Source organism: Oncorhynchus clarkii, chromosome 18 (assembly GCF_045791955.1).
Source record: "Oncorhynchus clarkii lewisi isolate Uvic-CL-2024 chromosome 18, UVic_Ocla_1.0, whole genome shotgun sequence".
Lineage (NCBI taxonomy): Eukaryota > Metazoa > Chordata > Actinopteri > Salmoniformes > Salmonidae > Oncorhynchus > Oncorhynchus clarkii.
The window spans coordinates 34,087,296-34,231,474 of record NC_092164.1 but is presented as its reverse complement, the minus strand read 5'-3'; the positions used below and the strand labels follow the sequence as shown (position 1 = coordinate 34,231,474).

Genomic DNA, 144,179 nt, shown 5'->3' with positions numbered 1-144,179 from the left:
TTTACCATTTAGGAATGTGCAAGGGTAAATTTGGTTCAAAATTATTAAATCCCACTTTTTTTTGCTGCATTATATGTAGCCTAGCCCAAAGGCCGGCAGATGGTGCTATTTAGTCGTTTCACCTTACTGTCCGAAGGGAATCTATGCAACGGGTTATACACACGTGGCCCTGTGGACTGGTTCGTCGTACATGAAACATTCTCCATTCCGGCTGCAAAGGTGTCAATTTCCTCCTTTATTGCGAGAAGGTGTAAAATAATGGGGAAAATATGCATACTTTCTTTATGAAACACAATTTTCCACCACCATACTACAGTGGCATGGCTATTGCTAGTCCCTGTCCACAGTAGTGTTTGGAAACTATCACTGGCAGTAGTGAAAATACAGACTACGGCAACCTGATTGGCTGAACGCGATAGGCAACATCTGGGACTAGCATTAGCCACTGTAGCATGGTGGGTAAAAATGGTGTTTCATACATTTTTCTGCCTTCTCGCCATTCATTTGAGTTAAGGAGGAAATTGACGCCTTTGCAGCCTGAATGGAGAATGTTTTATGTACGAACCGGTTCATGGAGATATGGGTGTATAGCCAGTTGCATAAATTCCCTTTGCACGGTAAAATGAAACTACTCAATAATGGCATCTGCCGGCTTTTGGGCTACATTACTGTACTAACGTCACATTATTTGATATATTATATCAGACATTCTACAACAAAAGTTACAGCATTTACAAATGTTATATAATAATGTATTTATTCTTATATTTAAGCAATAGCCAACCAAGGAGCAACCAGGATAACTGAAGGAGTCTGGATATGATCTGCAGTGAGTACATTTCATATTTTTATAAATGATGTAGCCTAGAAGGCTATTTTAATCATGATGCCATTGCCAATGTTCCATTTTCCCCCCATACAATAGCACTGATATAAGTGCTACTCCTATACAATGCATTCGGAAAGTATTCAGACCCCAAGACTTTTGATTAAATATTTTTTTCCCCTCATCAATCTACACACAATACCCCATTATGACAAAGCAAAAACAGGTTTTTCAAAATGATTGTACATTTACTCAGTACTTTGTTGAAGCATCTTTGGCAGCGATTACAGTCTCAAGTCTTCTTGGGTATGACGCGACAAGCTGGACACACCTGTATTTGGGGACTTTCTCCCATTATTTTCTGCAGATCCTCTCATGCTCTGTCAGGTTGGATGGGGAATGTCGCTGCACAGCTATTTTCAGGTCTCTCCAGAGATGTTCGATCAGGTTCAAGTCCGGGCTCTGGCTGGGTAGGGTTGCAAAGGGTGGGAAACTTTCGGGGAAATTTTCCATGGAATGTTTAGCCCAGGAATTTAGGGAATTTTGCTTAAATTCCTCAAACAATTTAGCTTATAACAGTGAACCTTTCTAGTGGGATACACATAAGGCAATTCTAGGTCCTGTGGCATATTTTGGTTTAACTATCCCCAATTCTATGGAATTGCAACCCTCTGCATGCACAGTGCATTCTTCCATCACATGTAAAGCTGATTCTCAAGATCTTGCTCACTAAGGAGATGTTATTGAGCCCACACTACTACACTGTCTGAGCCAAGGACTACATGCTTTCTGGTAAGTTCTGATTACAATACTGGGTGGGGTGAATATATTTTATATGACATACATGCTTTTTTGTTAACTGGTAAATAGTAGCCTACAGCAACGTGTGTTTAAATCATTTCTAACTTGTTAACAATTTCTGCTAGCTAGTTTTTGCTACCATGTGGTTTTTAGCTTGCTTGAGCCTGCTAACTGAGTGTTAATTCACCTGTTTCTATACATGTTTAATTTTAAAACATTTATCTTACAAAGGAATTGTTTAATCTAACTGCTTAGCCATTTATCTCTACATGGAATTGTATTTTTTAGTTTTTTACTCATTTTTTTCAAATCTTTACAGGAAAATGCTACGGGCACAATCTGATGTGTGGAGGCATTTCACTGCAGCTAATGTAGAAGGAAAAGCTGTGTACATTTGCAAATACTGTGCCAAATGATATGTGAAGAATACAATAAAGATGCAGAATCATCTGGCCAAGTGCATAAAGTTCCCTCAGCGCTCACAACAAGCAACCTCTCACAAAAGTCCCTCTACTTCTATTTGAGGTGAAAATTATGAATCAGGCACCTTATCGATGGCAACAGCTCATGGTCCTCCTGGAATCAGAAGTTTTTTTGACTCAATGGAGGAACATAGTCAGAGATGCTGATGAATGTCTTGCTCGAGCTGTGTATGCAACTAGTTCACCTCGGATGCTCATAGGCAATGTGTATTGGAAGAGATTTCTGAATGTTCTTCTCCCAGCATACATCCCTCCAATCAGACATGCCTTTTCTACTAATTTGCTGGATGCAGAGTTCATCAGAGTTCAAGTGAAGGTCAAGCAAATCATAGAGAAAGCAGACTGTATTGCAATCATCTCTGATGGGTGGTTGAATGTTCAAGGGCAAAGAATAATTAACTACATCTCCACCCCTCAACCAGTATTCTACAAGAGCACAGACACAAGGGACAACAGACACCGGTCTCTACATTGCAGATGAGCTGAAGGCAGTCATCAATGACCTTGGACCACAGAAGGTATTTGCACTGGTGACAGACTGCTGCGAACATGAAGTCTGCTTGGTCTAAAGTGGAGGAGTCCTACCCTCACAACACCCATTGTCTGTGCTGCTCATGCAATGAATCTGCTCCTCAAGGACATCATGGCACTGAAAAAAATGTATACACTCTACAAGAGAGCCAATGAAATGGCTAGGTATGTGAAGGGTCATCAAGTTATAGCACCAGTCTACCTCACCAAGCAAAGTGAGAAGAATGAGAGCACCACATTGAAGCTGCCCAGCAACACCTGTTGGGGTGGTGTTATCACGTTTGACAGTCTCCTGGAGGAGAAAGAGTCTCTCCAAGAAATGGCCATATCCCAGTCTGCCGATATGGACAGCCCCATCAAGAGGATCCTCCTGGATGATGTATTTTGGGAGAGAGTGGTAAGCAGCCTGAAACTCCTGAAACCAATAGCAGTAGCCATTCCACGGATTGAGGGAGACAATTCCTTCCTGTCTGATGTTCAGACTCTGCTTGTAGATGTAAGAGAATAAATCCGTACTGCCCTGCCCACTTTAACTGTTGCTCCAAGCAGAGGAAACTGCAGTTCTGAAATACATCAAAAAGCGTGAAGACTTGAAGCCGATACACACAGCAGAGTACATGTTGGACCCCAAGCATGTTGGCAAGAGCATCCTGTCTGGTGCAGAGATCAACAAGGCCTATGGTGTCATCCCTACCGTGTCTCACCACCTTGTTCTGGATGAGGGCAAGGTTGGTGAAGTTCACTTCCAAGCAAGGGCTTTGGGGTGTAGAAGCGACATGGCAGTCGTGCCAACATATCTCATCAGCTACCTGGTGGAAGGGACTTTGGCAATCTGAGGCTCTTTCTGCTGTTGCCTCCATTATCCTCCAAATCCTACCAACATCAGCTGCCTCAGAGCGCAACTGGTCCTTGTTTGGGAACACACACACCAAAGCACACAACAGGCTGACCAATACAAGGGGTTTGGTGGCCATCTGGAAAAATTTGAGTCTGTTTGAGCCTGACAATGAGCCATCCTCAACAAGGTTGGAAAGTGACAGTGAAGATGAGGCCTCAGACTCTGATGTTTAAGAGGTGGACATTGAGGATGTCCAGGGAGAAGACATGGAAGCCTGAGAGGATGACAACCAAAGCTTTAGTGTAGAAACTATCATTTTACAGATGTATGTTGAAAACATTTTTGGGAGATGCGATGGATCTTTGGGGATCATTCAATATTCCCTTTCTTTTGTTGTTCAGTGAAATCATCCCATGTGAAGAGTCAACTCATTTAATTAAAGTTCAATTTTAAAACTTTTTTTTAAATATATATTGGAAGAATTTAATAATTTGCAATTATGTCTTATGATAAGGTAAAAGGTTTATGTTTCCATATGATATGGTAAACATATCCAGTATATTAAAAAAAAACATCTACATTGTATTATTATTTAGCATATATTTCCCACGGAAAGTTTCCACCTCTGAATGTTGGAAGTTGAACTTTCACCCCAGTCTGAGGACCTGAGCGCTCTGGAGCAGGCTTTCATCAAGGATCTCTCTGTACTTTGCTCCGTTCATCTTCCCTCGATGCTGACTAGTCTCCCAGTCCCTGCCACTGAAAAACATCCCCACAGCATGACGCTGCCACCACCATGCTTCACCATAGGGATGGTGCCAGGTTTCCTCCAGATTTGACGCTTGGCATTCAGGCCAGAGAGTTCAATCATGGTTTCATCAGACCAGAGAATCTTGTTTCTCATGGTCTGAGTCCTTTAGGTGCCTTTTGGTAAACTCTAAGTGGGCTGTCATGTGCCTTTTACTGAGGAGTGGCTTCCTTCTGGCCACTCTACCATAAAGGCCTGATTGGTGGAGTGCTGCAGAGATGTTTGTTCTTCTGGAAGGTTCTCCCATCTCCACAGAGGAACTCTAGAGCTATATCAGAGTGACCATCGGGTTCTTGGTCACCTCCCTGACCAAGGCCCTTCTCCCCCGATTGCTCAGTTTGGACGGGCGGCCAGCTCTAGGAAGAGTCTTGGTGGTTCCAAACTTCTTCCGTTTAAGAAAGATGGAGTGTTCTTCGGGACCTTGAATGCTGCAGACATTATTTGGTACCCTTCCCCAGATCCGTGCCTCGGCACAATCCTGTCTCGGAGCTCTACGGACAATTTCATTGACCCCATGGCATGGTTTTTGTTCGGACACGCACTGTCAACTGTGGGACCTTATACAGACAGGTGTTTGCCCTTCCAAATCATGTCCAATCAATTGAATTTAACACCGGTGGACTCAAGTTGTAGAAAGATCTCAAGGATGATCAATTGAAACAGGATGCACCTAGGCTCAATTTTGAGTTTCATAGCAAAGGGCCTGAATACTTATGTAAATAAGTTTCCACTTTGTCATTATGGGGTATTTGTGTAGATTGATTTGGACTTTTTTTAAAATATTTGAAATCAATTTTAGATTAAGTCTGTAATGTAACAATGTGGAAAATGTCTGAATACTTTCCGAATGCCCTGTAAGTGGTTGTGTTTCTCTGTTTGGAAAATAGTGGACAATGTATGTTATATTTGTTTGTCATATGAAGGTTGCAGATGAACTTATTGACCAAGTTCTCCTGGAAGCCTTTGACAACATGGAGGAAAGTTGGGACAGCATAGAGGAAGCAGGAGACTACAAAACAGATGCAGCTAGACATTTACCAAGCTGTTCATGTCAGCAAATCACTGAACACAAGGTGGGCCATACAAACAGAAATGTATTCCAATTGATGTTTTTGAGACCTTATTCCAACCTCCATAACAATCACTTATTTGTTTTCATTCAAATCTTTTGTCAAAAGGGAACAGAAGTGGGAGAAGAGATCCTGACTGACAAGACATATAAGAGCATGACAGCATTTAAGGTGAAGAATGATGAAGGCTCTGCTCCTTTTTCGGACATCCACAGTCATTCAAAGATCATGGCTCAAGATCTTCAACGAAAGGCGACAGAGAGGAGGGCAACAGAAGTCACCCACGATAAGTGTCCTTCTTTCTCAGAAAGATCATGCCCTGTGGGCCTAACAAATGTTCAGGAAATATGTATTTTGTCTTCTGGATTTGATGTAAAAAAGATCAGAGGGAGAGATTCTGCTGCAGTGGAGGTTGGCACTATAGTTTCTTCCCCCCCCTTTTCAAGCAGTCTGTCAAAAAACATAAAGGGAAATGTCACACTTTCACCCACAGAGAAGATTGCTGTGACTCAAGGGCTATCAGCCTCTTCTCTAAGTGACCACGCACGATATTCAAGAGAGGTAGTGGATGAGAAGACCTATGCTGATGTTTCCCATCAAATGTTACCACTTGCAGATACCAAGAAAGGAAAAGAGAAAATGTCCTTTAATACCCTTTTGCCTGTGATGGAAAAGCAACAAAAGCGAAAAGCTGGTCGGCCATATAAGAAGAAAACTCTAGTGAAAATGGCTAAACTTTTAGCAATTGGCCAAGAACGGTATTCCGATGCCACAGAAATACACGGGGTGACCCACCATAAGGATACTCTAACACCCTCACGCAAACAAACAAAAGAGAAGAAAAAGAAAAATGAAATGTTTCCCCCAACTACCTCAAGTGACACATGGTTTGGATGCAATTCAACATCTGATTCTTCAAACCACCTTACTATTGCACATTCAGATGACATAATTTCTGCATCTCCAATAGCTGGACCAAGTATTTCTATGGAATTGAACCAACCCTCCAGGATACAGAAAACTTCAAAGAACACACAAAAAGAAGAATTCAAAATAACAGAAGTGTCGGCGCTGAAATTGACCACTGTCACAAAGGGTCAATATTCTCCTATAGAACAAGCTCTGACACACAACACCTTGGTGCCATCTGAGAATGCATTGAAAGTACAAAAGAGAACTGGAAGAAATAAAACGATGATATCCAAAGGAGGAAATAGAAGAACTCAGGCATTCAAAAGAAACAGAATGAATCCGAGCAGCCTCTTCACCCCCCAGTCACAGAGTAGCAATGCTACACCCCAAGAAAAAAATAATTTGGGACTCTCTCAAGATGAGACTCCATTGCAGTCATCAGATATAAAAATGGAGCCCAAATACTTGTCAGACACTTCTGTCTTGGATGTAACGAACAATGTGAAGGAACACCAAAAAAGAGAACCTCCCACCAAAAATTTTACAGAAGGGAGTATTAAAAGTCCTGGTATAATGTCAAAATGCTTTGACTTGTCGATCACTCAAAAAGATCCGGGGGCACGAAGTGACATGAAGAGGGAAATCAAAGATAATGTAACTGCTAACATATCAGCTGTAGGAAACCAGGGGGAAATGACTCCAAGAACTCAAGAGCTCTCAAGACTAAAGAGTATTGAGGATGTGCTCAAATTGAAGCGGAAAGCTGGTCGACCATTCAAGAAAAATAGGTTGTTTAAAATGGATAAGCTGGTAGCGATAGCACAGGAAGGCAGAACTAATGATCCAGAGAATAGTGGCATGCCTAAAGAGTGTGTTCCAACATTCCCTGCATATCACCCCCTAAAGTCAAAAGTAAAGAAGGAAAAGACTGACACAAAAACCTTGGCATCAAATTCACCTACAAGCCCCTCAAGAAGATCCAACAGAACATGTAAAACTACCCCAAAAACTGTTCAAAAGATGCAAGTCCTCACACACACGCTCGCCCAATCAGTTTTATCAGTTCCATCCAATCTCATTGAACTCAAATCAGAGGACACAACTCTTATCTCCTCAACGGTCTCTCCAATTATTTTATGTAGTGCAGAGATTTTCCCTCAACAGGAAAGCTACAGATGCGGAAAACCCCCGAAGAAAAACACAAAAGTTAACAAACACATGACCACTGCAGTCCAACATCCTCCAATATTTGCAGTAGTTTCCAAGGCCCTTGCTGAGATTGTCTCTACAGGGAATGGTAAAGAAGCAAAGAAAGACATTGGATCCAAAAGAAAATACAAACGGGTGCCTGGAACTCGTGGTGTATCAGAATTGCTGTGTACAAATGGAATTCCTCAGGGAGATATACATACCCAAACTAATAGGGATGAGGTGTATTCCAAGACTTCAGCCCCAACTGTGCCACAATCCCAGAACACACGGAAGTGTGAGGTTAAAAATAAAAAAGGTACAGAAAAGGCAGCTGTCCTATTATCTGATGAAACTGTCCTTCCTGTTTCAGATTGCCAGTTGCAGGTGCAAAGTCACAGTGCATCTCAGGAAACGCCTTTACTGCCATCAAAGATTAAGACACAATCTGACACATTATACCTGACACCTAGAACGGTTAGGAAGAAAAATCCAAAGACGTGTAAGGAAATAAAAACAACTTCACCGAAAGTTGAGAAAGCACAGGTGCCATCTCTGGATCCTTCCCTTGAAGTGGAACATAGATGTCATGATGTGCCACATGTGGATCAAATGAGACAAGTGGAAGCAGTGATAGAGTCAGTAATTGAGGATCTCCACAAACCACTGAAACATGTGAGTCATAGAAAAAAGATCAAAGAAAAGGCTAGCAATGTTCTTGCATTAACTCTGAATCCTTCACTTGGAGTGGAACATAGAACTCCTGATGTGCCACAAGTGGATCATATAAGACAAATGGAAGCAGTGATAGAGTCCGTGATGGAGGATCTCCACAAAAAAGACGCCAGTAATGTTGCTCCATTAAAACCAACCACCTTTTCTGCCTCGGATAACCTGTTGGAACAGCATAACCATAGTACATTACCTCAATCTTCTTTTATGTCATCCGGAGAGACAAAATCAGGCTTGAAACATGCAATACCCAAAACGTCAACAAAAAATAAGTCAAAAACATTAATGAAAGACAAACTTACCTGCAAAAGCTATTCAAAAAATCCTAAGAAAGCAGCTATGCAAACTTCAGTTCCTACATCTGACACAATGCATGTGTCAACAGTTAAGAAGAATTACAATATTTGTAAAGAAAGAAAAAGATCTTCACAAAAAGCTGAAAAAGCACAGGTGTCATCTCTGGATCCTTCCCTTGGAGTGGAACATAAAAGTCCTGAAATGGATCAAGGGAGAGAAGAGGAAGCATTGATTGACTCAGTGAATGAGAATCTCCACAAACTGCTTAAACATAAGGATCATCAAAAAGAGTTACAAGAAGAGGCCAGCAATGTTTCTACATCAACTCTGGATCCATCCCTTGTAGTGGAACATAGATGTCCTGATCGAATAAGACAAGTGGAAGCAGTGATAGACTCCCTGATTGAGGATCTCCACAAACCACTCAAACCTAATAGACAACAAAAAAAGTTTAAAGAAGAGACCAGTAATATTTCTGCATTGGACCAAACAGCATTTCTCTCCTCGGATAACCTGTTCGAACAGCATAACCATTGTACGTTACCTCAATATTATTTTCTGACAAAATCAGGCTTGAAACATGCCAAACCCAAAATGTCAACAAAAATGAAGTCAAAAGCATGCCGTAAAGGGAAACTATTTAAAAATGCTAAGAAAGCTGCTGTAATAACTTCAGATCCTTCTATTGGAGCAGAAAATGGATGTCTTGAAATGCCTTCCCTCTTTACCCAAGCAGAGAAAGGAGGAAAGGGAGATGTAAAAACCAATAAATGTGTAGGAAAGCATGAAAAGGAAGCAGTGATATCAGTGACCGGTGATCATTTGGAAACAGCGGCCCACAAACCACATCAACGTAAGGGGCCAAGAAAGAAGCTAAAAGAAGAGGACAGCAGTGTTTCCAAACCAGAACAAGTAGAATCTACTACTTCAGATAGCCAGCTAAAACAGCATGACCACAATGATTCACAACAAGTTTCTTTGCTAGTATCGGCGGCAAAGACAGAATCAGGAATAGAGCATATCATGCCAGAAATGGAAATGACAAATAAGCCCAAAACATGCAGGAAAAGGAAAATACTGTCCAAGCAAAGCTCAAAGATCACTGAAACTCCAACCCCACCAAGTTCAAAACCATCTCTTGGAGTGGAATATAGATATTCTGAAATGGCTACCCCTTTCACACATGTGGACCAGGTTCAGAATATTCTTGATACTCCTAAAGGCTCCAAAGCGAGTAATGGAAATACTGGATCAAACCATCCAATATCCAATGTCAGACATTCCAGACGGCCCTCCAAATCTAATTCACATATCACAACTGACTTGATGCAAGATCAAGCAATTTTATCAGTTACATCACATCTCACTAATCAACCTACCAGTCCTGTATCAACAACCGTGTCCTCAACTGCAGCACAAGGACAGATTACTGAATTAGTGAGTTCTCTTTGTACAGATAAAAGGCCGCATAAAATAGGGAGGCCTCCTAAGAAAAAGTCTCAGAGACCAAAAAGAACAGGTATTGATAAGAATATCACAGATGACGACAAAGTGTGTGTTAAATTCTTATCAGCATTTGTAAAAGAGGAACTAATTGAGGAAGAGAAAAGTCTAGAAAATAGGGGAAAAGAAAAGAACGGCAAAGGGAAGAAAGGCAAAATTCTCCAAACAGACAATGTGAAGGTGAAAGATGGCAATGCATTAGCAGATGACAAATTAGTTTTACAAGTCCCTATAGATGAAGCAGGGGACTCTATATCTATTGCGATAGACCCAATCAGTGCTGTAATTCCCAAACATAAAAAGGGTGGTCGTATTGCCAAGGGTAAAAGAGTGCAAAAAATTGCATCCACCCCCAACATCCCCAGTGACCAGCAATGCATGAATATGTCCCCAGAAGAAATGTCTCTGTGTCTCAGCAATATATCAGAAAAACACAGAAAACTAAAAGTTGACCGCAGCAGTGCTGATTTTGTTAATGCAGATATAAATGTTCTAAATCTTAAAGATCTTAGTGATAGATCTGAAATACCGGACTCATCCTTACTAGGGACTCAGAGGGTGAAGAACAAGGGTAAGATCAAATCCAAGGCAATTACAGAAGAACAGACAGTGGCCACATCAGTGGTAAAAGAGATGGTGTGGCTAGATTTACAGACCACCATAGCAGCACTGAAAAAGAAACGAGGTCGGCCATTCAAGAAAAGTACCTTGATGAGAATGGCAAAACAGCGGTCATGTGAACAGCAGAAGTCAAACACTAGCAGAAAACTTTCCGTGAACAAGACACAGAGCTGCAAATCAATGGGAACTTCTAAGGGAGGGAAAATGCACAAATTCAACCCAATGTCAACAACTTCAAGAAGGCACACTAGAGCATCCGTGGCAATGAAGAATGAAGACCTTGTTCTTAAACAACAGCAAGGCGACATATGGGAGATCACTGATGTGTCCAGCAACGTTTTCTTCCCAATTGTGACTAATTCCCGCAGTATTTCAGTGCAAGAAATCGAAACTTTGGAAACTATTTTCTCTGTTGATGCAGGGGCGACACAAGGAATCCAGCAAGTTGAGTCTACCCCATTATTAACAACCCCTCTCGCAAAATTACCTCATAAAGTGACTGGCGTGAAGAAGAGACGCAGGAGAAATAAAACTGGATGGGCTACAAAAGTGAAATCCAAACGACCTCTCTCCAAAGTGAACTGCGGCGGTACGCTTGATGTGTTTGTTCAGTCTTCCATTAACAACACTGGACTCTCATTCAACTCTAGCCTCTGTAATTCGTTAACAGAAAATGACACATTGGAAAGTGTTGAACAAGAGAAAGAATGTAGAGCGCATGTGAAAGCAGTAACGAACTACAATCGAGTTTGTGTGGAGAAGGAGATCAACTGTGGCGATCAGCCCCTAACAGCTCGTGCTAAATTGCAGCATTCAAGTGTACTCCTACACAATTTTAAGACAAGGAAACCTATGTCATGCCATTTCTGCAGTCGCTCATTCCGTCACATAACCGCATACACAATTCACAAGCGCATTCACACAGGTGAGAAGCCTTACAGTTGCCAGAAGTGCGGCAAGAGCTTTGCTCATCTCGCCAAACTCAAATCACACTCAAACATCCACAAACAACATGGGCCCATTCAATGCCCATGTTGCATCACTCAGTCTCCAAATAAAGATGACTTGATTGATCATTTCAAGATCCACATGAAGGGTACCAAGAGGTTCAGTTTGATGAATAAAACAAGAAGAGACAAAGAAATCCAGATTCACCCGTACACTGATTACATAGAGTCCCCAGTCACTCTTAACGGCAGGAAATTCCTTAGATGCTCCACTTGTTTAAAATATTTTTTCAGTAAGGCCACATTGAAGCTGCACCTACAAACACACAGTGGAGTGAGGCGTTTCACCTGCAAAGTCTGTGGCAAGATGTTTATCACGTTCTCAAGTTTCAATGCACATGAAAAAACACACTGGCCTGTTAAACCCTATGCTTGCTCTGTGTGTGGAAAAGGCTTTGTTCTGCTTAGGGAGCTCAAAACCCACTCTCATATGCACTCAGGAGAGATGCCTTTCTTCTGTAACCACTGTGGTCAGGCCTTTAGCGACTTCTCATCCTTGCGCACACATCAAGTCTCCAAAGTGTGTTTTGAGGCTAGAGATGAAGGGGATGGAAACAAGGTTGACATTGAGGGGTTCCTGGTGGAGCAAAGGGCTGATGGGCAGATTAATACCCCGATGTACTTTAAATGTCAGATTTGCAAACAACTTAATCGTCGCTGGTGTCAGTACATTCTTCATCTGCAAACGCACACTAATAACAAGCCAAACCTTTGTGAGATCTGTGGACAACGGTATGAGGTTCCTGAATTACGTGTTCATTGTAAAGTGTGCTGCAAATCAAGTGGAGAGGAGAGGGCATGCAATTCGTCCTTGTCAGAGGTCTGGCATGAACCCCAATCTCTGCAAAATCCGATGCATGTGACTGAAATTGATTTTCTGTACAATGATAATCAGAAAATGTTATCTACTGATGACCAACATCCTAAATGCAAGGAGCCTGAGCCCCTGCCACCTCTGGAAACTATGGAGGAGTATTCCTCTGATGTGCTTCCACAAAACCCCAAACCTGCTTGCCAGATCCCAGGAAATGGGTTAGAGATAAATCGACCTTCTCCCTCAAACTCCATGTGTGCAAGTTCTGCCATATTGTCCCCCTCTGTAATGAGTTGTAATTCAGTATGTGTGGTTCAACAGCCTTCAGGTTTTCACTCTCGTTTTCAGACCCATGCTCCTTGTGACAGATATCCCCGTGGACAATGTGGAAAATCCTTTAACCGGTGGAATAAGCTCTGGTTGCATCAGGGACGAGACAGAGAAAAACGCTGTAGCTTCTCATGCACTGAGTGCAATTTAGAGTTTCGCTTCTTAGGCTCCTATAGGGAGCACATGCAGGAACATGCAGCGCAGAGACCCTATGTTTGTCTGTTATGTCCCAAAACCTATATCACGGAAGAAGACTTAAATACCCATCTGTGCGAAAATCACCAGCCGTGTGAAAGCCTGAAATGTGACACGTGTGAAAAGGGTTTCACCAGTTTCAGAAATTTGGAGAGACATCGTCTGTTACACAGAGCTGCTAGCTCGCACTATTGTCTCCCTTGCAAGCTCCCATTTCCTAGTTACCTAGCCTTAAAGAATCACTTGAAGGCTCACAAAGCCCGCCCTGTTATCCCTCTCCCTGAAGGGCCATTGGAACCACTTCGATTTCCCTATCACTGTAGAAAATGTAATGCAAGATTTACAACCACAGACTTGCTCCAAGCCCACCAGGTTTGCCATCTTATAGGGGGGAAGAAAACATATAGCAGTTCAGCAAATGTAGTTTCTGCTTCCCTGACCTCCAAGCTCTCAAAGAAACCAAGAGCGAGAGTCACCCCTCTATCCCCTACGACAGTACCTAGTCTTCTTCTGTCAAAGAAAAGGAACATGTATAGGTATCCTCACCCTGATCGTCTCTATGTCGTCCCTAAAATATCCTCACAGCCACCGGTCATTGTTTCGGACACAGAAGAAGAGCCCCAAGAGATTCTAAACTTTAGCTTATCCTCAGTCCACGACTCGCCCTGTAACACTGTGTCCCTTGAACATGAAGGGCGAACCAGCCCTAGCAATAATTGTTGTGAGGCAAACAACTCGGATATACCTCAGTGCTCATGCCCCTCATGTGTCCTTATTTATGAACCTACTCAATGTATGCCAAAAACAGACACCCCACACATGCCGACTCATGAACCACCATGTCCCTTGGATAACGGTCATCAGAATGTACCACCTCAAAGATGGAAAAAGTCTAAGGGTAATGATGATGCTTTCTTTAGAGCCTCAACATTTGTGATATCAAGGGGCAAAAAACAGCGGATTGGCTTTGAGTGTGCTGATTGTTGGGTAAGATTTAGTGACGTCTCAGAGCTACATGAGCATTACTTACATCATGCCAGGGGGGTGAAGTGAAAATCAATATATTTTTTTCCACTAATGGACATTTGCATCGGAAAGTATTCAGACCGATTTACTTTTTCCAAATTTTGTTACGTTACAGCCTTATTCTAAAATGTATTTTTGCAAATGTATAAAAAAATATATGAAATCACATTTACAAGTATTCAGACCTTTTACTCAGTACTTTGTTGTAGCACCTTTGGCAGTGGTTACAGCCTTGAGTCTTCTTAGGTATGACACTACAAGCTTGGCACACCTGTATTTGGGGAGTTTCTCCCATTTTTCTTTGCAGATCCTCTCATACTCTGTCAGGTTGGATGGGGAGCGTCGCTGCAGAGCTATTTTCAGGTCTCTCCAGAGATGTTCTATCGGGTTCAAGTCTGGGCTCTGGCTGGGTCACTCAAGGATATTCAGAGACTTGTCCCAAAGCCACTCCTGTGTTGTCTTGGCTGTGTGCTTAGGGCCGTCCTGTTGGGGAGAAGGTTCTTCCAATATTAGGTCCTGAGCGTTCTGGATCAGGTTTTCATCAAGGATCTCTCTGTACTTTGCTCCGATCATCTTTCCCTTGATCCTGACTAGTCTCCCAGTCCCTTCCGCTGAAAAACATCCCCACAGCATGACACTGCCACCACCATGCTTAACCATATGGATGGTGCCAGATTTCCTCCAGATGTGATTCTTGTCATTCAGGCCAAAGAGTTCAATCATGGTTTCATCAGACAAGAGAAGCTTGATTCTCATGGTCTGAGTCTTTTAGGTGCCTTTTGGCAAACTCCAAATGGTCTGTCATGTGCCTTTTACTGAGGAGTGGCTTCCGTCTGGCCACTCTAACATAAAGGCCTGATTGGTGGAGTGCTGCAGAGATGTTTGTTCTTCTGGAAGGTTCTCCCATCTCCACAGAGGAACTCTTGAGCTCTGTCAGAGTGACCATCGGGTTCTTGGTCACCTCCCTGACCAAGGCCCTTCGCCCCTGATTGCTCAGTTTGGCCGGGTGGCCAGCTCTAGGAAGAGTCTTGGTGGTTCCAAACTTCTTCCATTTAAGAATGATGGAGGCCACTGTGTTCTTCGGGAACTTCAATGCTGCAGACATTTTTTGGTGTCCTTTCCCAGATCTGTGCCTCGACACAATCCTGTCTCGGAGCTCTACGAACAATTTCTTTGACCTCTTGGCTTGGTTTTCCCTCGGACAAGCATTGTCAACTGTGGGACCTAATATAGACAGGTGTGTGCCTTTCCAAATCATGTCCAATCAATTGAATTTACTACAGGTGGACTCCAAGTTGTAGAAAGATCTCAAAGATGAGCAATTGAAACAAAATGCACCTGAGCTCAATTTTGAGTCTCATAGCAAAGGGTCTGAATACTTATGAAAATATTGCTGTTTTTTATTACATTTGCAAACATTTCTAAAAACCTGTTTCGCTTTGTCATTATGGGGTATTGTGTGTACATTGATGAGGAAAATGTTTTGTTTAATCCATTTTAAAATAAATGTGGAAAAAGCCAAGGACTGAATACTTTCCGAATGGACTGTATATCATTGTTTTTGATGAGTACTAAATAAGTTTCCGAGTTATCCATGGTTGTCTTCATAGCTATAGCAATGGTTAAATTAATAATTCACTCCAAACCACTATTTCCTATGATTTTCATTATTAAATAACGCCGATATGTATTTTCGTCGTTATGTTAAGGTAGGAAGCAACTTGAAAATTGTTGCGGAAATACTTTGGAGCTTAAGTCAACTACACTTCTCTCCAGACAGGAGGGCTGGCTAGCTTGCTAGAAAATATACACAATATTACTAAAGTCAATATCAGCATGTGAAGTAGCTAGTTAGCTGTAAAATCTCAAACACTGCACTATCAATTTTAGAGTTACAATCTCACCATGTTCAACCTGGTAGAGATTTTGTCTTGCTCAAAACAGTGAGTGAGGTTGTGAATGCAACACAATGGACCTGTGCTGCTAAGGTCCATTGGTACGTAGTTGGAGGAAAGGATATTGATCTGACGGTGCACTGTGTACTTGAACGCAAGTCTAAGAAGTGGTAGATATCCTAGTGTTTACCTGTGGCGGCAGGTAGCCTAATAGTTAGAGCGTTGGGCCAGTAACTGAAAGGTTGCTGGATCAAATCCCTGAGCTGACAAGATAAATATGTGTTGTTCTGCCCCTGAACAAGGCAGTTAACCCACTGTTCCCTGGTAGGCCGTCATTATAAATAAGAATTTGTTCTTAACTGACTTGACTAGTTAAATAAAGTAAAAAAATTAAAATAAAGATATGTTCTATGTGCGGAATTTCTATACTTCACGTTCTTAATTTTTGTTTTTGGTCTTTTACTTTAGTTTTTTTTTTACACCAGCTTCAAACAGCTGAAAATACAATACCTTTTTGTTACTAAAAAGCGGTTTGGATGGTACAATAATTTTCTACACTTGCTTGTTTTGTCACAAACTTCAATTATGTGAAATCTAAAACAAATTTCAACCAGGAAATAGCAAAGCAATTTCTGCATATTGGATATTTTTTAAAGGCGTTATGAAATATGATAGTCTTTTTGGAAATAGGGATTAACAAACCATCACCAAATTGACAGGAGTTTCACTCCTGGAGTGGATTATCCATTTAACGTTGATATTAACCTTTATTTTTATTTTTTATATATTCATATTTACACTGATTGTACAAAACATTAAGAACACCTTCCTAATATTGAATTGCCCCCCCCCCCCCCCACCCACCTGTGAAAAACACCCAGCAGCTCCTAGCACCTACTACCATACCCTGTTCAATAACCTGTTCAAAGGCACTTCAATCTTTTGTCTTGCCCATTCACCGTCTGAATGGCACACATACACAATCCATGTCTCAATTGTATCAAGACTTAAAATTTATTCTTTAACCTGTCTCTTCCCCTTCATCTACACTGACTGAAATGGTTTTAACAAGTGACATCAAGTCTGTCATGGAAAGAGCAGGTGTTCTTAATGTTTTGTACACTACTGCAAGAATATGCCTTTTGAATAGATTACAAACTTGTCATACTTTAAACAGTTATTCATATCCAGTGGTGGAAAAAGTACCCAATTGTCATACTTGAGTAAAATGATAGATACCTTAATAGAAAGTTACACAAGTGAAAGTCACCCAGGAAAATACTAAGTATTTGGTTCTAAATATACTTAAGTATCAAAAGTAAAAGTGTACATCATTTCAAATTCCTTATATTAAGCAAAGCAGACTGTACCATTTTCTTGTTTTAAAAATGTAGGATAGCCAGGGGCACTCTCCAACACTGACATTATTTACAAACGATGCATTTGTGTTTAGTGAGTCTGCCAGATCAGAGGCAGAGGGATGACCACGTGTTCTCTTGATAACTGTGTGAATTGGACCATTTTCCTGTCCTGCTAAGCATTCAAAATGTGATTAGTACTTTTGGGTGTCAGGGTAAAAGTAAGTAAAAGTTGTCAAAAATATAAATCGTAAAGTACAGACCACATAAAAATACTTTAAAGTACTACTTAAGTACTTTACACCACTGTTCAAATCTGTCCTGCTGCTGTTGGCAACGTTTTCTTCTATTTTTGTAAGAGCTTTATGTACACAGACACCATGAGTGTCTCTCTTTTTATTATGTTTAACATGGGATATATTGCACATTTGATAACGCACACTAATTGCATCCTTTGGGGAAACGGTTAGATCTGCTTTCCAAACAGTCAATAGTTTGGTAATGGTGATTACTTAAACATCTTTGATTTCTGGAAGGTGGTTTGGCACGTTATAGAAAGTCGGTCATTTTTAAATGTCAAAGATTTCATTGGACATTCAGTAAGCATTACTCATTGAATATTTAGGCACTGTGTGCACGTACAACATGAGTATGAAAATGTTTGAAATGTAATTGTAACACAAACATGATGAAAAATATTAGTTATTGATTCTGTGCTGGTAAGTTTTCATTCTTAAGATGTCTCATTATCAATGCAAAATGTGTTTTGCTTTTTACTTTTGATTTACAGTAGTCTGACAATAAAAGTTGACATTACATCAGGAGTATCTTGACTGACTTTTGTGCCGAGTTTCTCCACAGTAAGCACGTTTCCTAGCACGTCTCCAAGCACGTTTCCATTTATGCAAGGAAAGTCATGCCATATAAAAAAGAATCACGACAGGTGTGGTGGAAACAAGACGTTTGGTCGTTTGACATGGTGGGATCTTTTTGTGTCGGTACAATGTATTATGCAATGATAAACTATGTTGTACTACTCTTACGACGTGGAAAAGCATTGTTTTTAGGCAGATTAAATAATCGGTGAACTTCATGGTGGTTAAGTGATGGACGGTGATGTGCTTGATGCAAATGTCAAATATATATTACCAGTTTATTTAAATAGTGGTAACCTGACGATCGATGCTTGGCTGCCAATTATCAAAGGAAATGTTGCTGTTATGTATGTCTTATTATTATTATATTACCTACCAAAGTTATTATAGTAAACTTTTTTGATAACGGCTCCTCCACTAGCGCCATGTTGCCTCCATACACAATGCTATCCGCAGTGGTACAATTATTTTCAGCCATATTCCCTTAATAGGCTATCACAATCATTTTATTTATTTATTTATTTTACCTTTATTTAACCAGGTAGGCAAGTTGAGAACAAGTTCTCATTTACAATTGCGACCTGGCCAAGATAAAGCAAAGCAGTTCGACAGATACAACGACACAGAGTTACACATGGAGTAAAACAAACATACAGTCAATAATACAGTATAAACAAGTCTATATACAATGTGAGCAAATGAGGTGAGAAGGGAGGTAAAGGCAAAAAAGGCCATGGTGGCAAGGTAAATACAATATAGCAAGTAAAACACTGGAATGGTAGTTTTGCAATGGAAGAATGTGCAAAGTAGAAATAAAAATAATGGGGTGCAAAAAAGCTAAATAAATAAATTAATTAAATACAGTAGGGAAAGAGGTAGTTGTTTGGGCTAAATTATAGGTGGGCTATGTACAGGTGCAGTAATCTGTGAGCTGCTCTGACAGTTGGTGCTTAAAGCTAGTGAGGGAGATAAGTGTTTCCAGTTTCAGAGATTTTTGTAGCTCGTTCCAGTCATTGGCAGCAGAGAACTGGAAAGAGAGGCGGCCAAAGAAAGAATTGGTTTTGGGGGTGACTAGAGAGATATACCTGCTGGAGCGTGTGCTACAGGTGGGAGATGCTACGGTGACCAGCGAGCTGAGATAAGGGGGGACTTTACCTAGCAGGGTCTTGTAGATGACATGGAGCCAGTGGGTTTGGCGACGAGTATGAAGCGAGGGCCAGCCAACGAGAGCGTACAGGTCGCAATGGTGGGTAGTATATGGGGCTTTGGTGACTAAATGGATTGCACTGTGATAGACTGCATCCAATTTGTTGAGTAGGGTATTGGAGGCTATTTTGTAAATGACATCGCCAAAGTCGAGGATTGGTAGGACGGTCAGTTTTACAAGGGTATGTTTGGCAGCATGAGTGAAGGATGCTTTGTTGCGAAATAGGAAGCCAATTCTAGATTTAACTTTGGATTGGAGATGTTTGATATGGGTCTGGAAGGAGAGTTTACAGTCTAACCAGACACCTAAGTATTTGTAGTTGTCCACGTATTCTAAGTCAGAGCCGTCCAGAGTAGTGATGTTGGACAGGCGGGTAGGTGCAGGTAGCGATCGGTTGAAGAGCATGCATTTAATTTTACTTGTATTTAAGAGCAATTGGAGGCCACGGAAGGAGAGTTGTATGGCATTGAAGCTTGCCTGGAGGGTAGTTAACACAGTGTCCAAAGAAGGGCCGGAAGTATACAGAATGGTGTCGTCTGCGTAGAGGTGGATCAGAGACTCACCAACAGCAAGAGCGACCTCATTGATGTATACAGAGAAGAGAGTCGGTCCAAGAATTGAACCCTGTGGCACCCCCATAGAGACTGCCAGAGGTCCGGACAACAGACCCTCCGATTTGACACACTGAACTCTATCAGAGAAGTAGTTGGTGAACCAGGCGAGGCAATCATTTGAGAAACCAAGGCTGTTGAGTCTGCCGATGAGGATGTGGTGATTGACAGAGTCGAAAGCCTTGGCCAGATCAATGAATACGGCTGCACAGTAATGTTTCTTATCGATGGCGGTTAAGATATCGTTTAGGACCTTGAGCGTGGCTGAGGTGCACCCATGACCAGCTCTGAAACCAGATTGCATAGCAGAGAAAGTATGGTGAGATTCGAAATGGTCGGTAATCTGTTTGTTGACTTGGCTTTCGAAGACCTTAGAAAGGCATGGTAGGATAGATATAGGTCTGTAGCAGTTTGGGTCAAGAGTGTCCCCCCCTTTGAAGAGGGGGATGACCGCAGCTGCTTTCCAATCTTTGGGAATCTCAGACGACACGAAAGAGAGGTTGAACAGGCTAGTAATAGGGGTGGCAACAATTTCGGCAGATAATTTTAGAAAGAAAGGGTCCAGATTGTCTAGCCCGGCTGATTTGTAGGGGTCCAGATTTTGCAGCTCTTTCAGAACATCAGCTGAATGGATTTGGGAGAAGGAGGAATGGGGAAGGCTTGGGCGAGTTGCTGTTGGGGGTGCAGTGCTGTTGACAGGGGTAGGAGTAGCCAGGTGGAAAGCATGGCCAGCCGTAGAAAAATGCTTATTGAAATTTTCAATTATGGTGGATTTATCAGTGGTGACAGTGTTTCCTATCTTCAGTGCAGTGGGCAGCTGGGAGGAGGTGTTCTTATTCTCCATGGACTTTACAGTGTCCCAGAACTTTTTTGAGTTAGTGTTGCAAGAAGCAAATTTCTGCTTGAAAAAGCTAGCCTTGGCTTTTCTAACTGCCTGTGTATAATGGTTTCTAGCTTCCCTGAACAGCTGCATATCACAGGGGCTGTTCGATGCTAATGCAGAACGCCATAGGATGTTTTTGTGTTGGTTAAGGGCAGTCAGGTCTGGGGAGAACCAAGGGCTATATCTGTTCCTGGTTCTAAATTTCTTGAATGGGGCATGTTTATTTAAGATGGTTAGGAAGGCATTTAAAAAAAATATCCAGGCATCCTCTACTGACGGGATGAGGTCAATATCCTTCCAGGATACCCCGGCCAGGTCGATTAGAAAGGCCTGCTCGCTGAAGTGTTTCAGGGAGCGTTTTACAGTGATGAGAGGAGGTCGTTTGACCGCTGACCCATTACGGATGCAGGCAATGAGGCAGTGATCGCTGAGATCTTGGTTGAAGACAGCAGAGGTGTATTTAGAGGGGAAGTTGGTTAGGATGATATCTATGAGGGTGCCCGTGTTTAAGGCTTTGGGGAGGTACCTGGTAGGTTCATTGATAATTTGTGTGAGATTGAGGGCATCAAGTTTAGATTGTAGGATGGCTGGGGTGTTAAGCATGTTCCAGTTTAGGTCGCCTAGCAGCACGAGCTCTGAAGATAGATGGGGGGCAATCAGTTCACATATGGTGTCCAGAGCACAGCTGGGGGCAGAGGGTGGTCTATAGCAGGCGGCAACGGTGAGAGACTTGTTTTTAGAGAGGTGGATTTTTAAAAGTAGAAGTTCAAATTGTTTGGGTACAGACCTGGATAGTAGGACAGAACTCTGCAGGCTATCTTTGCAGTAGATTGCAACACCGCCCCCTTTGGCAGTTCTATCTTGTCTGAAAATGTTGTAGTTTGGAATTAAAATGTCTGAATTTTTGGTGGTCTTCCTAAGCCAGGATTCAGACACAGCTAGAACATCCGGGTTGGCAGAGTGTGCTAAAGCAGTGAATAGAACAAACTTAGGGAGGAGGCTTCTAATGTTAACATGCATGAAACCAAGGCTATTACGGTTACAGAAGTCGTCAAAAGAGAGCGCCTGGGGAATAGGAGTGGAGCTAGGCACTGCCGGGCCTGGATTCACCTCTACATCGCCAGAGGAACATAGGAGGAGTAGAATAGGGTGCGGCTAAAAGCAATAAGAATTGGTCGTCTAGAACGTCTGGAACAGAGAGTAAAAGGAGGTTTCTGGGGGCGATAAAATAGCATCAAGGTATAATGTACAGACAAAGGTAAGGTAGGATGTGAATACAGTGGAGGTAAACCTAGGTATTGAGTGATGAAGAGAGAGATATTGTCTCTAGAAACATCATTGAAACCAGGAGATGTCATTGCTTGTGTGGGTGGTGGAACTAATAGGTTGGATAAGGTATAGTGAGCAGGACTAGAGGCTCTACAGTGAAATAAGCCAATAAACACTAACCAGAACAGCAATGGACAAGACATATTGACATTAAGGAGAGGCATGCTTAGTCGAGTGATCAAAAGGGTCCAGTGAGTGGAGAGGTTGGTTGAGGGTCACGGCGATTTAGACAGCTAGCCAGGCCATCGGTAGCAAGCTAGCATAGGATGGAGGTATGTTGTTAGCCACCTCTTGCGTTCGGTCAGTAGATTAGTGGGGTTCTGTGTGGTAGAGGGGATTAATCCAAATCACACAACAACAACAAAGATAAGAACAATATATATAGTTATAGAGGCCCGAGAAGAAAACATAATAATAATAATAAAAATAAATAAATTGTCCGATTGTCTATTCAGATAGCAGCCGGTAAGACAGCTAACGGTTAGCGGGCCGCAGATGGGCGTTCAGGTAACGTCGCGACGGAGGAGCCAGCCGGATCTCCTTCAGGTAGATAATGTCGGCAGTCCAGTTGTGAAGGCCCGGTGGGGCTCCGCGTAGGCAGTAAAACGGGTCCGGATAGGTGACTGCAGCCCAGGAGTGAATGATGGAACTCAGGAGTGATTGACGGAGCTGGCTAGCACCGGAACAATCGATGTTTGCTCCGGAATCGACGAAAGCCGACTGTCACACGGATAGCAGCTAGCTAGCTGTGAGATCCGGGTATGAATGTCCAGAGAGCAGTTGAAATCCAGGGACATGGAGAGAAAAATTGGTCCGGTATGTTCCGTTCCGAGCCGCGCTGCGCCGTACAAAACTGGCGATAGATTTTCGAGCTAAAGGATAGCTGATGACCACAAACCGTGGTTAGCTGAATACTAACGATTTGCCAGTAAAGAAGCTAACTAGCTTCTGGATTAGCTTCTGGGCTAGCTCCTGGCTAGCTTCTGGCTAGTTTCTGGCTAGCTTCTTGGAGTTTCTGGCTAGCTTCTTGGAGGATTACAGATCTGAGGTAAATAATACTTTTTTATAAATATAAATTGGTGAGGCTGGTTGCAGGAGAGTGTTTTGAAGATGAGTTGATGGAAAATAAAAATAAAATGTATGTGAAAAAAGTTGTAAATATATACATATACAGGACACGACAAGACGAGGACAAAAGACGTCTGAACTGCTATGCGATCTTGGAGATAATAATATATATTTTGATATGCAACCATGAACATAGATCAACAATCACTCCAATGCGCTGTGCTCCTTCAACAGTGTCACTATATCATTCATCTTCACATTTCAATGAATTAGGCAGCAGAGATTGGAAATCGGATTCTATGCATTCAGCCCTTGTTCGTTGTTATAGGCAAAACTAATGATTCCAATAATCCGACATGCTGCATGCAATGATCCATCAGTCCAATTTCCAACGAGAGTTAAGTTCTTACTGTTGTAGTGGTGATTCCCTATGAACTGCCACTGGCACAGGAGAGAGCTGTCCATAACACATCCACTAAAATCAGCTTTCCAAACATGACTCTTTTGGGGTGAAGTTCCCATTGCGTATATAAATCGCTCCAAAACACACATTCCTATACAAAAGGTGCAGAGAGATGCATTCTATAAGCTATAAAAGTGATATGGTAACAATTGTATGTGCTCTCCTCTCACCTGTGCTAACCCTTCGTGCTACCTATATGCACATGACCCCAACATATGTCCTCTAGTGTACATAAGTCAAAATAACCTTTGACAGACAACACAACTCATAAACAGGCCAAAATGGCTCTTATTTGTTTTTGTGACAAAACCATCAGTACCATAAATATAGTTATTCTGCTATGAATTGGTAAATAAACAGAGGTTGCATACTGCCATAATATGTTGTTTGAACAGGCATAAAGCCAAGGTTTGACGATTTACTTGGATGGAATTGTGTGATCCTTCCTTACCCTGTAGGAAGTCCCACCCAGTTGTCAACTTCAAAATGGTTAAGTCCTCAATATCACTGCCCATGCTAAAATGGGCTTCGGGGCCCAAGTCCTCTATCTCTGTGATGGAAACGCCTTTGGTGGGAAAATGTGCATGTTTTTTTTAATGCAGATTTGAGAATATTATCATGAAAATCTGTTGCCAATTGGATGGAATGCTTATGATGACCATCATGCCATATTTCCCTGATCATGAAATACACTGAACAAAAATATAAACGCAACATGTAAAGTGTTCTCATGTTTCATGAGCTGACATACGCACAAAAATCTGATTTCTCTCAATTTTTTTGCACACATTTTATTTACATCCCTGGTAGTTAGCATTTCTCCTTTGCCAACATAATCCATCCATCTGACAGGTGTGGCATATCAAAAAACTGATTAAACACCAATCAATTACACATTGTGTTGTGTGACAAAACTGCATATTTTAGAGTGGCCTTTTATTGGCCTCAGCGCTGACTACAGGAATGTCCACCAGAGCTGTTGCCAGATAATTGAATGATAATTTCTCTACCATAAACTGGCTCCAATGTAGAAGAGAAATAATAGATCAAATATATCGGTGCTCATCGGCCATTGGACATAAACGGCCATTGGAAATCGGCCATTGGAAATAGCAAACAGTGAGTGGTTTAGAAGGAGTCAGCGGCTAACTGCAAGCATTGCAAAGCAATCACTAGCCTGTTATTCAGTGGAGTGGCTGTGTGGTCCTAAGTCTAAGATTAAGGGGTCTCTTTTCCTAGTTTAAAATGATAAACTTTCAACATTGGCTATGCTGTCAATGAAGCATGATTTAACAACTGTTAACTTGGAACTGCAAAATCAGACTTTTGTTGAACATTCATCCAACTCTGAATTGTAAATCGGGAACTCGGGCCTCTTTCTAGAGCTACAACCTGAAGATCACTGACGTCATGATTCAAACCCCCCCCAGTTGTCTTGAAAGCACCATAAATCCAGAGAATGCCAGACTTTGATGTCAAAATTTGTCCACAAAGAACTGCCGTGACACCTTCCTGTTCAATTGAGCACAGCACAACAAGGTGAGTCCAAAAATGTATTTGTAGTTGTATTTATTATGGTTCTCCATTAGCTGCTGCCACACCTGCAGCTACTCTTCCTGCGGTCCAGCAAAATTGAGGCAGTTTATACGATTTTAAAAACATTACCATACATTCACAGATTTCACAACACACTGTGTGCCCTCAGGCCCCTACTCCACCACTACCACATATCTACAGTACTAAATCCATGTGTATGTATAGTGCGTATGTTATCGTGTGTGTGTATGCACGTGTCTGTGCCAATGTTTGTGTTGCTTCACAGTCAGCTGTTTTAAGGTGGTTTTTTTTATCTGTTTTTTAAATCAAATTTTACTGCTTTCATCAGTTACTTGATGTGTAATAGAGTTCCATGTAGTACTGTGTGCCTCTCATAGTCTGTTCTGGACTTGGGGACTGTGAAGAGACCTCTTGTGGCATGTCTTGTGGGGTATGCATGGGTGTCCGAGCTGTGTGCCAGTAGTTTAGACAGACAGCTCGGTGCATTCAACATGTCAATACCTCTCATAAATAAAAGTAGTGATGAAGTCAATCTCTCTTCCACTTTCAGCCAGGAGAGATTGACATGCATATTAGCCTATAACATGTTTTTGAGAAACTTAATCATTGAATATTGTAAGAGCTTCCATTGTCTGCTTATACGCCCACTTTATTTATCCTACGGTTCTGACTTGGTGTATAGGGAGAACACTTAAGAACGGCCCATGTTCTGAATTCTGTCGCTGCACATTTCAAACGTGCTGAACAAATAGTTATATTGACTACGTCCATCCTAGCTCGCTCATTGTCTCAATCGAAATTACAGATTGTCTCTTATCTGTTCCCTTATGCAATAGTTTGAACATCTTAATTGTCATTAGAAACCACATTTGTTTAAGCAAGTCAGCCATATCAGCTATGTTTTTTAAAGGCAGTAAATGAGGCTGACTGAACTGTTTCTCTACCAGACAAGGCTCCGCTGATAGGCAGGTGTAGCAGTGGTAAGGTGTTGGGGCTGCTGTTGGGACTGCTGTGGGGACAGCTTTATGTAGGCCCTAACAGTTTGTGGGCACCGTTTGTCACCGTTATGGTGCAATTAATGTAATGTTTAGTGTTGTGTAGTGGCTTTTCTGGCATGTATCCCACTTTTTTTTGCCCCACCAAGATTTACATGCCAAAATTGCCACTGCACGCTATACACACGTATACCTGCACACACTTAATGTATTGTAAAATTTATTTTAATGTTCACATTTTTTATGGACCCCAGGAAGCTGCTACCTTGGCAAGAACTATGTCTTGGAAAAAGCAGGTGTTTATTTGTATACTCAGTTTATATCAATCAAGTATGCAGGATACAGATAGCCTTCATGCCTGAATTCCCCCAGGAGGCAGATCTAAGGGCAGTGTGAGCCACTGTCTCCTCCCCTAGAGGTGGTGAGGACCTGGGCTTTAACCCCCCCCCCTCCCCGTATTCTTCTTTTTCCCCAGAAACTAGACTAAGAAGCTGAAACCACAAGTCATTAATATTCATTATTTCTGTACAATTTCAAAGGAAAGTCTCCTTGCTCATGAATGTGAAAAGTTTCTACATTCTGCCTCAACAAACAAAATATTAACAGATATGCTTGTGATGACAATATTTTCACTCACATGGAGGTATGCAATATCCAGTCGGACGAATTCAGCGTCAGTCCTGGAAACCCTTGTTAGATTTTTTTCACCTATTTTTCTAAGCCTTCATTATTTTCTTTCTTTGTAGGGCTGTGGGACCCCAAATAAGTCACATTTTTTAGACCTCACCTCAAGGGTTTGGGTAGCAGCTTGGACATGTTTGTTTTGTTGATCCCAGCATTTCTGAAATGAGGACAATGTACATATTCATAATCTGTCAATAAGAACACAAAAGGCGAATTGTTTAATATCATACACATACCATCATGTCATATTATGTGAATCATCATTCCAGAATGAGGTTAGGAAGCAGAGGGTTATTTTGGATATTAAATTGTCTACCCCAGGAACAAGATCAATAAACTGATAAAGAATGCTAGTTAGTTATTGGCCTGACTCTGGAGGTCATGACAGAGCAGAGAAACAGACAGAAACTGGAAATCTGTACAGTACATCTAATGACTGTAGAAGTACTTTTAGCAACTGTCTTGGAATGCCAAAGTGCTCAACAGAAAGACTTAGGATGTTTGTTTTACCTCAAATCAAATTTATATAGCCCTTCTTACATCAGCTGATATCTCAGTGCAGTACAGAAACCCAGCCTAAAACCCCAAACAATGCAGGTGTAGAAGCACGGTGCCTAGGAAAAACTCCCTAGAAAGGCCAAAACCTAGGAGGAAACCTAGAGAGGAACCAGGCTATGAGGGGTGGCCGGGTGGAGATTATAACAGAACATGGCCAAGATGTTCAAATGTTCATAAATGACCAGCATGGTCAAATAATAATAATCACAGTGGTTGTCGAGGGTGCAACAGGTCAGCACCTCAGGAGTAAATGTCAGTTGGCTTTTCATAGCCGATCATTGAGAGGATCTCTACCGCTCCTGCTGTCTCTAGAGAGTTTAAAACAGCAGGTCTGGGACAGGTAGCACATCAGGTGAACAGGTCAGGGTTCCATAGCTGCAGGCAGAACAGTTGAAACTGGAGCAGCAGCACGGCCAGGTGGACTGGAGACAGCAAGGAGTCATCATGCCAGGTAGTCCTGAGGCATGGTCCTAGGGCTCAGGTCCTCCGAGAGAGAGAAAGAAAGAAAGAATTAGAGAGAGCATACTTAAATTCACACAGGACACAGGATAAGACAGGAGAAATACTACAGATATAACAGACTAACCCTAGCCCCCCGACACATAAACTACTGGAGGCTTCGACAGGAGGGGTCAGGACCTAATGCATTAGTTCCTAAGGCATACCTAATGCATTTGTTTTTTTTATGAGCGTACTTGAGGGGTTGTAGGCCTATGGTTTATTATATAGTTTCGATATATTGATAGTAATATATTATTATTAAGCTCCCACTTCTGCCCTACAAAGGCAAAACGCAGGAACTACGCAATTGTTTGTGTGTTCAAAATCATCAAACATCAAATCATTTTTCGGTCTAGCAGAGAGCAATTTCTGATAATCCATTATATATTCTAAACAACTGGCTTGTTCTTGTGTCAGGAAACCATTACAGCAGATCAAAGATGTTTTACAAAATTCGTAGTTACTGCGTTTTGTCTTTGTAAGGCATTCTTGCCAAAGTCATAGAGTGTTATTGGTTGCACTATTGTCCGGGTCACATCCCTATTGCCCCTGTAGACTTGGACAGTATAAGGCTTCCCAGTCTAGGCCACTGATGCTGTCCCAGTGCACAAACTTAGGCTACAACAGTCATTCTGTGTTTTACCTGATCGTCAATTAAGATAGTGAACTATGTTGAATATAGCCACTCTCAGAAAGAGAGTTGTAATCAGGTTTTAAATGGTTCAATCTGGATCTTTTTTAGAGGGTTCCCCTAGAAGCACATATGGTGCCCCAAAGCAGTGTGAATAACATCTCAACATACTGTCGACAATGTTTCACTGGCAACTACTAAGGCTCAAAATATTTTCACATTTTTCAATCTGATCATTCGAATGGTTGTGCAGACGAGTCATTTTTATGTTGGACATGCCAATAAATTAACTAGCTACACTATCACAGGTCTAATTAAAATGCTAAATACAATTGTTTATTCTATTATTATACATTATATGCAGAATAATAGTTCACTGTAAAAAAAAAAATCTTAAGTTTGTTGCAGAATTCAACATAATTAAGTTGATTAATTATATTACAAATGACAACGCGGTCAGTTCCGGTACAACGGAATCATGGCCGATTGAGTTACAGTCTGTCACTCATAGCCCACCACTTAAATAATTAAATAAATAAACAATTAGCTAAGAAGTATGTCCATGTGCTTACACGATTGATATTATTGATTATCTTTTTACATAAATGTAACAACAGCGAGTACATTTTTTAACAGCTAGCTAAAACATGCTTCCGGGAACCACCAACAATGTTGGCCAGGGCGAATAAAGATCACTTCCAGTATACAAGATGATAACACAATACACATAACTGAATCAAATAAAAGTCTAGAATTATGCGGCTGAAATACAGAAAACATTAGATTGGTCATTTCTTATCCGATAACTTGCCTCGCTTTCACTGTAAAATAGCTAGCTATGTTTATTTGTACTAATAGCACAAACTCCAAGAACATCGAGGGATTCAGAAGGGGCGTGGCATTGATGGAGTTTGTGCTATTAGTATATTTTAATTTGTACATATAGTACATAATCTTGTTGCTAACATAAAAACTATCGGCCTATATCGAATCTCCCATTCCTCTCAAAAATGTTAACTGCCTTCCTGAAGCCAAATAATGTATACAAAATGCTTCAGTCTGGTTTTAGACCCCATCATAACACTAAGACTGCACTCGTGAAGGTGGTAATTTACCTTTTAATGGCGTCCGACCAAGGCTATGCCCCTGTCCTCGTTCTCCTAGACCATTGGTTCCCAAACTTTTATAGTCCTGTACCCCTTCAAACATTCAACCTCCAGCTGCGTACCCCCTCTAGCACCAGGGTCAGCGCACTCAAATGTTGTTGTTTTTTGCCATCGTTGTAAGCCTGCCACACACACACTATACGATATATTTATTAAACATAAGAATGAGTGTGAGTTGTCACAACCCGGCTCGTGGGAAGTGACAGAGAGCTCTTATTGGACCAGGGCACAAATAATAATATAATAATAATCAATAATTTTTCTCTTTATTTAGCCATCTTACATATAAAACATTATTTGTTGTGGGAACCTGTGTTTTACATTATATTCCTTACCATATATATATGATTAAATATTATCTGATGTTGGTTTGTGTGAGGTGTCTGCATTTGTGCACTGGAGCATCATTATGAGATTAAACAACTGCTTGCTACTTGCCTGTTTGTGTGTGACAAGAACTGAGTAACATGGTGTGACCTGCATGTTGCAAAACTGTAGATAACAGCCCAGCAGATGCTTTGTCCTTATGTTTGTATGTAACAATATTGAGCACATGGTGTGACTTGCTGTATCTTACAAAGTTGTGATAGGGAGGGGTGGTCATCACGAGGTTTAACTGAGATGGAAAAATACTGAACAACACAATAGTAGGAACTGAGCAATTGTTATAACTAGGGGGTGATACCAGAACAGTAAGAATCTATACATCGACGGAGGGAGGACTCCAAGAAGCGCCAAGAGGCGGGGACCCACCTGAGCGCCTGCAATAAGCTGAGCAAGTTTAAACCACGCCCAGCCTCTACTGTGATGTTCCAACCCGTCTGTTGGCCTAATGTCTATCACAGTATAAGAACACTGTTTACATACATCTTGTCAGTTCCCTGTTCTGCCCTGCGTGGTATTACAGTGAGCCCGTATATACGAAAGTTGCATTTGCCATTTATTACTTAGCTAATAAAAAATACATAGGATACAATCGGTGACTCATTGTTATATTTATCCTGATACCAGATTCGAATTTACGCAATTCTAACATTGTTCATTGAAAATTGTGATTAACTCACCACAGGTTAATGAGAAGGGTGTGCTTGAAAGGATGCACATAACTCTGCATTGTTAGGTTGTATTGGAGAGAGTCTCAGTCTTAAATCATTTTCCATACACAGTCTGTGCCTGTATTTAGTTTTCATGCTAGTGAGGGCTAAGAATCCACTCTCACATAGGTACATGGTTGCAAAGGGCATCAGTGTCTCAACAGTGCGATTTGCCAAGGCAAGAAACTCTGAGCGCAGCCCAATCCAGAAATCTGGCATTGGCTTCTGATTAAATTCAATTTTCAACTGTATACAGTACCAGTCAAAGGTTTGGACATTCCTACTCATTCAAGGGCTTTTCTTTATTTTTACTATTTTCTACAAAACTATAAAATAACACATATGAGAGAGATCATGTAGTAACTAAAAAAGTGTTAAATAACTTAAAATATATTTTATATTTGAGATTCTTCAAAGTAGCCACCCTTGGCATAATCTCAACCAGCTTCATGAGGTAGTCACCTAAAATGCATTTCAATTAACAGGTGTGTCTTGTTAAAAGTTAATTTGTGGAATTTCTTTCCTTCTTAATGCATTTGACATAATCAGTTGTGTTGTGACAAGGTAGGGCTGGTATACAGAAGATAGCTCTATTTGGTAAAAGACCAAGTCCATATTATAACAAGAACAGCTCAAATAAACAACAGTCCATCATTACTTTAAGACATGAAGGTCAGTCAAAATGAAACATTTCAATAACTGAAAGTTTGTTCAAGTGCAGTCACAAAAACCATCAAGCGAAACTGAAACTGAAACTGGCTCTCATGAGGACCGCCACAGAAAAGGAAGACCCAGAGTTACCTCTGCTGCAGGGGATAAGTTCATTAGAGTTACCAGCCACAGAAATTGCAGCTCAAATAAACGCTTCACAGAGTTCGACACATCTCAACATCAACTGTTCAGAAGAGACTGTGTGAATCAGGCCTTTATGGTCGAATTGTTGCAAAGAAAACACTACTAAAGGACACCAATAATAAGAAAAGACCAAACCTGGACCAAGAAACACAAGCAATGGACATTAGACCGGTGTAAATCTGTCCATTGTTCTGATGAGTCCAAATTTGAGAATGAGTCCATGCAACTTATGAAGCAAATTTTTCAGAATACTTTCTGAAGGCACTGTACACAGTACTACCAGATACAAGGACAAGACACCAGCGCTCTCAAACAGGTAACCCAGTTAACAACAAAAATTACCACAACTTTAGAGAACATTCCCTCAAGAGTCTCAATAGGTCATTAACTAAAGTTTTTCCAAGAGAACCTTCTCTTAATGTCAAATATAACTTACCCAGAATGTGATTACGATGTTCTGGGAACTTATATATACAGTTGAAGTCAGAAGTTTACATACACCTTAGCCAAATACATTTAAACTCAGTTTTTCACAATTCCTGACATTTGATCCCAGTAAAAATTAGGTTAGGATCCCCACTTTATTTTAAGAATGTGAAATAATATTAGAGACTGATTTATTTCAGCTTTTATTTCTTTCGTCACATTCTCAGAGGGTCAGAAGTTTACATACACTCAATTAGTATTTGGTAGCATTGCCTTTAAATGGTTTAACTTGGGTCAAGTGTTTCAGGTAGCCTTCCACAAGCTTCCCACAATAAATTTGGTGAATTTTGGCACATTCCTCCTGACAGAGCTGGTGTAACTGAGTCAGGTTTGTAGGCCTCCTTGCTCGTACACGCTTTTCAGTTCTGCCCACAATTTTTTTATAGGATTGAGGTCAGGGCTTTGTGATGGCCACTCCAATACCTTGACTTTGTTGTCCTTAAGCCATTTTGCCACAACTTTGGAAGTATGCTTGGGGTCATTATCCATTTGGAAGACCCATTTGCGACCAAGCTTTAACTTCCTGACTGATGTCTTGAGATGTTGCTTCAATATATCCACATAATTTTCCTGCTTCATGATTCCATCTATTTTGTGAAATGCACTAGTCCCTCCTGCAGCAAAGCACCCCCACAACATGATGCTGCCACCCCCGTGCTTCACGGTTGGGATGGTGTTCTTCTGCTTGCAAGCCTCCCCCTTTTTCCTCCAAACATAACGATGGTCATTATGGCCAAACAGTTCTATTTTTGTTTCATCAGACCAGAGGACATTTCTCCAAAAAGTACGATCTTTGTCCCCATGTGCAGTTGCAAACCGTAGTCCGTCTTTTTTTATGGCAGTTTTGGAGCAGTGGCTTCTTCCTTGCTGAGCGGCCTTTCAGGTTATGTCGATATAGGACTCGTTCTACTGTGGATATAGATACTTTTGTACCTGTTTCCTCCAGCATCTTCACAAGGTCCTTTGCTGTTATTCTGGGATTGATTTGCACTTTTCACACCAAAGTACGTTAATCTCTAGGAGAGAGAATGCGTCTCCTTCCTGAGCGATATGACGGCTGCGTGGTCCCATGGTGTTTATACTTGCGTACTATTGTTTGTACAGATGAACATGGTACCTTCAGGAGTTTGGAAATTGCTCCCAAGTATGAACCAGACTTGTGGAGGTCTACAATTTTTTTTCTGAGGTATTGGCTGATTTCTATTTGATTTACCCATGATGTCAAGCAAAGGGTCACTGAGTTTGAAGGTAGGCCTTGAAAGACATCCACAGGTACACCTCCAACTGACTCAAATTATGTCAGTTAGCCTATCAGAAGCTTCTAAAGCCAAGCTGTTTAAAGGCACAGTCAACTTAGTGTATGTAAACATCTGACCCACTGGAATTGTGATACAGTGAATTATAAGTGAAATAATCTGTCTGTAAACAATTGTTTTTAAAAATGACTTGTGTCATGTAGACTTGCCAAAACTATAGTTTGTTAACAAGAAATGTGTGGAGTGGTTGACTCCAACCTAAGTATATGTAAACTGTATATACACTGCTCAAAAAAATAAAGGGAACACTTAAACAACACAATGTAACTCCAAGTCAATCACACTTCTGTGAAATCAAACTGTCCACTTAGGAAGCAACACTGATTGACAATAAATTTCACGTGTTGTTGTGCAAATGGTATAGACAACAGGTGGAAATTATAGGCAATTAACAAGACACCCCCAATAAAGGAGTGGTTCTGCAGGGGGTGACCACAGACCACTTCTCAGTTCCTATGCTTCCTGGCTGATGTTTTGGTCACTTTTGAATGCTGGCGGTGCTTTCACTCTAGTGGTAGCATGAGACGGAGTCTACAACCCACACAAGTGGCTCAGGTAGTGCAGCTCATCCAGGATGGCACATCAATGCGAGCTGTGGCAAGAAAGTTTTCTGTGTCTGTCAGCGTAGTGTCCAGAGCATGGAGGCGCTACCAGGAGACAGGCCAGTACATCAGGAGACGTGGAGGAGGCCGTAGGAAGGCAACAACCCAGCAGCAGGACCGCTACCTCCGCCTTTGTGCAAGGAGGAGCAGGAGGAGCACTGCCAGAGCCCTGCAAAATGACCTCCAGCAGGCCACAAATGTGCATGTGTCTGCTCAAATGGTCAGAAACAGACTCCATGAGGGTGGTATGAGGGCCCGACATCCACAGGTGTGGGTTGTGCTTACAGCCAAACACCGTGCAGGACGTTTGGCATTTGCCAGAAAACACCAAGATTAGCAAATTTGCCACTGGTGCCATGTGCTCTTCACAGATGAAAGCAGGTTCACACTGAGCACATGACAGACGTGACAGAGTCTGGAGACGCCGTGGAGAACGTTCTGCTGCCTGCAACATCCTCCAGCATGACCGGTTTGGCGGTGGGTCAGTCATGGTGTTGGTTGGGGTGGCATTTCTTTGGGGGGCCGCACAGCCCTCCATGTGCTCGCCAGAGGTAGCTTGACTGCCATTAGGTACCGAGATGAGATCCTCAGACCCCTTGTGAGACCATATGCTGGTGCGGTTGGCCCTGGATTCCTCCTAATGCAAGACAATGCTAGACCTCATGTGGCTGGAGTGTGTCAGCAGTTCCTGCAAGAGGAAAGCATTGATGCTATGGACTGGCCCGCCCGTTCCCCAGACCTGAATCCAATTGAGCACATCTGGGACATCATGTCTCGCTCCATCCACCAACGCCACGTTGCACCACAGACTGTCCAGGAGTTGGCGGATGCTTTAGTCCAGGTCTGGGAGGAGATCCCTCAGGAGACCATCCGCCACCTCATCAAGAGCATGCCCAGGCGTTGTAGGGAGGTCATACAGGCACGTGGAGGCCACACACACTACTGAGCCTCATTTTGACTTGTTTTAAGGACATTACATCAAAGTTGGATCAGCCTGTAGTGTGGTTTTCCACTTTAATTTTGAGTGTGACTCCAAATCCAGACCTCCATGGGTTGATACATTTGATTTCCATTGATAATTTGTGTGTGATTTTGTTGTCAGCACATTCAACTATGTAAAGAAAAAAGTATTTCATAAGAATATTTCATTCATTCAGATCTAGGATGTGTTATTTTAGTGTTCCCTTTATTTTTTTGAGCAGTGTATATTTTCTAGACACATTTCATGGGAATATTGCAAGAACATTCATTTGTCCAATTTTCTGTGTATCAGTATCAGCCTGATGGTCTCAAAGACCCCCACAAAAAAAATCATTACACATCACGCCTCGTTACTAAGCCCCTGATTGGTAAATCACTAATCCATTCACAGCTCTATTTGTCTGTTGGCAAGGTTAGGGATATTCCTACACGCAGTGCTTTTAACTTACAGTATAGTGCTTTTAACTTGCATATTTGACACACATGATTACATTGTGCATGTTCATTTATACAGTAATTATTAATGAACATGTCTTCACCAAGGATTTGAACTCACAACAATTCAGAGCTTCCTGCTATGCCACCATGTCTGTGTCAGCTTTCAGTTAATTTTACCTGATTTAGATTGATTTATTTCAACAATTTAAGGACTTTCTGTAGAGTTGTCTAATGTTGTCTTAATGGTACTCCTGAATCACTAGGATCACAAAAACAATTTCTGGATGGTACTTGTAACAGAGCTGAAATTTACTTCAAAGTGCATTATGTGAATAAAGCTTACCCCATAAAGTTGTTTTAAGGGGTTTAGGGTTTCTTTTGGACAGAGCCTAACTATACTGGCCCAATAAGGACATGCCCTTGAGAGATCCCTTATTGACACAGTCGTTAGGGTGTTTGTCATTGGTGCTGGTGGCCTGGGTTTGAGACCTGCTAGGGGAGTAACCCTACTCTCACGTTCTTAGCAATACACACAGTGTACATAACATTAAGACCACCTTCATAATATTGAGTTAAACCTCCCCCATTTGCCTTCAGAACAGCCCCAATTTGGCAGGAATGGAATCTACAAGGTGTTGAAAGTGTTCCACAAGGATACTGGCCCTGTCACACACTGATCTGTGTCATCTGTCCTTGTGCTTGTCTCCACCCCCCTCCAGGTGTCGCTCATCTTCTCCAGTATCCCGTGGGTACTTATACCTGTGTTTTCTGTCTGTCTGTGCCAGTTTGTTTTGTTTGTTCAACCCTACCAGCAGTTTCCCTTGCTCCTGTTTTCCCTTGCTTACCGACCTCTGCCTGACCCTGCCCGCTGTTCCGCTGCCTTAAACCCTCTCTGGATTATTGACCTCTGCCTGACCCTTTCCGTTGTTCCGCTGCCTTACACCCTCTCTGTATTATTGACCTCTGCCTGACCCCTGCCCGCTGTTCTGCTGCCTTACACCCTCTCTGGATTACTGACCTCTGCCTGACCCTGACTCCTGCCCGCTGTTCCGGTGCCTTACACCTTATCTGTATTATTGACCTCTGCCTGACCCTGCCCGCTGTTCCGCTGCCTTACACCCTCTCTGGATTATTGACCTCGTTCTTTTCTTTGAAAGCTTCATTTTGTTTTCTGTAAACATAGAGATGGTGTGCTTTACCAAAAACCTCTAATTTGGTCTCATCTTTCTACAGAACATTCTCCCAGTAGGATTTTGTCATGTTCAGGTGTGTTTTGGCAAATTGCAGTCAGGTATTATTATGTTTTTCTCTTATGTCTTTCTCTCCTGGGTCTCCTACCAAATAATCCCCTTTCATTGAGTTGGCGACAGATGGTGCGAGTTGAAACTGTCGTACCTTGTGTCTGAAGGTCAGCTTGAATCTGTGTGGCAGTTGACCGAGGTGCTTTATCCACCATTCAAACAATCCTTCGCTGAAGTCTTCCATCAAGTTTTCTCTTGTGGCCACGTCCAGTGAGGTTGGTTACAGTGGCATGGGCCTTTAACTTCTTGATAACATTACATATGGTGGAAACAGGAACATCAAGGTCTCTGGTGATGGACTTGTTGCCTTGAGATTGTCCATGCTTGGCTATAATCTTGTGTCTGATGTCCTCTGATAATTCTCTGGCTCTTTCTTTTCTCCATGCTCATTGTGGTACACACAGTGATACAAAACAGGAGAATGAGTCCTTTTCTCTTTTGAATACGTGATTTTTATACTGCAGGCACCTTCAACTCACCACAGGTGAGTTCAATTCCAAAGTAAATGAGAATCACCTGCTTGAAATCTAATTATTTCTAACTACTTCTAGAAGGTGCCAATAATATTGACCCGGGCCATTTTGGATTTCTTTGTGGAATTATCTAAAATGTAGTAAATGATTCCGATTTTAAAACAAACGAAACACCGAAGACATACATATGTGGATACCAAAATATGTATTAATTTCAACAGTCTGGAAGAAATGGGAAATATGTATTTGACCCCACTGCAAAACATGACTTAGTACTTGGTGGCAAGTACCAAGTACTAAGTCATGTCCCGTCAGGAAGTTGTCCCGCCAGGAAGTCCATGACCCAGTTGCACAGTACAGGGTTCAGACCCAGGGCCTTGAGCTTAATGATGAGCTTGGAGGGTACTATAGTGTTGAATGCTGAGCTATAGTCAATAAACAGCATTCTTACATAGGTATTCCTCATGTCCAGATGGGATAGGGCAGTGTGCAGAGTGATGGTGTTTCCATCGTCTGTGGATCTATTGGGGCGGTAAGCAAATGGAAGTGGGTCTAGGGTGTCAGGTAAGGTAGAGGTGATATGATCATTGACTAGTCTCTCAAAGCACTTCATGATGACAGTGGTGCTACAGGGCGATAGTCATTAAGTTCAGTTACCTGTGCATTCTTGGGTCCAGAAACAATGGTGGCCATTTTGAAGCATGTGGGGACAGTAGACTGGGATAGGGAGAGATTGAATATGCCGTGAACAAGCCAGCCAGCTGGTCTGTGCATGCTCTAATGATGCGGCTAGGGAGGTCGTCTAGGACGGCAGCCTTGCAAGGGTTAACACATTATAAATGTTTTACTCACGTCAGCTACGGAGAAGTAGAGCCCACAATCCCTGGTAGCGGGCCGCGTCGGTGGCACTGTGTTATCCTCAAAGTGTGCAAAGAATGTGTTTAGCTAGTTTTTCTTTTGTAGTCCGTGATCGTCTGTAGTCCTTGCCACATATGTCTCATGACCGAGCTGTTGAATTGTGACTCCACTTCATCTCTATACTGACGTTTAGCTTGTTTGATTGCCTTGCGGAGTGAATAACTACACTGTTTATATTCTGCCATATTCCCAGTCACCTTGCCATGGTTATTTGCTGTGGTTCACACTTTCAGTTTCGTGCGAATGCTACCATCTATCCACAGTTTCTGGTTAGGGTAGGTTTTAATAGTCACAGTGGGTACTACATCTCCTATACACTTCCTTTATAAATTCAGTCACCATATCCATGTATTCATCTACATTACTTTCGCAAGCTACCCAGAACATATCCCAGTCCACGTGATCAAAACAATCCTGAAGCGTGGATTCCTGTTTGAGTTTCTGCCTATAGGACGGGAGGAGCAAGATGGAGTCATGGTCAGATTTGCCGAAAGGAGGGCAGGGGAGGGCCTTGTAAGCATTCTGGAAGTTTGAATAGCAATGGTTGAGAGTCTTAGCAGTGCGAGTAGTACAGTCGATATGTTGATAGAACTTCGGCAGCCTAGTCCTCAGATGTGCTTTGTTAAAATCCCCAGCTACAATTAATGCGGCCTCAGGATATGTGGTTTCCAGTTTGCATAAAGTCCAGTGAAGTTCTTTGAGGGCCGTCGTAGTATCGGCTTGAGGGGGGATGTAAATGGCCGCGGCAATGACGGAGGATAATTCTCTTGGGAGATAATGTGTTGGCATTTGATTGTGAGGTATTCAAGGTCAGGTTAACAAAGGGACTTGAGTTCCTGTATGTTCCTAGAATTACACCATGAATCGTTAATCATCAAACGCACCCCTCCGCCCTTCTGCTTCCCGGGGAAATATTTATTCCTGTCTGTGCAATGTACTGAGAATCCTGCTGGCTTTACCGACTCTGACAGAGTATCTATCCCAAGAGAGCCTTGTTTCTGTGAAACAAAGTATGTTACAGGCCCCGGTGTCTCTCTGGAAAGAAATCCTTGCTCTAAACTCATCAACTTTGTTATCCAAAGACTGAACATTAGTGAGTAATATACTCGGAAGTGGTGGGTGGTGTGTGCGCCTACTAAGTCTAACCAGCAGGCCGCCTCGAGTGCCTCTCCTCTGACTCAGTTACACCAGCTCTGTCAGGAGGAATGGGCCAAAATTCACCCAACTTATTGTGAGAAGCTTGTGGAAGACTCCCCGAAACGGCCCAAGTTAAACAATTTGAAGGCAACGCTACCAAATACTAATTGAGTGTATGTAAACTTCTGACCCATTGGGAATGTGATGAAGAAATAAAAGCTGAAATAAATCACTCAACTATTATTTTGACATTTCACATTCTGATCCTAACTGACCTAAGACAGGGAATTTTTACTAGGATTAAATGTCAGGAATTGTGAAAAACTGAGTTTAAATGTATTTGGCTAAGGTGTGTGTAAACTTCCGACTTCAACTGTATGAGCAATGTGCTTCATATTAGAAAAGTAGAGAAATAAATATAGTAGGCCTAGCCTATAGAAAATTTGTAAATAAAAGCAATGATGAGAATAGTACGATTGCTACCAGACACTGACATGGGGGCGTAGCAGGAATACCAGAGTACTGTGAACAAAGAGGTTGTGAGGACATGTTGAATAACAATTACTGTATAAATTAACTTGAACAATGTTATCATGTACAGTGAGGGAAAAAAGTATTTGATCCCCTGCTGATTTTGTACGTTTGCCCACTGACAAAGAAATTATCAGTCTATAATTTTAATGGTAGGTTTATTTGAACAGTGAGAGACAGAATAACAACAAAAAAACTCAAGTCGAAAATGTTATAAATTGATTTGCATTTTAATGAGGGAAATAAGTATTTGACCCCTCTGCAAAACATGACTTAGTACTTGGTGGCAAAACCCTTGTTGGCAATCAGAGGTCAGACGCTTCTTGTAGTCGGCCACCAGGTTTGCACATATCTCAGGAGGGATTTTGTCCCACTCCTCTTTGCAGATCTTCTCCAAGTCATTAAGGTCTCGAGGCTGACGTTTGCAACTCGAACCTTCAGCTCCCTCCACAGATTTTCTATGGGATTAAGGTCTGGAGACTGGCTAGGCCACTTCTACTTGAGCCACTCCTTTGTTGCCTTGGCTATGTGTTTTGGGTCATTGTCATGCTGGAATACCCATCCACGACCCATTTTCAATGCCCTGGCTGAGGGAAGGAGGTTCTCACCCCCAGATTTGACGGTACATGGCCCCGTCCATCTTCCCTTTGATGCGGTGTCCCCTTAGCAGAAAAACACCCCCAAAGCATAATGTTTCCACCTCCATGTTTGACGGTGGGGATGGTGTTCTTGGGGTCAAAGGCAGCATTCTTCCTCCAAACACGGCGAGTTGAGTTGATGGCTAAGAGCTCCATTTTGGTGTCATCTGATCACAACACTTTCACCCAGTTGTCCTCTGAATCATTCAGATGTTCATTGGCAAACTTCAGACGGGCATGTACAGTATATGTGCTTTTCTTGATCTCAGCTCGTTACCAGTATAAAAGACACCTGGGAGACAGAAATCTTTCTGATTGAGAGGGGGTCAAATACTTATTTCCCTCATTAAAATGCAAATCAATTTATAACATTTTTGACATGCGTTTTTCTGGATTTTGTTACTATTCTGTCTCACTGTTCAAATAAACCTACCATTAAAATTATAGACTGATCATTTCTTTGTCAGTCGGCAAACATACAAAATCAGTAGGGGATCAAATACTTTTTCCCCCTCACTGTATGTCAAATAAATAAGGTAAAAGCACTGAATGTGTGAGTATCCCTAACCTTGCCAAAAGACAAAGCGTTATGAATGGGTCAGTGGTTCACCAATCAGGGCCTTGATTGGCTAGGCAACAGTAACAAGGAGTGATGTGTAATACATTTTTCTTTGGACACAAATGTTCTCGCAACGTTCCCAACATGTCTAGAACATTAATATCTTATGTTCTGAGAACACAATCATGTTCTGTGTATGTTTGGTGGAACAGTGATGGAATATTCTCCTAAAAAAAAAAAAATGGACACATGAATGTTCTTTCGAACGTCCCATAAAAAGCGTCTAGAACATTGTTGCATATTCTGAGAATATTGTATGTTCTGCTTGACATTAAGAGCATGTTCTAATGTTCTAACTAACACAAAAGGTTCTCATAAGGTTTTTGTTACATAGATAGAATGTTCCTCTAATTAACTGGACACAACATTAGGGGAACATTACACAAACGTTCTCTCCCTCGAACTGTTAGCTGGGAAGACACTAGCTGCTTCCAGGTATCTTTTTTTATCACACTGGCTACAATATCTGGGATGAGAAACAGAGTTGGATGTTTTCTTCACCAATTGTCTTTTTCTCCATTAACAGCCAGTCATGAAGGTCCTAGTGCTGCTCGCGCTTGCTGTTTTCACTGGTGAGTGAAAAATATGTTTTCATTCTTCAACATGTGACTAGTGTTTGTGTTTGTATTTTTAAAAGGAAGCAAATTGATAATACTAAAATGTAACAGTAAGGTAATATCAATGAAAGGAGTAAATGTATAATCTAAAATACCCTCAAGCCCACATTTTATAATCTTCGGTCTCTCCTACAGGGTGCAAAACTTATGTTCTGTGGCAGGACCAGTCTAAGTGGATCAGACAGTGGTGCCACACAGTAAAGTTAGTCTCAATATGTAGAAAATAACACAATATATTGGAGTTTGATAACTGTTGAGTAACAATCTACTTGTTTGATAACCTTGTGACTTGGCCTCTATACTGACCTTTCTCTCGGTCTCAGAGTGCCTATGCTGTGAACCAGTACACTGTGGCCAGGTGACTCCTCTGACTCAGGACCTGCTGGCAAAGCTTTCCCAGCAGGCCAAACAACTGAAGGCTCACCTGGAGAAGGAACTGAGCACTGGCTGAAGGCCACTCTTCTCCTGAAGAGTGAGGAGCTGAAGGGAAGCCTGGAGAAGGAACTGAGCACTGGCTGAAGGCCACTCTTCTCCTGAAGAGTGAGGAGCTGAAGGGAAGCCTGGAGAAGGAACTGAGCACTGGCTAAAGGCCACTCTTCTCCTGAAGAGTGAGGAGCTGAAGGGAAGCCTGGAGAAGGAACTGAGCACTGGCTAAAGGCCACACTTCTCCCAAAGAGTGAGGAGCTGAAGGGAAGCCTGGAGAAGGAACTGAGCACTGGCTAAATGCCACACTTCTCCCAAAGAGTGAGGAGCTGAAGGGAAGCCTGGAGAAGAGTATGTAGCAGCTGCAGGCCGAGCTGGGCCCCTAGCTGCAGCAGAAGTGACCAGAACCTGGAGGAGTTCCAGAATATCATGATTTCCCTGACCCAGAGCTCCATGACTGAGCTGACTCAGAACACAGGAGCTCCAGCAGAATCTAGCCCCATATGGAGAGGACTTGACAACCCAACTGTCATTAAGAAGTGCCAGTAATCAGACTGATTTGACTTGTTCTACTAGAACTGCGTACTGATTAATAATTTTCCATCAAAGTCCAAAAGGGGCAATATGTACAGTATACTGACAGAGTATTGTTTGTCTCATACATAAACAAACATACATCTCGGTTTCAAGTTAAATACGAAGCCTAATGCAATAACAATCAACTTAAAAATAGTATCATATGTTATATCAAATTTATAACTCTGAACAAAAAAAAATGAACACAACAATTTAAGATTTTATTGAGTTAAAGTTCATATAAGGAAATCAGTCAATTGAAATAAATTCATGAGGCTGTAATCTATAGATTTCACATGACTGGGAACACATATGAATCTGTTAGTCACAGATACCTTAAATAAAAAAGTAGGGGCGTGGGTCAGAAATCCAGTCAGTATCTGATGTGACCATTTGCCTGTGGAATGAAGTCCCACTTCTTTTTAATCGGATATTGGCGGGAACTGTAACACGCTGTCGTACACCTTGATCCAGAGCATCCCAAACATGCTCAATGGGTGATATGTCTGGTGGGTATGCAGGCCATGGAAGAACTGGGACATTTTCAGCCTCCGGGAAATGTGTACAGATCCTTGAGACATGGGGCCATGCATAATCACGCTGAAACATGGTGTTGGCGGAAGATGAATGGCCCGACAATGGGCCTCAGGATCTCATCACGGTATCTCTGTGCATTCAAATTGCCAGCAATAAAATGCAATTATGTTCGTTGTCTGTAGCTTATGCCTTGCCCCACCGCCATCCCAGGGCACTCTGCTCACAATATTGACATCAGCAAACCGCTCAACCACATGTGGTCTGCAGTTGTGAAGGCGGTTGGACGTACAGCAAAATTCTCTAAAACGACATTGAGGCAGCTTATGGTAGTGATATTAACAGGAAATGCTCTAGTGGACATTCCTGCCGTCAGCATGCCTACTCAAAACTTGAGACATCTGTGGCATTATGTTGTGACAAAACTGCACATTTTAGAGTGGCCTTTTAGTGTCCCCAGCACAAGGTGTGCCTGTGTAATGATCATGTTGTTTAACCAGCTTCTTGATATACCACAACTGTCAGGTGGATGGAATATTTTGGGAAAGAAGAAATGCTCAACAACAGGGATGTAAACAAATTTGTGCACAAATTGAGAGAAATACGTTTTTTTGTGCGTATGGAACATTTCAGGGATCTTTTATATCAGCTCATGAAATATGGGACCAACACTTTCCATGTTGTGCCTATATTTTTTTTCAGTGTAAATGTATGTACCACTATTGTTTCACATGATCAGTTATCGGACTCTCCATCTCCTGACCAATATCTACATGTGACTCAGGACTATATTACAGAAGATGTGCAGGATTCTATCATCAATAGAATAATCACATCTACTGTTGACCTCTTGAAAAGGGTCTCAATTTCTTCAAGCAAACTTTCCTACATATCAGCATATTTGTCAGTATTATCATGTGTGATTTAAATAAATTAAACTCATGAACAGCATTCAGCTTATTCCCATCAATTGAAACAATTCAGGCTCTGTCAACTATGAGCAGAGAATTTGAAGCAATAAGAAACAAAACCAATTCTCTCTGTATTTTGTAAGAAATGGCATTTATCCTTTTCCCAATAGATATATACAGGTAATCTATACGATTATGAAAAAGATTTTCCTGCCCTCTGCCTCCCCAACCTAAAAAAACAAACAAGTGAAAAGAAGCAGATAGACCATACAACACAAAATAAATAAAAACAAACCGACCAAAACAAAACTGTACCGGCACAGACCTAAAAACAAAAGTACTATAATTTGATAGTAAAACACTTGCTGTTAGGAAACTGAGTCCTCTTTTACTGCTGTCTGCTATGTTGGTCTCAATACATTAGTCTCTGAAGTATATGGCCATTGTCCAATCTCATCACCACATTGTCCTCAATCTCTGACCCATGCATTTTAACCCCAATTTTGATAATTTGATTATTTTAGTCCTAAAGATGCACCTTATTTACATATCTTTGTTTAACCTTTCAATGATTATATACATGGTCAAAAGTATGTGGACACCTGCTCGTTGAACATCAATCACATTCCAAAATCATGGACATTGATATGGAGTTGGTCCCCCCATGGCGCTATAACAGCCTCCACTGTTCTGGGAAGGCTTTCCACTAGATGTTGGAACATTGGAAGCAAGTCCCCACAGCATTCAGCCACAACAGCATTAGGTGAGGTTGGGCAATTAGGCCTGGCTCGCAGTCGGCGTTCCAATTCATCCCAAAGGTGTTCAATGGGATTCATGAAGCTCCCGACAAACAGTTATTGTGCTGACTTTGCTTCCAGAGTGTTGCGATCGAGGACAGACGATTTATACGCGCTTCAGCACTCGGCAGTTCTGTTCTGTGAGCTTGTGTGGTCTACCACTTCATGGCTGAGCCATTGTTGCTCCTAGACGTTTCCACTTTACAATAACAGCTCTAGCAGGACAGAAAGGTGGCAAACTGACTTGTTGTAAATGTAGTATCTTATGACAGTGCCACATTGAAAAAGTTACTGGGCTCTTCAGTAAGGCCATTCTACTCCCAATGTTTGTCTATGGAGATTGCATGGCGGTGTGCTCGATTTTATACACCTGTCAGCAACGGGTATGGCTGAAATAACCGAATCCACTAATTTCAAGGGGTGTCCACATACTTCTGTATATATAGTGTATATTTTAACACATTATTTAGGAAAAATTAACCTTTGGAACCAACAACAATGAACTTCTTAGTAGTCAGATGGGGACAAATTGAAGTGATGTGAGACTCAGTGGTGAGTCCAGGCTTGGTCTGTCCTTTCTGTGAAGATTGCCTATAGGCTTTCCTCCACTCTGGTAAGTCTAACCGATGGTGATGCCAAAACCACATTGGAACTTGTTCTTCTTGTGGTTGAGGAAGGACCCCAGGACCAAAGAAAGAGGCAGAGGAAGTAGCTTCTTCTCTAGTGTGGCCCCCACCACCCAATTACTATCTATGGAGCCTGGAGTATTGGGGAGAAAAACAGAAAATTGGATAACAGTGCTTTCAGAAAATATTCATAACCTTAGACTTATTCCACATTTTGTTCTGTAATTTAAAAATTGATGAAATATATACATTTTGCACATTTATTGAAAATGAAATTACAGAAATCAAATTGACATAAGTATTAACACCCCTTTGCTATGACGCTCCAAATTGAGCTCCGGTGCATTCAATTTCCTTTGAACATCCCCGAGATGCCACTAGATTGGAGTCCACCTGTGGCCAATTCAATTGTTTGGACATGATTTAGAAAGAAACACACCTGTCTATATAAGGTCTCACAGTTGACAGTGCATGTCAGAGCAGAAACTATAGCATGAAGTCCAAGAAACTGTCCCTAGATCTCCAAGATAGAATTGTGATCAGGCATATACATATTAGGAAGGGTATACATTTAGAGTATTGAAAGTTTCCAAGAGCACAGTGGCCTCCATCATTGGGAAAAAATATAGAACTATCCAGACTCTGCCTAGAGCTGACCGTGCAACCAAACTGAGCCACCGGGCAAGAAGGACCTTGGTCAGGGAGGTGACCAAGAACCCAAAGCCCACTGACATAGCTACAGAGTTCTTTATCTGAGATGGGAGAATATGCCAGAAGGACAACAGTCTCGACAGCACTTCATCAATCTGGGCTTTATTGGAGACGCCAGGCGGAAGCCACTCCTGAGAAAAAGGCACATTACAGCACAACTGAAGTTTGTGAAAAGGCACATGAAAAACAGAAGTATTCAGAAATATTCTGTGGTCTGATGAGACAAACATTTAACTATTTGGCCTGAATGCAAAGCGCCATGTCTGGAGAAACCCAGGCACAGCTCATCACCCGTCTAACGCCATAGTGGTGGCAGTATCATCAGGCTATGGGGATGCTTTTCAGGGGCAGGGAGACTTGTAAGGATAGCGGGAACAATGAACAGAGCCAAATACAGGCAAATCATTGATGAGATCCTGCTTCAGAGTTCAAACAACATTCGACTGGGGCAAAGACTTACATTCCAACAGGACAACGACCCCAAACATACAGCCAAAACAATGCTGGAATGGCTTCAGAACAAAAATGTGAAAGTCCTTGAATGGCCCAGCCAAAGTCCAGACATGAATCCTATTGAAAATCTGTGGGAAGACTTGAAGATTGCTGTTCACTGCCCCTCCGCATCTAACTTAACAGAGCTCTAGAAAATCTGCCAGGAAGAAATGGGAGAAGAATCACCAAATCCAGATGTGCAAAGCTGATACAGATATACCCAAGACAACTCAAAGCTGTAATCACAGCCAATGGTTCTTCTTACAAAGGGGTCTGAATATTTATGCAAATCAGATATTTAATTTTCAAGAACTTTGTCAATTTCTAAAAACGTGTTTTCACTTTGTCATTATGGGGTAGTGAGAAATAAGACATTTAATCCATTCTGAATTCAGGCTGTAACAAAATGTCAAATAAGTAAAGGGGTGTGAATACTTTTTAGGAACTGTATATGAAAATACAAAAACAGCAAACAATGTAACAAAAGGCTAATATACAGGAATATACATATACTTTAAAATCAGTGTCCATACAAGCAGAAGCCATACCTTTGAAGAGCAAATTGGCTTTAGGCACATCTAGCTGGTAGCCAAATGATACACTGGTCTCCTGCATTCGGGTGCTAGCCTCAAACTCAACACCCAACTGCAACTGTGGGATAAGAATAACAGTGAGAGAGCTGAAGACACTTTTTACCAATGTGTTGGTTAGTAACAGACACAGAAGGAAACCAATGGAATTGAGCAATACCGTGTCGTTGGCTTTGTGGTAGTAGGAGGCATGTGCCCCTGCTCCCCCTAGTGTCAATGTGGCAATGAAGTTACTGCCTGAAATAGCAAGAAACACCCATCTTAAAATGGCATAGTGTAACACACACATCTATTCTATCCACTATGGAAAAATATCAGTTAGTGGACTATTGCTGCATTATCAAAAATACATGTTTGTAGAGTGTCAAATTAACACATCCCTGCCAGATGTCAACTACAAGAACACACAAGGACCCATTCAGTGGCCAGAGAACAAAGGAAGATGAGCAAAAAGAGGAGAAGGACAACTCCTGCTGGGTGCTTGCTGTGAGTGGCCCCCCTCTAGTCTACATCAACGCTTCTGTCAGCAAAAAGGGCGGCAGGTTTGAACCAAAAGGGCACCCAGACTTCTGCCAGAGACATGGACACAACAGGTTTCTGACGAAGAGTGACCATGACTCAGCCAAGGAACTTGTCCATTGGACAACATTACACTGCTCGCAAAAGTGCCTCAAACTCTTATTTCCTCAAGCAAACAGCTTAAACGGACTGAAAAGAAAGGCACACACTTGTCTATATAAAAAGGTCCCACAGCTGACAGTGCATGTCAGAGCAAAATCCAAGCCATGAGATTGAAGGAATTGTCCGTAGAGTATTGAGTTGAGGCACAGATCTGGGGGAAGGACACCAAAAAATGTCTTCAGCTTTGAAGGTCCCCAAGAACACAGTGGCATCCATCTTTCTTAAATGGAAGTTTGGAATCACCAAGACTCTTCCTAGAACTGGCTGCCTGGCCAAACTAAGCAAACGGGGGAGAAGGGCCTTGGTCAGTGAGTTACCAAGAACCTGATGGTCACTGACAGAGCTCATCTCTGTCGAGATGGGAGAATCTTCCAGAAGGACAACCATCTCTGCAGCACTCCACCAATCAGGCCCTTATGGTAGAGTGTCCAGATGGAAGCCACTCCTCAGTAAAGATAGCCAGCTTCAAGTTTTCCAAAAAGCACCTAAAGGACTCAGACCATGAGAAACAAGATTGTCAGGTCTGATGAAACCAAGATTGAAGTCTTTGGCCTGAATGCCAAGCGCTACGTCTGGAGGAAACCTGGCACCATCCCTACGGTGAAGCATGGTGGTGGCAGCATCATGCTGTGGAATGTTTTTCAGCAGCAGGGACTGGGAAACTAGTCAGGATTGAGGCAAAGATGAACAGAGCAACGTACAGAGAGATCCTTGATGAAAACCTGCTCCAGAGTGCTCAGGACCTCAGACTGGGGCAAAGGTTCACCTTCCAACAGGACAACGACCCTAAGCACACAGCCAAGACAATGCAGGAGTGGCTTAGGGACAAGTATCTGAATGTCCTTGAGTGGCCCAGGCAGAGCCCGGACTTGAACTTGATCTAAAATCTTTGGAGAGGCCTGAAAATAGCTGTGAAGCAACGCTCCCCATCCAACCTGACAGAGCTTGAGAGGATCTGCAGATAATGGGAGAAACTCCCCAAATAGAGGTGTGCCAAGCTTGTAGCGTCATACCCAAGAAGACTCAAGGCTGTAATCACTGCCAAAGGTGCTTCAGAGTATTGAGGAATTGAAATAGAATTTTTTATTTTTGAATACATTTGCAAACATTTCTAAATGTTTTGTTTTGTTTTGTCATTGATGAAGATAAAACAAAAAAACAATGTAATCTACTTTAGAATAAGGCTGTAACGTAACAAAATGTAGAAAAAGTCAAGGGGTCTGAATAGTCACAGAACAATGCAGGTGATGAATGGGGGCTGACCCAATCCCAGGAACTATTCCATCACCTAAGCCAATCACAGCACTCCTGACAGGAGGGCTCACTTCTCACTGTTCGGTTTTACGAACCACAAAACAATCCAAAGACGTCCCATGGCGGGGACCTTGTGGAATTCTGTGTCCTACTGAAATTCTTATTTTTGGACTCTGGCATGGAGAGTTCTCTGAAGACTGTCCCAGACAGATGTGTAAGAGTTTTCCAGCTCAACCTCACCTTCTTCTCCCTGATTTGATGTGAGCGTGTCATCTGTAGGCTTCAAATCAGTTACTTTTAAGTGTCTTGTGTTTTTGTCCTTTGAGTCACATGCTATAAAAAAGTTAGACAAACTCCCATATACTTTTCTTATTGGTCTATAAAATATCTCCACTATTCATTGATCCTGTACATTTATTGTTTTATCCTGGCTAAGTCCTTTGTTTGTAAAGATATCTACTGTCTCCAAGCATACATTGCCTTGTCATTTTAACTTAATTGCATTCAGAATTACAAGTTAACTATTTTATAGTTTCTTGCTGATTTATAGTAATAAGTGTACAAACTCCCTTACATGGTTTAGAATACACTTAAACTTCTGAAATCTAAGGGTGGCGCAGAGACTGGGTTGTTCCCATACTTCAGTGTGATTGTGGCCAATGCCTCACCTGTGTATCTGCCAGCTAGAGACATGACCGTGCCTTCCTCTCCTGGCCTGCGATGGTAAACCAGCTCCCCTCCCAAAGCCAGGGATGGGGTTATAGACTGGATGTAGTGTGCTACAATAATACCTGACAGATGAAGTAGTAAGAGAAAATGATCAGCTTAAGATATGTACCACCAACTGTAACTTTCAGTATTACAAAATACCTCCATTCACAAAGCTTACCAGAGCCTACAAGGACATCTGGGTTGCCCAGGGTAACAGCAGCAGTAAAGTCCTCTCCTCGGACCTCACAATCTCCTTGCCAGTTCACAAACTTTTGCTGCTGCGTCTGATGGCAGGACACACATTGATAAACATGTCATCAATCAGTCTGATGTAGTAACTCAAGTGGGCTATACACGGCCACCAAGCCTCCCAAATGTAAGGTCCAGGCATTGAAGCTCTACTTCAAAGTATTGTTGATTATCACCTAATTTCAACTGCCAAGGTAAATGGCAGACTAAACAAAAACTACCATAGAAATCCAAATATCTGTACCTGGAAGGCTAGTTTGGACCGGACTCTGTTGGAGATCTGATGAATGACCTGGGCATTGAGGCTGCCGCTGTTGTCCATGTCTCCCACCATGACTGGGAAGGACTGGAGGCAGTAAACAATAGTTACAAAGTACAGGTAAAAAGTTTTCCAGAATGAGCTAATTTCACAAATACCAGCAACAATAACTGTAATATAGTTGTCATTCATGACTGGTAGTGTGTGAACTTGACTGTATAAAAAAATATATACTTCGGGATTTTGGCAATGAGGCTCTTTATCTACTTCCCCAGTCAGTTGAACTCACGGACACCATTTTTGTGGTAGCATGCTAGTAGATGCCCATAGACTTCCAGTCATTGCGCTAACACTAGTTAGCGTCGGCTCACAAAACTACATTCTGGATACAGCGACATGGTATCCACCAGTCCTTCCGACTCTGGAGAAGTAGATGAAAGGCCTCATTATCAAAATCCCAAAGCACCCCTTTAAGCACTCAAATGAAGGGTTACAACTTTATAGAGCTGTAGTGTGTACAGGGCTAATGTATCAAACAAATCTTCAGGTTGTGGTATTAGCTAATTGACTCGGACTCACCTCTGCTGGACCCATCTGCTTAGTTCCCACATAGGTGGCACCGAACCTGTAACTGGAATCGCCTAGGGTGCTGAGCATTACTGTGTGAATCACCTGATGGGGTCGATCAGAGGGAGGACAACATTTCATGTTTCTGTCAGCAATGCTCCTCAAGCAAACATCTGCGTATCGTGTAAAATGAAAAGACAAAAGCTTACCACAAGCTTGGTTGTTGCCTTATTTGGTTACGAGCGCAAGACCAGAACTAATCCTAACACAGTATTATCAAAGTTTCTAAACCCAGAGGCTTAACATCGTAAGACTTCAGGGAACGCTTCCGGAGCAGACCAGACCAGGCTTTGAGAAGTCAATGAGGGAAGAGAAATTCTTCCTTGGTTAATTTTCTCAAAACGTAAATTCGAACCAATGTCTTAAGTAGCTGAACATGTTATTACTACAACCTCATGAAAGTGACAAACTGACATTTATACACTGCTCAAAAAAATAAAGGGAACACTTAAACAACAATGTAACTCCAAGTCAATCACACTTGTGAAATCAAACTGTCCACTTAGGAAGCAACACTGATTGACAATAAATTTCACCTGCTGTTGTGCAAATGGAATAGACAACAGGTGGAAATTATAGGCAATTAGAAAGACACCCCCAATAAAGGAGTGGTTCTGCAGGTGGGGACCACAGACCACTTCTCAGTTCCTATGAAAGCAGGTTCACACTGAGCACATGACAGACGTGACAGTCTGGAGACGCCGTGGAGAATGTTCTACTGCCTGCAACATCCTCCAGAATGACCGGTTTGGTGGTGGGTCAGTCATGGTGTGGGGTGGCATTTCTTTGGGGGGCCGCACAGCCCTCCATGTGCTCGCCAGAGGTAGCCTGACTGCCATTAGGTACCGAGATGAGATCCTCAGACCCCTTGTGAGACCATATGCTGGTGCGGTTGGCCCTGGGTTCCTCCTTAATGCAAGACAATGCTAGACCTCATGTGGCTGGAGTGTGTCAGCAGTTCCTGCAAGAGGAAGGCATTGATATATGGACTGGCCCGCCCGTTCCCCAGACCTCAATCCAATTGAGCACATCTGGGACATCATGTCGTCTCGCTCAATCCACCAACACCACGTTGCACCACAGACTATCCAGGAGTTGGCGGATGCTTTAGTCCAGGTCTGGGAGGAGATCCCTCAGGAGACCATCCGCCACCTCATCAGGAGCATGCCCAGGCATTGTAGGGAGGTCATACAGGCACGTGGAGGCCATACACTACTGAGCCTCATTTTGACTTGTTTTAAGGACATTACATCAAAGTTGGATCAGCCTGTAGCGTGGTTTTCCACTTTAATTTTAAGTGTGACTCCAAATCTAGACCTCCATGGGTTGATAAATTTGATTTCCATTGATAATGTGTGTGTGATTTTGTTGTCAACACATTCAACTATGTAAAGAAAAAAAGTATTTAATAAGAATATTTCATTCATTCCGATCTAGGATGTTTTATTTTAGTGTTCCCTTTATTTTTTGAGCAGTGTATTTGTCAAAAACAACTTTATGTCGAAGGAGTGCCATTGATTTTTGGCTGCCTGCACATGCGCAGTTCGGCGCGATGCAGTCAGGTCTGAGCATGAACATAGCTAGCCAACGTCGCCATGACATTCCCTACAAGCGATGGGGGACTTTATTGGAGAAGCAGTTTCTACACATCTTCAAACTAAACCATCTTTGGTTTTATACTCGAAGTCCGTAAACTTAATGAAATTATTTGCCAGGGGAGATCTATCTCTAGATGGAATGATGAAATGAGGCTCAGGATCAAAGGCCATTCACAACATCATTTTACCAGTAGAAAATAGAGATGTAGTGACCTTTACTGACCTGGAAGTGATTACTCAGGCCCTTGTTAACGATTAGTCTTACACCCTCCATCTGCATGGGGAACACCTCTGGAAAGACAGGTAGAAATGGGAACTGATTGAGATTACGTGTAGGCCTACGACATGAAGACACAGAACCATTAAAAAGGAGTGGTTCACTATTTTGGTATATTGTGTGTTATAGAAGGGTCCAGACACCCGTTTTTGCGATTTCACTTGGTTGAGAAACTAACCTCACTTCCTCATTCTGCATTACGGGGGCTCTGGAAAAACAAAAACACCCAATAGTGATGCAGGTCTTTAGATGTTGTACACATGAAACTGTGCAAATCCAAAACTTTACCCGCAACATTATGTTCCATATTGTGTGACTCGAGCAGTTTCCCTTACCAGCTGTGCTGCGAGGGCTACACGGAAAGGGAGCACTGCTGCTAAGGGGAACCGTCACAAATATTTAACAATGTTGCCGATAACGTTTGGAATTACACAATCTCATGTGTACAACATCTAAAGACCTGCAGCACTATACTGACAGCTTTGCCCTTTCTAAAATGATGCGTTTGGATGTTTTGGCAGCCTTCGTTCGTGTTTTTCCAGAGCCCACACACTGCAGAACGAGCAAGTCTATTGTGGGTGCGTTAAGTTTCTCAAAACCAAGTAAAAAAAATATACAAAAAAAATGATAATAAAAGTGCCTGGACCCTTCTATCACATGCCATTTATGTCAACAATATAGATATGGTTCTAGAAAAGTGAACCAATCCTTTAACACTAGAACTGCCTGGCCTTTCAGCCTATAAGTACCTGCTAGAGAATGTTGCCAGCCATCACCTTTAGCATATGCATCGGATGCATATCAACCGGTACAGTGCAGCAAACATACAGTGCCTTGCGAAAGTATTCGGCCCCGTTGAACTTTGCGACCTTTTGCCACATTTCAGGCTTCAAACATAAAGATATAAAACTGCATTTTTTTGTGAAGAATCAACAACAAGTGGGACACAATCATGAAGTGGAACGACATTGATTGGATATTTCAAACTTTAACAAATCAAAAACTGAAAAATTGTCCGTGCAAAATTATTCAGCCCCCTTAAGTTAATACTTTGTAGCGCCACCTTTTGCTGCGATTACAGCTGTAAGTCGCTTGGGGTATGTCTCTATCAGTTTTGCACATCGAGAGACTGAAATTTTTTCCCATTCCTCCTTGCAAAACAGCTCGAGCTCAGTGAGGTTGGATGGAGAGCATTTGTGAACAGCAGTTCAGTTCTTTCCACAGATTCTCGATTGGATTCAGGTCTGGACTTTGACCTGGCCATTCTAACACCTGGACATGTTTATTTTTTAACCATTCCATTGTAGATTTTGCTTTATGTTTTGGATCATTGTCTTGTTGGAAGACAAATCTCAAGTCTCAGGTCTTTTGCAGACTCCATCAGGTTTTCTTCCAGAATGGTCCTGTATTTGGCTCCATCCATCTTCCCATCAATTTTAACCATCTTCCCTGTCCCTGCTGAAGAAAAGCAGGCCAAAAAGTTCAATTTTGGTTTCATCTGCCCAGAGCACCTTCTTCCACATGTTTGGTGTGTCTCCCAGGTGGCTTGTGGCAAACTTTAAACGACACTTTTTATGGATATCTTTAAGAAATGGCTTTCTTCTTGCCACTCTTCCATAAAGGCCAGATTTGTGCAATATACGACTGATTGTTGTCCTATGGACAGAGTCTCCCACCTCAGCTGTAGATCTCTGCAGTTCATCCAGAGTGATCATGGGCCTCTTGGCTGCATCTCTGATCAGTCTTCTCCTTGTATGAGCTGTAAGTTTAGAGGGACGGCCAGGTCTTGGTAGATTTGCAGTGGTCTGATACTCCTTCCATTTCAATATTATCGCTTGCACAGTGCTCCTTGGGATGTTTAAAGCTTGGGAAATCTTTTTTTTTGTATCCAAATCGGATTTTGTATCCAAATCCGGCTTTAAACTTCTTCACAACAGTATCTCGGACCTGCCTGGTGTGTTCCTTGTTCTTCATGATGCTCTCTGCGCTTTTAACGGACCTCTGAGACTATCACAGTGCAGGTGCATTTATACGGAGACTTGATTACACACAGATGGATTGTATTTATCGTCATTAGTCATTTAGGTCAACATTGGATCATTCAAAGATCCTCACTGAACTTCTGGAGAGAGTTTGCTGCACTGAAAGTAAAGGGGCTGAATAATTTTGCACGCCCAATTTTTCAGTTTTTGATTTGTTAAAAAAGTTTGAAATATCCAATAAATGTCGTTCCACTTCATGATTGTGTCCCACTTGTTGTTGATTCTTCACAAAAAAATACAGTTTTATATCTTTATGTTTGAAGCCTGAAATGTGGCAAAAGGTCGCAAAGTTCAAGGGGGGCGAATACTTTCGCAAGGCACTGTATGCACCAACACTTGATAAAGGATTCATTGCATATAGAAATACACATGCATAAAAAAATTTAAAGTTTAGATCGTCAAGCGTGTTTTGTATAATTCCAACAAGTCCTAGAAAAAAACAAAACACCTATAGCCTATTTTCATTTACCTTATAATAAAAACAGTAAACAAAAGCACCAGTGCGTGAATAATTGTAATGGATGAATTGTATAAATAAATATTTTTGGAAATATATTAATGCCAAGATATAAAAACGAATTTGTTGATCGTATCATACACTGTATTGTGCCCTTATGCGTGTGCCTTTACATATGAATATTGCTCCCGAGTGGTGCAGCGGTCCAAGGCACTGCACCTCAGCCCTAGAGGCGTCACTACAGAACCTGGTTCGATCACGGGCTGTATCACGGTCTCTCGGAAAAGAGTTCATCCATAGACATGTTCCACCTGTTTCCTTTTCTGTGCACATGAGCAACAGTACAATCTGATGTGCTGCAACATCTGCATGTCACATCAACTCGTCTCTACCCAAACCCTGCCATCCGTCCCAGACTGGTCTCACCGTGGCAGTTGGGATCACAGCCTTAGCTGGCTCTGTTCTGGTTTTTCTGCAGCGAGGCCCGGGCATTGGAGGCTTGAAGTCAAGATCAGAATCAGATGAAGACTCTTAAAATCAGCAACATCGATTTTAAGCTCGATTCCAACTCATCTAAATGTCAGTGAGTCCATTCATTTGCATCAGCTTGCCATTGTGAACTACACACATTGTATTTTGTACTCGGTGTTTGATTTGACTCTGAGGGGAAATTATATACAATTTCCAGCCTTTCATTATAAAACAATTAGACCCCCAACAACACCTAGAACTATTCATCAAAATTACACTATTGTTCTAAATTCAGTCACCCTCATCATTCAGTTACTTTAAGTCACATGCACTATTATCAGCTTCTATCGCCCATTCATCCATTGACGACAGAATAGCATATTTAAAATGTTACGTTTATTATGTAACTAGTTTTTGCTTAGCAGCCAGAGCAATGCTGTAGCATGAGTGATCATGTGCTGAATGCAGCACTGATATTCCTAGAAAAAGTCACATTTGGAAATACAGCTGCGCCTCTTGAATTGGGGGTTATCTGATAAAGGTAAGTGTAACTGAAACTGCAGAATATGCTCTCCGATACAATATAGTAATCAAAATGTTTTATCTGCATGTGACTGAAGGAGGATTTGATAAAGTGATACTCCTTTCACGGCATCTGTAAATTACAAGATGCTCCCATCTCCTCATGTACAATTTGACAAATGATAGGCCTAATATTGTCACTCATCAGGTTATTGTCAATTGAATCTTGTCTATAGGCTAACTCTTATTATGTGTGAAATTAGTTTTGGTAAAGTTGATGGGCCAGCTGTGCAGGCTCACTGGCATTGTTTCCCGCTCATAAAATTGGATAGAGTGAAGGATATGTTCTGCATTATTCTAAAGGCCTACTGCAACACATGGCATGGGTTTGTTTCCCCTTACTGTAACTATCACATTTATTGTAACAATCCCGTACGCTGTGAAATTATTTGCTGCTGATAAATGCGTATATATATATATAAAAAAAACATTACACTATTGTCTTTCTAAATTAAATCAACCTCCTTATCATTCAGTTAGGCCCAATTTAAATTAAATTGTGAAGTAAGGTGCACAATTATCACCCATTCATCATTCATTCAGTGAGCATAGAGAGACATTAGATTAGTGCCTGGCTGGGTACCAACATCCTACAGTACATTGTTTTGGCAGGTTAAGCTGGGAATAGGTGAGAAACAAAAAGAAAAACTGGTAAAAAGGCTCTAAATACTTCTCTGTTTGTGATTTCAAAATTCTGACAAATGAGCAGAGTCAAATACAAACATTTAGGAAAAGTCAGGGAAGGAGCAGGACATTTTTTATTTATTTATAAAATAAACGTCAGTGGCCGTTGGCCTATTCACCTATATTTGCACTATTCAATTCACAGATCTCATCTACATGGCGGAGGACTTTCTCTACATATTTCATTGACTAATCTGTTTACCTTTGCACTTGCGGTGGCACTCCTCAAACGTGCCAGGGTTGGACAGAGGGCCTTCTGCCTCCACCTGCTGACCGGGTGCCGCATTGCCTGAAGGCAGTACAGGTGATACTGGGGGCATTGAGAAGCCTGGGGGTACCGTCATCCCTGGGCCGCCAGGACTACCACCAGCAGGAGCCAATGGCGGGTTGGGGGAGCTGGCTGCCAAAACACTGCCCATTCTGTGAGAGGAGATGAGAGAGGTGGAGGTAAAAAAGATGGTGCTGAATTAATTGGGATTATTTCTGGCTATTACTGACAACTAGCAAGTTAAATAATTAAATCGGCTAACATGTATCTAGATGGCCAACCCGTTAGCTAGTTAGCTGGTCTGCTGTAACTAGTAGTTAGCTAACGAATGGTGTAGGAGGTGTTGTAAAACGACGGCAATGAAACGTTAGCTAGCTAGCTGCATAGGCTCTCCACACCTACTATATCCTGATGTTCTTATAGAAGACACGGATGAAACACCTTCTCGGGAAATAATTAAAAGCCTAATTCACAAGATCCTCAGCAACGCAAAAAGTACAATCTTTAGGCTGCCTATTTTCAATGAAACCTCGCTGAAATTGCTACTCACGTTGTGATTTCCAGAGGACGATGCAACACCCGGCAGTAACGTAAGAAGACCTCAAACTGCCATGCGTCATAGCTAAGACCCGCCTACTTACTTGAGGTGGCACTTGGATTGGGCAAATGAGCCCACTTCTGAACAACGTGTGGCAGAAATACATGTCAATCTCAGCGTAAACAACCAGCATGGCCCCACTGAGGTAAAAGAAAACTCAAGCGTGATAATTCGAAGGCATGGTCGTTATTTCGACCACACCTCCATTTGTAGCCAACTGGTTATTAGACGTTTCAGTCACAAAAGAACTGCAATAAGATTGGACAAATGCAATATCTGCCTTACCCAACCAACGCTTGCTGATAGATTGCAAAATGGACTCTTTTTCTGATTTGGAAAAGACAGCAAGGTTCTCAAGGGCTGAAGGTGGGGTCATCACTGTTTGGAGGCTGCTGATTGGTGGACGAGGGGAGTCATTAAGGTTGGTTGCAGTTCAGGGATGTAAAATTAAAAAGTGCTGCCTGTGAAGGTCAGTGACAGCACGAGGGTCTTGGGTCAAATTCAGAAAAACGAATGGAATAGCTCCTACACCACTTTTTCCGCAGGGCTGGATTACCACATGCTCTGGGATCACTGACCTCCAGAGGTTGGGGCCCTTCTGGTGGGGGTGAAGGGTCAGACAGCACATGATAGCAAAATGTATAGAATTGCAGAAAATTTGCTTTAAAACTGCAAAATTAATAATAATAATAACAAATAATAAGATGTGCTATAAAAAGAAGTGTAGAATTGCAGACAATTTGCTTTAAAACATGACAAAATGTGTAGAATGGCATTATAAAACTGCACATTTTACTCTGCACCATTACGAAATGAGTGGACTTAACTTGCAACAATTTTCAACCACTAACAAACGCAGCAATGTTGTGGATGTGTGCTTTGTGCTGACACACGTCCGTCAATATCTATGGAAGCTTTACCTTTCAGTTAGAGTAATGACCTGAGCAGTCACTAACTTTACATCGCTCTGGATAAGAGAATCTGCTTAATTTGAATGTAAGAATGTAGGCCTAAACACCTGAGTGCAGACAACAATGTGTAAAAGTATCACAAAAGCACACAACCTGTCATGTACACAAGCCTTCAAAGACAGGAACAATGAAAAACACCACACTTTCAATTGAGTTCATTTTTATTAAAATTTATAACCCCCTGTATTAATTCCAATGTCATTAAAACTCTGATAGAAGTAGATAATTGAAGTACGCTTCTTGTATTGGTTGTTTCTAGGGTTACCGAGGGGGAGGTGTAACAAGCCAAATTGACATAGTTGCATTTTAAATTGTAATATTGTAAGAAAATTAATGGTGCAACTTTACCCATCGACTTTCTCTATAATCAGATCAAGCATACATGTATGCTCCAATATAGTGGCTGACTACGGCTGTCTGATTTGTAAGACAAACTACCTCGTCAAAGTTTCAGTATTAAGACCTCCGTTTGTAATTCTCACTCTAAATGGGGCTGAACAGTTTTGAAAATAACAAATGAGAAAGTAAAAGGAATAGCCACCAAGGTGTGTACATTCCCACATACAATGCCTTCAGAAAGTGTTCACACCCCTTGAATTTTCCCACATTTTATGAAAAGCTAAATTGTCTTGAGTCAATAAGTATTCAAACCCCTTTGTTATGACAAGACAAAATAAGTTTGGGAGAAAAAAATGTGCTTAAGTTTCATGGACTCACTGTGTGCAATAGTGTTTAACATGATTTTTTAGTGACTACCTAATCTCTGTACCTCACACATATATTTATCCCTTAGTCAAGCTGTCAATTTCAAACACAGATTCAACTACAAAAACCTGCAAGGTTTTCAAATGCCTCTCAAAGAAAGGTACCTAAAGCAGACACTGAATATCCCTTTGAGGATGGTGAAGTTACTAATTACACTTGTGGTTGAATCTGTGTTTGAAATTGACAGCTTGACTGAGGGATAAATATACTGGAGGATGGATCAACAATATTGTAGTTACTCCACAATACAAACCTAATTGACAGAGTGAAAAGGAAGACTGTATAGAATAAAAATATTCCAAAACATGCATCCTGTTTGCATCAAGGCACTAAAGTAATACTGCAAAAAATGTGGCAAAGCAATTCACTGTTTGTCCTGAATACAAAGTGTTATGTTTGTGGAAAATCCAACGCAAACATTACTGAGTACCACTCTCCATATTTTCAAGCATAGTGGTGGCTGCATCATGTTATAGGTAAGCTTGTAATCATTAAGGACTGGGGAGTTTCTCAGGATAAAAAGGAAACGGAATGGAGCTAAACACAGACAAAATCCTAAAGGGAAAGCTGGCTCAGTCTGCTTTCCACCAGTCACTGGGAGATTAATTCATATTTCAGCAGGGCAATAACCTAAAACACAAGGCCAAATCTACACTGGAGTTACTTACCAAGAAGGAAGTGAATGTTCCTGAGTGGCCGAGTTATAGTTTTGCATTAAAATCTACTTGATAACTATGACATGTCCTGAAAATGGTTGCCTAGCAATGATCAAGAGCTTGAAGAATTTTGAAAATAATAAATGGGTAAATGTTGCACAATCCAGGTGTGGAAAGCTCTTACCCAGAAAGAATCACAGTTGTATTCGCTGCCAAAGGTGCTTCTACAAAGTATTGATTCAGGGGTGTGAATACTTATGTAAATGAGATATTTATGCATTTCATTTGAAAACATTTCTAAAAACATGTTTTCACTTGGTCATTATGGGGTATTGTGTGTAGATGGGTGAGAATGAAATCAATTTAATCCATTTTGAATTCCGGCTGCAACAACAAAATGTGGAATAAATCAAGGGGTATTAATACTTTCTGAAGGCACTGTACAATAACTACAGAAAACACAGGACAACTGAATTCTGAAATGGCTTCTCCCCCTTAATGACCACATAATTTTTTTTACTCACTTATGTGACAAATTTAACCGTGGCTATGTTTAAAAGTTCCAAACAAGTAATTTAATTAATTAAATTTAGCAAATTAGAATTTTAGTACCAGTCATTCATCCAGTTTCCAGGAACAGGATACACTATTTTCTTTCCAGCTCTTGCAGAATTCAGTCTCTCAGTTTATTGAATGTAGCGTCTCTGCATGTAAGAGGAGTCTGCATTAGAGAAGCACAACACAGTCATGCATGCAATTCAGAATTTGTGCAACTGTAGATACAGTGGGGGAGAACAAGTATTTGATACACTGCCAATTTTGCAGGTTTTCCTACTTACAAAGCATGTAGAGGTCTGTAATTTTTATCATAGGTACACTTCAACTGTGAGAGACGGAATCTAAAAGAGACCAAATATAAATTTCTGCTTTTCAGATGTATCAAATACTTATGTCATGCAATAAAATGCTAATTAATTACTTAAAAATCATACAATGTGATTTTCTGGATTTTTGTATTAGATTCCGTCTCTCACAGTTGAAGTGTACCTATGATAAAAATTACAGACCTCTACATGCTTTGTAAGTAGGAAAACCTGCAAAATCGGCAGTGTATCAAATACTTGTTCTCCCCACTGTACATTTGAGGCTTCGCTGTATTAGCTCTATTGCAATTTGGGAATCAGGGGTATTCTGGTTTCTGTACCAGTTTATTTTCTCCAAACCCCATGCTGCAATACCATAATTCATATATTAATTGTATTATACCCCAAACCCCTTTTACCTTTCCCCACCATTGACCATTGTTTTTAAGGACATGATTACCTTTTCCAAACATCTTGGAGTTAACCACAAGTGAACCTTCCCTCCCCCATTTGTACTCATTCATTCACACAGTCACATCTCGACTCAATGGCCAAGAGCACGCACACACAGATCCACACAGGATTAGACAGTTACATACACTCAGTGGCCAGTTTATTAGGTACACTACACCGCTCACGAAAATGGTTAGCTGCTACAGACAACGAGTCACGTGGCCGTGGCTTGCTAAATATAGGCAATGTAGCATATACAGGCATCGACGCATTCAGTTACTGGTCAACTGAACGTTAGAATGGGCAAAATGAGTGACCTAAGCATCTGAGCGTGTTATGATCGTCAGTGTCAAGCGCGCCAGTTCCAGTATTTCAAAAAAAATGTCCGGCTTCCTTTTCATGCAAGACAGTGTCTAGGGTTTACAAAGAATGGTGTGAGAAATAAAACACATCCAGCCAGGGACAGTCCTGTTGGTGAAAACAGCTCGTTGATGAGAGGTCATGGTGAATGGCAAGAATCATGCAAGCTAACAGGCAGGCCACAAACAGGCAAATAACGGCGCAGTACAACAGTGGTGAGCAGAACGGCATCTCTGAAAGCACAACTTGTGGATTCTTGTCATGGATGGGCTATTGCAGCAGACGACCACACCGGGTTCCAAACCTATCAGCTAAAAACAAGAAGCGGCTCCAGTGAGTACCGAATCACCCACACTGGACAATTAAGGAGTGGAAAAACATCGCCTGGTCCGACGAAGCCCGGTTCCTGTTGCGTCATACTGATGGCAGAGTCGGGATTTGGCGTAAGCAATTCCATGGCCACATCCTGCCTGGTGTCAACAGTACAGGCTGATGGTGGTGGTGTAATGGTTTGCTGAATGTTTTCCTGGCACACATTAGGTCCCTTGATAGGAATTGAGCAATGTTTCCATGCCCCAAATAATTCAGGCTGTTCTGGAGGCAAAGGGGGGTCTGACCAGTTACTAGATGGGTGTACCTAATAAACTGAGTATACAGACATTTACCCACTGACATAGACTGAATATTCCATCTCTACACTCTTAACATTGCCTGTTTTCTAGTCCCCTTTGTGACCACTGATCGGAAAGAACAGTATGTGAATAGAATTTGAAAAACTCTGCCTTGGGCTAGTTTGGGGTTTACACTATATGGCTAGTGTTGACCTATTCTGTCTTTGCACAGTATGGGTCACAAAGTAGACCAGAAAACAGGCTATGGACAACAGCCATACAGGTATTAAGACATTGTATGTCACTCACAGACAAACAAGCACACAGAAACATTCACAATTGCATACAGAAATTCACATTTCAGCCAATTGAACACCCAACCAAACAATCGTACAGAACAGCCATTCATATACAGACACACAGGCAATCACATTCATACCAACAAACAAATGAGACGGGACACTAACTTACTATTAAAACACACCAACCAACCCTGTTTCTCACACACCAACTTTCTCTCTATGACGCACGTGGACACACACACACACACACACACACACACACACACACACACTGACAGTCACTCACACACACACACACACACACACACACACTGACAGTCACTCACGCAAAGCACACAAAATGCCATGACGTGACATTACACTTTTTTGGTTTCGGTTCAATATAAATCCTGAAAGTCAGTATTTAAAATCAAACAAAATAAAAAAAATCTAATATTCAAAACTACCTCCACCATGAAGCAAATTGATATTTTTTGTTTGTTATTGTAAACAAATCGTGAAAACAACTAATTATTTACAAACCAATTTCCTCAAAATGATACCAACCACCTCGTAAAAAGATTGACCTAGATAACCAGTATGACTGCTCGGATAGCATTCTCTCCAGTACTTAAAATAAGCAAACTAATTGTCAAAATATAATACTTTTTTGTACTTTGGGAAAAAAATTACAAATGTGTTGAGTTTCAGATCTGTTGCAAACCATATTGGTTGGTCCACTGTTGTGCTGGAGTTCTTAAGTACCAGAGAGAAGAAAATATTCAAGGTGACTCGCAAACCCACACAAACCCAGTGCCATAAAACCCTGCTCTGCCCCCCTCCCTGATTAGCAAGCATTGTCAAAAATAATTTCAAAGAGAAGCAAAAAAAACATCACATATTTTCCTCTGCTTTCATCATCAGCTAAGCATTTGTAGCAGGACCAAAAAAAAGATTACAGCTGCCAGTTTGAAGATGCTACAATTCGCTTTCAAATATAATTCTGATGTGAGCCAACCCACCCCACACACAAGAATAGTCCCTCAGCTTTTCACAATCATAACAAAACTGTACGACCCCCCCCCCCCCCCCCCTTCCCCTCCCCAAAAAACCTCAGGGTTTTCCCAACCTAATGAATAGCAGAGATAACAAATTAGAGTTCTGCCAAGTTCTCTGCTCTGTATGTATCATATCAAAATACCCTCCCTTCTTTCTTGGAGCCAGGCTGAGGAACATCACCCAAGAGCTCTGAGGTTTTTAAAATAAAAGCTTGGTTTCTTGTTACCTAGTTTTTAGTCTAAATATACTATATTTTGTGCCAATGGGCTGCATGTACCATTTGGCTGCACAGTACATATTGGCAATTAATACATTCACAACACTTTGGAGATGACATTTTTACATTTGAGTCATTTAGATTGATTCAAATTAGACCCTAAACCGAAGGACATACCCACAAAACTGTACCAACATGAAATGTCTGCCTCTAAAAAACATATTATATTACTTTGAGGGACCCTCACATTGAGGAAGAAAAAGCAGGTCTTAAAAATATGTTGAACCATGTTGTTTTGTACAAAGAAAACGTCAAGATTGCCTCAATTCAGGCCAATGTTAGAGGGCCTTTTTACTGAATAATGTGTTTGTTTCCTTGTGTTTGTTTTTCATGTAATGTGTAATAAATGTGTATATAGATATTTATAGTGTAATGGTTGTTTATTGAGGTGTTCATGCAGGGCTCATATGTGAAAGAGACAGTGGTTTAAAAAAAAGATCCCATGCTGATCGTAATCTCCAACAACACCTTGTGCGTCTTTCAGAAATTGGATGCATATGACTGAATAGATTGTAAATTCTACCTGTTCTTTCCATAGCTGCAGACATATGGGCCCATTTCCTATATAGTGCACTACTTTATGGGTCCTGGTCAAAAGTAGTGCACTAATTTATGGGGCCTGATCAAAAGTGGTGCACCACTTTATGGGTCCTGGTCAAAAGTAGTGCACTACTTTATGGGTCCTGGTCAAAAGTAGTGCACTACTTTATGGTTCCTGGTCAAAAGTAGTGCACTACTTTATGGGTCCTGGTCAAAAGTAGTGCACTACTTTATGGGTCCTGGTCAAACGTAGTGCACTTTATAGGGAATAGGGTGATATTTTGACCCATAATCACATCACCACCGTATGAAAGCTCAGAAAATAGTTTTACTAGTAAAATGCTGCACAAGCTCAGTAATTGGATGCTACTGTGTTTTCATGAACTGCTCCTATACTGGTCTGAGATCGTTTATATATATTTTTGTCCGGTGCTATATTAGCTTGACTGTAGGTTACCATCCACAGTTTTTACAATGGGCCCAGTCTTATATTCTTTAAGTAGTCTTATATCATATTTATATCTTATTCACATGATTGATTATTCATAGTGACAGTCACGTTGCGTCTAAGTAAAAGCTGGCCTTTTTTATTGCAAAGTTTACATTAAAAGTACTTTGGCATTCTAGATGATGTCAGTCAGAGTTTGAGCCTTGATTATTGAGCATCTAGAACATGAACAAGATTCCCTAGAAGGACAGTGCACAACGAACATTCTACTTGCATATATCTGAATCAACCAATGTTACAATTCAGCTTAATTGTGTTTGTATTCCGTCTGTTGTGTGAGAGAAAGACAGATGGATGAACTGATAAGAGAGCACGTGGGAGAGTAATTAAGGCACTTGAGTGACAAAAGGCATGTGAATGTAAGCGGGCAAGATGGCTAGTGTGAATGAGCCAATATAAAAGAGTCCATCTTGTCTCTACAATGGAGGAAGACCGGTTTAAATGTGTGAACGCGTTTGGGCCTTGTGTCCCTGGCGACCGCTTTGGTCTTGCCCACAAAGGGTAAAGAAATGCTTGTTGAAATGCATTCATTTTAGTGTTAAATGGCTAAAAGTGTTTTTATTTTCATATAATAATGAATTATATTTATAACTGAGTTGATGTCTGAGGGCCTCTATGTTGAATAAAAACAAAAACAAACGTTGACCACTAATTTCAAGCTTACGTATCAAAGCCAGTGAAATACTAGTAATTCAATACAACTGCATGAATGAAGGTGTGGTGTACCACTGTAAAAATATACGTTTGGTGGTTTTCTATCTAGTGTGAGTGGGAACACTACCACAGGCATTTGCATCTCCATAATTTGAGATAAACAAAAAATGTATTTTGTCTCGTGACATGCATGTCATGTATACCTAGGTAACTCCTAGCTACAGTAGCCTGAGGCAAGGCACAAGCAGTGTTACATTTAATCAGCAGAAATATTGTTGAAAAAAAAAACAACATTACTTTGTGTGCAATTCAAAGACCTGAGCCAGCTAGTTGTCATCGGTAACAAATCAGGTTTGAATAACCTACCGTAAACATTTATTTTACGGTCGGGACTGACTGCACCTCTGAAAGTGTACATGACTCAAGCTGCTCGTTTTGAACATGACCACTTTTAAGCAACCTAAAGCCATCAATCTATGTAACTATTTTCCAATACAGGCATTATTTTGATAACCCAGCTAACTATATACACTGAGTGTACAAAACATTAGGAACACCTGCTCTTTCCATGACAGACTGACCAGGTAAATCCAGGTGAGAGCTACTGTGTGATCCCTTATTGGATGTCACCTTTAATCAGTGGAGATGAAGGGGAGGAGACGGGTTAAAGAAGGATTTTTAAGCTTTGAGACAATTGATACATGAATTGTGTATGTGTGCCATTCAGAGGGCGAATGAGCAAGACAAAATATTTACGTGCCTTTGAACGGGTTATGGTAGTAGGTGCCAGGCACACTGGTTTGAGTGTGTGAAGAACTGCAATGCTGCTGGGTTTTTCTCACTCAACAGTTTCCCGTGTGTATCAAGGATGGTCCAGCACCCAAAGGACCTACCAGCCAACTTGACACAACTGTAGGAAGCATTGGAGTCAACATGGGCCAGAATACCTGTGGAACGCTTTCGAAACACAAAGAATTGAGGCTGTTCTGAGGGCAAAATGGGGTGCAACGCAATATTAGGAAGGTGTTCCTAATGTTTTGTACGCTCAGTGTATGTGGTACAGAAGATAAGTTATTCAAGTCGAAGTTGGATATTAGTAGTGCTGTAGCAAAGGATTTATTATCCAACACTTTGTGAATTTATTAATAAGTTTAAAACCTACAAATATAGTATCTTAATTCTAATCAAAAATGCATGTAAGTGAAATGAGCTTTCCAACATTCTGAAGCTTTCTTTACCCTTAGTGGTCGTTGCTACGGTTAACAATAGGCCTCATGTCATTGATGACACAAACCTGTCCTCCTCCAAAGCTGGCCATAAAAGTGGACGACATATTCAGCTCGAAACAGTACAACTTGATCAATATTTAGCATGGTTCTTACTTTTTTTAAGACAACGTTCCTCACCTATCTCTGAAGTTTTTCAGCTGATATGTTCCTTGCAATACCAGGATACAATCCAAAAAACATTAGCCTACATGTCTTAAGCCAAAAAAGGATTGATTGATCTCATTTAGTGTGCATTGGGCAAGCTACCTTTGGTGCAAAACAACATGGTTAAACCATTTTAAATAAAAAAAAATGCAGGCAGCTCTTAATGAAATAACAAGGGGGAATAAGAACAGAATATACAAATCAGCAAAAAGTCAACTCGACCTTAACGTCCATGTGCCAGGTTTTGAAGGTTGCGAAAAGAGAAGTTGAAGAGGTGCCTGAAGCCTGTGTGCAAGAGCTGAATGTTGTGCAAAAGCTGGGTATGTCCTATTGTCCTGGATGGAAGATAAAGTGGCAAGGATTAAAAAGATGGGTCTCACACTTCATGCACATCACAAGATGGGTTCCCAATTTGATATATCCCTTATCCCCTTGTGTAGATCCACAATTACTTGATAGATGTAAGAAATATGGTAATGAGCCATATTGCCTTCTAAGGAATTTACCAAATAGCTTACGACCCTTTCAGATCTAAGTTAGGGTCGACCTAAAATATTAGGCATTCTCACTGGCATGTCCGACTGACAGGTATAATATGCCCATATAAGCAATAAAGCACTGGGTCCATCTCATCTTCGGAGGAATGTCAGAGTGAATGACTCACCAGTTGAGGGGTTCTAGGGCTCCTCCTGTTGGCAGCCTGTCTCCTTCAGCTCCTCCTCCACCTCGCAGTCTAGGTTGGCGGTGTGGAACTCGGCCACGTACAGGTTCTTGTCGATGCTGCCAGGGATGGGCTTGATGTCGGTGACCAGCTGGTCCTCGATGGACTTCAGGTTGAAGCGGTCCTCAGAGGTGATCAGGTTGATGGCCAGGCCCAGGTGACCAAACCTCCCTGAGAGAGACAATACCACAGAGGGATGGAATGGACATGTTGCCAGGATGCAAAACAGAGCATTCAGATATTAAAAGTTGATAAAAAGCATTGACATAATACCACAAGAAGCACATAAACAACACAAGGAAGTTCTATACCTGATCTTCCAATGCGATGCAGGTATGTCTCGGCGTTCTTGGGGAAGTCGAAGTTGATGACGACATTGACGGCTTGGATGTCAATACCTCTGGTGAACAGATCTATTTCAAACAGTAAAATCAACTGTACTACATACCCAAGTAAAATCTGATAGTACCAGACAAAATATACAGAAACAATTCATATGGACACGCAGTGCTTTACAAAAAGACAGTTGGTAGCACTGGTGCTCCCAACTTATAAAAGTTTAAGAGCACAACATAACATTTAGGAGCACCAAAGCATCCATTGAACCCCCCCATTGAATGAACTGCTGCCATTTAATAATGGAACACTAGTGACTTTAATAATGTTTACATCCTGCTTTACTCATTTCATATGTATATACTGTATTCTATTTTAGTCAATGCCACTCAGACATTGGTCGTCCTAATATACATGTTTTTCTTCATTCCATTCTTTTACTTTTAGATTTGTGTGTACTGTTGTGAATTGGTAGATACTACTGTACTGTTGGAGCTAGGAACACAAGCATTTAGTTAGATACTACTGCACTGTTGGAGCTAGGAACACAAGCATTTAGTTAGATACTACTGCACTGTTAGAGCTAGGAACACAAGCATTTAGTTAGATACTACTGTACTGTTGGAGCTAGGAACACAAGCATTTAGTTAGATACTACTGCACTGTTGGAGCGAGGAACACAAACATTTAGTTACATACTACTGCACTGTTGGAGCTAGGAACACAAGTATTTAGTTAGATACTACTGCACTGTTAGAGCTAGGAACACAAGCATTTAGTTAGATACTACTGTACTGTTGGAGCTAGGAACAGAAGCATTTAGTTAGATACTACTGCACTGTTGGAGCGAGGAACACAAGCATTTAGTTACATACTACTGCACTGTTGGAGCTAGAAGCACAAACATTTAGTTAGATACTACTGCTCTGTTGGAGCTAGGGACATAAGCATTTAGTTCGATACCAATGCACTGTTGGAGCTAGAAGCAAAAGCATTTAGTTAGATATTACGGCACTGTCAGAGCTAGAAGCACAAGCATTTAGTTAGATACTACTGCACTGTTGGAACTAGGAACACAAGCATTTAGTTAGATACTACTGTACTGTTGGAGCTAGGAACACACACATTTAGTTAGATACTACTGTACTGATGGAGCTAGGAACACAAGCATTTAGTTAGATACTACTGTAGTGATGGAGCTAGGAACACAAGCATTTAGTTAGATACTACTGTAGTGATGGAGCTAGGAACACAAGCATTTAGTTAGATACTACTGTACTGATGGAGCTAGGAACACAAGCATTTAGTTAGGTACTACTGTACTGATGGAGCTAGGAACACAAGCATTTAGTTAGATACTACTGTACTGATGGAGCTAGGAACACAAGCATTTAGTTAGATACTACTGTACTGTTGGAGCTAGGAACACAAGCATTTTGCTACACCCACAATAACATATGCTAAATATGTGTATGTGACCAATAAAATGTGATTTGATTTGTGACCCAAAAATATGGTATATATTTAAATGTCGACTTTGACTAATTTTAGCTTTTCATGCTTTTCATATTGAAATGCTCCCAAATTAATATTCCAAGTCGCACATATAATATTTAGAATCACATTCGACCAAAATGGTTACACTTTAGAACCCTGTGGACACGTACCGGTGCAGACAAGATTTCTGCAGAGTCCATTTCTGAAGTCGTGGAACACACGATTTCTGTACTCCTGTGAGGATTAAAAGAACACTGCATGAGAGCACTGAACACACAACCTCAGAAAAGCATCTCTTCTCATGGCTCCCATACATTGACTAGCACAAACTCATATATTTTTTACATTTAAAAAAAATTTATTTCACCTTTATTTAACCAGGTAGGCTAGTTGAGAACAAGTTCTCATTTACAACTGCGACCTGGCCAAGATAAAGCATAGCAGTGTGAACAGACAACAACACAGAGTTACACATGGAGTAAACAATAAACAAGTCAATAACACAGTAGAAAAAAGAAAAAAAAGGAGTCTATATACATAGACGAATAGTTACAATTTTAGCAGATTAACACTGGAGTGATAAATGATCAGATGGTCATGTGCAGGTAGAGATACTGGTGTGCAAAAGAGCAGAAAAGTAAATAAATAAAAACAGTATGGGGATGAGGTAGGTAAATTGGGTGGGATATTTACCGATGGACTATGTACAGCTGCAGCAATCGGTTAGCTGCTCAGATAGCAGATGTTTAAAGTTGGTGAGTGAGATAAAAGTCTCCAACTTCAACGATTTTTGCAATTCGTTCCAGTCACAGGCAGCAGAGAACTGGAAGGAAAGGCGGCCAAATGAGGTGTTGGCTTTAGGGATGATCAGTGAGATACACCTGCTGGAGCACGTGCTACGGGTGGGTGTTGCCATCGTGACCAGTGAACTGAGATAAGGCGGAGCTTTACCTAGCATGGACTTGTAGATGACCTGGAGCCAGTGGGTCTGGCGACTAATATGTAGCGAGGGCCAGCCGACTAGAGCATACAGGTCGCAGTGGTGGGTGGTATAAGGTGCTTTAGTAACAAAGCGGATGGCACTGTGATAAACTGCATCCAGTTTGCTGAGTAGAGTATTGGAAGCCATTTTGTAGATGACATCGCCGAAGTCGAGGATCGGTAGGTTAGTCAGTTTTACTAGGGTAAGTTTGGCGGCGTGAGTGAAGGAGGCTTGGTTGTGAAATAGAAAGCTGACTCTAGATTTGATTTTGGATTGGAGATGTTTGATATGAGTCTGGAAGGAGAGTTTACAGTCTAGCCAGACACCTAGGTACTTATAGATGTCCACATATTCTAGGTCGGAACCATCCAGGGTGGTGATGCTAGTCGGGCTTGCGGGTGCAGGCAGCGAACGGTTGAAAAGCATGCATTTGGTTTTACTAGCGTTTAAGAGCAGTTGGAGGCCACGGAAGGAGTGTTGTATGGCGTTGAAGCTCGTTTGGAAGTTAGATAACACAGTGTCCAAGGAAGGGCCAGAAGTATACAGAATGGTGCCGTCTGCGTAGAGGTGGATCACAGAATCCCCCGCAGCAAGAGCAACATCATTGATATATACAGAGAAAAGAGTCGGCCCGAGAATTGAACCCTGTGGCACCCCCATAGAGACTGCCAGAGGACCGGACAACATGCCCTCCGATTTGACACACTGAACTCTGTCTGCAAAGTAGTCGGTGAACCAGGCAAGGGAGTCATTAGAAAAACCGAGGCTACTGAGTCTGCCGATAAGAATATGGTGATTGACAGAGTCGAAAGCCTTGGCCAGGTCGATGAAGACGGCTGCACAGTACTGTCTTTTATCGATGGCGGTTATGATATCGTTTAGTACCTTGAGCGTGGCTGAGGTGAACCCGTGACCGGCTCGGAAACCAGATTGCACAGCGGAGAAGGTACGGTGGGATTCGAGATGGTCAGTGATCTGTTTGTTGACTTGCCTTTGAAGACCTTATATAGGCAGGGAAGGATGGATATAGGTCTGTAACAGTTTGGGTTCAGGGTGTCTCCCGCTTTGAAGAGGGGGATGACCGCGGCAGCTTTCCAGTTCTTGGGGATCTCAGCCGATATGAAAGAGAGGTTGAACGGGTTGGTAATAGGGGTTGCGACAATGGCGGCGGATAGTTTCAGAAATAGAGGGTCCAGATTGTCAAGCCAAGCTGATTTGTATGTGTCCAGGTTTTGCAGCTCTTTCAGAACATCTGCTATCTGGTTTTGGGTAAAGGAGAAGTTGAGGAGGCTTGGGCGAGTAGCTGCGGGGGGCGTGGAACTGTTGGCCGAGGTTGGAGTAGCCAGGAGGAAGGCATGGCCAGCCGTTGAGAAATGCTTGTTGAAGTTTTCGATTATCATGGATTTATCGGTCAGTGGGCAGCTGGGAGGAGGTGCTCTTGTTCTCCATGGACTTTACAGTGTCCCATAACGTTTTGGAGTTAGAGCTACCGGATGCAAATTTCTGCTTGAAAAAGCTGGCCTTTGCTTTCCCGACTGACTGCGTGTATTGGTTCCTGACTTCCCTGAACAGTTGCGGGGACTATTCGATGCTATTGCAGTCCGCCACAGAATGTTTTTGTGCTGGTCGAGGGCAGTCAGGTCTGGAGTGAACCAGGGGCTATATCTGTTCTTAGTTCTGCATTTTTTTAACGGAACATGCTTATCTAAGATGGTGAGGAAGTTACTTTTGAAGAATGACCAGGCATCCTCAACTGACGGGATGAGGTCAATGTCCTTCCAGGATACCCGGGCCAGGTCGATTAGAAAGGCCTGCTCGCAGAAGTGTTTTAGGGAGAGTTTGACAGTGATTAGGTGTGGTCGTTTGACTGCGGACCCATAGCGGATACAGGCAATGAGGCAGTGATCGCTGAGATCCTGATTGAAGACAGCGGAGGTGTATTTGGAGGGCCAGTTGGTCAGGATAACGTCTATGAGGGTGCCCTTGTTTACAGATTTAGGGTTCCTTGATTCCTTGATGGTGGGTTCCTTGATGATTTGTGTGAGATTGAGGGCATCTAGCTTAGATTGTAGGACTGCCGGGGTGTTAAGCGTATCCCAGTTTAGGTCAGCTAACAGAACAAACTCTGAAGCTAGATGGGGGGGGTGATCAATTCACAAATGATGTCCAGGGCACAGCTGGGAGCTGAGGGGGGTCGGTAGCAGGCGGCAACAGTGAGAGACTTATTTCTGGAGAGATTCATTTTTTAAATTAGAAGTTCGAACTGTTTGCGTATGGACCTGGAAAGTATGACATTACTTTGCAGGCTATCTCTGCAGTAGACTGCAACTCCTCCCCCTTTGGCAGTTCTATCTTGACGGAAAATGTTATAGTTGGGTATGGAAATCGCAGAATTTTTGGTGGCCTTCCTAAGCCAGGATTCAGATACAGCAAGGACATCAGGGTTGGCAGAGTGTGCTAAAGCAGTGAGTAAAACAAACTTAGGGAGGAGGCTTCTGATGTTGACATGCATGAAACCAAGGCTTTTTCGATCACAGAAGTCAACAAATGAGGGTGCCTGGGGATATGCAGGGCCTGGGTTTACCTCCACATCACCCGCGGAACAGAGGAGTAGGATGAGGGTGCGGCTAAAGGCTATCAAAACTGGTCGCCTAGAGCGTTGGGGACAAAGAATAAAAGGAGCAGATTTCTGGGCGTGGTAGAATATATTCAGGGCATAATGCGCAGACAGGGGTATGGTGGTGTGCGGGTACAGCGGAGGTAAGCCCAGGCACTGGATGATGATACGAGAGGTTGTGTCTCTGGACATGCTGGTTGTAATGGGTGAGGTCACCACATGTGTGGGAGGTGGGACAAAGGAGGTATGAAGAGTGGAACTAGGGGGTCCATTGTAAACTAAAACAATGATAACTAACCTGAACAACAGTATACAAGGCATATTGACAATTGAGAGAGACATACAGCGAGGCATAAAGTAATCGCAGGTGTTGATTGGGAGAGCTAGCTAAAACAACAGCTAATCAGCTAACACAACAACAGCAGGTAAAATGGCGATGACTAGGCAGAGAGGGTCGGATTAACTACACACAGAGCCTGAGTTCGCGGCTGGGGCCGACAGATAAAAATAAATAAACAGAATGGAGTACCGTGATTAATGGACAGTCCAGCAGGCATCAGCTATGTAGCCAAGTGATCATAGTGTCCAGGGGGCAGCAGTAGATGGAACAGGGGAGCCACCACTATGCTAGCGACACAGCGTTTAAAGTTAGTAGCCCTGGGCTAGTAGGAGCGTCTGCTCCGACGGAGGCCGGATGAAGGCACAGCGGATGGAGTATTCGTCGGCAGACCAGTCGTGGTGGTGCGGCGGGGCGCCGTGTCGACAGAGAATCCAAGCCAGATGGCGAAAGAGATATTGTGGAATTTAGTTTGCTAGCCGGGAGATGTGCCTGGCTCACAGCTAACTGGTTCTAGCTTCGTGGCAGTGGCGTTAGCCACTATATCCAATCGGTAGCAGCGGTGATCCGGTGCCAAGGTCCAGAGTTTACAGCAAGGATCCGGTGGAGTTTTGGGCTCTAGCCGTGTATGAGTGGGGTTCGGGTGAACAGCTGAGTATGCCGGGAGGTGGGCCTCAGGCATAGCTTCGGTACTGGGTGCCACGGTGTGTGAAAGCTAGCCAGTGGTCCAGGGATTACGGCAGGAATCTGGCGTTGTTGTGGAGAGACAGTCCGATATTGGTAGACTAGCGAGTATTATCCAGGCTAAAAACAGGGCTGGTATCTGTGCAGAAGGTAAAAGCCGCTAGCAGTGCCTAACAATGACTAAATAGCTTGTAGCTAATTAGCTGGTTAGCTTCTGGAGATTCTTGAATGTGTTCTAAAATTGAAAATAATAGCGATTCCGTATCACATTGGGTGAGGCAGGTTACCGGAAGGTATAATCGAATAAAAAATCGAAAAGAGATTGAAAATAAATTGAAATATATATACAAAAAATACAAAAGTACACGAGAGGACAAAACAAACACGTCTTCACTGCTACGCCATCTTGGAGACATAATCTCCTCTCTGGTCAGGTTTTTTCTTATAGGACAAATAACATGAATCTGAATCATCATTAAATCTGGTATGGTTTGTAGACCCACTAAATATGTTAATAATAATATTAATGGGTTGGAACCGGTCTTGGGAACAGAACCAAAAACTGGAAAATATTTTTTTCCAGGAACAGAATCAGAACCACGAACTAAAGTAATCTATACTGTTCCGGAACAGAATTGTTATTTTAAAACCAAGGGAACTGGTTAACAAAGTTATTTTAAGTTGCGGTAATTTTTTCCCAGTCCAACAAAAAGCAAAGCACTTATGCAAAGCCCTCACTCTGTCACTCAGAAACTTATTCCAGTGTCTGCCTGACAGAAAATATTTGCCAGTTTGTAGGCAATCCTCTGTAGGTACAATTCTGTGGGCCTAATTATGATAATTGTCATAACAACAAGATGCACAGTGCTTCAAGCTGAGCCTTCTCCTGTATCGCCTCTCACTCTCTCCCCACCCGCCAAATGTCAGTCGCATCTCGCGCCTTACTCTAGTCTGTCCACTGCATGTAAATAGCTTGCCCGCTCCATAGCAAGCTGCTCTATCCGCACTGATTGGTGAAGTAATTAATGTCGAGCAACAATGCCTTCAGAAAGTATTCACATCCCTTGACTTTTTCCAAATGTTGTTGTGTTACAGCCTGAATTGAAAATTTATTAAATTGTGATTTTTTCTTCATCGCTGGCCTACACACAATACCCCATAATATCAAAGTGGATTTTTTTTATTTTTACAAATTCATTAAAAATTAAAAGCTGAAATGTCTTGAGTCAATAAGTATTCAATCCCTTTGTTATGGCAAGCCTAAATAAGTTCAGGAGTAAACATCTGCTTAACAAGTCACATAATAAGTTGCATGGACTCACTGTGTGTGCAATAATAGTGTTTAACATAATTTTTGAATGACTACCTCATCTCTGTACCCCACACATGCAATTATCTGTAAGGTCCGCAAGAGATATGTGGCACCATAATTTACATAAATACATCAAAACACATGGCTTGATACCATTCCATTTGCCCCATTCCAGCCATTATTATGAGCCGTCCTCCCCTCAGCAGCCTCCACTGGTAAGGTCCCCCAGTCGAACAGTAAATGTCAAACACAGATTCAACCAAAGAGCGAGGCACCTATTGGTAGATAAATGTTTTGTTGTTGTTTAAAGCAGACATGGTATATTCCTTTGAGCATGGTGAAGTTATTAATTACACTTTGGATGGTGTATCAATACATCCTGTTACTACAAAGATACAGGCGTCCTTCCTAACTCTTTTGCCGGAAAGGAAGGAAACCGCTCAGGGATTTCACCACAGGGCCAATGGTGACTTTAAAACAGTTTAATGGCTGTGATAGGAGAAAACTGAGAATGGATCAATGATATTGTAGTTACTCCACAATACTAATCTAATTGACAGAGTAAAAGGGAAGCCTGTACAGAATATTCCAAAACATGCATCCTGTTTGCAACAAGGCACTAAAGTAATACTCCAAAAAATGTGGCAAAGCAATTCACTGTTTGTCCTGAATACAAAGTGTTATGTTTGTGGAAAATCCAACGCAAACATTACTGAGTACCACTCTCCATATATTCAAGCATAGTGGTGGCTGCATCATGTTATAGGTAAGCTTGTAATCATTAAGGACTGGGGAGTTTCTCAGGATAAAAAGGAAACGGAATGGAAACAGACAAAATCCTAAAGGAAAGGCTGGCTCAGTCTGCTTTCCACCAGTCACTGGGAGATTAATTCAACTTTCAGCAGGACAATAGCCTAAAACACAAGGCAAAATTTACACGTGTTACTTACCAAGAAGACAGTGAATGTTCCTGTGGCCGAGTTACAGTTTTAACTTAAATCTGGTTGTCTAGCAATTGTTCAACAAACAATTTTATCATCATTTTCAATACATTAGCAGAAATAAAAAAAATAAAAAAACATTTTCACTTTGTTATTATGGGGTATTGTGTGTAGATGGTTTTAATCCATTTTGAATTTAGGCTGTAACAACAAAATGTGGAATATGTCAAGGGTTTTAGTTTAATTTATTTGCACCACAAAGAAAACAAGTGACAAAACAGATTTACTAAAAATATATATAACAAATCAAATGTGCAGGTGTGGTTGGAAGCCCAGTGGCTTATATGAAAAACACACCACAAAAAAGCAATATACAATATGTCATGAAAATCAAAGGTGCCAGATCAGCTAGCCAAACTCTCTTTCTCTCTTGGGGGAGTTGGCCCAGTTTTATGACTTAATGTTGTAAACTTTCTTTCTCTTGCACTGCAGTATGGAGAAGTTAAAAATCCCTTTGTTGTAACAGGGACAGACTTTGCCAAAACTTCAAACATCAAACAATGAACATTGGGACAATATATTTCAATATCCAAATGTTGGGAATTATGACAAATGTAATATAGAAATGAATGTCTATTTTGTGATGACATTAAAATGGTCAGAAAGACTGTATAACATGCTAACTGTAACTCTGAAAGTGTACACGTCCTAGTGATCAGGTTTACATCTAAAATAAATTATTAAGTATAAGAATACTTTTGAAAAGATAGAAATGTGATTTTACCCTTTTCATATAAACCTGGGCCAAGTCGGTAACCACGCCCATGTGAGTACAGGCATTGTTTCAACATGACGGAACCGGCTTTCCGACCAGAGTGCTTAAGAGGACTCACTGAAAAATGTACATATTAGACCAAAATGGTCTAAATGGTTTAAAACTATAAGACCAGAAAATGGTAAGACCCTCTGAAACTTTCAACAAGTGAAGGTGAAGGAAGACTAGACTACACATTCACAGCCTGCAGCTGTATATGTAAAATAGCCTAGGAAACTCGACCAAAGACGGGAGGCAAAGAACAGTTTCTCTCACCATCATGAGGTATCTATTCTAACAAACTTAGGGAAATACAGATCCCTCTCAACACTGTGTGGGACCTCTGATGTATCCATTCTAACAAACACTCCAGAACAAAAGAAGCCTACAACTAAGGACATTGTGACCTCTGGGGGACAACCAGAGACTTAAATCAAAACACTTCCCATAGACGGATCGAATTCAACAGAGAGATGACAAAGACATCCACGCGTAAATATATACATCGCAATTATTTTAGAATGAGTATTCATATTCCCATGAGCATAGCTTCCACATATCTTTGTCTCTCCTGCTCTTTATCTTTCCCCACCCCCTTTCCATTGTGTAACAAGCTGTCATATTGTGTTAGTCCACTAGGGACTTTTCATATGCATTAGGTTAGTAATCGATAACCTATACCATGTGTGTTTATGTATTTCTGTGTGATTATTTAGTTAGTATTTATTTATTATATTTTTTCAATTTTATTAGGATCCCCATTAGCTGTTGCAAAAGCGGCAGCTACTCTTCCTGGGGTCCACGCAAAACATGAAACATAATACAGAATGACATAATACAGAACATCAATAGACAAGAACAGCTCAAGGACAGAACTACATACATGTTTTAAAAGGCACACGTAGCCTACATATCAATGCATACGCACAAACTATCTAGGCGTTGTGCCGCATGTTGCTTTATCTGTTTTTTGAAACCAGGTTTGCTGTTTATTTTGACAATATGAGATGGAAGGAAGATCCTGACAAAATATCCCGTTTACTACGGGAACGTTATTTTTCCAAAAATGAAAATACTGCCCCCTAGTCACAAAAGGTTAATGACTCCAACCTAAGTGTATGTAAACTTCCGACTTCAACTGTATATTAGCCCTCAAGAGTACAATTAAGAGCATCTTTGCAACCATTGAATCTATATGTTTTGACAATAACAGCTTACAATCTAAGGTAACGCCAAGTAATTTAGTCTCCTCAACATGTTCAACAGCCACACCATTCTTTACCAGATAAAGCTGAGGTCTAGCACTTAAGGAATGATTTGTACCAAATACAATGCTCTTAGTTCTAGAGATGTTCAGGACCAGTTTATTACTGGCCACCCATTCCAAAACAGACTGCACATCTTTGTTAAGGGTTTCAGTGACTTCATTAGCTGTGGTTGCTGATGTGTATATAGTTGAATCATCAGAATACACAGACACACATGCTTTGCTTAATGCCAGTGGCAGGTCATTGATAAAAATAGAAACGAGTAGAGGGCCTAGAGAGCTGCCCTGTGGTACACCACACTTTACATGTTTGACATGAGAAAAGCTTCCATTAAATAAATAATTAAGCCAATTTGTGTGTCACTGATTCATCGCTTAGGCTAAGGTTCTTGTGGATTAAGATATTTGCGAAGTTCAGAATGAGACTGATATGAGGAAATGATTGATTGATAACTGGTATATCGATGTATTCTTGAGTTAATTCGGGAAACTGTAACTCATTAAATAAACTTTTCCCATGAGGCCCCAAATTACTAATGAATTAGTTGCATGATTAATTTAATTGAGTAATAATTAAACGTAGGAGGTAATTAAGTACCAAAAAAAAGTTTAAAAAAAATATAAAACCTACTATTCATAAATTAATTGATCAGTAATCACAAGAAAAAAATGTGTTTTGTTTAAATGTGTGTGTGAGAGATAGGCTATACGGAGGATATTACTGAGCAGTTCGTTTCATCAGGCTGACCCCTAGTCTGTCCGTAGAGCTCCGAGACAGGACTGTGTCGAGGCACAGATCTTGGGAAGAATACGAAAATATTTATTCGGGCATTGAAGTTCCCCAAGAACACAGTGACCTCCATCATTCTTAAATGGAAGAAGTTTGGAACCACTAATACCCTTCCTAGAACTGGCTACCCGGCCAAACTGAGCAATCGGGGGAGAAGGCCCTTGCTCACCAATCAGGCCAGACAGAAGCATCACGTCTGGAAGAAACCTGGCACCATCCCTATGGTGAAGCATGGTGGTGGCAGCACCATGCTGTGGGGATGTTTTTCAGCGGCAGGGACTGGTAGACTAGTCAGGTTCGAGGGAAAGATGAACGGAGCAAAGTACAGAGAGGTCCTTGATGAAAACCTGCTCCAGAGCGAGCGCTTCAGGACCTCAGACTAGGGCGAAGGTTCACCTTCCAACAGAATAATGACCCTAAGCACACAGCCAAGTCAACGCAGCAGTGCCTTCGGGACAAGTCTCTAAATGCCCTTGAGTGGCCCAGCCAGAGCCGGACTTGAACCCAATCTAACATCTGTGGAGAAACCTGAAAATAGCTGTGCACCGACGCTCCCCATCCAACCTGACAGAGTTTGAGGGGATCTGCAGAGAAGAATGGGAGGAACTCCCCAAATACAGGTGTGCCAAACTTGTAGCGTCATGTTTTTGCAAACATTTCTAAAACCTGTTTTTGATTTAATCAATTTTAGAATAAGGCAAAATGTGCAAAAAGTCAAGGGGTCTGAATACTTTCCGTATATACAGTAGATTGGGGATAACAAAAGTCCAATTATTGAACCCTGTGGCATGTCACAGAATATCTTGGCCCTGGTAGATGCACAGCCGTTTGCATGAACAAATGGTTCCCTATCATAAACATAATTATATAACCAATTATATGTATAATCATGAAAACCATAGTATTGCAATCTAGAAAGTAATATTTCATGATCAACCTTGTCAACCTTGTCGCTTTGGATACATCTAAAAAGATGCCAAGAGAGTATTCATTGTTGTTTAGGGCAGTAAATATTTTCTCCCCAAGTTGCAAAAGAGCCATATCTGTGGAGTAGTTTTTACCAAAACCATTTTGTAGCTCATATAGAATACAGTGTTGATTTAAATGTTTCAATATTTTCATAGACACATTTTTACAAGGATTCTGTAAAAAACATGGTAGTACAGATATTGGGCAATCATTTGTAAAATATCAAATATTGTCACGGCCTTTGAATGAAGAGGACCAAGGTGCAGCGTTGTGAGTGTACATATTATTTTTATTAGAAAAGACGCCGAACAAAACAATAAACACTACAAAACAAACCATGAAGCTAAAGGCTATGTGCCCTATACAAAGTCAACCTCCCACAAAGACAGGTGGAAAAAGGGCTACCTAAGTATGGTTCACAGAGACAACGATAGACAGCTGTCCCTGATTGAGAACCCTACCCAGCCAAAACATAGAAACACAAATAATAGAACACAGAATACCCACCCAAAATCACACCCTGACCAAACCAAATAGAGACACAAAAAGGATCTCGAAGGTCAGGGCGTGACAAATATTTAGAAACAATACGAGTTTGCGAAGCTCAGTAATTGAGGAAGACACTGACTTCACCAAAAAGGTCCCAATCTCATCATGCTGCTGCTGATCTTAAAGCGCTCACAATTAATTTAGTTTAACATTCTACATCTACTGCTACTAATCAATACCATCTGTTCATTTCCAGCGGCCAAAGAGAAGTGGAAAATTGGAAAGTGGTCAGAAATGTCAGTATAAAGTATACCTGTATTAGCAACATTATTTAAATAATTAGTAAAAAATATGATCAATAAGGGTGGCAGACGAACTGGTCAGTCTGCGGTCTTATAGATGAGAGGATCAGATGAACTGGTCAGTCTGTGGTCTTATAGATGAGGGGATACAGATATGCTGGTCAGTCTGTGGTCTTATAGATGTGGGGACACAGATAGATGGGAGTATAAAGTATTCAACAAGTCAGATGAACTGGTCAGTCTGTGGTCTTATAGATGAGGGGATACAAATGAACTGGTCAGTCTGTGGTCTTATAGATGAGGGGATACAGATGAACTGGTCAGTCTGTGGTCTTATAGATGAGGAGATACAGATAGATGGAGTATAAAGTATTCAACAAGTCAGATGAACTGGTCAGTCTGTGGTATTATAGATGAGGGGATACAGATGAACTGGTCAGTCTGTGGTCTTATAGATGAGGGGATACAGATGAACTGGTCAGTCTGTGGTCTTATAGATGAGGGGATACAGATAGATGGAGTATAAAGTATTCAACAAGTCAGATGAACTGGTCAGTCTGTGGTCTTATAGATGAGGGGATACAGATGAACTGGTCAGTCTGTGGTCTTATAGATGAGGGGACACAGCTAGATGGGAGTATAAAGTATTCAACAAGTCAGATGAACTGGTCAGTCTGTGGTCTTATAGATGAGGGGATACAGATGAACTGGTCAGTCTGTGGTCTTATAGATGAGGGGATACAGATGAACTGGTCAGTCTGGGGTCTTATAGATGAGGGGATACAGGTGAACTGGTCAGTTTGTGGTCTTATAGATGAGGGGATACAGATGAACTGGTCAGTCTGTGGTCTAATAGATGAGGGGATACAGATGAACTGGTCAGTCTGTGGTCTTATAGATGAGGGGATACAGATGAACTGGTCAGTCTGTGGTCTTATAGATGAGGGGATACAGATAGATGGAGTATAAAGTCTTCAACAAGTCAGATGAACTGGTCAGTCTGTGGTCTAGTAGATGAGAAGATACAGATGAACTGGTCAGTCTGTGGTCTAATATATGAGGGGATACAGATGAACTGGTCAGTCTGTGGTCTTATAGATGAGGGGATACAGATAGATGGAGTATAAAGTATTCAACAAGTCAGATGAACTGGTCAGTCTGTGGTCTAATAGATGAGGGGATACAGATGAACTGGTCAGTCTGTGGTCTTATAGATGAGGGGATACAGATGAACTGGTCAGTCTGTGGTCTTATAGATGAGGGGATACAGATGTACTGGTCAGTCTGTGGTCTTATAGATGAGGGGATACAGATGAACTGGTCAGTATGTGGTCTTATAGATGAGGGGATACAGATGTACTGGTCAGTCTGTGGTCTTATAGATGAGGGGATACAGATGTACTGGTCAGTCTGTGGTCTTATAGATGAGGGGATACAGATGAACTGGTCAGTCTGTGGTCTTATAGATGAGGTGATACAGATAGATGTAGTATAAAGTATTCAACAAGTCCAATGAACTGGTCATTCTGGGGACTTATAGATGAGGAGATACAGATGAACTGGTTAGTCTGGGGACTTATAGATGAGGGGATACAGATGAACTGGTCAGTCTGTGGTCTTATAGATGAGGGGATACAGATGAACTGGTCAGTCTGTGGTCTTATAGATGAGGGGAAACAGATAGATGGGAGTATAAAGTATTCAACAAGTCAGGTGTAAGTGAGTGGTCTTATAGATCCAGTATAAAGTATTCAACAAGTCAGGTGTCAGTGAGTGGTTCTCTTCAATAAGTTTATGTTGTAATCATCCAATAGAAAACAAATTGTATCTTCATTATTAACCAAATCAAAGGTTGATGCAAGGACAAATGAAACTCCCAATATTGGAATCGGGTAGATGGATGCAATACCACTTTACCACTCAAAAATGACGTGGGTGGTGTAAGAATATTCTGAAGATAAATACACAATGGAAAGGACGAGATGACTAAAGGTTAGGAGGACTAAAGGTCAAGAGAGTACTAACGATCAACAGGGAATTATCAATGGAATTAGTTGGTTTTCAGTTCAACATCTGTTTAGAATCTGTGTAGGAATGTCAGTCCTGGACTCATAGCTACATGTGCCACGTTTTCATTGGTCTGAATCGGCTGTACTGTAGCAGGATACTTGTTATTTGGCCATTGGCCATATTTTACGGAAAATAATTCTAATTGGTCAACCACAGGCTAGGGCTGGGGGTTGTAAATTACACCCTGTCGGTTTGTTCTGTGGAGAGAATCCCTGAGGACAGGGAAGAAATGACCATCTACCACCTACTTCCAAGCATGATTTGTCCTCTTTGAATAAACATATTTTCCTCCCCCTGATTTGCTTTGGGGTCTGTGATATTGAGGAATAACATCAACTGCTAACAGTCAGAATAAATATGTGTGTGTGGGTGGGTGTGTATGTGAATACTTTCTGATGGCACAGTAAATGTCATAAAAAAATATATATATATATATTTCAGAGGTTTTTGTACGAAACCGTTCAGAACTTTATTTTTCTGGTCAGAACAGTGGAACGGAAAAAACGGGGTTCCAACCCGATAATAATGTTTAACTTCTTTTCAGAAAGATGCAGATTTTTCTCTTGTAGAACAATAAGCGTGAATCTAAATGGCTCACCTGCATCATCTTGGCGTGGATGTAGAAGCAGGAGTAGCCCAGCTGGGTGATTTTCTTGGCCAGCAGCTCAACTCTCTGGGTGGAGTTACAGAAGATAATGGACTGATTGATCTGCAGCTGTGAAAAACAAACCACAAGAGAAAGGAAATGTTAAAACTAACAAACAATAACAAACACTTTATACAACGTTTTTCATGAGAATCTCAAAACAACAATATTGAGTTCTGGCAGGTCTTAGGCGATGGTTTAACATGAATGTAACCCTTTCTGAAGTGAGATTGAAAGATCAGAGTGGCTGCGGATCCAAACACCCCCCCCCGGACTAAAGAAGTTTATGCGCATGTGCGGAACACGTTCTACACGTGTTTATTCTCCACGCAGTCTCTGCTCTACTAGTCTGACTACCAGTCACTTTAGCTAACATTCCACTCGTCACAAGTCTAATAAATACATTTAATATAGCCTAAACCAACACAATAAATCCATTATTAAAGAAACATGATATGAAGAAAATGTATCCTATTTCAGAAGAATAGAATAGCAGATTCTGAGTTGTCCTTACGTTAGGGCCAGACCTGTGCCATTAGGACCTGACCACCTGTGCAATATGGCTGTGGGCTACACTAGTTCATTTAGCAGACAGGTTAGAATTACGTAGCATTATTGTATAGTATGAAGAATTGGCCTACAATTGAACATAGTTGAATAAATAGAAAGGATATTTTCCCCAAATGATTTGCGAGGGACCTCACACATGCGGTTGGTTATTCTGTGTTGAGCGGTTAACAAAGAAACAGGACCTCCTATATGCTTCATTTAGAGTTATTTATGTAACTTTAGTTGTGATACAAACGTTGGGCTATATGTTTGAATTTTAACACATTCTAAGGATGCACGATGCAACAACTAATGATGATTTGAAAAAGTTACAAAAACCATCCTTAGCATACACTCGAAGAGCTAATGCAGTTTACGTGCAGTTACGTTTTTAATACGCAAGCATGTCCATAAGGCTAGGGGAAGCTAAGCTTTACCTAATGTAAACTGAATTAAAATCTGCAAAATTATATAGCCTAATTAGCAGGGATGCACGATATCGGTGAACATATCGGAATCGGCCAACATCGTTATCGGCCCGATGTCCAGTTTAATGCCGATTTGCAAAACCGATGTCAAAGCTGCATACCTACATGACGTAATGATGGCACGTAAAATTCTGTGCAACACGTGCAACACAGTATTCCTAACTTAGCCCACCATGTCTGCTGTCTGGATCGAGCAGTCAACAAGGCGAGCAGTCATTTGATGGAGTAAGAAAATTTCAGAGAGACAAATGAAAGGCAAAATCCATTAAAGCCAAGATAATGGATTTCATTGCCCTTGACAATCAACCATCTCTGTCGTGGGTGATGTTGGCTTTCGCCGACTGGTCGAGCACCAGTACACACTACTAAGTGCGCTATTTTTCAGATGGTACCCTACCGGAGTTACACAGTAATAGCGTCACTGCTATTAGCTTCACGACATGCATACTATGGAACTTGGTACCTAGCTAGCACCAATACAACCAGCCTCAAACAATGACCAGTAGAAACTGCAGTCATTTTCATTATTCTTAGCAATGATTTAGGAATCCTTGTAAATATTAGCTAGGTTGCCACTTGTTGTTCGCCTATTGAAATTCAGTTTATGAAAATAAATAGCTAGCCAGGTACTTAACACTGTTGTCCAAAGCTAACACAATAAGCGGCTAGCTAGCTTCATCTGGCTAGCGAGTCTCGACCGGACCAGGTTATGTGTTGTGAAGCCACAATAAGGATTAGGCATAATATAGCTTGGTGTCATCATCTAAAATAACCCTAATTTATAAGACAGTTCTTATTTGATTAATGGTGGTCGGACCCACCTATGTGAGGCTAGCCACAATACGGATTAGCCACAACAATGGAATTTGCAGTTTGCCTTCAAAATAAAAGTATGTCATTGACAGTGAAGCAAATTAATACAAATAGTATAATTATGCCATACTTTTATTTTGAAGGCTAACCGCAAAGTCCATTGTTGTGGCTAATCCTTATTGTGGCTAGCTTCACATAGATGGATCCTACCACCATTAATCAAATAAGAACTGGCTTATAAATTAGGGTAATTTTAGACGATGACACCTAGCTATATAGTTAGCTAGCTAACTAAAGCTACTGAAACAGATTCTCGTTTTGATATGTTTTGGGGGAAGAACATTGTTTGCATGCATGAGCTAGCTAGCTTTTTTTTATGACCAGTACTGTAGGTGCGTGAGACAACTTTACCAGCATCATAGCATACGTATCGATGAATCATTGAAATACGAGTGATAGTGTAATCAATGTGTAATACCTACGTAAAAAAATGTATGAACCTGTTAAATTATGTGACGTGCAGTCATATTCAGGTCCTGATTGGTTAACAAGCTTAATTGACGCAACAAATAGTGTTATTTGACACGTCAAATACTGTTCAATACTATCTTTTTTGACACACAAAGAACCAAACTGCCTTCCATAGAAATCCTGGTTGAGAATGAAACGACTGGACAAATGAACAACGTAACAGCACAGCAAGTAAGTGAAATAAATAGGTTTTGATTATGTTTTACTGGTAATGGGGACAGACGTAAATGCCAACAAATTATTTTTTGGGTCAGTGCGATGTTTGTGTGTGTATAACCTTTATTTAACTAGGCAAGTCAGTTAAGAACAAATTCTTATTCACAATGGCGGCCTACCCTGGCCAAACCCGGACAACACTGTGCCAATTGTGCGCCGCCCTATGGGACTCCCAATTGCAGCCGGATGGGATACAGCCTGGATTCAAAACAGGGACGGTAGTGACGCCTCTTGCATTGAGATGCAGGGCCTTAGACCTCTGCGTCCATGTGTGTGTGTTAACTATTTAACTGTACTAGAATGCTTAAAAGGCCGCTAAAATGATAAATATCGGTATCGTTTTTTGGGGGGGCAACGAAAATACTGGATATCGGTATAGGCCAAAAATGTAATATCAGTGCATCACTACTAATTAGCCTACTCGTGTCTATACAGAAATAAAACTTTTCCTGAATTAAATGTGGTGTGCATGCTAGGTTGTGAAGGATCGATTGATAGGATATTATAGCCTGTACACTTGAAAGTTCGATCGGCGTCTATAACTCACTGTTGGGGAGTTATTTTATGCAAATGTTTACAGTTATAATTTATAAAATAAAATAAAAAAAAATTAGAAGTTAGGATAGCCTGAACATGTGAAAGTTGGTTTGGTGTCTCTACAGTGGTTCTTCAATTAAAGGTTTAGAGCTTATACCCCAACCTTTTGTGGTAGATGGTGGCAGATTATGGTAAATTGTATCATTCTGTCATTGCACCACACTATCACACGGCAGAGTTAGAACGCTGATCTATAGGTAATCTAAACTGTGGCACAAATTGACAATCTTTGTCATGTCGTGTATGTAGGTGGCAGGGAAGTCAAGCGCAGAAGAATTAAACTTGGTATAATTTGAGTATTTTAATAACTTAAAACAAACTACAAAACCAAAGTCCATAATAAAATAAATGTGGGTACAAAAACTCGTCGCACACCAATCCATAAAACATGAACATAACAATAAACAATCTCCGACATGGACATGAGGGAAAACAGAGGGTTAAATACACAACAATAAATGAATGGGATTGGAACCAGGTGTGTAGGAAGACAAGACAAAACCAATGGAAAATGAAACATAGATCAATGATGGCTAGAAGACTGGTGACGTCGACCACCGAGCCCCGCCCGAACAAAGAGAGGCATCGACTTCGGTAGAAGTCGTGACAATCTTCTTGTAAAGTAATGGAGGTGTAAATGTTTCAGTCCGAGAGTCTCTCTTCTCTGGCACTAGAGTCCTGCATCAGGCAACAACAAAAGAAATTGCTGCCGGGTGGTCCCAGAGAGAGAACTTGGGTAAATACAATGGCACAGATACACTTGACATGTGGACTGACAATTTTCTAAAAATAGGCACGGTGGGTTTCTCTCCCTCTAAAAACAGAAATAAATCATTCTAAATAACAAATTGGCTTTATTTACAGTGCCTTGCGAAAGTATTCGGCCCCCTTGAACTTTGCGACCTTTTGCCACATTTCAGGCTTCAAACATAAAGATATAAAACTGTATTTTTTTGTGAAGAATCAACAACAAGTGGGACACAATCATGAAGTGGAACGACATTTATTGGATATTTCAAACTTTTTTAACAAATCAAAAACTGAAAAATTGGGCGTGCAAAATTATTCAGCCCCTTTACTTTCAGTGCAGCAAACTCTCTCCAGAAGTTCAGTGAGGATCTCTGAATGATCCAATGTTGACCTAAATGACTAATGATGATAAATACAATCCACCTGTGTGTAATCAAGTCTCCGTATATATGCACCTGCACTGTGATAGTCTCAGAGGTCCGTTAAAAGCGCAGAGAGCATCATGAAGAACAAGGAACACACCAGGCAGGTCCGAGATACTGTTGTGAAGAAGTTTAAAGCCGGATTTGGATACAAAAAGATTTCCCAAGCTTTAAACATCCCAAGGAGCACTGTGCAAGCGATAATATTGAAATGAAGGAGTATCAGACCACTGCAAATCTACCAAGACCTGGCCGTCCCTCTAAACTTTCAGCTCATAAAAGGAGAAGACTTATCAAAGATGCAGCCAAGAGGCCCATGATCACTCTGGATGAACTGCAGAGATCTACAGCTGAGGTGGGAGACTCTGTCCATAGGACAACAATCAGTCGGATATTGCACAAATCTGGCCTTTATGGAAGAGTGGCAAGAAGAAAGCCATTTCTTAAAGATATCCATAAAAAGTGTTGTTTAAAGTTTGCCACAAGCCACCTGGGAGACACACCAAACATGTGGAAGAAGGTGCTCTGGTCAGATGAAACCAAAATTGAACTTTTTGGCAACAATGCAAAACGTTATGTTTGGCGTAAAAGCAACACAGCTGAACACACCATCCCCACTGTCAAACATGGTGGTGGCAGCATCAGGGGACAGGGAAGATGGTTAAAATTGATGGGAAGATGGATGGAGCCAAATACAGGACCATTCTGGAAGAAAACCTGATGGAGTCTGCAAAAGACCTGAGACTGGGACGGAGATTTGTCTTCCAACAAGACAATGATCCAAAACATAAAGCAAAATCTACAATGGAATGGTTCAAAAATAAACATATCCAGGTGTTAGAATGGCCAAGTCAAAGTCCAGACCTGAATCTAATCGAGAATCTGTGGAAAGAACTGAAAACTGCTGTTCACAAATGCTCTCCATCCAACCTCACTGAGCTCGAGCTGTTTTGCAAGGAGGAATGGGAAAAAATGTCAGTCTCTCGATGTGCAAAACTGATAGAGACATACCCCAAGCGACTTACAGCTGTAATCGCAGCAAAAGGTGGCGCTACAAAGTATTAACTTAAGGGGGCTGAATAATTTTGCACGCCCAATTTTTCAGTTTTTGATTTGTTAAAAAAGTTTGAAATATCCAATAAATGTCGTTCCACTTCATGATTGTGTCCCACTTGTTGATTCTTCACAAAAAAAGACAGTTTTATATCTTTATGTTTGAAGCCTGAAATGTGGCAAAAGGTCGCAAAGTTCAAGGGGGCCGAATACTTTCGCAAGGCACTGTACCAGTGTGAAAGAGTGATAGCCCCTCTATATCTATGTGAAGAAGAAACTGAATGAAAGAGAGACCAGAGAGGGGAAAAAGGTTACCCATATTTTCAAGACCTGAGCTACTTCATTTATTGATGTACTAGTTTATTTAGGCAATTTAAAATATAAATTTAGGCTTGGCCTATTTAGTCAGCTATTTTGCAACATAAAGCTGAGTGACTCACTCATTCATGGCTTTGGATCAAAATAAGTACCAACATTCAATGGGGCGGCAGGGTAGCCTAGTGGTTAGAGTGTTGGACTAGTAACCGGCAAGTTGCAAGTTCAAACCCCCAAACCCACAAGCTGACAAGGTCAAATCTGTCGTTCTGTCCACTGTTCCTAGGCCGTCATTGAAAATAAGAATGTTCTTAACTGACTTGCCTAGTAAATTATGGTGGAAAATAAGTATTTGGTCAATAACAAAAGTTTCTCAATACTTTGTTATATACCCTTTGTTGGGAATGACAGAGGTCAAACGTTTTCTGTAAATCTTCACAAGGTTTTCACACACTGTTGCTGGTATTTTGGCCCATTCCTCCATGCAGATCTCCTCTAGAGCAGTGATGTTTTGGGGCTATTGCTGGGCAACACGGACTTTCAACTCCCTGCAAAGATTTTCTATGGGGTTGAGATCTGGAGACTGGCTAGGCCACTCCAGGACCTTGAAATGCTTCTTACGAAGCCACTCCTTCGTTGCCCGGGCGGTGTGTTTGGGATCATTGTCATGCTGAAAGACCCAGCCACGTTTCATCTTCAATGCCCTTGCTGATGGAAGGAGGTTTTCACTCAAAATCTCACGATACATGGCCCCATTCATTCTTTCCTTTACATGGATCAGTCGTCCTGGTCCCTTTGCAGAAAAACAGCCCCAAAGCATGTTTCCACCCCCATGCTTCACAGTAGGTATGGTGTTCTTTGGATGCAACTCAGCATTCTTTGTCCTCCAAACACGACGAGTTGAGTTTTTACCAAAAAGTTATATTTTGGTTTCATCTGACCATATGACAATCTTCTTCTGGATCATCCAAATGCTCTCTAGCAAACTTCAGACGGGCCTGGACATGTACTGGCTTAAGCAGGGGGACACGTCTGGCACTGCAGGATTTGAGTCCCTGGCGGCGTAGTGTGTTACTGATGGTAGGCTTTGTTACTTTGGTCCCAGCTCTCTGCAGGTCATTCACTAGTGTAAGTGTGGTTCTGGGATTTTTGCTCACCGTTCTTGTTATAATTTTGACCCCACGGGGTGAGATCTTGCGTGGAGCCCCAGATCGAGGGAGATTATCAGTGGTCTTGTATGTCTTCTCAAAGAAAAACCCTTGAATGAGTAGGTGTACAAACTTTAGTATGTATGTATGTATATTTTTTTAAACAGTGATTTTGGCCTTACTGCTATGAGCCCATAAAAGCGCATTGAATAACAGCTTCATACATGAATAAACAGTCCCACCAAAAAAACTGAAGGAAGTTTGTTCTATAGTGTCTGTTCTATATCTGAGGAACATAATATCAGAAAACTATTACAATTTTGACATGTATTTAACCCCTTATTTCATAAATACAATGCAGTCGGAAAGAATTCAGACCCCTTGACATTTCCCACATTGTTACCTTATTCTAAAACGGATCAAATAAAAAATAAAGACTCAAATCAATACACAATACCCCAATAATGACAAACCGAAAACCAGTTTAGACATTTTTGATAATTTATAAAAATGTAAATACCTTATTTACATAAGTATTCAGACCCTTTGCTAAGAGACTCTAAATTGAACTCAGGTGCATACTGTTTCCAATTATCATCCTTGAAAAGTTTTGACAACTTGGAGTACACCTGTGGTATATTCAAATGATAGGACATGTGGAAAAGCACACACACCTGTCTATATACGGTCCCACAGTTGACAGTGCATGTCAGAGCAAAAAACAAGCCTTGTGGTCGAAGGAATTGTCCGAAGAGCTCGGAGAAGGGACTGTGTCGAGTCACAGATCTGGGGAAGGGTACAGAAACAATTCTGCAGCTTTTAAGGTCCCCAAGAACACAGTGGCCTCCATCATTCTTAAATGCAACAAGTTTCGAACCACCAAGAATCTTACTATAGCTGGCCGCCTGAGCAAATCGGGGGAGAAGGGCCATGGTCAGGGAGGTGGCCAAGAACCTGATGGTCACTCTGACAGAGCTCCAGAGTTCCTCTGTGGAGATGGGCAAACCTTCCAGAAGGACAATCATCTCTGCAGCACTCCACCAATCAGGCCTTTATGGTAGAATGGCCAGAGGGAAGACACTCCTCAGTAAAAAGGCAAGACAGCCCGCTGAGAGTTTGCCAAAAGGCACCTAAAGGACTCTCAGACCACGAGAAACAAGATTCTCTGGTCTGATGGAACCAAGATTAAACTATTTGGCCTGAATGTCAAGCATCAAGTCTGGAGGTAATGTAACTATGGTGAGGAATGGTGGTGGCAGCAGCATGCTGTGGGGATTTTATTCAGCGGCAGGGGCTAGTCAGGATCGAGGGAGATATACTTGACGCACCCTACAGTATGGACGTGGTCAGTAGTTGTGGTTCAGTAGTTGTGTGGTTAATTAGTTGTGAGGTTGTTGTCAGTATGTTGTGGTCAGCAGTTGAGTGCTTGTGGTAATTAGTTGTTTGATCAGTAGTTGTGTGGTTGTGATCAGTAAATACTCAGTAGCGGTCAGCAGTTGTGTGCATGTGGTCAATTACTTGTGCGATTGTGGTGGTGTTGTCAGTCAGAAGTTGTGGTCAAGTGATTGTCGTCAGTCGTGTAGTTGTGGTAAGTAGTGGTGTGCTCGGTCAGTCGTGTGGGTGTGGTCAGTCGTGTGGGTGTGGGCGGTCGTGTGGGTGTGGGCGGTCAGTCGTGGTGTGGTTTTGCTCAGGAGTTGGTCAGTATTTTTGTGGTTGTGAACAGTGCTTGTGGTTTAGTAGTTTGTCAGTTGAGTTCAGTAGTTGTGTAGCAGGATATTTGGGCCCTACAGTATGGACATGTCAGTACTTGTGTCTTGTGGCTAGTAGTGGTGGTCAGCAGCTGTGTGGTTGTGGTTAGTAGTGGTGGTCAGCAGCTGTGTGGTTGTGGTTAGTAGTGGTGGTCATCAGCTGTGTGGTTGTGGTTAGTAGTTGTGGTCAGCAGCTGTGTGGTTGTGGTTAGTAGTGGAGGTCAGCAGCTGTGGTTGTGGATAGTAGTGGAGGTCAGCAGCTGTGTGGTTAGTAGTGGCGGTCAGCAGCTGTGTGGTTAGAAGTGGTGGTCTGCAGCTGTGTGGTTAGTAGTGGTGGTCTGCAGCTGTGTGGTTAGTAGTGGTGGTCAGCAGCTGTGTGGTTAGTAGTGGTAGTCAGCAGCTGTGTGGTTAGTAGAGGTGGTCAGCAGCTGTGTGGTTAGTAGAGGTGGTCAGCAGCTGTGTGGTTAGTAGTGGTAGTCAGCAGCTGTGTGGTTAGTAGTGGTGGTCAGCAGCTGTGTGATTAGTAGAGGTCAGCAGCTGTGTGGTTAGTAGTGGTGGTCAGTGGCTGTGTGGTTGGTAGTGGTGGTCAGCAGCTGTGTGGTTGTGGTTAGCAGCTGTGGTTGTGGTTAGTAGTGGTGGTCAGCAGCTGTGTGGTTGTGGTGTGTAGTGGTAGTCAGCAGCTGTGGTTGTGGTTAGTAGTGGTGGTCAGCAGCTGTGGTTGTGGTTAGCAGCTGTGTGGTTGTGGTTAGTAGTGGTGGTCAGCAGCTGTGTGGTTGTGGTTAGTAGTGGTGGTCAGCAGTTGTGTGGTTGTGGTCAGCAGCTGTGGTTGTGGTTAGTAGTGGTGGTCAGCAGCTGTGTGGTTGTGGTTAGTAGTGGTGGTCAGCAGTTGTGTGGTTGTGGTTAGTAGTGGTGGTCAGCAGTTGTGTGGTTGTGGTTAGTAGTGGTGGTCAGCAGCTGTGGTTGTGGTTAGTAGTGGTGGTCAGCAGCTGTGGTTGTGGTTAGTAGTGGTGGTCAGCAGCTGTGGTTGTGGTTAGTAGTGGTGGTCAGCAGCTGTGTGGTTGTGGTTAGTAGTGGTGGTCAGCAGCTGTGGTTGTGGTTAGTAGTAGTGGTCAGCAGCTGTGGTTGTGGTTAGTAGTGGTGGTCAGCAGCTGTGTGGTTGTGGTTAGAAGTGGTGGTCAGCAGCTGTGTGGTTAGAAGTGGTGGTCAGCAGCTGTGTGGTTAGAAGTGGTGTTCAGCAGCTGTGTGGTTAGTAGTGGTCAGCAGTTGTGTGGTTAAAAGTGGTGGTCAGCAGGTGTGTGGTTAGTAGTGGTGTTCAGCAGTTGTGTGGTTAGTAGTGGTGGTCAGCAGTTGTGTGGTTAGTAGTGTTGGTCAGCAGCTGTGGTTAGTAGTGTTGGTCAGCAGCTGTGGTTAGTAGTGTTGGTCAGCAGCTGTGGTTGTGGTTATTAGTGTTGGTCAGCAGCTGTGGTTGTGGTGTTGGTCAGCAGCTGTGGTTGTGGTTAGTAGTGTTGGTCAGCAGATGTGGTTGTGGTTAGTAGTGTTGGTCAGCAGATGTGGTTAGTAGTGTTGGTCAGCAGCTGTGATTGTGGTTAGTAGTGTTGGTCAGCAGCTGTGGTTGTGGTCTTTGTCAGCAGCTGTGGTTGTGGTTAGTAGTGGTGGACAGAAGCTGTGTGGTTGTGGTTGGTCGTGGTGGTCAGCAGCTGTGTGGTTGTGGTGGTCAGCAGCTGTGTGGTTGTGGTGGTCAGCAGGTGTGTGGTTGTGGTTAGTAGTGTTGGTCAGCAGCTGTGTGGTTGTGGTTAGTAGTGTTGGTCAGCAGCTGTGGTTGTGGTCAGTAGTGTTGGTCAGCAGTTGTGTGGTTGTGGTTAGTAGTGGTGGTCAGCAGCTGTGTGGTTGTGGTTAGTAGTGTTGGTCAGCAGCTGTGGTTGTGGTTAGTAGTGTTGGTCAGCAGCTGTGGTTAGTAGTGTTGGTCAGCAGATGTGGTTGTGGTTAGTAGTGTTGGTCAGCAGCTGTGGTTGTGGTTAGTAGTGTTGGTCGGCAGCTGTGGTTGGTAGTGTTGGTCGGCAGCTGTGGTTGGTAGTGTTGGTCAGCAGCTGTGGTTAGTAGTGTTGGTCAGCAGCTGTGGTTGTGGTTAGTAGTGTTGGTCAGCAGCTGTGGTTAGTAGTGTTGGTCGGCAGCTGTGGTTGGTAGTGTTGGTCAGCAGCTGTGGTTGTGGTTAGTAGTGTTGGTCAGCAGCTGTGGTTGTGGTTAGTAGTGTTGGTCAGCAGCTGTGGTTGTGGTTAGCAGTGTTGGTCAGCAGATGTGGTTGTGGTTAGTAGTGTTGGTCAGCAGCTGTGGTTGTGGTTAGTAGTGTTGGTCAGCAGCTGTGGTTGTGGTTAGTAGTGTTGGTCAGCAGCTGTGGTTGTGGTTAGTAGTGGTGGTCAGCAGCTGTGGAAAGTAGTGTCGGTCAGCAGCTGTGGTTAGTAGTGTTGGTCAGCAGCTGTGTGGTTGTGGTTAGTAGTGGTGGTCAGCAGCTGTGGTTGTGGTTAGTAGTGTTGGTCAGCAGCTGTGGTTGTGGTCAGTAGTGTTGGTCAGCAGTTGTGTGGTTGTGGTTAGTAGTGGTGGTCAGCAGCTGTGTGGTTGTGGTTAGTAGTGTTGGTCAGCAGCTGTGGTTATGGTTAGTAGTGTTGGTCAGCAGCTGTGGTTAGTAGTGTTGGTCAGCAGCTGTGGTTGTGGTCTTTGTCAGCAGCTGTGGTTGTGGTTAGTAGTGGTGGACAGAAGCTGTGTGGTTGTGGTTGGTCGTGGTGGTCAGCAGCTGTGTGGTTGTGGTGGTCAGCAGCTGTGTGGTTGTGGTGGTCAGCAGGTGTGTGGTTGTGGTTAGTAGTGTTGGTCAGCAGCTGTGTGGTTGTGGTTAGTAGTGGTGGTCAGCAGCTGTGGTTGTGGTTAGTAGTAGTGGTCAGCAGCTGTGGTTGTGGTTAGTAGTGGTGGTCAGCAGCTGTGTGGTTGTGGTTAGAAGTGGTGGTCAGCAGCTGTGTGGTTAGAAGTGGTGGTCAGCAGCTGTGTGGTTAGAAGTGGTGTTCAGCAGCTGTGTGGTTAGTAGTGGTCAGCAGTTGTGTGGTTAAAAGTGGTGGTCAGCAGGTGTGTGGTTAGTAGTGGTGGTCAGCAGTTGTGTGGTTAGTAGTGTTGGTCAGCAGCTGTGGTTGTGGTTATTAGTGTTGGTCAGCAGCTGTGGTTGTGGTGTTGGTCAGCAGCTGTGGTTGTGGTTAGTAGTGTTGGTCAGCAGATGTGGTTGTGGTTAGTGGTGTTGGTCAGCAGATGTGGTTAGTAGTGTTGGTCAGCAGCTGTGGTTGTGGTTAGTAGTGTTGGTCAGCAGCTGTGGTTGTGGTCTTTGTCAGCAGCTGTGGTTGTGGTTAGTAGTGGTGGACAGAAGCTGTGTGGTTGTGGTTGGTCGTGGTGGTCAGCAGCTGTGTGGTTGTGGTGGTCAGCAGCTGTGTGGTTGTGGTGGTCAGCAGGTGTGTGGTTGTGGTTAGTAGTGTTGGTCAGCAGCTGTGTGGTTGTGGTTAGTAGTGGTGGTCAGCAGCTGTGTGGTTGTGGTTAGTAGTGTTGGTCAGCAGCTGTGGTTGTGGTTAGTAGTGTTGGTCAGCAGCTGTGGTTAGTAGTGTTGGTCGGCAGCTGTGGTTGGTAGTGTTGGTCAGCAGCTGTGGTTGTGGTTAGTAGTGTTGGTCAGCAGCTGTGGTTGTGGTTAGTAGTGTTGGTCAGCAGCTGTGGTTGTGGTTAGCAGTGTTGGTCAGCAGATGTGGTTGTGGTTAGTAGTGTTGGTCAGCAGCTGTGGTTGTGGTTAGTAGTGTTGGTCAGCAGCTGTGGTTGTGGTTAGTAGTGTTGGTCAGCAGCTGTGGTTGTGGTTAGTAGTGGTGGTCAGCAGCTGTGGTTAGTAGTGTTGGTCAGCAGCTGTGTGGTTGTGGTTAGTAGTGGTGGTCAGCAGCTGTGGTTGTGGTTAGTAGATTTGGTCAGCAGCTGTGGTTGTGGTCAGTAGTGTTGGTCAGCAGTTGTGTGGTTGTGGTTAGTAGTGGTGGTCAGCAGCTGTGTGGTTGTGGTTAGTAGTGTTGGTCAGCAGCTGTGGTTGTGGTTAGTAGTGTTGGTCAGCAGCTGTGGTTAGTAGTGTTGGTCAGCAGATGTGGTTGTGGTTAGTAGTGTTGGTCAGCAGCTGTGGTTGTGGTTAGTAGTGTTGGTCGGCAGCTGTGGTTGGTAGTGTTGGTCGGTAGCTGTGGTTGGTAGTGTTGGTCAGCAGCTGTGGTTAGTAGTGTTGGTCAGCAGCTGTGGTTGTGGTTAGTAGTGTTGGTCAGCAGCTGTGGTTGTGGTTAGTAGTGTTGGTCAGCAGCTGTGGTTGTGGTTAGCAGTGTTGGTCAGCAGATGTGGTTGTGGTTAGTAGTGTTGGTCAGCAGCTGTGGTTGTGGTTAGTAGTGTTGGTCAGCAGCTGTGGTTGTGGTTAGTAGTGGTGGTCAGCAGCTGTGGTTGTGGTTAGTAGTGGTGGTCAGCAGCTGTGGTTAGTAGTGTTGGTCAGCAGCTGTGGTTAGTAATGTTGGTCAGCAGCTGTGGTTAGTAGTGTTGGTCAGCAGCTGTGGTTGTGGTTAGTAGTGTTGGTCAGCAGCTGTGGTTGGTAGTGTTGGTCAGCAGCTGTGGTTGTGGTTAGTAGTGTTGGTCAGCAGCTGTGGTTGTGGTTAGTAGTGTTGGTCAGCAGCTGTGGTTGTGGTTAGTAGTGTTGGTCAGCAGTTGTGTGGTTGTGGTTAGTAGTGTTGGTCAGCAGTTGTGTGGTTGTGGTTAGTAGTGTTGGTCAGCAGATGTGGTTGTAGTTAGAAGTGTTGGTCAGCCGCTGAGGTTGTGATTAGTAGTGTTGGTCAGCAGCTGTGGTTAGTAGTGTTGGTCAGCAGCTGTGTGGTTGTGGTTAGTAGTGTTGGTCAGCAGCTGTGTGGTTGTGGTTAGTAGTGTTGGTCAGCAGATGTGGTTGTAGTTAGTAGTGTTAGTCAGCAGCTGTGGTTGGTAGTGTTGGTCAGCAGCTGTGGTTAGTAGTGTTGGTCAGCAGCTGTGGTTGTGGTTAGTAGTGTTGGTCAGCAGCTGTGGTTAGCAGTGTTGGTCAGCAGATGTGGTTGTGGTTAGTAGTGTTGGTCAGCAGCTGTGGTTGTGGTTAGTAGTGTTGGTCAGCAGCTGTGGTTGTGGTTAGTAGTGTTGGTTAGTAGTGATGGTCAGCAGCTGTGGTTGTGGTTAGTAGTGTTGGTCAGCAGTTGTGGTTGTGGTTAGTAGTGTTGGTCAGCAGTTATGTGGTTGTGGTTAGTAGTGTTGGTCAGCAGTTATGTGGTTGTGGTTAGTAGTGTTGGTCAGCAGTTATGTGGTTGTGGTTAGTAGTGTTGGTCAGCAGTTGTGTGGTTGTGGTTAGTAGTGGTGGTCAGCAGTTGTGTGGTTGTGGTTAGAAGTGGAGGTCAGCAGTTGTGTGGTTGTGGTTAGTAGTGATGGTCAGCAGTTGTGTGGTTGTGGTCAGCAGCTGTGTGGTTGTGGTTAGTAGTGGTGGTCAGCAGCTGTGTGGTTGTGGTTAGTAGTGGTGGTCAGCAGCTGTGTGGTTGTGGTTAGTAGTGGTGGTCAGCAGCTGTGTGGTTGTGGTTAGTAGTGGTGGTCAGCAGCTGTGTGGTTGTGGTTAGTAGTGGTGGTCAGCAGCTGTGTGGTTAGAAATGGTGGTCAGCAGCTGTGTGGTTAGAAATGGTGGTCAGCAGTTGTGTGGTTGTGGTTGTGGTCAGCAGCTGTGTTTGTGGTTAGTGGTTGTGGTCAGCAGCTGTGGTTGTGGTTAGTTGTGGTGGTCAGCAGCTGTGTGGTTGTGGTTAGTAGTGGTGGGCAGTTATGTGGATGTGGTTAGTAGTGGTGGTCAGCAGCTGTGTGGTTGTGTTTAGTAGTGGTGGTCAGCAGCTGTGGTTGTGGTGGTCAGCAGCTGTGTGGTTGTGGTTAGTAGTGTTGGTCAGCAGCTGTGGTTGTGGTTAGTAGTGTTGGTCGGCAGCTGTGGTTGGTAGTGTTGGTCGGTAGCTGTGGTTGGTAGTGTTGGTCAGCAGCTGTGGTTAGTAGTGTTGGTCAGCAGCTGTGGTTGTGGTTAGTAGTGTTGGTCAGCAGCTGTGGTTGTGGTTAGTAGTGTTGGTCAGCAGTTGTGGTTGTGGTTAGCAGTGTTGGTCAGCAGATGTGGTTGTGGTTAGTAGTGTTGGTCAGCAGCTGTGGTTGTGGTTAGTAGTGTTGGTCAGCAGCTGTGGTTGTGGTTAGTAGTGGTGGTCAGCAGCTGTGGTTAGTAGTGTTGGTCAGCAGCTGTGGTTAGTAATGTTGGTCAGCAGCTGTGGTTAGTAGTGTTGGTCAGCAGCTGTGGTTGTGGTTAGTAGTGTTGGTCAGCAGCTGTGGTTGGTAGTGTTGGTCAGCAGCTGTGGTTGTGGTTAGTAGTGTTGGTCAGCAGCTGTGGTTGTGGTTAGTAGTGTTGGTCAGCAGCTGTGGTTGTGGTTAGTAGTGTTGGTCAGCAGTTGTGTGGTTGTGGTTAGTAGTGTTGGTCAGCAGTTGTGTGGTTGTGGTTAGTAGTGTTGGTCAGCAGATGTGGTTGTAGTTAGAAGTGTTGGTCAGCCGCTGAGGTTGTGATTAGTAGTGTTGGTCAGCAGCTGTGGTTAGTAGTGTTGGTCAGCAGCTGTGTGGTTGTGGTTAGTAGTGTTGGTCAGCAGCTGTGTGGTTGTGGTTAGTAGTGTTGGTCAGCAGATGTGGTTGTAGTTAGAAGTGTTGGTCAGCCGCTGAGGTTGTGGTTAGTAGTGTTAGTCAGCAGCTGTGGTTGGTAGTGTTGGTCAGCAGCTGTGGTTAGTAGTGTTGGTCAGCAGCTGTGGTTGTGGTTAGTAGTGTTGGTCAGCAGCTGTGGTTAGCAGTGTTGGTCAGCAGATGTGGTTGTGGTTAGTAGTGTTGGTCAGCAGATGTGGTTGTGGTTAGTAGTGTTGGTCAGCAGATGTGGTTGTGGTTAGTAGTGTTGGTCAGCAGATGTGGTTGTGGTTAGTAGTGTTGGTCAGCAGCTGTGGTTGTGGTTAGTAGTGTTGGTCAGCAGCTGTGGTTGTGGTTAGTAGTGTTGGTCAGCAGATGTGGTTAGTAGTGTTGGTCAGCAGCTGTGGTTGGTAGTGTTGTTCAGCAGCTGTGGTTGGTAGTGTTGGTCAGCAGCTGTGGTTGGTAGTGTTGGTCAGCAGCTGTGGTTGGTAGTGTTGGTCAGCAGCTGTGGTTAGTAGTGTTGGTCAGCAGCTGTGGTTGTGGTTAGTGGTGTTGGTCAGCAGCTGTGGTTAGTAGTGTTGGTCAGCAGCTGTGGTTGTGGTTAGGAGTGTTGGTCAGCTGCTGTGGTTGTGGTTAGTAGTGTTGGTCAGCAGCTGTGGTTGTGGTTAGTAGTGTTGGTCAGCAGCTGTGGTTGTGGTTAGTAGTGGTGGTCAGCAGCTGTGTTTGTGGTTAGTAGTGTTGGTCAGCAGCTGTGGTTGTGGTTAGTTGTGTTGGTCATCAGCTGTGGTTGTGGTTAGTAGTGTTGGTCAGCAGCTGTGGTTGTGGTTAGTAGTGTTGGTCATCAGCTGTGGTTAATAGTGTTGTTCATCAGCTGTGGTTGTGGTTAGTAGTGTTGGTCAGCAGCTGTGGTTGTGGTTAGTAGTGTTGGTCAGCAGCTGTGTGGTTGTGGTTAGTAGTGTTGGTCAGCAGCTGTGTGGTTGTGGTTAGTAGTGTTGGACAGCAGATGTGGTTGTAGTTAGAAGTGTTGGTCAGCAGCTGTGGTTGTGGTTAGTAGTGCTGGTCAGCAGCTGTGGTTGTGGTTTGTAGTGTTGGTCAGCAGCTGTGGTTGTGGTTAGTAATGTTGGTCAGCAGCTGTGGTTGTGGTTAGTAGTGTTGTTCAGCAGTTATGTGGTTATGGTTAGTAGTGGTGGTCAGCAGTTGTGTGGTTGTGGTTAGTAGTGGTGGTCAGCAGTTGTGTGGTTGTGGTTGGTGGTTGTGGTCAGCAGTTGTGTGGTTGTGGTTGTGGTCAGCAGCTGTGGTTGTCGTTAGTGGTTGTGGTCAGCAGCTGTGGTTGTGGTTAGTAGTGATGGTCAGCAGCTGTGTGGTTGTGGTTAGTAGTGGTGGGCAGTTATGTGGTTGTGGTTAGTAATGGTGGTCAGCAGTTGTGTGGTTAGTAGTGGTGGTCAGCAGCTGTTTGGTTGTGGTCAGTAGTGTTGGTCAGCAGGTGTGCGGTTGTGGTTAGTAGTGGTGGTCAGCAGTTGTGTGGTTGTCGTTAGTAGTGGTGGTGGGCAGTTGTGTGGTTGTGGTTAGTAGTGGTGGTCAGCAGTTGTGTGGTTGTGGTTAGTAGTGGTGGTCAGCAGCTGTGTGGTTGTGGTTAGTAGTGGTGGTCAGCAGCTGTGTGGTTGTGGTTAGTAGTGGTGGTCAGCAGCTGTGTGGTTAGTGGTGTTCAGTAGCTGTGTGGTTAGTAGTGGTGGTCAGCAGTTGTGTGGTTAGTAGTGGTCGTCTGCAGCTGTGTGGTTGTGGTTAGTAGTGGTGGTCAGCAGGTGTGTGGTTGTGGTTAGTTGTGGTGGTCAGCAGGTGTGTGGTTGTGGTTAGTTGTTGTGGTCAGCAGGTGTGTGGTTGTGGTTAGCAGTGGTGGTCAGCTGTTGTGGTTAGTAGTGGTGGTCAGCAGCTGTGTGGTTGTGGTTAGTAGTGGTGGTCAGCAGTTATGTGGTTGTGGTCAGCAGCTGTGTGGTTGTGGTTAGTAGTGCTGGTCAGCAGCTATGTGGTTAGTAGTGGTGGTCAGTAGCTGAGTGGTTTGTAGTGGTTGTCAGCAGTTGTGTGGCTAGTAGTGGTGTTCAGCAGCTGTGTGGTTGTGGTTAGTAGTGGTGGTCAGCAGTTGTGTGGTTGTGGTTAGCAGTGGTGGTCAGCGGTTGTGGTTAGCAGTGGTGGTCAGCGGTTGTGGTTAGTAGTGGTGGTCAGCAGCTGTGTGGTTGTGGTTAGTAGTGGTGGTCAGCAGTTATGTGGTTGTGGCCAGCAGCTGTGGTTGTGGTTAGTAGTGGTGGTCAGCAGCTGTGTGGTTGTGGTTAGTAGTGCTGGTCAGCAGCTATGTGGTTAGTAGTGGTGGTCAGTAGCTGTGTGGCTAGTAGTGGTGGTCAAGCAGCTGTGTGGTTGTGGTTAGTAGTGGTGGTCAGCAGGTGTGTGGTTGTGGTTAGTAGTGGTGGTCAGCAGTTGTGTGGTTGTGGTTAGTAGTGGTGGTCAGCGGTTGTGGTCAGCAGCTGTGTGGTTGTGGTTAGTAGTGGTGGTCAGCAGCTGTGTGGTTGTGGTTAGCAGTGGTGGTCAGCAGTTGTGTGGTTGTGGTTAGCAGTGGTGGTCAGCGGTTGTGGTCAGCAGCTGTGTGGTTGTGGTTAGTAGTGGTGGTCAGCAGTTGTGTGGTTGTGGTCAGCAGCTGTGGTTGTGGTTAGTAGTGGTGGTCAGCTGTTGTGTGGATGTGGTTTGTAGTGGTGGTCAGCAGCTGTGGTTGTGGTTAGTAGTGGTGGTCAGCAGCTGTGTGGTTGTGGTTAGTAGTGGTGGTCAGCAGCTGTGGTTGGTCGTGGTGGTCAGCAGCTGTGTGGCTGTGGTTAGTAGTGGTGGTCAGCAGCTGTGTGGTTGTGGTTAGTAGTGGTGGTCAACAGCTGTGGTTGTGGTGGTCAGCAGCTGTGGTTGGTCGTGGTGGTCAGCAGCTGTGTGGCTGTGGTTAGTAGTGGTGGTCAGCAGGTGTGTGCATGTTTTCAGTTAGTTGTGTGATTGTAGTATAGTAGTTGTGGTCAGTATTTTTGTGGTTGTGGTTAGCAGGTGTGTGGTTATTACTTGTGGTCAGTATTTTTGTGGTTGTTGTCAGTAGTTGTGGTTTAGTAGTTTTGGTCAGTAGTTATGTAGTTGTGTTGCACGTTCTTTAGGCCCTACATTATGGATGTGGTCAGTAGTTGTGTATTTTTAAGGCAGCAGCTCCTCTTCCTGTGGTCCAGCTAAATTAAGGCAATATACAAACATATTTAATTCACAACAGATATTATCTGACCCTGCTGGTCATCTATGAACATTTGAACATCTTGGCCATGTTCTGTTATAATCTCCCCCCGGCACAGCCAGAAGAGGACTGGAACCATAGCCTGGTTCCTCTCTAGGTTTCTTCCTAGGTTCTGGCCTTTCTATGTAGTTTTTCCTAGCCACCATGCTTCTACATCTGCATTGCTTGCTGTTTGGGGTTTTAGGCTGGGTTTATGTACATCACTTTGAGATATCAGCAGATGTAAGAAGGGCTTTATAAATACATTTGATTGATTGATTTCACAATATGTTATCGGCTCTATGGGGACTGTGAAGAGACCTCTGGTGGCATATTGTGTGTTCAGTAATTGTGTGGTTATGGTCAGTAGTTGAGTTGGTAAGCAGTGTTGTGGTCAGTAGGATTTGTAAGTAGGTCTGTGGTTCAGTAGATGTGTGGTTGTGCTAGGTAGCAGAGATCAGTATTTGTGGTTTATTAATTTTGGTCAGTAGTTGTGTGTTGCAGGTTCTTTTGGCCTTACAGTATTGTTATGACGTGCCCGTTTTGGGTGAGGATCATAACCCCCTCTCTCTCCCGCCACAGGTTTATGACGGTCGTAAATACCAAAACTCCTTTCCCCACTCTGCCAAAATGAAGGTTGAGAATCCCTTAGTTACCACAGAGAAAGACTTTGCAGTATGGTAACCTCAAAAGGTTGAATAATGTAACAATGTTTCTGTATTCCAACCAGTTGAAATTGTCTGTGGGTAGTACTCAAAGAACAAACATGTCAAACTCCTTACTAATTTGTAATCTAACTACCACAGCAGAACATCATAACTGTTTCTCTGAATATGTATATTTCTCAGTTACCAGATTTACATCTAAATATTGTGGAACGTATATGATTAAATATGAAACAATTCGTGAGAAGATGAAAGATGTTAACATTTTCTCATTGAGAAGGCTTTTTCAAATAAAGTTTAACTAGTCAGTGACCCCACTCCGTGAACACAGACATTTACATCGGCGACATGGAACGCCCCCGTTTCTACGCCAGTATAAAAACCACTTCCAGCGAAATTTACATTAGACCAGAAAACATGGAAGCTGTCGCTACATGTTGAAATGGTTGGCAACTCTACCAAAGGACAAGACCAAAGAACGTGGAGATCATCCCCACACTGAAATAGTTAAGAAATCTACAAACTAAAGACCAATTATTCAGGCTGCAGCTGTTTAAATACTTTAGTCTGGTAAAGGCATTTGATCTAAGAACAATGGTACTCGGAAAGATCCATTCTCAAGAACATTTCTGAATGGTACTCTGATGTATCCATTATAACAAGCTACAACTACAAAAGACTGATCTCTGGTGGACAAACCAGAGACTTTCTGTTGACAATCTATCCAGCAGACGGACTGGCGATCAGAGGGACAACAAAGGCATACACTCATAAAATATGTACTGTACATTGGATTTCTAAAATCCAAATGAGCGGTTGTTAGGGTGCTAAATATCCATATTTACGATGGACGTATTCAACTGTATGTATGCATGTATGTAGTGGGTTCATTTTGTTCTCCCGCTCTTTCTTATCGGTCCCCACCCCTTTACTTTGTCTACCAAGACGTCATATCGGTTTCGTCTACGAGGGACTTTTTTTTTGTATCATGTTAGTCAATGTATGGCCTACTGTGTGTGCTAATGTGATTTGATTAGTTAGTAAATAAATAATTATACAAATTGGTTTATCGCCGATTCATGATTTATGTTACGGTTGGTGCAGATATCCAAGGGTTTGTGACGTTCAGGAATGAGACTGATGAGGTAACACACATACATTAATAGAAGACTAATCGATAAGATAAAATAGTTAGTCGGAAAATTGCAACTCTATAAACAAAATTTTCCCGTGGTGCCCCAACTTCCTAGTTAATTACTATTCCGTGATTTGTTTAATCAATAGTTATGGCAATAAGGAATAGTTACACAGAGAATGGATCTGATATAACAGTCTTCACATTTAATGAGAGCAAACGCTACGACAGCATGGACATGGTCAGTAGTTGTGCGGGTCATTAGCTGTGGGCCAGTAGCTGCGCTCGCGGCCAGTAGCTGCGCGCGGGGCCAGTAGCTGTGTTCAGTAGTTGCGCGCATGGGCCAGCAGCTGTGTGGTTGTGGTCAGCAGCTGTGTGGTTGTGGTCAGCAGCTGTATTCAGTAGTTGAAGGCAGTAGTGGTCAGCAGTTGTGTTCAGTAGTTGAAGGCAGTAGTGGTCAGCAGTTGTGTGCATGGGGCAGTAAGTAACCTAGTGGTTAGAGCGTTGGGCCAGTAACCGAAAGGTTGCTAGACAAAAATCTATCGTTCTGCCCCTGAACAAACTAACCCACTGTTCCTAGGCCGTCATTGTAAATAAGTGTTCTTAACTGACTTGCCTAGTTAAATAAAGGTTATATAAATAAAAAAAGTGTTAAACTATTTGTGTGATTGGGGTCAGTAATGGTAGTCAGTAGTTGTGGTCAGTAGATGTGTGGTTGTGGTCAGTAGTTGTATTCAGTAGTTTTGGTAGTTATTTGGTTATTAGCTGTGGTCAGTAGTTTTGGTCAGTATTTTTGTTGTTGTGATTTAGTAGCTTTAGTTAGTAGTGATCAGTAGTTGTGTGATTGTGTTGCAGATTCTTTAGCCCTACAGCATGGATGTGGTCAGTAGTTATGGTCAGGAGCGGTGGTTATGGTCAGGAGCTTTTTTACATTTATTTTTTATTTCACCTTTATTTAACCAGGTAGGCCAGTTGAGAACAAGTTCTCATTTACAACTGCGACCTGGCCAAGATAAAGCAAAGCAGTGCGACAAAAAACACAGAATTATACATTGGATAAACAAACAGAGTCAATAACTGTCACGCCCTGACCATAGTAAGCTGTTATTTCTCTGTGTTGGTTGGGGTGTGGTGGTGACTTGGGTGGGTCATCTAGGTGAATTTGTATGTCTATGTTGGACTGATATGGTTCCCAATCAGAGACAGCTGTTTATTGTTGTCTCTGATTGGGGATCATATTTAGGCAGCCATTTCACCTTTGTGGGATCTTGACTGTGCCTGTCTGCACTATTTTGATTAGCTTCACGGTTCGCTTGTTCATTTTGTTGGTTTGTTCGGTGTTCATTCATTAAAAGAGAATGTACGCATACCATGCTGCGCCTTGGTCCGATTACTATGACGAACGCGACAATAACACAATAGAAAGATCTATATACAGTGTGTGCAAATGGAATAAGGAGGCAATAAATAGGCCATAGTAGCGAAGTAATTACAATTTAGAAAATTAACACTGGAGTGATAGATGTGCAGATGATGATGTGCAAGTAGAAATACTGGTGTGCAAAAGAGCAAATAAGTAAATTAAAACAATATGGGGATAGGTAGTTGGATGGGATATTTACAGATGGGCTGTGTACAGCTGCAGCAATCGGTAAGCTGCTCAGCTGTGGCATCAGTATTTGTGGTCAATAGTTGTGTGGTTAATTAGTTGTGGTCAGCAGTTGTGTGGTCAGTTTTGTTGTAGTCTGTTGTTGTCAGTATTTTAGTAGTTTTGGTCAGCAGTTGTGTGCTTGTGGTCATTAGTTGAGTAGTTCAGTAGTTGTAGTCATTAGTTTTATTCAGTAGTTGTGTGGTTATGGTCAATTAGTTGAGTGATTTTGGTTCAGTAGTTGTCGGTCCGTAGTAATTGTGGTCAGTAGTGTGGTTGTGTGTTCAGTAGCTGTGGTCAGTAGTGTTGTCAGTTGTGTGGTTGTGGTCATTAGTTGTGTGGTGGTCAGTAGGAGTGTGGTTGTGGTCAGTAGGTGTGTGGTTCAGTAGATGTGGTCAGTAGTTGTGTAGTTCTGGTCAGCAGTGGTCGTTATATTTGTGGTCGTTATCAATAGTGGTTTAGTAATTTGCAGGTTCTTTGAGGCCTACATTATGGACGTGGTCAATAGTTGTCGTCAGTAGGTGTGAGTTTCACTATGTGCTTTCCAACCGTGTTCCAGGGGTCCTAGATCTATAGGCTGTTTGGAGTCATTTTGCCACTTTAGTTGCGATATAAACCTTATTAAAACATACAGGCATATGGCCAAAGACAGATGTGTGCGACTGATTTGAAAAAGTTTTTTTTTTTAAAGGTATGTGCCATTTCTTGCCTTAGAGGCTGCACACACTGGGCATCATTCACTAACGAAAATATTGTCACCCATCAGACTATTGTCAATTTAATCTAGTCTTTAAATATACTGTCATGGCCAAAAGTTTTGAGAATGACAAATATACATTTTCACAAAGTCTGCTGCCTCAGTTTGTATGATGGCAATTTGCATATACTCCAGAATGTTATGAAGAGTGATCAGATTAATTACAAAATCCCTCTTTGCCATGCAAAAAGTTAATTCAGCTGTGGGATCGGGGCACCACCAGTACAGAGCTTGCTCAGGAATGGCAGCAGGCAGGTGTGAGTGCATCTGCACACACAGTGAGGCGAAGACTTTTGGAGGATGGCCTTGTGTCAAGAAGGGCAGCAAAGAAGCCACTTCTCTCCAGGAAAAACATCAGGGACAGACTGATATTCTGCAAAAGGTACAGGGGTAAAGTCATTTTCTCTGATGAATCCTCGTTCCGATTGTTTGGGGCATCCGGAAAAAAGCTTGTCTGGAGAAGACAAGGTGAGCGCTACCATCAGTCCTGTTTCATGCCAACAGTAAAGCAGCCTGAGACCATTCATGTGTGGGGTTGCTTCACAGCCAAGGGAGTGGGTTCACTCACAATTTTGCCTAAGAACACAGCCATGAATAAAGAATGGTACCAACACATCCTCAGAGAGCAACTTCTCCCAACCACCCAGGAACAGTTTGGTGACGAACAGTGCCTTTTCCAGCAGGTTGTGGCCCAGAAGTTAATTGACAGCATGCCAGAGCAGATTGCAGAGGTCTTGAAAAAGAAGGGTCAACACTGCAGATATTGACTATTTGCATCAACTGCATGTAACTGTCAATAAAAGCCTTTGACACTTATGAAATGCTTGTAATTATACTTCAATATTCCATAGTAACATCTGACAAAAATATCTAAAGACACCGAGGCAGCAAACTTTGTGAAAATTAATATGTGTGTCATTCTCAAAACTTTTGGCCACTTTTTGATTTAGAATGGACCATTATTAGGAAATGTGATAAATAAATGTAGCAGGCCTAGCCTATAGAAAGCTGATGGGATCCTCTTTAAAATAGAGCCCATTAAAACTGTTCTCCTGCAATTATACATAGCCTATAGAAATGTTGTGCAACATGAGCTCTCATTAAGTGTTTTACTTGACTTTGGATTGCAATTGGATGTCTCAGTGATTATATGGACAATAGAGCGCTGCATACAAGCCATTAGCGACTGGCAGTTATAGCAAGTTCGGTAGGCTACTAATGAGCATCAGTGGCATGAGAGCGCAGTTTTGGAGAAGCCTAGTTACCGTGACTAAACGGGTCACATGGAATTTGACTGTGGTCATGACTCGTGACCGCCGGTGTGGCGGTAACACGGTCACCATTACAGCCCATTTAGTATGTGGATGCTACCACTTTTCACAGGTTAAACTTGAAGAGTTATAATTCACGATTGACAGTGAGAAATGTGAAGGAGACCATAAAATGTGTGGGTAAAGTAGAGGTAAAGAAAATGTGATCCGAACACGTGCAGAAGCTTCGGGACCTTTAGTCCTGGGGGAAAAAGTCGGATCTGCAGCCACGGCCTTAAAAGATTGTCAAACTCATTACTACCAACGGTAATAAAGGCTGCCCGTAAAGGCTTTGTGGTACACTGATCTGCGCCCACATACAGTGCCTTGCGAAAGTCTTCGGCCCCCTTGAACTTTGCGACCTTTTGCCACATTTCAGGCTTCAAACATAAAGATATACAACTGTATTTTTTTGTGAAGAATCAACAACAAGTGGGACACAATCATGAAGTGGAACGACATTTATTGGATATTTCAAAAAAATTTAACAAATCAAAAACTGAAAAATTGGGCATGCAAAATTATTCAGCCCCCTTAAGTTAATACTTTGTAGCGCCACCTTTTGCTGCGATTACAGCTGTAAGTCGCTTGGGGTAGGTCTCTATCAGTTTTGCACATCGAGAGACTGACATTTTTTCCCATTCCTCCTTCAAAACAGCTCGAGCTCAGTGAGGTTGGATGGAGAGCATTTGTGAACAGCAGTTTTCAGTTCTTTCCACAGATTCTCGATTGGATTCAGGTCTGGACTTTGACTTGGCCATTCTAACACCTGGATATGTTTATTTTTGAACCATTCCATTGTAGATTTTGCTTTATGTTTTGGATCATTGTCTTGTTGGAAGACAAATCTCCGTCCCAGTCTCAGGTCTTTTGCAGACTCCATCAGGTTTTCTTCCAGAATGGTCCTGTATTTGGCTCCATCCATCTTCCCATCAATTTTAACCATCTTCCCTGTCCCTGCTGAAGAAAAGCAGGCCCAAACCATGATGCTGCCACCACCATGTTTGACAGTGGGGATGGTGTGTTCAGCTGTGTTGCTTTTACGCCAAACATAACGTTTTGCATTGTTGCCAAAAAGTTCAAGTTTGGTTTCATCTGACCAGAGCACCTTCTTCCACATGTTTGGTGTGTCTCCCAGGTGGCTTGTGACAAACTTTAAACAACACTTTTTATGGATATCTTTAAGAAATGGCTTTCTTCTTGCCACTCTTCCATAAAGGCCAGATTTGTGCAATATGCGACTGATTGTTGTCCTATGGACAGTCTCTCCCACCTCAGCTGTAGATCTCTGCAGTTCATCCAGAGTGATCATGGGCCTCTTGGCTGCATCTCTGATCAGTCTTCTCCTTGTATGAGCTGAAAGTTTAGAGGGACGGCCAGGTCTTGGTAGATTTGCAGTGTTCTGATACTCCTACCATTTCAATATTATCGCTTGCACAGTGCTCCTTGGGATGTTTAAAGCTTGGGAAATCTTTCTGTATCCAAATCCGGCTTTAAACTTCTTCACAACAGTATCTCGGACCTGCCTGGTGTGTTCCTTGTTCTTCATGATGCTCTCTGCGCTTTTAACGGACCTCTGAGACTATCACAGTGCAGGTGCATTTATACGGAGACTTGATTACACACAGGTGGATTGTATTTATCATCATTAGTCATTTAGGTCAACATTGGATCATTCAGAGATCCTCACTGAACTTCTGGAGAGAGTTTGCTGCACTGAAAGTAAAGGGGCTGAATAATTTTGCACGCCCAATTTTTCAGTTTTTGATTTGTTAAAAAAGTTTGAAATATCCAATAAATGTCGTTCCACTTCATGATTGTGTCCCACTTGTTGTTGATTCTTCACAAAAAAATACAGTTTTATATCTTTATGTTTGAAGCCTGAAATGTGGCAAAAGGTCGCAAAGTTCAAGCAGGCCGAATACTTTCGCAAGGCACTGTACCAGACTACATGTACATTCACATTAAAAAAAAGTGTATATGCGTCCAATGTTTTCAAGGCTTACCCGTGAAAAGAGCGTGTTGAGACAGTGGACTTTTTGTCTCTCAGTGACGTAGGCATAGTACTGGGTGATGCCCTTCAGAGTCAGTTCCTCCATCAGGTTGATCTCATAGGGCTTCTGCAGGTGCTTGGCCTGGTGGAGAGGGAGCAGAAAGGGAGGAGAGCGTGATGACAGAAAGGGGGACAGGAAAATAGAAAAAAGGAGGAGAGGGTTATTGAAGTGCCTGAGGAAATCAATGCTAGGATAACTACACAGGTGCATGTGCACACACACACGGCTAGACCCTTGCAGCAACTTAAGACGAAACGGACATACAAGAACACTAATGCTTGATAAATAGTGCATAAACTATTGTCAAGGAAAAATTGCATGAATAAATGAGGAAATAAACAAAAAATGTATTGGTTTAGATTGTATAATTATCCAAAACATAGGCCTATAGCCGTAATTTCATTCCCCTTGCAATGAAAACATTAGCGCAATCCATTTGATCAACTTTATTTGTAGTAACTGTTTATAGTAATTAATAAAGTCCGGTTATAGCATCTTTTGACAAAGTAGAAACTTAAAAGATTAATAATATAACCAGCCAGGTGCACGGCTGAAATTATTTGCCGTATTCCTAAACAAAACCACCAGCGCATGAACAATTGTAAAGGATGAACTGCATAAATGCATTTGTGGAAATATATTCATGACAAAATGATTTGTTGATTGTACTGGAAAATGTAGTGTCCTTACATGCATGCATGTATTTAGCATGAAACAATGTTGTCTTCCCTTTATGCTTCTGGCCCACAGTCAGCACACAGCTTCGTGGCTTTGTGTGAGCAAGCCCCACAAACAAAAAAACTGTTGCACTGAACAGTTTTCACGGGCCTCGTTTCATGTGCACCTGCCGCAGGTGTGGCAGAATCTCTCTGAAACGATTGAGTGGCATGGTCTCTCGGGAAAAAGTCCACCCCATACAGTGCATTCGGAAAGTATTCAGACCCCTTGATTTTTTTCCCCCCCACATTGTGCTACGTTACAGCCTTATTTTAAAATGGATTAATTTGTGCTTTATTCCATCTATCTACACAAAATACCACATAATCAAACAAAAACAGGTTAAGATTTTTTTGCAAATGTATTAAAACTGAAATTACTTAATTAAGTATTCATTTTGTTGAAGCATCTTTGGGAGCGATTACAGCCTTGAGTCTTATTGGGTCTGACACTACTAGCTTGGCACACCTGTATTTGGGGAGTTTCTCCCATTCGTCTCTGCAGATCTTCTCAAGCTCTGTTAGGTTGGATGGGGAGCGTCGCTGCAGATATTTTCAGGTCTCTCCAGAGATGTTCGATCGGGTTCAAGTCCAGGTCTCTCAAGGACATTGAGACTTGTCCCGAAGCCACTCCTGCGTTGTTTTGGCTGTGTACATAGGGACATTGTCAAATTTGAAGGTGAATCATTGCCCCAATCTGGAGCAGGTTTTCATCAAGGATCTCTCTGTGCATCTTTAACTCGACTCGGACTAGTTTCCCCAGTCCCTGCCGCTGAAGAGCATCCCAACAGAATGATGCCACCACCATGCTTCACCGTAGTGACGGTATTGGCCATGTGATGAGCAGTGCCTGGATTCCTCCAGATGTATTGCTTGGCATTCAGACCAAAGAGTTCAATCTCGGTTTCATCAGACCTGAGAATCTTGTTTCCCATGTACTGAGTCCTTTAGTTGCAATAGCAACTATGTAACACTAATCAACAACAAAACAAGTGCACAATAATTTCCGCAGATCCAATGAGCCACCTAGTCCTGGGAAGTGAAGAGGTAGAGTACGGAGTTAAGTACCTATGAACCATCATGGACAACACACTCTTAATGCAAACACTCAGAACACCAATAAAAAAATGCCAATAACTGAATGTCAACACCAACTACACTGAACAAAAATATAAAACACAACATGTAAAGTGTTGGTCCCATGTTTTGGGCTCGCAGTGGCGCAGCGGTCTAAGGCACTGCATCTCAGTGCTAGGAGTCACTACACACCCTGGTTTGAATACAGGCTGTATCACAACCGGCCGTGATTGGGAGTCCCACAATTGGCCCAGCGTCATCAGGGTTTGACCAGTGTAGGCAGTCATTGTAAATAAGAATGTTCTTAACTGACTTGCCTAGGTAAATAAAAAAAAGGTCAAAAAATATATATTTCATGAGTTGAAATAAAAGATACCAGAAATGTTCCATACGCACCAACAGCTTATTTCATTCAAATTTTGTTCACAATCCTGTTAGTGAGCATTTTTCCTTTGCCAAGATAAATCAATCCACCTGACAGGTGGCATATCAAGAAGCTGATTAAACAGCATGAGCATTCCAGAGGTGCACCTTGTGCTGGGTACAATAAAAGGCTACTCTACAAAGTGCAGTTGTCACACAACACAATGCCACAGATGTCTCAAGTTGAGGGAGCGTGCAATTGGCGGGCTGACTGCAAGAAAGTCCATATAAGCCGTTGCCAGAGAATTTGATGTTAAGTGACAAACGTCATTTTAGAGAATTTCGCAGTACGTCCAACCGGGCTCACAACCGCTGACCATGTGCAACCACACCAGCCCAGGACCTTCACATCTGGCTTCTTTACTTGCAAGGTAGTCTGTCTGGGTGGCTGATCTCAGCTGATGAAACTGTGGGTTTGCAACCAAAGAATTTCTGGACAAACTGTCAGAAACAATCTCAGGGAAGCTCATCTGCGTGCTCGTTGTCCTCACCAGGGTCTTGACCTGACTGCAGTTCGGCGTCTTAACCAACTTCAGAGGGCGGATGCTACCCCCCCACCCCCCCCCGATGACCACTGGCAGCTGGAGTAGTGTGCTCTTCACAGATAAATCCCAGTATCAATTGTACATGGCAGTTGGCAGATAGCGTGTACGGTGTTGTGTGGGCGAGCAGTTTGGTGGTGTCAACGTTGTGAACAGAGTGCCCCATGGTGGCGGTGGGGTTATGGTATGGGCAGGCATAAGCTACGGACAACAAAACACAACTGCATTTTAAATCGATGGCAATTTTAATAGAGATATACCATGACAAGATCCTGAGGCCCATTGACGTACCATTCATCCGCCGCCATCACCTCATGTTTCAGCATGATAGTACACAACCCCATGTCGCAAGGGTCTGTACACAATTCCTGGAAGCTGAAGATGGCCCAGTTCATCCATGGCCTGAGCATGTTTGGGATCCTCTGGATCGACGAAAGTACGAAAGTGTTCCAGTTCACGCCATTGTCCTGCATTTTGCATAGCCAATGAAGTGTGGGACAACATTCCACAGGCCACAATCAACAGCCTGATCAACTCTATGCAAAGGAGATGCATAGAGTGGTGGTCACAATAGATACCGACCGGTTTTCAGATCTACGCCCCTACTTAAAAATAATAATCTTAAAAGTATTTGTGACCAACAGATGCATATCTGTATTCCCAGTCATGTTTAGTCAATAGATAATGGACCGATTTCCTTAAATGAACTGAAACCAGGGTCTGAAATTATCACCCTGCAGGTACATTGTGGCATATACAGTTGAAGTCAGAAGTTCACATAGCCAAATATATTTAAACTCAGTTTTTCACTATTTCTGACATTTAATCCTAGTATAATTTCCCTGTCTTAGGTTAGTTATTTTAAGAATGTGAAATGTCAGAATAATAGGAGAGAATAATTTATTTCAGCTTGTATGTCTCATCTTATTCCCAGTGGGTCAGAAGTTTACATACACTCAATTAGTATTTGGTAGCATTGCCTTTAAATTGTTTAACTTGGGTCAAACGTTTCGGGTAGCCTTCCACAAGCTTCCTACAATAAGTTGGGTGAATTTTGGCCCATTCCTCCTGACAGAGCTGGTGTAACTGAGTCAGGTTTGTAGGCCTCCTTGCTCACACATTCTTTTTCAGTTCTGCCCACAAATTTTCTATAGGATTGAGGTCTGGGCTTTGTGATGGCCACTCTAATACCTTCACTTTGTTGTCCTTAAGCCATTTTGCCACAACTTTGGCGGTATGCTTGGGGTCATTGTCCATTTGGAAGACCCATTTGCGACATTTTTTTGATGTCTTGAGATGTTGCTTCAATATATCCACATCATTTTCTTTCCTCATGCCATCGATTTTGTGAAGTGCACCAGTCCCCCCTGCAGCAAAGCACCCCCACAACATGATGCTGCCACCTCCGTGCTTCACGGTTGGGATTGTGTTCTTCGGCTTGAAAGCATCCCCCTTTTTCCTCCAAACATAACGATGGTCATTACGGACAAACAGTTATATTTTTGTTTCATCAGACCAGAGGACATTTCTCCAAAAAGTACAGTCTTTGTCCCCATGTGCAGTTGCAAACCGTAGTCTGGCTTTTTTATGGAGGTTTTGGAGCAGTGGCTTCTTCCTTGCTGAGCGGTCTTTCAGGTTATGTCGATATAGGACTCCCAAGGATGAACAAGATTTGTGGAGGTCTACCATTTTTTTTAAATCTGAGGTCTTGGCTAATTTCCTTTGGTTTTTCCATGATGTCAAACAAAGAGGCACTGAGTTTGAAGGTAGGCCTTGAAATACATCCACAGATACACCTCCAATTGACTCAAAGTAATGTCAATTAGCCTATCAGAAGCTTCTAAAGCCATTAAATAATTTTCTGGAATTTCCCAAGCTATTTAAAAAGGCACAGTCAACTTAGTGTATGTAAAATTCTGACCCAGTGAAATAATCTTTAATTGTTAATTGTTAATTGTTGGAGAAATTACTTTGTGTCATGCACAAAGAAGATGTCCTAACCGACATGCCGAAAATATAGTTTGTTAACAAGAAATTTGTGGAGTGGTTGAAAATCGAGATTTAATGACTCCAACCTTAGTGTATGTAAACTTCCGACTTCAACTGTGTCTATTTCACTGGCCACATTGGCGGGTGGTCAGGGTTCCAAAGTGCAAGCATGTCACCAGCATTTGTGAATAAAAATGGTCAAGTACGATCAAATTTAAAGTGAAAAACAGTACCAGTCCAAAGTTTGGACACACCTACTCATTCAAGGGTTTCTTTATTTTTACTATTTTCTACATAGTAGAATAATAGTGACGACAAAACTATGAAAGAGCACATGGAATCACGTAGTAACCAAAAACAGTGTTAAATCAAAATAAATATTGGAGATTCTTCAAAGTAGCCATATTTTTCCTTGATGACAGCTTTGCACACTTGGCATTCTCTCAACCAGCTTCACATAGAATGCTTTTCCAACAGTCTTGAAGGAGTTCCCACATATAATGAGCACTTGTTGACTGCTTTTCCCTCTCTCTGCAGTCCAACTCATCCCAAACCATCAATTGTGTTGAGATTGGTTGACTGGAGGCCAGGACATCTGATGCAGCACTCCATTACTCTCCTTCTTGGTCAAATAGTCCTTACACAGCCAGGAGGTGTGTTGGTTCATTGTCCTGTTGAAAAACAAATGATAGCCCCACTAAGCACAAACAAGACGTAATGGCATATCGCTGCAGAATGCTGTTAGCCATGCTGGATAAGCGTGCCTTGAATTCAACAACAACAAATCAATGTCACCAGCAAAGCACTCCCACACCTCCCCCTCCATGCTTTCTGGTGGGAACAACACATGCCGATATAATCCGCTCAACTACTCTGCGTTTGAATCATCAGACCAAAAGGACAGAGTTCCACCGACTAATGTCCATTGCTCGTGTTTCCTGGCCCAAGCAGGTCTCGTCTCCTCATTGGCGTCCTTTAGTGGTGGTTACTTTGCAGAAATTCGACCATGAAGGAGCGATTCACAGTCTACTCTGAACAGTTGATGTTGACGTGTGTCTGTTACTTGAACTTTGAAGTATTTATTTGGGCTGCAATCTGAGGTGCAGTTAACTCTAATAAATGTATCCTTTGCAGCAGAGGTAACTCTGGGTCTTCCTCATGAGAGCCAGTTTCATCATAGTGCTTGATGGTTTTTGCGACTGCAGTTTTCCTGATTGACTGACCTTCATGTCTTAAAGTAATGATTGACTGTCGTTTCTCTTTGCTTATTTGAGCTCTTCTTGCCATAATATGGACTTGGTCTTTTCCCAAATAGGGCCATCTTATGTATACCCCCTACCTTGTTACAACACAACTGATTGGCTCAAACGCATTAAGGAAAGAAATTCCACAAAATGTACTTTTAACAAGGCACAATTGTTAATTGAAATTAATTCCTGGTAGAGGTCGACGGATTAATCGGCATAGTTTTCATAACAATCGGTAATCTGCATTTTTGGACGCCGATTATGTCCGATTACATTGCAATCCACGAGGAGACTGCGTGGCAGGCTGACCACCTGTTACGCGAGTGCAGCAAGGAGCCAAGGTAAGTTGCTAACTAGCATTAAACTTATCTTACAAAAATAAATAAACTTAACATAAATCACTAGTTAACAACACATGGTTGGTGATATTAATGCGGTGCCTGTTCATTTATCATCGAATCACAGCCTACTTCGCCAAACGGGTGATGATTTAACAAAAGTGCATTCGCGAGAAAATGCACAATCATTGCACCAATGAACCTAACTATTAACATCAATAACTTTCTTAAAATCAATACACAAGTATATTTTTGTAAACCTGCAAATTTAGTTAAAATAAATTAATGTTAGCAGGCAATATTAACTAGGGAAATTGTGCAGCTTCGCTTGCGTTCAGTGCAAGCAGAGTCAATGCTTCGCGTTCTTAGTAAAAATATCAAATACTGCATAGTATGTATTATTTCTTACACTGTTACCCCAGGAAATCTTAAGTCTTATTACATACAGTCGGGAGGAACTACTGGATGTAAGAGCAACGTCAACTTACCAACATTACAACCAGGAATAAAACTTCCCCGAAGTGAATCCTCTGTTTGGACCACCACCCAGGACAATGGATCGGATCCCAGTAGGCGACCCAAAACAACACTGCCGCAGAAGGGGCAGACGGAGTGGCCTTCTGGTCAGGCTCCGTAGACGGGCACGTCGCTCACGAGTATACTACTCGCTAATGTCCAGTCTCTTGACAACAAGGTAGACGAAGTTCGAGCAAGGGTTGCCTTCCAGAGAGACATCAGAGAATGTAACATTCACTCTGTTTCACGGAAACATGGCTCACTCGGGATACGTTATCAGAGTCGGTACAGCCACCCGGTTTCTTCACACAAATTTTATCAGCATATCGAATGCGCGACCCGGGCTGGCAAAATTCTAGAACATTTCTACTCTAACTTCCGCAACGCATACAAAGCCATCCCTCGCCCTCCTTTCGGCAAATCTGACCACGAGTCAATTTTGTTGCTCCCAGCCTATAGACAGAAACTAAAACAGGAAACGCCCATGTTCAGGTCTGTTCAACGCTGGTCCGACCAATCTGATTCCACGCTTCAAGATTGCTTCGATCACGTGGATTGGGATATGTTCCAGTTAGCCACAGACAACATTATTGATGAATAAGGTGATTCAGTGAGCGAGTATATTAGCAAGTGCATCGTTGATGTTGTACCCACGGTGACTATTAAAACCTTCCCCAACCAGAAACCGTGGATTGATGGCAGCATTCGCGCAAAACTGAAAGCGAGAACCACTGCTTTTAATCATGGCAAGGCGACCGGAAACATGACCGAACACAAACAGTGTAGTTATTCCCTCTGCAAGGCAAACAAACAAGCTATGCGTCAGTATAGAGACAAAGTAGAGTCTCAAATCAACAGCTCAGACAATAGATGTATGTGGCAGGGTCTACAGTCAATCATGGACTACAAAAAGAATACCAGCCCCGTCGGGGACACCAACGTCTTGCTCCCAGACAAATTAAACAACTTCTTTGCTCACTTTGAGGACAATACAGTGCCACTGACACGGCCCACTACCAAAAGCTGCTGGCTCTCATTCACCGCAGCCAACATGAGTAAAACATTTAAACGTGTTAACCCTCGCAAGGCTGCCGGCCCAGACGGCATGCGCAGACCAGCTGGCTGGTGTGTTTACGGACATATTCAACCAATCCCTATCCCAGTCTGTTGTCCCCACATGGTTCAAGAGGGCCACCCACAGAATTGTACATAATTATGACATGACATTGAAGGTTGTGCAATGTAACAGCAATATTTAGACTTAGGGTTGCCACTCGTTCGATAAAATACGGAACGGTTCCGTATTTCACTGAAAGAATAAACGTTTTGTTTTTGAAATGATAGTTTCCGGATTTGACCACATTAATGACATATGGCTCATATTTTTGTGTGTTTATTATAGTATAATTAAGTCTATGATTTGATATTTGATAGAGCAGTCTGACTGAGCGGTGGTAGGCAGAAGCAGGCTCGTAAGCATTCATTCAAACAGCACTTTCCTGCGTTTGCCAGCAGCTCTTCGCAATGCTTGAAGCACAGCGCTGTTCATGACTTCAAGCCTATCAACTCCCGAGATTAGGCTGGCAATACTATAGTACCTATAAGAACATCCAATAGTCAAAGGCATATGAAATACAAATGGTAGATAGAGAAATAGTCCTATAATAGATACAACCTAAAGCTTCTTAACTTCTTGATGCACCCATCCCGTTAGCGGGATCATTTGTCAACATCCGCTGAATAGCAGAGCTTCAAATTACTAAAAATATTTACTTTTCATAAAATCACAAGTGCAATACAGCAAAACACAGCTTAGCTTGTTGTTAATCCACCTGGCGTGTCAGATTTCAAAAAAGCTTTTTGGTGAAAGCATACCAAGCGTTTATGTAAGGACATCTCTCTCAGCAGACAAAACATTAAACAGCTAGCAGACAAGTAGATTGGTCACAAAAGTCAGAAAAGCAATAAACTTAAATCGCTTACCTTTGATGATCTTCGGATGTTTGCACTCACGAGACTCCCAGTTACATAATAAATCATTTTGTTCCATAAAGATTATTTTTATATCCAAAATACCTCCATTTGGTTGGCGCGAAAATTCCAAATAGTATCCGTAAAGTTCGTAGAAACATGTCAAACGTTTTTTAGAATCAATCCTCAGGTTGTTTTTACAATATATAATCAATAATATTTCAACCGGACTGTAGCTTCTCCAATAGGAGAGAGAGAGAGAAAATGTCTGCTCCAAGCATGCAAAATGCTGTTGGCACCCAGCCCTCCAATGACGGGAAGTGATCTTTCTCGCTTATTTTTCAAAATAAAAGCCTGACACTATGTCTAAAGACTGTTCACAACATGTGGAAGCCATAGGAAAAGGAATCTAGTTGATATGCCTTTAAATGGAGCAAAGACAGGCAATGGAACAGAGAGCTTTCAGGATAAACAGCACTTCCGGGTTGAATTTTCCTCATGTTTTCGCCTGCAATATCAGTTCTGTTATACTCAGACAACATTTTGACAGTTTTGGAAACTTTAGAGTGTTTTCTATCCTAATCTGACAATTATATGCATATTCTAGATTCTGGGCCTGAGAAATAGGCAGTTTCATTTGGGTACGTTTTTCATCCAAACATCAAAATACTGCCCCCTACACTCAACAGGTTAACTGGGAATATTGAAGACTCATGTTAAAAGGAACCACCAGCTTTCATATGTTCATGTTCTGAGCAAGGATGGCACATATTGCACTTTTACTTTCTTCTCCAACACTGTTCCTGCATTACTTAAACCAAATTGAACATGTTTCATGATTTAATTGAGACTACATAGATTTTAATGTATTATATTAAGTTAAAATAAGTCATTATTACAAACATATATATATATATATACACACACACACACACACACACACACACCTGCAAAATCGGCAGTGTTTCCTACTTACAAAGCATGTAGAGGTCTGTAATTCTTATCATAGGTACACTTCAACTGTGAGAGACGGAAAAAACAAAAATCCAGAAAATCACATTGTATGATTTTTAAGTAATTCATTTGCATTTTATTGCATGACATAAGTATTTGATACATCAGAAAAGCAGAACTTAATATTTGGTACAGAAACCTTTGTTTGCAATTACACAGATCATACGTTTCCTGTAGTTCTTGACCAGGTTTGCACACACTGCAGCAGGGATTTTGGCCCACTCCTCCATACAGACCTTCTCCAGATCCTTCAGGTTTCGGGGCTGTCGCTGGGCAATACGGACTTTCAGCTCCCTCCAAAGATTTTCTATTGGGTTCAGGTCTGGAGACTGGCTAGGCCACTCCAGGACCTTAAGATGCTCCTTACGGAGCCACTCCTTAGTTGCCCTGGCTGTGTATTTCGGATCTTGTCATGCTGGAAGACCCAGCCATGACCCATCTTCAATGCTCTTACTGTGTTTACTGCATGTGTAACTCTGTTGTCTGTTCATACTGCTATGCTTTATCTTGGCCAGGTCGCAGTTGTAAATGAGAACTTGTTCTCAACTAGCCTACCTGGTTAAATAAAGGTGAAATAAAAATAAATAGGGAGTGAGGTTGTTGGCCAAGATCTCGCGATACATGGCCCCATCCATCCTCACCTCAATACGGTGCAGTCGTCCTGTCCCCTTTGCAGAAAAGCATCCCCAAAGAATGATGTTTCCACCTCCATGCTTCACGGTTGGGATGGTGTTCTTGGGTTGTACTCATCCTTCTTCCTCCAAACACGGCAAGTGGAGTTTAGACCAAAAATCTATATTTTTGTCTCATCAGACCACATGACCTTCTCCCATTCCTCCTCTGGATCATCCAGATGGTCATTGGCAAACTTCAGACGGGCCTGGACATGCGCTGGCTTGAGCAGGGGGACCTTGCGTGCGCTGCAGGATTTTAATCCATGACGGCATAGTGTGTTACTAATGGTTTTCTTTGAAACTGTGGTCCCACAGTTGACCACGTCCTGCCGTGTAGTTCTGGGCTGATCCCTCAACTTCGTCATGATCATTGATGCCCCACGAGGTGAGATCTTGCATGGAGCCCCAGACCGAGGGTTATTGACCGTCATCTTGAACTTCTTCCATTTTCGAATAATTGCGCCAACAGTTGTTGCCTTCTCACCAAGCTGCTTGCCTATTGTCCTGTAGCCCATCCCAGCCTTGTGCAGGTCTACAATTGTATCCCAATGTCCTTACACAGCTCTCTGGTCTTGGCCATTGTGGAGAGGTTGGAGTCTGTTGATTGAGTGTGTGGAAAGGTGTCTTTTATACAGGTAACGAGTTCAAACAGGTGCAGTTAATACAGGAGGGCTTCTTAAAGAAAAACTAACAGGTCTGTGAGAGCCGGAATTCTTACTGGTGATCAAATACATATGTCATGCAATAAAATGCTAATTAATTACTTAAAAATCATACAATGTGATTTTCTGGATTTTTGTTTTTTCCGTCTCTCACAGTTGAAGTGTACCTATGATAAGAATTACAGACCTCTACATGCTTTGTAAGTAGGAAACACTGCCGATTTTGCAGGTTAACAAATACTTGTTCTCCCCACTGTATGTGTATGTATGTATGTATGTATGTATGTATGTATGTATGTATGTATGTATGTATGTGTGTGTGTGTGTGTATATATATGTTTGTGGTAAAGTCTCTCACATTTGAAGTGTACCTATGATAAAATTTACAGACCTCTACATGTAGGAAAACCTGCAAAATCGGCAGTGTATCAAATACTTGTTCTCCCCACTGTATATATACATACACATATACATACATACACACATACATACATACATACATACATACTCTAGTGGTAGCATGAGACGGAGTCTACAACCCACACAAGTGGCTCAGGTAGTGCAGCTCATCCAGGATGACACATCAATGTGAGCTGTGGAAAGAAGGTTTGCTGTGTCTGTCAGCGTAGTGTCCAGAGTATGGAGGCGCTACCAGGAGACAGGCCAGTACATCAGGAGACGTGGAGGAGGCCGTAGGAGGGCAACAACCCAGCAGCAGGACCGCTACCTCCGCCTTTGTGCAAGGAGGAGCACTGCCAGAGCCCTGCAAAATGACCTCCAGCAGGCCACAAATGTGCATGTGTCTGCTCAAACGGTCAGAAACAGACTCCATGAGGGTGGTATGAGGGCCCGACGTCCACAGGTGGGGGTTGTGCTTACAGCCCAACACCGTGCAGGACGTTTGGCATTTGCCAGAGAACACCAAGATTGGAAAATTCGCCACTGGCGCCCTGTGCTCTTCACAGATGAAAGCAGGTTCACACTGAGCACATGTGACAGACGTGACAGAGTCTGGAGACGCCGTGGTTCTGCTGCCTGCAACATCCTGATGCATGACCGGTTTGGCGGTGGGTCAGTCATGGTGTGGGGTGGCATTTCTTTGGGGGGCCGCACAGCCCTCCATGTGCTCGCCAGAGGTAGCCTGACTGCCATTAGGTACCGAGATGAGATCCTCAGACCCCTTGTGAGACCATATGCTAGTGTGGTTGGCCCTGGGTTCCTCCTAATGCAAGACAATGCTAGACCTCATGTGGCTGGAGTGTGTCAGCAGTTTCTGCAAGAGGAAGGCATTGATGCTATGGACTGGCCCGCCCGTTCCCCAGACCTCAATCCAATTGAGCACTTCTGGGACATCATGTCTCGCTCCATCCACCAACGCCACATTGCACCACAGACTGTCCAGGAGTTGGCGGATGCTTTAGTCCAGGTCTGGGAGGAGATCCCTCAGGAGACCATCCGCCACCTCATCAGGAGCATGCCCAGGCGTTGTAGGGAGGTCATAAAGGCACGTGGAGGCCACACACACTACTGAGCCTCATTTGACTTGTTACATCAAAGTTGGATCAGCCTGTAGTGTGGTTTTCCACTTTAATTTTGAGCGTGACTCCAAATCCAGACCTCCATGGGTTGATAAATTTGATTTCCATTGATAATTTGTGTGTGATTTTGTTGTCAGCACATTCAACTATGTAAAGAAAAAAGTATTTAATAAGAATATTTCATTCATTCAGATCTAGGATGTGTTATTTTAGTGGTCCCTAAATTTTTTTGAGCAGTGTATAAAAAAGTTAATATTAAATGTTTAAATAAATAAAAAAATATTTAAAATAAAAAAATAAAAAAATATATAAATATATATATATATTTTTTTTTAAATCGGCCAATTAATCAGTATCTGCTTGTTTTGGTCCTCCAATAAAATCGGTATTGGCGTTATAAAATCGGTCGACCTCTAATTCCAGGTGACTACCTCATGAAGCTGGTTGAGAGAACACCAAAAGTGTGCAAAACTGTAATCAAGGCAAAGGGTGGCTACTTTGAAGAATCTGAAATATATTTTGATTTGTTTAACACTTTTTTGGTTACTACATGATTCCATGTGTGTTATTTCATAGTTTTGTCTTCACTATTACTCAATGTACAAAAAGTAAAAATAAAGAAAAACCCTGTAATGAGCAGGTGTCCAAACTTTTTACTGGTACTGTAAATGCTATAGTAGCGGACTAAAGTATTTCCACCATTTTGTTTCATAGCTGGTAAATAAAAACACCAAGTCAAATAACTATTTTGTTCACAAGCTAGGTTGTTTATCTATGCTCGAGTTTCAACTACTGGGAAAGAGATGACAACGCTTCTACTTGTCAGTATCAATCTCACAGGCACGAACCTCCCGCATTTAAAGGGGCAGGTGAACATTTGTCTAATCTGTTCTATTTTGGTTTAAAGACTCAGGTCACAATACATGAAATTAAACAATACACAACATTACTTCTTACTAGTAATACATTAAATTGTTTTAGGAACTTTACAAAGAACCATCCTTTTTTTATGTTTTGTTGGTGTCATTTTAGAGCGGCTGAAGGACAAAAAAACCAATGTTATGCCCTGACTAACGCATTTCGCATTTATATTTGTGTTCAATGTACTACACCTGCCATTTAGAGTGTGCTGACTTTGGCTAATAAGGGTAACCTCAAGCAGGCTGTGAACCTGGGGTCGAAGCTCTGTGGGCTGCAGTGCAGGGAGCTTCAGGGCCTCTGATAAACGGGCAAGGGAGAAGGCCAAGCGCATCAGGTGACCCCACACACAATCTTGCCCAATGTTTTGAGCTGCTGTTCTCCGGAAGGAGATCAAGGGTAACACTGTTCAGCAAGAATAGCAACATTTCCATGTAAATGGACAATAAAGTATATTTTCTAGTTACGGAATAGCAGAACAGAATGGCCTGTTGGTGATACCACATGGCTGCCAACATGTGGCACTACTCACCATGAACTTCTGCACGCTGATGGGGAAGGTGGCAGAGTAGAGTAGGATCTGACGACCCTTGGCCAGGAAGCTGATGATATCCTCGATGAGCACTACAAAGTCCTGAGACAACAGCTTGTCTGCCTGAGAAGATAAAACATTCAAATGGAGCATTAGCAGAGTCACACAGTATTCTCAAAAAAGTATTTTAATCATGTATTTCTATTAATTTGCTACCACTGGTATGCAATTGATATTTAGCACTGGTTGCCGGGGAAATGTTACATGTAGCTCCTTTAACCTCTTTGGTAGGTTGATGAACCAGATGAGATTTGAAGGCCTTGATGAAGAATAGTGAGTGGCTCGTAACAAAATAGATCAAGAGGACTGATTCTCTGGAGTCATGTACAGTAGTTGATTACAGTCCGTGGTTCATGGACTCAGGTACCACATGTATTTACACACTAACCTCATCCATCACCATCATTTGGACTCTATCCACTTTGGCAACGCCCTTCTTTATCAAATCTAGGATCCTGCCGGGTGTGGCTATGACCACATGCACTGAGAAAGAATCAGAAACACCATCATTACAGATATGGCATTGTGTACAGCTTTACGGTTTTGTGACTTGTTCGTATTGTACAGTGTGGTCCGAAATGATTGTCACCCTCGATGAAGATGAGTAAAAATGACTTTCAAATAAATAAACAAAATACAGAGCTACGCTATAAAGAGTTGAAGTCAGAAGTTTAAATAGATTTAAACTCAGTTTCACAATTCCTGACATTTAATCCTAGTAAAAATTCCCTGTCTTAGGTCAGTTAGGATCACCATTTTATTTTAACAATGTGAAATGTCAGAATAATAGTAGAGAATGGTTTATTTCAGCTTTAATTTCCTTCATCACAATGCCAGTGGGTCAGAAGTTTACATACACTCAATTAGTTTTTGGTAGCATTGCCATTCAATTGTTTGACCCAAGTTAAATGTTGCAGGTAGCCAGCCTTCCACAAGCTTCCCACAATAAGTTGGGTGAATTTTTGCCCATTCTTCCTGACAGAGCAAGTGTAACTGAGTCAGGGTTGTATGCCTCCTTGCTCACACACGCCGTTTCAGTTCTGCCCACAAATTCTCTATGGGATTTAGGTCAGGGCTTTGTGATGGCCACTCCAATACCTTGACTTTGTTGTCCTTAAGCCATTTTGCCACAACTTTGGAAGTATGCTTGGGGTCATTGTCCATTTGGAAGACCCATTTGCGACCAAGCTTTGACTTCCTGACTGATGTCTTGAGACGTTGCTTCAATATATCCACAATTTTCCTCCTCATGATGCCATCAATTTTGTGAAGTACACCAGTCCCTCCTGTAACAAAGCACTCCCACAACATGATGCTGCCACCACAGTGCTTCACGATTGGGATGGTGTTCTTCAGCTTGCAACCTCCACACAATATCCCATAATGACAAAGCAAAAACAGGTGTAGAAATGTTTGCAAATGTATACATTTAAAAAAAAATATAAAAAAAAAGATGAAATATCATTTACATAAGTATTCAGACATATTCAGGGAATGATGCTACAAGCTCAGCACACTTGTATTTGGGGAATTTCTCCCATTCTTCTCTGCAAATCCTCTCAAGCTCTGTCAGGTTGGAAAAGAAATGTCGCTGCACCGCTATTTTCAGGTCTCTCCAGAGATGTTCGATCTGGTTCAAGTCCGGGCTCTGGCTGGGTCACTCAAGGGTATTCAAAGACTTGTCCCGAAGCCACTCGTGCGTTGTCTTGGCTTTGTGCTTAGGGCCGTTGTCCTGTTGGAAGGTGAACCTTCACCCCAGTCCGAGGCCCTGAGTGTTCTGGAGTAGCTTTTCAGCAAGGATCTCTGTACTATGCTCCATTCATCATTCCCTCGATCCTGACTAGTCCCAGTTCCTGCCGCTGAATAACATCCCCACAGCATGATGCTGCCACCACCATGCTTCACCATAGGGATAGTGCCAGTTCTCCTCCAGATGCGACACTTGGTAACCAGGCCAAAGAGTTCCATCTTGGTTTCAATCTTCAGTGACCATCGGGTTCATGGTCACCTCCCTGACCAAGGCCCTTCACCAATTGCTCAGTTTGGCCGGGCCTTGGTGGTTCCAAACTTCTTCCATTTTTTATGAATGATGGAGGCCACTGTTCTTGGCGACCTTAAATGCTGCTGAAATGTTTTGGTACCCTTCCCCATATGTGTGCCTCGACACAATCCTGTCTCGGAGCTTCACGGATAATTCCTTCGAACTCATGGATAGGTTTTTGCTGACGTGCACGGTCAACTGTGGGACCTTATATAGACAGGTGTGTGCCTTTCCAAATCATGTACAATGAAATGATTTTACCACAGGTGGACTCCAATCAAGCGGTAGAAACATCAAGGATGATCAGGTGCATCCTATTTCCATTGAGCTCAATATTTCAACTCATAGCAAAGGGTCTGAACACTTATCTTACACAAACTGTTTAAAAGTTTGGGGTAACTTAGAAATGTTCTTGTTTTTGAAAGAAAAGCAAATCATCTGCCCATTAAAATAACAGCAAATTGATCAGAAATACAGTATAGACATTAATAATGTTGTAAAGGACTATAGTAGCTGGAAACAGCTGATTTTTAATGGAAAAATTGTCCAATTATTTATTTTATTTTACCGGGTAGGCAAGTTGAGAACAAGTTCTCATTTACAATTGTGACCTGGCCAAGATAAAGCAAAGCAGTTCGACACATACAACAACAGAGTTACACATGGAGTAAAACAAACATACAGTCAATAATACAGTAGAAAAATAAGTTTATATAATAAGAAAGAAAGTTACTTGTTTCTGGCGATTTTGAGCCTGTAATCAAACCCACAAATGCTGATGCTCCAGATATTCAACTAGTCTAAAGGCCAGTTTTATTACTTATTTAATCAGAACAACAGTTTTCAGCTGTGCGAACATAATTGCAAAAGGGTTTTCTAATGATCAATTAGCCTTTTAAAATTATAAACTTGGATTAGTCCGTCATGTGTCACAGCATCAGCGGACTGAGCTTGTTGTCATTGCATCATCGGAGGGTGAGGGCTAGGGCCATTCCCTGCAGAAATGTCCGGGAACTTCCAGGTGCCTTGGTGGAAGAGTGGGGTAACATCTCACAGCAAGACCTGGCAAATCTGGTCCAGTCCATGAGGAGATGCACTGCAATACTTAATGCAGCTCGTGGCCACACCAGATACTGACTGTTATTTTTGATCCCTCCCCCTTTATTCAGGGACACATTATTCAATTTCTGTTAGTCACATGTTTATGGAACTTGTTCAGTTTATGTCTCAGTTGTTGCATCTTATGTTCATACAAATATTTACACATGTTAAGTTTGCTGAAAATCAACACAGTTGACAGTGAGAGGACATTTCTTTTTTTGCTGAGTTTAGATATTCCATTAAAAAAAAAATCAGACGTTTCCATTTACATTAGTCATTTACAACATTAACAGTGTCTACACTGTACTTCTGAACAATTTGATGTCATTTTAAAATGGACAAAAAAAATAGCTTCTCTTCCAAAAACAAGGACATTTCTAAGTGACCTCAAACTGTTGAAAGGTAGAATACACACATGTAAAAATGTCTAAAAACCTATTTTGGCTTTGTCATTGTGGAGTACTGTGTGTAGATTAACGCCGTAACGTAACAAAACGTGGAAAATGTCAAGGGGTCTGAATACTTTCCAAATGCACTGTATTTATCACAAGGTTCCATTGTTGGTATTTAGTAACGGAATGTGATGCTGCTGTTGGGTAATTACCAGTCTCGTCCAGGCGCATGATGTCATCTCGCAGGTTGGTGCCGCCCGTGGTGGCCATGACCTTCACGCCGCCCAGGTGCTTACTGATCTGGATACTGATCTGGCTAACCTGCAGGGCCAGCTCACGAGTGGGCACCATCACAATGGCTTGGGAGAGGGGGAGAGGTATAGATAGGGCAAGTGTAAGACAAATGTGATTTGACAGAGTAGTAGGAGTATGGCTCCAAACAGTGACCATTTAGTCGCATTTTGCTACCCTTTGACTTGACTGTGTGAGCTAAACTGTCCAGTCAAGGTTCCCTCTAAGCACCAGACTGAACTTCACTCAACTTTCCAGAGTTTTCCTCATCAACATACCGAAACAAAATGAACTATGCAATACCAAACATGCAAAACTAACTAGGCAAGACATTTTGATGTAGGCAGGACGCATCGGAGTATGATTTTATTACATTGACAGACTCAGCCCGTACTCTACACAGACCGGTGCAGTATAACCATCAGAGCTGCACTAGGCCTATATGCAAATAGACTATTGCCATATATGGATCTCCGCCATTTACCTTGAACTGTTTACAGCATGAGTAGTCGTGAATAGATGCGCTTGTTTTGAGATGTACACATTTTGTTCATATTATTTTCTAGTTAGTGAGTTATTAGCCCAGTTATAGATAATTTGTAGTCAGCGATAGTGGAGTGATGGCTTCCTACTAGAGCACAAAATATGTACATTTCTAGACATCTTTGAAAAGCAAGTCAGGTAAAGATTTTTGTCTTAAAGGGGCAGTGCTATATTTTCAGACAGGCTTGAATAGGCTAAGTAGCCAATAGGCAGAGGGTAGCATAATTTGTCTGATTCTCTGTGATAATGGTATACGAATAATAACGCATTTTATTTTGTAAAGTGGTTTCCTGCATCAAACAACATTTTCAGTCAACTCCTTGTCTGAAGGACAAGTGGATAAACAGGTTAATGTCAAGCCCTGCATGTTTTTCCCCCAAAAGTCTCATAGAATGTAGGCCAACATTGAACACCACAGATTTGCTGCTAATGTAGGCTGAATGATAGAACCGTTATTTCCATGTTAAAATGTTATGGGATGCATTTTCTCCATTGTTTTTGATGGTAGGCCACTCTGGTAGGCCTAGATTATGATCAAAAACACAAAGTAGTCTACTTGGCCACATTTAAAACTAACAAAGCGGGTACACCTCAATGTTCACAGTAAACACGTGCTGAAGTTGAACAGAATTTCCGCAATGTTAAAGTTTGCGCTCAGCAGACATGAAATTTGCTCGGTGCTGAAATTCTTTTGAAGGAACATTGTGTTCAGTGCTCCCATATTTCATTGAATTATGACCTAGAATTACTAACAATGGTAATTAGGTATGCTAAAAAGGATATTTTCTGTGTTGGAATGGTTTGGGCATACCCCAACAGAATGGTGTGGGCACATACCAGTCATAAGGTACAAGTGTCCCGCTGATTGGCCAGCTCATCCGCCTCAGGAGTATGACATTTATTTATTTTGTTTAACTAGGCAAGTCAGTTAAGAACAAATTCTTATTTACAATGACGGCCTACCCCGGACGACGCTGGGCCAATTGTGCGCCACCCTATGGTACTCCCAATCATGGCCAGTTGTGATAAAGCCTGAAATCGAACCAGGGTCTGCACTGAGATGCAGTGTCTTAGACCGGTGAGCCACTTGGGAGCCATTATACTCCATGAAGAAATAGCAAGCATTTTTGAAAAAGTCTTAAGATTTAAAAAAAATAAAAAATGTTTTTAAAAACTCCTCAAAAGTATTTTTCTCTCTCCAATGCATGCTTTGGCCACAAATATGAGTATAGGATGAGTCAACAACATTATCTGGGTATGACTTAACAGAATACGAACTTCTAAAGTAAGATTTTCACTGGACATTTACTTTAAATGTTTTATTTGTCGGTGAGAGCTGCCCATTCTACATGGTCACCTCACTCAAACATGATTTGGTCAAGCAGTAAGTGCATTATGCTCATGATTCCTGTAATGAAAGTGTCTGCCCTGACGCTCTGCCTGTTTCCCTGGGGCCCGCTGCTGTGATGATCAACCCACTTTCCCTACCTCTCCCACTTTGCTCTAGGGGAAAAAAAACATTTTGATTGTATAACATTTAAAACTACAATTGCAGGAAAATATACTTGTCACAGTTGAAGAGAGGAGGTTCTCCGATTTCTGTAGGTATACGTTTTATTTCTCAACTCTCAATTTTTAGCTCTATAGCAACTATTTTATAAAGCTTTGGGATATGGAGTGTGCGAAATCCGCATTGGACATTACGAAAGCATGGGCCTGATTGGGTAGTAGGCTACAACTGCAAAGTTATTTTTAGGACATTAAAATGTACTGTTAAGCTTAATATGGCTACTACCAGTGGCTATTATATTTAAGTTAGCTATCTAGATAATGTGTTTTGAGTTTCCACTTACTCATGTGGTGAATTGGACCCAAATAAAACATGCCTTTAATTAGTGTACACAAATTCATCTATATTTTAACAGTAAAATGTAACAATAGCCTAATTGTCAACCCAAAATGCATGACAACAACTGTATTACGTTCTACATCAAAATATCTTGAATCACGCATTACTGCTTAAACATAGATGAAACATAACTTGAATACCTTTTCAGTAGTCTATAACACTTTAATAAAGCACTGTGAATGACATAAGACTATTGTTGTAGTAGACAAGTCGAGTATAAAAGGAGGGAAAGAGTAACGTGAAGAGCCTTGACTCACCCTGTATATAGTCCTTCTTCAGGTCTATTCTCTCCAGCATGGGGATGAGGTAGGCCCCACTCTTCCCTGTTCCATTCTTGGCTCGGGCCAGGATGTCTCGTCCTGACAGGGCTATGGGAATGCTCTCCTCCTGAAAGTGACAAACTCTGGTTTAATGGAATTTTATCAAAAAATATCTAACTACAAAAGCTAAGTCCAAAGACTTCAGTTATAACTCAAGATGCAGTCCGGGATCTTAAGCTCAACAAATTTGCAACATATTGTACACATTTTTGTGGGAGGTAATACATCACACGAAATGGATGACGTAGTACATCATTGGATGACATAGTACACACGCTCGAGCACCACTTTCAAAACTACCTGCTGAAATTATACAAAAGTTCTGGAGCATCTTTATAGGCATCAGAATCAGGAGCCAATTTACATCAAGGGAATCCCCCAGTTTCAACAGGTCATCTTTGGGCAGAGACTCTCCCAGTGAGTGTCGTACCTGGATAGGGGAGGGCTTCTCCCAGCCCATCTCAAAGATGCCCATCAGGAGCTCCCGTTTCAGACAGTAGTCCTCAAACTCATTTCCCTTAGTGGACGTTACATCCTGGGACACAGCAAGAAAGAGGTTAGACAACAGAAGTAACAGACTTGATTAAAATGATACCGGGAAAATCCATGAGCTAGTGAAAAAGCATGCTGCATTGTACCATGACTTACAGAGGTTCTGACCCTGGTGTCTTTGGGAGGGAGCTGTAGGCTCTTTTTCCAGTCATCTCCAAACCTGACAGAGCAGAAGAGAGCAATTAAAAGAACACCTGCACTACTGATTTCTAAAACAGAATCTACTGGGTCATCACTTCTAAAACCTGGTATGAAGGTATAATAAACTATGAGCAGAACACAATTGTTTCAGTCACTGGGTGAAACAGGGGTGTGAGAGAAATGTGTACCTAATCCCAGTTCCCTCCTGGGCAGCACCCGCTTTCTGGGATGCACCTGTGGCCTCGTCTGACAGAGAGCCCAGGACGAGGGGTCCTGATTGGGGAGAAGCCGGTTTAGGCAGCCCCCTAAGCTGCCCGTTCTGCTTGTTCAGTCCCAGGACGACAGGACCAAGGTTCTCTGTTCTGGCAGCTGCCATTTCCGCTTTCCTGTTTTTATTCTCAAAATATTAATATTTTCTGTTTTTTTGCCCCCTTAAAAAGCCTCTTCAAAAGTAGATGAGTCTAATAAAGCATTAACAAATATTATCTTGTTTTTTTGTCCAAAGCTTTTACAACAGAAGTCTGTCGTTTTTACATACGTGCAGTTCGGTCCCCTTCAACAGAGTTTACTGCCGTATGAAAAAAAAATAGCATTTATACAAGAGCTCTCCCAAATGAAGAGATATATGCATTCAAATGCATAAATATACGGCACCTGCACACAATATAGAACATTATATGTGAACAATAATCAAAGTTTAATTCCTGCAATAGAACTGCTATTTGAAGCGGGGGAATAGCATCTGTAATATAATCTTTGTTCAAACGTACATTTACATATTTTTATTTCCTTGTTTTGCATCAAGTCCATTTGAATTGCTCAACATCGATGTCCTTTGTACAAATATTTCATCAAAATAATAATGTTCTTATTGTTCAGCATTTGTTTTCCACTCTGTCTGTATATGTCCATCCACGTGTTAAAGTAGTTTCCTGATGTTGAAAATCAAACAAGGGTAACTGTAGTCCAAAAGCAACGCAGCTTTAAGTTCCCCTTGGGCTCCTTTCGGTCTGTCCCCTCTGTTCCAGGTGAGTCTCCCTCCTCTCTCAGCTTTTCTGTCAACGTGTGTAGCTGTGTGTGTGAGTGGTGGTGTATTCAGCAACTCAAACCTGTTCCACCTGACAGGAAGAAGGAGAATTTGATTTTAGAAGTAAAGTCAGAGTGAATACTATATAAACCCTAGACTAGCTTTAAAACCGCATAATACAATGTAGAATAGATGCACAAATGTTATATTCAAATCCCCAACTACATCATGTCAAAAATGTATTTGGCGTAAAATTGCTTTTCTAGTGTTGGCTTGGTGGATCAGTCTGTAGTGTACTCCAACCCATTGGTGTACTGCATGAGCACATAGGAGTTGCCTACACTACAAGCATTATGAGCCCAGACAACAGGAGAGTAACGTTGGGCGATGTCGTCAACAACGTGGGACTACTTTATAGACGTAATCACTTGCGAACTTTGAAGTTACTTTGAGGAAATTAGCTAACGTTAGCTAGAAGCACCTTAACTTAAATGAAAGTGAATTGCAAATGTATGGACAACAAAACACGTCACCGTCTTTAGCTAGCTAGCTAACATTAACGAACAGGGATGTCCTTATCGGTCAAATAAAGGTTTTAAAAAAAGACAGCTAATGTTACCAGTCAGTTGTTAGCCAACTTATCTCAATTGTGCCAACTGCAAAAAGTAATTCAAACCTGACTAATAGCGATTTGACGCTACAAAAGGCCATTTATCTGGCCAACTTGAGAGGAAGATTTTTAGTTAGCCAGTTAACTTATATTACTAGCTATCTAATGACGTTAGCCACACAGCTTGACATTAAACATGCAAGTCGGCTAGTGTGTTAAGCTATCTGAATAATCTAAATAGTAATTTAGTAAGCCATCTAGGTATCGTTACATCACTGATGAAAGGGGTTATTATAAACTAGCTAGTCAGATGAGTTAACTTGGATGGCTTGTGCATTGGGCTGTCGTTTTCCATGTCTGAATGTTAGCTGGCTATATTATCTAGCTGACAAGCTAACGTCGACTTTATCAAATCTGTATAATACTAATTAAATAGAACACCACGAAGTACTCACCTTTCTCTCACTTTGATGTTATATATCATAAATGTTTGCGGCAGATCAATTACTTATGTCACTGTTAGATTAAATTCACTCCATATAAAACGCTAATTCAACATGGTCTCCTCTCTTCATCACCGCATTCTTCTTCTGTGGTATCATGGCGGTCCACAAACCAACGTTTAAAGTGCATGCCGCCACCTACTGTGCTGGAATGTCGATCAATCATGATCAGACCAACTATGTACTACCATGAAAATAAAATTCTAAACCAAATAAATCCCCAACACCACCAATTACAGCACTTAACCTTCACATTGCTTCTTCATTCATTCCTTGACCCTCATCCTCCCACTCCATGTCATCAGATCTGACACCCATCTTGTTAGCATTCCAACACAGCTGTTGCTTCCCCAAATTTTTTCTCAATTTTGTCCGCACTACTCGCCACGATTTCCGATCTCCTACTTAAGATATTTCAATATCCCAGGGCTCCCCTACCCTATTGTTGTTGTTGTTGATAATGATGATGATGATGATGTTGTTGTTGTTGTTGTTGTTGTTCTTCTTCTATGAGGTTTAACAGCAGTTGGCATCCAATATGTTGCGTTACCGCCACCTACTAGTAAAAAATAATATAAAAATAACACCACCCTACTCCACTATGAAAATCTATTTAGTCCTACCTCAGGCCAATAACCTGGATGGATGGGACACCACCACTTAACACACCCTGAAACTCTTCTGATGTCTCGCACACCCAGGTCTCGCACACCAAAATACCTCTGTGCAGCACCACCACAACCTCAATTTTCTACGACTTTACGTTCCATCCCTGCAGTACAGCTCACCGTGCTTCTACATCTGCATTGCTTGCTGTTTTGGGTTTTAGGCTGGGTTTCTGTACAGCACTTTGTGACATCGGCTGATGTAAAAAGGGCATTATGAATACATTCGATTGATTGATACAGTTGATAACCGTTACTATAAATGCAAAAAATCCAATCATACTGAAACATATATCACTTGTTGGCCTATCCCTCTGTTCTGGTATAGATCTACTGCTCACACCACTCCTCTCAGGATCCCTCCCCCTTGACCCATCTTCCTCTAATTTCTTCACTGCCTCAGCATAGGACAACTTCTGCACTACTCTAACCCTGGAAACCTCAACCTGCCTCTCTCTCACCGGACATTTCTTTTTTTTTATATATATATATTTTTTTCTTTTACCCCTTTTTCTCCCCAATTTCGTGGTATCCAATTGTTTAAGTAGCTACTATCTTGTCTCATCACTGCATCTCAGTACCTCGTGGGCTCGGGAGAGACGAAGGTTGAAAGTCATGCGTCCTCCGATACACAACCCAACCAAGCCGCACTGCTTCTTAACACAGCGTGCATCCAACCCGGAAGCCATCCGCACCAATGTGTCGGAGGAAACACCGTGCACCTGGCAACCTTGGTTAGGGCGCACTGCGTCCGGCCTGCCACAGGAGTCGCTGGTGGCGATGAGACAAGGACATCTCTACCGGCCAAGCCCTCCCTACCCCGGACGACGCTAGGCCAATTGTGCGTCGCCCCACGGACCTCCCGGTCGAGGGCCGGTTACGACAGAGCCTGGGCGCGAACCCAGAGTCTCTGATGGCCACTGCGCCACCCGGGAGGCCGCCTCACCGGACATTTCTGATCCCCAGCCCAATGGGTACCCCTAAAATTAACACATACCACTACTTTCCCCAATGCTACACATTCCTTTGTCTCATGCCCTTCTGCACACATGCAGCAGGCATGTCATAGGTATGTCATGTTTCTACATTTGAATATAAAAATGGATTTTATCAAACAAAACTACACTGCTCAAAAAAATAAAGGGAACACTTAAACAACACAATGTAACTCCAAGTCAATCACACTTCTGTGAAATCAAACTGTCCACTTAGGAAGCAACACTGATTGACAATAAATTTCACATGCTGTTGTGCAAATGGAATAGACAACAGGTGGAAATTATAGGCAATTAGCAAGACACCCCCAATAAAGGAGTGGTTCTGCAGGTGGGGACCACAGACCACTTCTCAGTTCCTATGCTTCCTGGCTGATGTTTTGGTCACTTTTGAATGCTGGCGATGCTTTCACTCTAGTGGTAGCATGAGACGGAGTCTACAACCCACACAAGTGGCTCAGGTAGTGCGGCTCATCCAGGATGGCACATCAATGTGAGCTGTGGCAAGAAGGTTTGCTGCGTCTGTCAGCGTAGTGTCCAGAGCATGGAGGCGCTACCAGGAGACAGGTCAGTACATCAGGAGACGTGGAGGAGGCCGTAGGAGGGCAACAACCCAGCAGCAGGACCACTACCTCCGCCTTTGTGCAAGGAGGAGCACTGCCAGAGCCCTGCAAAATGACCTCCAGCAGGCCACAAATGTGCATGTGTCTGCTCAAACGGTCAGAAACAGACTCCATGAGGGTGGTAATGAGGGCCCGACGTCCACAGGTGGGGGTTGTGCTTACAGCCCAACACCGTGCAGGACGTTTGGCATTTGACAGAGAACACCAAGATTGGCAAATTCGCCACTGGCGCCCTGTGCTCTTCACAGATGAAAACAGGTTCACACTGAGCACGTGACAGACGTGACAGAGTCTGGAGACGCCATGGAGAATGTTCTACTGCCTGCAACATCCTCCAGCATGACCGGTTTGGCGGTGGGTCAGTCATGGTGTGGGGTGGCATTTCTTTGGGGGGGCCGCACAGCCCTTGTGAGACCATATGCTGGTGCGGTTGGCCCCGGGTTCCTCCTAATGCAAGACAATGCTAGACCTCATGTGGCTGGAGGGTGTCAGCAGTTTCTGCAAGAGGAAGGCATTGATGCTATGGACTGGCCCGCCCGTTCCCCAGACCTGAATCCAATTGAGCACATCTGGAACATCATGTCTCGCTCCATCCACCAACGCCACGTTGCACCACAGACTGTCCAGGAGTTGGCGGATGCTTTAGTCCAGGTCTGGGAGGAGATCCCTCAGGAGACCATCCGCCACCTCATCAGGAGCATGCCCAGGCGTTGTAGGGAGGTCATACAGGAACGTGGAGGCCACACACACTACTGAGCCTCATTTAGACTTGTTTTAAGGACATTACATCAAAGTTGGATCAGCCTGTAGTGTGGTTTTCCACTTTAATTTTGATTGTGACTCCAAATCCAGACCTCCATGGGTTGATAAATTTGATTTCCATTGATAATTTTTGTGTGATTTTGTTGTCAGCACATTCAACTATGTAAAGAAAAAAGTATTTAATAAGAATATTTCATTCATTCAGATCTAGGATGTGTTATTTTAGTGTTCCCTTTATTTTTTTGAGCAGTGTATATTCAATTGTATCTCTTAGGATGGCAAATCAGAGCAAGATTACTGAATGTAAGTACATTATTTACCTTCAGAGATGAATGTATCAAACCAGTTGCCGTGATAAAAGTGTTTTGTTGTTGTGCACTCCCCTCAAACAATAGCATGTTACTTGTTCACTGTAATAGCTACTGTAAATTGGACAGTGCAGTTAGATTAACAAGAATGTAAGCGTTCTGCCCATATAAGACATGTCTATCTGTAAGGCGTCTAGGTGTAGCAGGTAAAGTGGAGTCAGGCGCAGGACACAGAGATGAGTAATAAACGTAACTTTACTCATAACAACAAATATTCCACAAAGGAAAATACTCAAGCTCACAAATGAGACCAACTTACAATGAATAAACACACACAAAACCATGGTGGAAACCAAAGGTTAAATAAGGAACAATTAATTATGGGAATGGAAACAAGGTGTGTACAATGAAGACAAAACAAATGGAAAATGAAACGTGGATCGGTGGCGGCTAGAAAACCGGTGACGTCGATCTCCGAACACCGGCAGAACAAGGAGAGGGACCAACTTCGGCGGAAGTCGTGACACTATGTCCTGGAAAGTTTGCTGTTACTTACAACATCATCCTAGTCACATTACACACGTTAGCAACAACCGTTCCGGTATAGGGACACCGATCCCATAGATTCTTAATAAGTGGTCACATAATAAGTTGCATGAACTTACTCTGTGGACAATAATAGTGTTTAAAATGATTTTTTGAATGACTACCTCATCTCTGTACCCCACACATACAATTATCTGTAAGGTCTCTCAGTCGAGCAGTGAATTTCAAACAAAGATTCAACCACAAAGACCAGGGAGATTTTCCAATACCTCGCAAACAAGGGCACCTATTGGTAGATGGGTAAAAAAAACAGCAGACATTGAATACAACTTTGAGCATGGTAAAGTTACTAATTACACTTTGAATGGTTTCCAATTAGGCACTAAAGTAAAACTGCAATGAAATTTAACTTCATGTCCTGAATACAAAGCGTTATGTTTGGGGCAAATCCAACACAACACATCACTGAGTACCACTCTTCATATTTTCAAGCATGGTGGTGGCTGCATCATGTTATGTCATCAGCAAGAACTAGGGAGTTTTTCAGGATACCAATAAATGGACTAGAGCTAAGCACATCCAAAATCCTAGAGGAAAACCTGGTTCAGTCTGCTTCCAACAGACACTGGGAGACAAATTCACCCTTCAGCAGGACAATAACTTAAAACACAAGGCCAAATATACACTGGTTGCTTACAAAGACAACCTTCAATGTTCCGAGGTGGCCTAGTTAGAGTTTTGACTTAGAATGGCTTAACAATCTATGGCGAGACTTGAAAATGGCTGTTTAGCAATGATCATAAATCAACTTGACATGAAGAATTAAAAAAATAATAATGTGCAAACATTGTACAATCAAAGTTCTTAGCGACTTACCCAGAAAGACTCACAGCTGCTTTCGCCGCCAAAGGTGACTCTAATATGTATGGACTCAGTGAATACTTATGTAAATGAGATATTTCTGTATTTCATTTTCACTTTGTCATAATGGGTATTTTGTGTAGATGAGTGAGAAAAAATAACAATTTAATCCATTTTGAATTCAGGCTGTAACACAACAAAATGTGTAATAACTCAATGGGTATGAATACTTTCTGAAGGCACTGTACGTATTTTTCTTGTCCAGGTGGGAGAGGGCAGTGTAAAGTGCAATTAAGATAGCATCATCTGTTGGTGCAGTGTGTAAATTGGAATGGGTCTAGGGTGTCTGGGACGATGAAGGTGATGTGTGGCATGACCAGCCTTTCAAAGGACCTCATGATTACAGTTGTTAGTGCTACATGGCGGTAGTCATTGTGGCAGGTAGTCTTAGAGTTCTTGGGAACAGGAATGATGGGGGTCAGCTTGAGACGTGGGGATTACAGACTGAGACAAGGAGCAGTCGAAAATGAGTGTGAGTCTATCGCATGCTCTGAGAATGCTCCCTGGAATACCTTAATGGCTCTGTGGCCTTGCAAGTGTTGACCAGATTAAAAACCCCGGCCTCGGAGAACGAGATCACCCAGTCCTCTGGGACGGCGGAGCCCCTCGTGCACTGCTCGGTGTTGTTTTTGTCATCTAGTAGAGGCACAGTGATGGAGAACGGCTAGGTCTACTGTAATGTACTGTAGCCCCTGCCACATGTGTTGAGCGTTGGAGCCAGTGTAATAGGATTCCACCTTGTCCTATATTGTAATTTTTCCTGTTTGATTGCTCTGTGGAGGTTGTAGCAGGACGTCTTGTACACGTTGGTGTCCTCATCCGTAGCGTCGGGGTTGATGAATGTAATTTTCAGGATAGTTGGTCAATAATAGCTTTTCTGTTCTTGCTAAGATATTGAAGCCATTACACTAGAATAGTGCAATAATCATAGTTAGAATATAATGAATGACCTTTATGATAGCATCAACTAGAGGACATCATGCCCATGTGTACTACTCAGTGGAGTTTGTCGTGGAAATTCAGTACTGAGAGAGACTTGGTCATTTTTTCAAACCATGATCTTTATTTAATATTGATTAATTATTGCAATAATGAAACCGGCCAACTCAACAGTGTTGGTATGAACAATAAACTATAATTTAAGAAATTCTCAGCCATCTAAATCAGAGTACATTTTACATCAGTACAAAAAAATTAATCATGTCGACACTGAGCCTACCCCCATTGGTCAGCATGGTAGAAATAACCATTTCCATCCCCATAGCACCATCTGTAAATACTAAAATGAGCACATCTTGTTGGACAAATACAGGTAGACTCCCTGTTTAAGTAACATTTCTTCTGTTTAGTGCCTAATGAACATGACCCAGGACAAGCATCATGATCCCACTATGTATAAGGCAACGCCTATGGACTGCTATAGTTCCTGAGTATTATTATTATCATCAAAAATTGCAATTTGGCAATGGATATAAATCAAATAGATTAGGATCAGTTTCACTCTCAGGATCGGAGTTCTCCCTCTCTATTCACCAAGGCATGCCGAGAATAGTCTCAACGACCCCTCCTGTCTCAGCCTCCAGTATTTATGCTGCAATAGTTTATGTGTCGGGGGGCTAGGGTCAGTCTGTTATATCTGGAGTATTTCTCATGTTTAAATCCGGTGTCCTGTGTGAATTTAAGTATGCTCCCTCTAATTCTCTCTCTCTTTTTCTCACACTCTTTTTCTCTCTCTTTCTCTCTCTTTTTCGCTCTTTCTCTCTCTCTCTTCTTTCGGTGGAATCTGAGCCCTAGGACCATGCCTCAGGACTACCTGGCCTGATGACTCCTTGCTGTCCCCAGTCCACCAGTCCACCTGGCCCGTGCTGCTGCTCCAGTCTCAACTGTTCTGTCTGCGGCTATGGAACCCTGACCTGTTCACTGGACGTGCTACCTTGTCCCGGACCTGCTGTTTTGGACTCTCTCTCTCTTCCGCACCTGCTGTCTCTAACTCTGAATAATTGGCTATGAAAAGTCAACTTACATTTACTCCTGAGGTGCTGACTTGTTGCGCCCTCTACATCCACCTTGGTTATTATTATCTGACCCTGCTGGTCATCTATGAACATTTGAACATCTTGGCCATGTTCTGTTATAATCTCCACCCGGCACAGCCAGAAGAGGACTGGCCACCCCTCAGAGCCTGGTTCCTCTCTAGGTTTCTTCCTAGGTTTTGGCCTTTCTAGGGAGTTTTTCCAAGCCATTCAGCTTCCAAATCATAATTAAAACCGAACGAATTATCCTACCAAAATTTAGAATGACTTTGCTCAGTGATTCACATAACCACTATCCCTCAAAATTAACACCCTCAACTTAACACACATCAGCACTGGGCGAATGTACATTTATATTAACACACCAATATATTCACCTTATAATTAACCCAATTAACTATCTCATCATGGTTATAAATACAGATCAGTATCTCAATGCATTCTTAGCCTAAATTACTATAAATGTAGCAGTGTGTAAACCTCCTCAATCAAACTGATACCCCAACTAACAATTTCAGTCTAAATCAATTACGGGCACTGTTGACCAACCCCCTCCCTTTCCCGGTAATCTTCTGGCATTTCTTAATTTTTCTTCTTCAGATAGCTTCACAGTTCAAAGTGTATGGCCAATGACAATGTCCCATTTTCAATGTCTCACCTGAGCCCCACCTCAACTACTACTATGTCCATTTGCCAACCAGTACACCAGCAACATGAGATGTTTTGGAACGGATCTCTCTCCATTCTCACTCCACGTGGACTTCTGTTGTCATGAGGCATGAGAGAAAAGGGTGTCGATAGCTTCAACTGGATGCTGTACACTGGTTGCTGGCTCGGATTCAGGTCTCTCGATAGAAGTGGTGCAGGACAAGGCTGCAGTGAACGCCATTTCTTCAGCCGGTTAGAGGTGTTTTGAGGTCCACACCGTTTGGTCAAATAACCCTTGCATGCATTTAGATACCAACTGTAGCCATCTCTCCATAATCTCGAGAAAGGACAGATAAGAACAACAGTTTAGTTCAGTTCACTTCTGAATCAGGAAATACAGACAAGCATTGACTACATGACAAATTATTACTAATATTGAGCAATATTATTAATACAAATTTCCCTACATATCACTCAAGGTGTGTAAACTTCAATCCAAAAACTTCAAAAGACTGGTAATTCCCCCATTTTGACACATGACTAATGTGTAAAAACAACAACACTACTGGTTAAAAAATTAAACAAAACAACTTAAAATAACAAAATCGAATTACAATCACTACCCATAATCACACCATAAAGAACATTTGTACCCATAACTTCATTGTAAAAACAGACTTTAGACAGCCTCCCCTTATTCAAGTGCAGCCCTCTCTTTCCCATGTGGATCAAATCACAAATAGGGCTATGAACTATAAACCTCTTCATAAATATCAGTATTACAAATGAGCTTAATTTCATCATCCAATGTCTCTCGGCTTTCCAGTGGGGGCGATCAAACCCCACTAGAAAGTCAGGACAGAGGTCAGAGGTCATTCAAACCCTTCAAATAAGTGTTTATTACTGTTTTAATGAATTATGTAAAAAATAGTCAAACATTCTATACATTTCAATTTCCAGGTTCACAGTAAGTTTCTTCAGGACATTTTTTATCAAAAATAATTAATGTGTTCAATTAAAACTCAGAAACTTCAGAAAATTCCATGTGTGTGTGTGTGTGTGTGTGTGTGTGTGTGTGTGTGTGTGTGTGTGTGTGTGTGTGTGTGTGTGTGTGTGTACCCTTTAGGATACCTTGGCACTAAGACAAATGGGAAACCCACTACCCCCAAATGAAATAGAAAGGTCACAATAAACCAGACATAGTATCTAAAAAACACAAACAAATATTCATAATATTCAAGTGTGTTGTGTGTGGGTGCCTGCAAACAATACGGCAAAAACAAACAAAAATGACCATAATTTGATAGTTTACGGCCTAATCTGGATACCTTTCTTCTAACTACATTGCAGAATTTCACTAACTGCTCTCCCAAAGAGAGAACAAATGACTACCCCATTCTACAGGAAAGGAAACTGTACATTTCTTTATCATAACTAATATCATAATCAGCAAGCCAAAGGTTTAAACTACAAACAAAACACGTTAATAATAAGCCTACTGTACTCCCTCAAATCATTAATTGTTTGTTTTAATGTGCATCAAAGTTATGTGTGCTTAATTTACAATGCAAGTAATTTTTCCAACAATTGTTTATAGACAGATTATTTCACTTATAACTCACTGTATTACAATTCCAGTGGGTCAGAAGTTTACATACACTAAGCTGACTGTGCCATTAAACAGCTTGGAAAAATCCAGAAAATGATTTCATGGCTTTAGAAGCTACTGATAGGCTCATTGACATAATTTGAGTCAATTGGAGGTGTACCTGTGGATGTATTTCAAGGCCTACCTTCAAACTCAGTGCCTCTTTGCTTGACATCATGGAAAAATTAAAAGAAATCAGCCAAGATCTCAGAAAAAATGTTGTACACCTCCACAAGTCTGGTTCATCCTTTGGAGCAATTTCCAAATGCCTGAAGGTACCACGTTCATCTGTACAAACAATAGTACGCAAGTACAGTGCCTTGCGAAAGTATTCGGCCCCCTTGAACTTTGCGACCTTTTGCCACATTTCAGGCTTCAAACATAAAGATATAAAACTGTATTTTTTTTGTGAAGAATGAACAACAAGTGGGACACAATCATGAAGTGGAACAACATTTATTGGATATTTCAAACTTTTTTAACAAATCAAAAACTGAAAAATTGGGCGTGCAAAATTATTCAGCCCCCTTAAGTTAATACTTTGTAGTGCCACCTTTTGCTGCGATTACAGCTGTAAGTCGCTTGAGGTATGTCTCTATCAGTTTTGCACATCGAGAGACTGAAATGTTTTCCCATTCCTCCTTGCAAAACAGCTCGAGCTCAGTGAGGTTGGATGGAGAGCATTTGTGAACAGCAGTTTTCAGGTCTTTCCACAGATTCTCGATTGGATTCAGGTCTGGACTTTGACTTGGCCATTCTAACACCTGGATATGTT

At 42.2% G+C, this 144,179-nt stretch overlaps 2 protein-coding genes, 1 long non-coding RNA gene and 1 pseudogene across 6 annotated transcripts in view; 2 read left to right on the top strand and 2 right to left on the bottom strand.

Moving 5' to 3' along the window:
- The window catches only part of LOC139373363 (uncharacterized), a 9,380-nt gene extending 923 nt beyond the window's left edge, over positions 1 to 8,457 (top strand). Inside the window, exons 2-4 of the long non-coding RNA XR_011627566.1 lie at positions 774 to 829; positions 5,210 to 5,359; positions 5,465 to 8,457. This is a non-coding gene — a long non-coding RNA (uncharacterized lncRNA). The remainder of the gene's footprint in view (positions 1 to 773; positions 830 to 5,209; positions 5,360 to 5,464) is intronic.
- A 33,226-nt stretch (positions 8,458 to 41,683) lies between these two features.
- Positions 41,684 to 42,780, top strand: LOC139372307 (apolipoprotein A-IV-like; annotated as a pseudogene).
- Positions 42,781 to 42,975: 195 nt separating this feature from the next.
- On the bottom strand, positions 42,976 to 58,215 carry LOC139373362 (mitochondrial import receptor subunit TOM40 homolog). 3 transcript variants are annotated; one of them, XM_071113801.1, is made up of 10 exons: positions 58,139 to 58,215; positions 57,523 to 57,740; positions 53,031 to 53,098; positions 51,162 to 51,254; positions 50,568 to 50,669; positions 50,253 to 50,358; positions 50,032 to 50,154; positions 47,589 to 47,665; positions 47,387 to 47,489; positions 42,976 to 45,768 (listed from the first exon to the last, which is right to left on the bottom strand). In XM_071113801.1, exons 2-10 carry the CDS (start codon positions 57,737 to 57,739, stop codon positions 45,629 to 45,631), a joined length of 1,029 nt encoding a protein of 342 aa, XP_070969902.1. In that variant the 5' UTR covers position 57,740; positions 58,139 to 58,215; the 3' UTR covers positions 42,976 to 45,628. The 3 variants fall into 3 exon arrangements, with proteins under 3 accessions (XP_070969902.1, XP_070969903.1, XP_070969904.1); XM_071113802.1 differs by having other exon boundaries at positions 57,987 to 58,143; XM_071113803.1 differs by lacking the exon at positions 58,139 to 58,215 and adding an exon at positions 57,991 to 58,106.
- Positions 58,216 to 65,593: 7,378 nt separating this feature from the next.
- On the bottom strand, positions 65,594 to 134,349 carry LOC139373361 (probable ATP-dependent RNA helicase ddx6). Of its 2 annotated transcripts, none has more exons than XM_071113799.1 (14): positions 134,208 to 134,349; positions 132,304 to 133,233; positions 132,071 to 132,134; positions 131,853 to 131,957; positions 131,360 to 131,489; positions 128,572 to 128,718; positions 125,214 to 125,308; positions 124,766 to 124,888; positions 110,561 to 110,689; positions 84,344 to 84,460; positions 70,342 to 70,405; positions 68,650 to 68,751; positions 68,282 to 68,509; positions 65,594 to 67,952 (listed from the first exon to the last, which is right to left on the bottom strand). In XM_071113799.1, exons 2-13 carry the CDS (start codon positions 132,489 to 132,491, stop codon positions 68,295 to 68,297), a joined length of 1,479 nt encoding a protein of 492 aa, XP_070969900.1. In that variant the 5' UTR covers positions 132,492 to 133,233; positions 134,208 to 134,349; the 3' UTR covers positions 65,594 to 67,952; positions 68,282 to 68,294. The 2 variants fall into 2 exon arrangements, with proteins under 2 accessions (XP_070969900.1, XP_070969901.1); XM_071113800.1 differs by having other exon boundaries at positions 67,743 to 67,944.
- Between the last annotated feature and the right edge of the window lie 9,830 nt (positions 134,350 to 144,179).

Excerpts from the sequence above, each read along its gene's own strand:
- LOC139373362 (XM_071113801.1), bottom strand. The coding sequence starts at position 57,739 with ATGGGCAGTGTTTTGGCAGCCAGCTCCCCCAACCCGCCATTGGCTCCT. Across the intron at positions 53,099-57,522 it reads GTGCCACCGCAAGTGCAAAG|AGGTGTTCCCCATGCAGATG; the intron begins GTAAACAGATTA and ends CTGTCTTTCCAG. Across the intron at positions 51,255-53,030 it reads GCCTGAGTAATCACTTCCAG|GTGATTCACACAGTAATGCT; the intron begins GTCAGTAAAGGT and ends CGACCCCATCAG.
- LOC139373361 (XM_071113799.1), bottom strand. The coding sequence starts at position 132,491 with ATGGCAGCTGCCAGAACAGAGAACCTTGGTCCTGTCGTCCTGGGACTG. Across the intron at positions 131,490-131,852 it reads AGAAGCCCTCCCCTATCCAG|GAGGAGAGCATTCCCATAGC; the intron begins GTACGACACTCA and ends TGTCACTTTCAG. Across the intron at positions 68,752-70,341 it reads CAGAAATCTTGTCTGCACCG|ATCTGTTCACCAGAGGTATT; the intron begins GTACGTGTCCAC and ends TGTTTGAAATAG.